The 138281-nt window shown below is 34.3% G+C and overlaps 4 protein-coding genes, 6 long non-coding RNA genes and 1 other non-coding gene across 50 annotated transcripts; 2 read left to right on the top strand and 9 right to left on the bottom strand.

Annotated features, from left to right (window-relative positions):
- Positions 1-16673: 16673 nt before the first annotated feature.
- Positions 16674-27852, bottom strand: LOC123901493 (4-hydroxy-3-methylbut-2-enyl diphosphate reductase, chloroplastic-like). Of its 10 annotated transcripts, none has more exons than XR_006806873.1 (19): positions 27574-27852; positions 27120-27487; positions 26970-27044; positions 26790-26873; positions 26459-26596; positions 25045-25312; positions 24804-24926; positions 24407-24522; positions 23113-23839; positions 22103-22204; positions 21095-21608; positions 20279-20953; positions 19795-19879; positions 19614-19691; positions 19419-19524; positions 18784-18847; positions 18609-18650; positions 17153-17249; positions 16674-16990 (listed from the first exon to the last, which is right to left on the bottom strand). XR_006806873.1 is itself a non-coding variant. In XM_045951659.1 (4 exons), exons 2-4 carry the CDS (start codon positions 17958-17960, stop codon positions 16769-16771), a joined length of 504 nt encoding a protein of 167 aa, XP_045807615.1. In that variant the 5' UTR covers positions 17961-18007; positions 18609-18763; the 3' UTR covers positions 16674-16768. The 10 variants fall into 10 exon arrangements, 2 of the variants coding, with proteins under 2 accessions (XP_045807615.1, XP_045807616.1); XR_006806875.1 differs by having other exon boundaries at positions 20279-21608; positions 23113-23249; positions 23601-23839; XR_006806874.1 differs by having other exon boundaries at positions 18609-18655; positions 20279-21608.
- A 285-nt stretch (positions 27853-28137) lies between these two features.
- LOC123901500 lies at positions 28138-28778 on the bottom strand. Its single transcript, XR_006806898.1, has 3 exons — positions 28759-28778; positions 28545-28628; positions 28138-28193 (listed from the first exon to the last, which is right to left on the bottom strand). It is a non-coding gene; the product is annotated as an uncharacterized LOC123901500 (long non-coding RNA).
- A 73-nt stretch (positions 28779-28851) lies between these two features.
- On the bottom strand, positions 28852-33724 carry LOC123901496. Of its 12 annotated transcripts, none has more exons than XR_006806886.1 (12): positions 33638-33724; positions 33223-33288; positions 32187-32205; positions 31716-31790; positions 31518-31592; positions 31364-31427; positions 31212-31295; positions 31027-31131; positions 30340-30446; positions 29804-30258; positions 29554-29669; positions 28852-28978 (listed from the first exon to the last, which is right to left on the bottom strand). It is a non-coding gene; the product is annotated as an uncharacterized LOC123901496 (long non-coding RNA). The 12 variants fall into 12 exon arrangements; XR_006806892.1 differs by having other exon boundaries at positions 29804-30186; XR_006806890.1 differs by having other exon boundaries at positions 29804-30177.
- Positions 33725-33947: 223 nt separating this feature from the next.
- On the bottom strand, positions 33948-35778 carry LOC123901492 (nucleobase-ascorbate transporter 6-like). 2 transcript variants are annotated; one of them, XM_045951656.1, is made up of 6 exons: positions 35516-35778; positions 35255-35341; positions 35047-35103; positions 34850-34941; positions 34704-34781; positions 33948-34591 (listed from the first exon to the last, which is right to left on the bottom strand). In XM_045951656.1, the coding sequence occupies exons 1-6, from the start codon at positions 35581-35583 to the stop codon at positions 34419-34421; spliced, it is 555 nt and encodes a 184-aa protein (XP_045807612.1). In that variant the 5' UTR covers positions 35584-35778; the 3' UTR covers positions 33948-34418. The 2 variants fall into 2 exon arrangements, with proteins under 2 accessions (XP_045807612.1, XP_045807613.1); XM_045951657.1 differs by lacking the exon at positions 35516-35778 and having other exon boundaries at positions 35045-35103; positions 35255-35508.
- A 160-nt stretch (positions 35779-35938) lies between these two features.
- On the bottom strand, positions 35939-50950 carry LOC123901495. The gene is made up of 38 exons (XR_006806880.1): positions 50936-50950; positions 50521-50586; positions 49439-49501; positions 49012-49086; positions 48814-48888; positions 48665-48723; positions 48507-48590; positions 48322-48426; positions 47639-47745; positions 47103-47557; positions 46853-46968; positions 46148-46274; positions 45659-45983; positions 45072-45156; positions 44736-44977; positions 44542-44646; positions 44171-44375; positions 43984-44068; positions 43680-43778; positions 43517-43585; positions 42232-42318; positions 41834-42040; positions 41404-41526; positions 40948-41085; positions 40124-40192; positions 39949-40048; positions 39788-39871; positions 39462-39669; positions 39317-39361; positions 38961-39080; positions 38691-38760; positions 38295-38390; positions 37835-38100; positions 37068-37727; positions 36917-36952; positions 36669-36751; positions 36455-36538; positions 35939-36102 (listed from the first exon to the last, which is right to left on the bottom strand). It is a non-coding gene; the product is annotated as an uncharacterized LOC123901495 (long non-coding RNA).
- A 325-nt stretch (positions 50951-51275) lies between these two features.
- Positions 51276-120883, bottom strand: LOC123901491 (nucleobase-ascorbate transporter 6-like). 16 transcript variants are annotated; one of them, XM_045951652.1, is made up of 19 exons: positions 120362-120883; positions 120188-120255; positions 118674-118906; positions 99256-99669; positions 98903-99183; positions 98705-98761; positions 98042-98216; positions 90026-90308; positions 89539-89755; positions 89206-89300; positions 88542-88658; positions 88348-88452; positions 87508-87552; positions 87081-87187; positions 52553-52639; positions 52343-52401; positions 52148-52239; positions 52002-52079; positions 51276-51889 (listed from the first exon to the last, which is right to left on the bottom strand). In XM_045951652.1, exons 12-19 carry the CDS (start codon positions 88352-88354, stop codon positions 51717-51719), a joined length of 648 nt encoding a protein of 215 aa, XP_045807608.1. In that variant the 5' UTR covers positions 88355-88452; positions 88542-88658; positions 89206-89300; positions 89539-89755; positions 90026-90308; positions 98042-98216; positions 98705-98761; positions 98903-99183; positions 99256-99669; positions 118674-118906; positions 120188-120255; positions 120362-120883; the 3' UTR covers positions 51276-51716. The 16 variants fall into 16 exon arrangements, 5 of the variants coding, with proteins under 5 accessions (XP_045807608.1, XP_045807606.1, XP_045807607.1 ...); XM_045951650.1 differs by lacking the exons at positions 89206-89300; positions 89539-89755; positions 90026-90308; ... (5 more) ...; positions 120188-120255; positions 120362-120883 and adding exons at positions 106122-106401; positions 106503-106708; positions 107407-107471; ... (4 more) ...; positions 108866-108943; positions 117853-117925; XM_045951651.1 differs by lacking the exons at positions 89206-89300; positions 89539-89755; positions 90026-90308; ... (5 more) ...; positions 120188-120255; positions 120362-120883 and adding exons at positions 106122-106401; positions 106503-106708; positions 107407-107471; ... (1 more) ...; positions 107782-107937; positions 108378-108625.
- On the bottom strand, positions 57491-58246 carry LOC123901499. Its single transcript, XR_006806897.1, has 2 exons — positions 57673-58246; positions 57491-57528 (listed from the first exon to the last, which is right to left on the bottom strand). It is a non-coding gene; the product is annotated as an uncharacterized LOC123901499 (long non-coding RNA).
- Positions 60320-63092, top strand: LOC123901497. 2 transcript variants are annotated; one of them, XR_006806893.1, is made up of 3 exons: positions 60320-60751; positions 61071-61511; positions 62982-63092. It is a non-coding gene; the product is annotated as an uncharacterized LOC123901497 (long non-coding RNA). The 2 variants fall into 2 exon arrangements; XR_006806894.1 differs by having other exon boundaries at positions 60324-60751; positions 61395-61511.
- Positions 63959-65051, top strand: LOC123901498. 2 transcript variants are annotated; one of them, XR_006806896.1, is made up of 5 exons: positions 63959-64023; positions 64139-64190; positions 64282-64549; positions 64707-64811; positions 64925-65051. It is a non-coding gene; the product is annotated as an uncharacterized LOC123901498 (long non-coding RNA). The 2 variants fall into 2 exon arrangements; XR_006806895.1 differs by having other exon boundaries at positions 63981-64190.
- LOC123901503 lies at positions 77794-77900 on the bottom strand. The gene has a single exon (XR_006806901.1). It is a non-coding gene; the product is annotated as a small nucleolar RNA R71 (small nucleolar RNA).
- LOC123901494 (4-hydroxy-3-methylbut-2-enyl diphosphate reductase, chloroplastic-like) lies at positions 90782-94489 on the bottom strand. 2 transcript variants are annotated; one of them, XM_045951661.1, is made up of 6 exons: positions 94464-94489; positions 93654-93892; positions 92202-92298; positions 91854-92039; positions 91545-91631; positions 90782-91077 (listed from the first exon to the last, which is right to left on the bottom strand). In XM_045951661.1, exons 2-6 carry the CDS (start codon positions 93677-93679, stop codon positions 91012-91014), a joined length of 462 nt encoding a protein of 153 aa, XP_045807617.1. In that variant the 5' UTR covers positions 93680-93892; positions 94464-94489; the 3' UTR covers positions 90782-91011. The 2 variants fall into 2 exon arrangements, with proteins under 2 accessions (XP_045807617.1, XP_045807618.1); XM_045951662.1 differs by having other exon boundaries at positions 91010-91088.
- Positions 120884-138281: the final 17398 nt, after the last annotated feature.

Raw genomic sequence — 138281 nt, 5'->3', positions numbered from 1 at the left:
AAAACCCATAAAAACGACTACAAACACTAAAATTGGTCAAAAACCATAAAAATGACCCTAAGATAGGCCAAAAACCATAAAAACAACCATAAAATAGGCCAAAAACCATAAAAACGATTACAAACACCAAAATTGGCCAAAACCCTTAAAAACGACTACAAACACTAAAATTAGCCAAAACCCATAAAACCGACTACAAACACTAAAATTGGTCAAAAACCATAAAAACGATTCCAAAATAGGCCAAAAACCATAAAAACGACCCTAAAATAGGCCAAAATTCATAAAAACGACCCTAAAATAGGCCAAAAATCATAAAAACGACTACACACACTAAAATTGGTCAAAAACCATAAAACGACCCTAAAATAGGCCAAAACCCATAAAAACGACTACAAACACTAAAATTAGCCAAAACCCATAAAAACGACCCTAAAATAGGCCAAAAACCATAAAAACGACTACAAACACTAAAATTGGCCAAAACCCATAAAAACGACTACAAACACTAAAATTGGTCAAAAACCATAAAAACGACCATAAAATAGGCCAAAAACCATAAAAACCACTACAAACACTAAAATTGGCCTAAACCCATAAAAACTATTACAAACACTAAAATTGGCCAAAACCCATAAAAACGACTACAAACACTAAAATTGGTCAAAAACCATAAAAACGACCCTAAAATAGGCCAAAAACCATAAAAACGACCATAAAATAGGCCAAAAACCATAAAAACGATTACAAACACCAAAATTGGCCAAAACCCTTAAAAACGACTATAAACACTAAAATTAGTCAAAAACCATAAAAACCACCCTAAAATAGGCCAAAAACCATAAAAACAACTACAAACACTAAAATTGGCTAAAAACCATAAAAACGACCATAAAATAGGCCAAAAACCATAAAAACGATTACAAACACCAAAATTGGCCAAAACCCTTAAAAACGACTACAAACACTAAAATTAGTCAAAAACCATAAAAACCACCCTAAAATAGGCCAAAAACCATAAAAACCACTACAAACACTAAACTTGGCCTAAACCCATAAAAACTATTACAAACACTAAAATTGGCCAAAACCCATAAAAACGACTACAAACACTAAAATTGGTCAAAAACCATAAAAACGACCCTAAGATAGGCCAAAAACCATAAAAACAACCATAAAATAGGCCAAAAACCATAAAAACGATTACAAACACCAAAATTGGCCAAAACCCATAAAAACGACCCTCAAATAGGCCAAAACCCATAAAAACGACTACAAACACTAAAATTGGTCAAAAACCATAAAAACGACCCTAAAATAGGCAAAAAACCATAAAAAACAACTACAAACCCTAAAATTGGCCAAAACCCATAAAACCGACTACAAACACTAAAATTTGTCAAAAACCATAACAATGACCCTAAAATAGGCCAAAAACCATAAAAACGGCCCTAAAATAGGCCAAAAACCATAAAAACGACTACAAACACTAAAATTGGCCAAAACCCATAAAAACGACCCTAAAATAGGCCAAAAACCATAAAAACGACTACAAACACTAAAATTAGCCAAAACCCATAAAAACGACCCTAAAATAGGCCAAAAACCATAAAAACGACTTAAAACACTAAAATTGGTCAAAAACCATAAAAACGACCCTTAAATAGGCCAAAAACCATAAAAACGACCATAAAATAGGCCAAAAACCATAAAAACGATTACAAACACCAAAATTGGCCAAAACCCTTAAAAACGACTACAAACACTAAAATTAGTCAAAAACCATAAAAACCACCCTAAAATAGGCCAAAAACCATAAAAACAACTACAAACACTAAAATTAGCAAAAACCCATAAAACCGACTACAAACACTAAAATTGGGCAAAAACCATAAAAACGACCCTAAAATAGGCCAAAACCCATAAAAACGACCCTAAAATAGGCCAAAAACCATAAAAACGACTACACACACTAAAATTGGTCAAAAACCATAAAAACGACCCTAAAATAGGCCAAAAACCATAAAAACAACTACAAACACTAAAATTAGCAAAAACCCATAAAACCGACTACAAACACTAAAATTGGGCAAAAACCATAAAATAGGCCAAAAACCATAAAAACAACTACAAACACTAAAATTGGCCAAAACCCATAAAAACGACTACAAACACTAAAATTGGTCAAAAACCATAAAAACGACCATAAAATAGGCCAAAAACCATAAAAACCACTACAAACACTAAAATTGGCCTAAACCCATAAAAACTATTACAAACACTAAAATTGGCCAAACACCATAAAAACTATTACAAACACTAAAATTGGCCAAAACCCATAAAAACGACTACAAACACTAAAATTGGTCAAAAGCCATAAAAACGACTCCAAAATAGGCCAAAAACCATAAAAACCACTACAAACACTAAAATTGGCCTAAACCCATAAAAACTATTACAAACACTAAAATTGGCCAAAACCCATAAAAACGACTACAAACACTAAAATAGGCCAAAAACCATAAAAACAACCATAAAATAGGCCAAAAACCATAAAAACGATTACAAACACCAAAATTGGCCAAAACCCTTAAAAACGACTACAAACACTAAAATTAGCCAAAACCCATAAAACCGACTACAAACACTAAAATTGGTCAAAAACCATAAAAACGACTCCAAAATAGGCCAAAAACCATAAAAACGACCCTAAAATAGGCCAAAATCCATAAAAACGACCCTAAAATAGGCCAAAAATCATAAAAACGACTACACACACTAAAATTGGTCAAAAACCATAAAAACGACCCTAAAATAGGCCAAAAATCATAAAAACGACTACACACACTAAAATTGGTCAAAAACCATAAAAACGACCCTAAAATAGGCCAAAACCCATAAAAACGACTACAAACACTAAAATTAGCCAAAACCCATAAAAACGACCCTAAAATAGGCCAAAAACCATAAAAACGACTACAAAACACTAAAATTGGCCAAAACCCATAAAAACGACTACGAACACTAAAATTGGTCAAAAACCATAAAAACGACCATAAAATAGGCCAAAACCATAAAAACGATTACAAACACCAAAATTGGCCAAAACCCTTAAAAACGACTACAAACACTAAAATTGGTCAAAAACCATAAAAACGACCCTAAAATAGGCCAAAAACCATAAAAACGACCATAAAATAGGCCAAAAACCATATAAACGATTACAAACACCAAAATTGGCCAAAACCCTTAAAAACGACTACAAACACTAAAATTAGTCAAAAACCATAAAAACCACCCTAAAATAGGCCAAAAACCATAAAAACAACTACAAACACTAAAATTAGCAAAAACCCATAAAACCGACTACAAACACTAAAATTGGGCAAAAACCATAAAAACGACCCTAAAATAGGCCAAAACCCATAAAAACAACTACAAACACTAAAATTGGCTAAAACCCATAAAAACTATTACAAACACTAAAATTGGTCAAAAACCATAAAAACGACCCTAAAATAGGCCAAAAACCATAAAAACGACTACAAACACCAAAATTGGCCAAAACCCTTAAAAATGACTACAAACACTAAAATTAGTCAAAAACTATAAAAACCACCCTAAAATAGGCCAAAAACCATATAAACGACCCTAAAATAGGCCAAAAACCATAAAAACGACTACACACACTAAAATTGGTCAAAAACCATAAAAACGACCCTAAAATAGGCCAAAAACCATAAAAACTATTACAAACACTAAAATTGGCCAAAACCCATAAAAACGACTACAAACACTAAAATTGCTCAAACACCATAAAAACGACCGTAAAATAGGCCAAAAACCATAAAAACAACTACAAAGACTAAAATTGGCCATAACTCATAAAAACAATTACAAACACTAAAATTGGCCAACACCCATAAAAATGACTACACACACTAAAATTGGCCAAAACCCATAAAAACGACCCTAAAATAGGCCAAAACCCATAAAAACGACTACAAACACTAAAATTGGTCAAAAACCATAAAAACGACCCTAAAATAGGCCAAAAACCATAAAAACGACTACACACACTAAAATTGGTCAAAAACCATAAAAACTACCATAAAATAGGCCAAAAACCATAAAAACAACTACAAACACTAAAATTGGCCTAAACCCATAAAAACTATTACAAACACTAAAATTGGCCAAACACCATAAAAACTATTACAAACACTAAAATTGGCCAAAACCCATAAAAACGACTACAAACACTAAAATTGGTCAAAAACCATAAAAACGACCATAAAATAGGCCAAAAACCATAAAAACCACTACAAACACTAAAATTGGCCTAAACCCATGAAAACGACTACAAACACTAAAATAGGCCAAAAACCATAAAAACAACCATAAAATAGGCCAAAAACCATAAAAACGATTACAAACACCAAAATTGGCCAAAACCCTTAAAAACGACTACAAACACTAAAATTAGCCAAAACCCATAAAACCGACTACAAACACTAAAATTGGTCAAAAACCATAAAAACGATTCCAAAATAGGCCAAAAACCATAAAAACGACCCTAAAATAGGCCAAAATTCATAAAAACGACCCTAAAATAGGCCAAAAATCATAAAAACGACTACACACACTAAAATTGGTCAAAAACCATAAAAACGACCCTAAAATAGGCCAAAACCCATAAAAACGACTACAAACACTAAAATTAGCCAAAACCCATAAAAACGACCCTAAAATAGGCCAAAAACCATAAAAACGACTACAAACACTAAAATTGGCCAAAACCCATAAAAACGACTACAAACACTAAAATTGGTCAAAAACCATAAAAACGACCATAAAATAGGCCAAAAACCATAAAAACCACTACAAACACTAAAATTGGCCTAAACCCATAAAAACTATTACAAACACTAAAATTGGCCAAAACCCATAAAAACGACTACAAACACTAAAATTGGTCAAAAACCATAAAAACGACCCTAAAATAGGCCAAAAACCATAAAAACGACCATAAAATAGGCCAAAAACCATAAAAACGATTACAAACACCAAAATTGGCCAAAACCCTTAAAAACGACTATAAACACTAAAATTAGTCAAAAACCATAAAAACCACCCTAAAATAGGCCAAAAACCATAAAAACAACTACAAACACTAAAATTGGCTAAAAACCATAAAAACGACCATAAAATAGGCCAAAAACCATAAAAACGATTACAAACACCAAAATTGGCCAAAACCCTTAAAAACGACTACAAACACTAAAATTAGTCAAAAACCATAAAAACCACCCTAAAATAGGCCAAAAACCATAAAAACCACTACAAACACTAAACTTGGCCTAAACCCATAAAAACTATTACAAACACTAAAATTGGCCAAAACCCATAAAAACGACTACAAACACTAAAATTGGTCAAAAACCATAAAAACGACCCTAAGATAGGCCAAAAACCATAAAAACAACCATAAAATAGGCCAAAAACCATAAAAACGATTACAAACACCAAAATTGGCCAAAACCCATAAAAACGACCCTCAAATAGGCCAAAACCCATAAAAACGACTACAAACACTAAAATTGGTCAAAAACCATAAAAACGACCCTAAAATAGGCAAAAAACCATAAAAACAACTACAAACCCTAAAATTGGCCAAAACCCATAAAACCGACTACAAACACTAAAATTTGTCAAAAACCATAACAATGACCCTAAAATAGGCCAAAAACCATAAAAACGGCCCTAAAATAGGCCAAAAACCATAAAAACGACTACAAACACTAAAATTGGCCAAAACCCATAAAAACGACCCTAAAATAGGCCAAAAACCATAAAAACGACTACAAACACTAAAATTAGCCAAAACCCATAAAAACGACCCTAAAATAGGCCAAAAACCATAAAAACGACTTAAAACACTAAAATTGGTCAAAAACCATAAAAACGACCCTTAAATAGGCCAAAAACCATAAAAACGACCATAAAATAGGCCAAAAACCATAAAAACGATTACAAACACCAAAATTGGCCAAAACCCTTAAAAACGACTACAAACACTAAAATTAGTCAAAAACCATAAAAACCACCCTAAAATAGGCCAAAAACCATAAAAACAACTACAAACACTAAAATTAGCAAAAACCCATAAAACCGACTACAAACACTAAAATTGGGCAAAAACCATAAAAACGACCCTAAAATAGGCCAAAACCCATAAAAACGACCCTAAAATAGGCCAAAAACCATAAAAACGACTACACACACTAAAATTGGTCAAAAACCATAAAAACGACCCTAAAATAGGCCAAAAACCATAAAAACAACTACAAACACTAAAATTAGCAAAAACCCATAAAACCGACTACAAACACTAAAATTGGGCAAAAACCATAAAATAGGCCAAAAACCATAAAAACAACTACAAACACTAAAATTGGCCTAAACCCATAAAAACTATTACAAACACTAAAATTGGCCAAACACCATAAAAACTATTACAAACACTAAAATTGGCCAAAACCCATAAAAACGACTACAAACACTAAAATTGGTCAAAAGCCATAAAAACGACTCCAAAATAGGCCAAAAACCATAAAAACCACTACAAACACTAAAATTGGCCAAAAACCATAAAAACAACCATAAAATAGGCCAAAAACCATAAAAACGATTACAAACACCAAAATTGGCCAAAACCCTTAAAAACGACTACAAACACTAAAATTAGCCAAAACCCATAAAACCGACTACAAACACTAAAATTGGTCAAAAACCATAAAAACGACTCCAAAATAGGCCAAAAACCATAAAAACGACCCTAAAATAGGCCAAAATCCATAAAAACGACCCTAAAATAGGCCAAAAATCATAAAAACGACTACACACACTAAAATTGGTCAAAAACCATAAAAACGACCCTAAAATAGGCCAAAAATCATAAAAACGACTACACACACTAAAATTGGTCAAAAACCATAAAAACGACCCTAAAATAGGCCAAAACCCATAAAAACGACTACAAACACTAAAATTAGCCAAAACCCATAAAAACGACCCTAAAATAGGCCAAAAACCATAAAAACGACTTAAAACACTAAAATTGGCCAAATCCCATAAAAACGACTACAAACACTAAAATAGGCCAAAAACCATAAAAACAACCATAAAATAGGCCAAAAACCATAAAAACGATTACAAACACCAAAATTGGCCAAAACCCTTAAAAACGACTACAAACACTAAAATTAGCCAAAACCCATAAAACCGACTACAAACACTAAAATTGGTCAAAAACCATAAAAACGACTCCAAAATAGGCCAAAAACCATAAAAACGACCCTAAAATAGGCCAAAATCCATAAAAACGACCCTAAAATAGGCCAAAAATCATAAAAACGACTACACACACTAAAATTGGTCAAAAACCATAAAAACGACCCTAAAATAGGCCAAAAATCATAAAAACGACTACACACACTAAAATTGGTCAAAAACCATAAAAACGACCCTAAAATAGGCCAAAACCCATAAAAACGACTACAAACACTAAAATTAGCCAAAACCCATAAAAACGACCCTAAAATAGGCCAAAAACCATAAAAACGACTACAAACACTAAAATTGGCCAAAACCCATAAAAACGACTACGAACACTAAAATTGGTCAAAAACCATAAAAACGACCATAAAATAGGCCAAAACCATAAAAACGATTACAAACACCAAAATTGGCCAAAACCCTTAAAAACGACTACAAACACTAAAATTGGTCAAAAACCATAAAAACGACCCTAAAATAGGCCAAAAACCATAAAAACGACCATAAAATAGGCCAAAAACCATATAAACGATTACAAACACCAAAATTGGCCAAAACCCTTAAAAACGACTACAAACACTAAAATTAGTCAAAAACCATAAAAACCACCCTAAAATAGGCCAAAAACCATAAAAACAACTACAAACACTAAAATTAGCAAAAACCCATAAAACCGACTACAAACACTAAAATTGGGCAAAAACCATAAAAACGACCCTAAAATAGGCCAAAACCCATAAAAACAACTACAAACACTAAAATTGGCTAAAACCCATAAAAACTATTACAAACACTAAAATTGGTCAAAAACCATAAAAACGACCCTAAAATAGGCCAAAAACCATAAAAACGACTACAAACACCAAAATTGGCCAAAACCCTTAAAAATGACTACAAACACTAAAATTAGTCAAAAACTATAAAAACCACCCTAAAATAGGCCAAAAACCATATAAACGACCCTAAAATAGGCCAAAAACCATAAAAACGACTACACACACTAAAATTGGTCAAAAACCATAAAAACGACCCTAAAATAGGCCAAAAACCATAAAAACTATTACAAACACTAAAATTGGCCAAAACCCATAAAAACGACTACAAACACTAAAATTGCTCAAACACCATAAAAACGACCGTAAAATAGGCCAAAAACCATAAAAACAACTACAAAGACTAAAATTGGCCATAACTCATAAAAACAATTACAAACACTAAAATTGGCCAACACCCATAAAAATGACTACACACACTAAAATTGGCCAAAACCCATAAAAACGACCCTAAAATAGGCCAAAACCCATAAAAACGACTACAAACACTAAAATTGGTCAAAAACCATAAAAACGACCCTAAAATAGGCCAAAAACCATAAAAACGACTACACACACTAAAATTGGTCAAAAACCATAAAAACTACCATAAAATAGGCCAAAAACCATAAAAACAACTACAAACACTAAAATTGGCCTAAACCCATAAAAACTATTACAAACACTAAAATTGGCCAAACACCATAAAAACTATTACAAACACTAAAATTGGCCAAAACCCATAAAAACGACTACAAACACTAAAATTGGTCAAAAACCATAAAAACGACCATAAAATAGGCCAAAAACCATAAAAACCACTACAAACACTAAAATTGGCCTAAACCCATGAAAACGACTACAAACACTAAAATAGGCCAAAAACCATAAAAACAACCATAAAATAGGCCAAAAACCATAAAAACGATTACAAACACCAAAATTGGCCAAAACCCTTAAAAACGACTACAAACACTAAAATTAGCCAAAACCCATAAAACCGACTACAAACACTAAAATTGGTCAAAAACCATAAAAACGACTCCAAAATAGGCCAAAAACCATAAAAATGACCCTAAAACAGGCCAAAATCCATAAAAACGACCCTAAAATAGGCCAAAAATCATAAAAACGACTACACACACTAAAATTGGTCAAAAACCATAAAAACGACCCTAAAATAGGCCAAAAACCATAAAAACGACTACAAACACTAAAATTGGCCAAAACCCATAAAAACGACTACGAACACTAAAATTGGTCAAAAACCATAAAAACGACCCTAAAATAGGCCAAAAACCATAAAAACAACTACAAACACTAAAATTAGCAAAAACCCATAAAACCGACTACAAACACTAAAATTGGGCAAAAACCATAAAAACGACCATAAAATAGGCCAAAAACCATAAAAACAACTACAAACACTAAAATTGGCCTAAACCCATAAAAACTATTACAAACACTAAAATTGGCCAAACACCATAAAAACTATTACAAACACTAAAATTGGCCAAAACCCATAAAAACGACTACAAACACTAAAATTGGTCAAAAGCCATAAAAACGACTCCAAAATAGGCCAAAAACCATAAAAACCACTACAAACACTAAAATTGGCCTAAACCCATAAAAACTATTACAAACACTAAAATTGGCCAAAACCCATAAAAACGACTACAAACACTAAAATAGGCCAAAAACCATAAAAACAACCATAAAATAGGCCAAAAACCATAAAAACGATTACAAACACCAAAATTGGCCAAAACCCTTAAAAACGACTACAAACACTAAAATTAGCCAAAACCCATAAAACCGACTACAAACACTAAAATTGGTCAAAAACCATAAAAACGACTCCAAAATAGGCCAAAAACCATAGAAACGACCCTAAAATAGGCCAAAATCCATAAAAACGACCCTAAAATAGGCCAAAAATCATAAAAACGACTACAAACACTAAAATTAGCCAAAACCCATAAAAACGACCCTAAAATAGGCCAAAAACCATAAAAACGACTACAAACACTAAAATTGGCCAAAACCCATAAAAACGACTACGAACACTAAAATTGGTCAAAAACCATAAAAACGACCATAAAATAGGCCAAAACCATAAAAACGATTACAAACACCAAAATTGGCCAAAACCCTTAAAAACGACTACAAACACTAAAATTAGTCAAAAACCATAAAAACCACCCTAAAATAGGCCAAAAACCATAAAAACAACTACAAACACTAAAATTAGCAAAAACCCATAAAACCGACTACAAACACTAAAATTGGGCAAAAACCATAAAAACGACCCTAAAATAGGCCAAAACCCATAAAAACAACTACAAACACTAAAATTGGCTAAAACCCATAAAAACTATTACAAACACTAAAATTGGTCAAAAACCATAAAAACGACCCTAAAATAGGCCAAAAACCATAAAAACAACTACAAACACTAAAATTAGCAAAAACCCATAAAACCGACTACAAACACTAAAATTGGGCAAAAACCATAAAAACGACCCTAAAATAGGCCAAAACCCATAAAAACGACCCTAAAATAGGCCAAAAACCATAAAAACGACTACACACACTAAAATTGGTCAAAAACCATAAAAACGACCCTAAAATAGGCCAAAAACCATAAAAACAACTACAAACACTAAAATTGCCCAAAACCCATAAAAACTATTACAAACACTAAAATTGGCCAAAACCCATAAAAACGACTACAAACACTAAAATTGCTCAAACACCATAAAAACGACCGTAAAATAGGCCAAAAACCATAAAAACAACTACAAAGACTAAAATTGGCCATAACTCATAAAAACTATTACAAACACTAAAATTGGCCAACACCCATAAAAATGACTACACACACTAAAATTGGCCAAAACCCATAAAAACGACCCTAAAATAGGCCAAAACCCATAAAAACGACTACAAACACTAAAATTGGTCAAAAACCATAAAAACGACCCTAAAATAGGCCAAAAACCATAAAAACGACTACACACTAAAATTGGTCAAAAACCATAAAAACGACCATAAAATAGGCCAAAAACCATAAAAACAACTACAAACACTAAAATTGGCCTAAACCCATAAAAACTATTACAAACACTAAAATTGGCCAAACTCCATAAAAACTATTACAAACACTAAAATTGGCCAAAACCCATAAAAACAACTACAAACACTAAAATTGGTCAAAAACCATAAAAACGACCCTAAAATAGGCCAAAAACCATAAAAACTATTACAAACACTAAAATTTGCCAAAACCCATCAAAACGACTACAAACACTATAATTGGTCAAAAACCATAAAAACGACCCTAAAATAGGCCAAAAACCATAAAAACAACTACAAACACTAAAATTGGCCAAACCCCATAAAAACTATACAAACACTAAAATTGGCCAAAACCCATAAAACCGACTACAAACACTAAAATTGGTCAAAAACCATAAAAACGACCTAAAATAGGCCAAAAACCATAAAAACAACTACAAACACTAAAATTGGCCAAAACCCATAAAAACGACTACAAACACTAAAATTGGTCAAAAGCCATAAAAACGACTCCAAAATAGGCCAAAAACCATAAAAACGACCCTAAAATAGGCAAAAAACCATAAAACAACTACAAACACTAAAATTGGCCAAAACCCATAAAACCGACTACAAACACTAAAATTTGTCAAAAACCATAACAATGACCCTAAAATAGGCCAAAAACCATAAAAACGGCCCTAAAATAGGCCAAAAACCATAAAAACGACTATAAACACTAAAATTGGCCAAAACCCATAAAAACGACCCTAAAATAGGCCAAAAACCATAAAAACGACTACAAACACTAAAATTAGCCAAAACCCATAAAAACGACTTAAAACACTAAAATTGGCCAAATCCCATAAAAACGACTACAAACACTAAAATTGGTCAAAAACCATAAAAACGACCATAAAATAGGCCAAAAACCATAAAAACCACTACAAACACTAAAATTGGCCTAAACCCATAAAAACTATTACAAACACTAAAATTGGCCAAAACCCATAAAAACGACTACAAACACTAAAATTGGTCAAAAACCATAAAAACGACCCTAAGATAGGCCAAAAACCATAAAAACAACCATAAAATAGGCCAAAAACCATAAAAACGATTACAAACACCAAAATTGGCCAAAACCCTTAAAAACGACTACAAACACTAAAATTAGCCAAAACCCATAAAACCGACTACAAACACTAAAATTGGTCAAAAACCATAAAAACGACTCCAAAATAGGCCAAAAACCATAAAAACGACCCTAAAATAGGCCAAAATCCATAAAAACGACCCTAAAATAGGCCAAAAATCATAAAAACGACTACACACACTAAAATTGGTCAAAAACCATAAAAACGACCCTAAAATAGGCCAAAACCCATAAAAACGACTACAAACACTAAAATTAGCCAAAACCCATAAAACCGACCCTAAAATAGGCCAAAAACCATAAAAACGACTACAAACACTAAAATTGGCCAAAACCCATAAAAACGACTACGAACACTAAAATTGGTCAAAAACCATAAAAACGACCATAAAATAGGCCAAAAACCAAAAAAACCACTACAAACACTAAAATTGGCCTAAACCCATAAAAACTATTACAAACACTAAAATTGGCCAAAACCCATAAAAACGACTACAAACACTAAAATTGGTCAAAAACCATAAAAACGACCCTAAAATAGGTCAAAAACCATAAAAACGACCATAAAATAGGCCAAAAACCATAAAAACGATTACAAACACCAAAATTGGCCAAAACCCTTAAAAACGACTACAAACACTAAAATTAGTCAAAAACCATAAAAACCACCCTAAAATAGGCCAAAAACCATAAAAACAACTACAAACACTAAAATTAGCAAAAACCCATAAAACCGACTACAAACACTAAAATTGGGCAAAAACCATAAAAACGACCCTAAAATAGGCCAAAACCCGTAAAAACAACTACAAACACTAAAATTGGCTAAAACCCATAAAAACTATTACAAACACTAAAATTGGTCAAAAACCATAAAAACGACCCTAAAATAGGCCAAAAACCATAAAAACAACTACAATCACCAAAATTGGCCAAAACCCTTAAAAATGACTACAAACACTAAAATTAGTCAAAAACTATAAAAACCACCCTAAAATAGGCCAAAAACCATATAAACGACCCTAAAATAGGCCAAAAACCATAAAAACGACTACACACACTAAAATTGGTCAAAAACCATAAAAACGACCCTAAAATAGGCCAAAAACCATAAAAACTATTACAAACACTAAAATTGGCCAAAACCCATAAAAACGACTACAAACACTAAAATTGCTCAAACACCATAAAAACGACCGTAAAATAGGCCAAAAACCATAAAAACAACTACAAAGACTAAAATTGGCCATAACTCATAAAAACTATTACAAACACTAAAATTGGCCAACACCCATAAAAATGACTACACACACTAAAATTGGCCAAAACCCATAAAAACGACCCTAAAATAGGCCAAAACCCATAAAAATGACTACAAACACTAAAATTGGTCAAAAACCATAAAAACGACCCTAAAATAGGCCAAAAACCATAAAAACGACTACACACACTAAAATTGGTCAAAAACCATAAAAACGACCGTAAAATAGGCCAAAAACCATAAAAACAACTACAAACACTAAAATTGGCCTAAACCCATAAAAACTATTACAAACACTAAAATTGGCCAAACACCATAAAAACTATTACAACACTAAAATTGGCCAAAACCCATAAAAACGACTACAAACACTAAAATTGGTCAAAAACCATAAAAACGACCATAAAATAGGCCAAAAACCATAAAAACTATTACAAACACTAAAATTGGCCAAAACCCATCAAAACGACTACAAACACTATAATTGGTCAAAAACCATAAAAACGACCCTAAAATAGGCCAAAAACCATAAAAACAACTACAAACACTAAAATTGGCCAAACCCCATAAAAACTATACAAACACTAAAATTGGCCAAAACCCATAAAACCGACTACAAACACTAAAATTGGTCAAAAACCATAAAAACGACCCTAAAATAGGCCAAAAACCATAAAAACAACTACAAACACTAAAATTGGCCAAAACCCATAAAAACGACTACAAATACTAAAATTGGTCAAAAGCCATAAAAACGACTCCAAAATAGGCCAAAAACCATAAAAACGACCCTAAAATAGGCAAAAAACCATAAAAACAACTACAAACACTAAAATTGGCCAAAACCCATAAAACCGACTACAAACACTAAAATTGGTCAAAAACCATAAAAACGACCGTAAAATAGGCCAAAAACCATAAAAACAACTACAAACACTAAAATTGGCCTAAACCCATAAAAACTATTACAAACACTAAAATTGGCCAAACACCATAAAAACTATTACAACACTAAAATTGGCCAAAACCCATAAAAACGACTACAAACACTAAAATTGGTCAAAAACCATAAAAACGACCATAAAATAGGCCAAAAACCATAAAAACTATTACAAACACTAAAATTGGCCAAAACCCATCAAAACGACTACAAACACTATAATTGGTCAAAAACCATAAAAACGACCCTAAAATAGGCCAAAAACCATAAAAACAACTACAAACACTAAAATTGGCCAAACCCCATAAAAACTATACAAACACTAAAATTGGCCAAAACCCATAAAACCGACTACAAACACTAAAATTGGTCAAAAACCATAAAAACGACCCTAAAATAGGCCAAAAACCATAAAAACAACTACAAACACTAAAATTGGCCAAAACCCATAAAAACGACTACAAACACTAAAATTGGTCAAAGCCATAAAAACGACTCCAAAATAGGCCAAAAACCATAAAAACGACCCTAAAATAGGCAAAAAACCATAAAAACAACTACAAACACTAAAATTGGCCAAAACCCATAAAACCGACTACAAACACTAAAATTTGTCAAAAACCATAACAATGACCCTAAAATAGGCCAAAAACCATAAAAACGGCCCTAAAATAGGCCAAAAACCATAAAAACGACTACAAACACTAAAATTGGCCAAAACCCATAAAAACGACCCTAAAATAGGCCAAAAACCATAAAAACGACCACAAACACTAAAATTAGCCAAAACCCATAAAAACGATCCTAAAATAGGCCAAAAACCATAAAAACGACTTAAAACACTAAAATTGGCCAAATCCCATAAAAACGACTACAAACACTAAAATTGGTCAAAAACCATAAAAACGACCATAAAATAGGCCAAAAACCATAAAAACCACTACAAACACTAAAATTGGCCTAAACCCATAAAAACTATTACAAACACTAAAATTGGTCAAAAACCATAAAAACGACCGTAAAATAGGCCAAAAACCATAAAAACAACTACAAACACTAAAATTGGCCTAAACCCATAAAAACTATTACAAACACTAAAATTGGCCAAACACCATAAAAACTATTACAACACTAAAATTGGCCAAAACCCATAAAAACGACTACAAACACTAAAATTGGTCAAAAACCATAAAAACGACCATAAAATAGGCCAAAAACCATAAAAACTATTACAAACACTAAAATTGGCCAAAACCCATCAAAACGACTACAAACACTATAATTGGTCAAAAACCATAAAAACGACCCTAAAATAGGCCAAAAACCATAAAAACAACTACAAACACTAAAATTGGCCAAACCCCATAAAAACTATACAAACACTAAAATTGGCCAAAACCCATAAAACCGACTACAAACACTAAAATTGGTCAAAAACCATAAAAACGACCCTAAAATAGGCCAAAAACCATAAAAACAACTACAAACACTAAAATTGGCCAAAACCCATAAAAACGACTACAAACACTAAAATTGGTCAAAGCCATAAAAACGACTCCAAAATAGGCCAAAAACCATAAAAACGACCCTAAAATAGGCAAAAAACCATAAAAACAACTACAAACACTAAAATTGGCCAAAACCCATAAAACCGACTACAAACACTAAAATTTGTCAAAAACCATAACAATGACCCTAAAATAGGCCAAAAACCATAAAAACGGCCCTAAAATAGGCCAAAAACCATAAAAACGACTACAAACACTAAAATTGGCCAAAACCCATAAAAACGACCCTAAAATAGGCCAAAAACCATAAAAACGACCACAAACACTAAAATTAGCCAAAACCCATAAAAACGACCCTAAAATAGGCCAAAAACCATAAAAACGACTTAAAACACTAAAATTGGCCAAATCCCATAAAAACGACTACAAACACTAAAATTGGTCAAAAACCATAAAAACGACCATAAAATAGGCCAAAAACCATAAAAACCACTACAAACACTAAAATTGGCCTAAACCCATAAAAACTATTACAAACACTAAAATTGGCCAAAACCCATAAAAACGACTACAAACACTAAAGGACTCTTTGAATTGACTTGATTGAGTTTATCTATTGACATAAGCACTTGTGAGACCGCTTGGGAGAGTATACGAAAACAGTTTATGAAATGTCCATAAACTGTTTTCAGCTTATTTCCTAAGAAGCTTATAAAACAGTTTGCTTACATTCAATTTGTGTGCTATTCTGTTTCCTGGACCAATTATTTGCTCACTATCAATCCAGTAAGAAGGAATTCCGCGTTCCTCAGCTATCTCTTGAAGGTGCGATGTATTATTCGAGTTCCAACCACCAACAACTAACATACAATCCATATCTTTCTCCACCAGCTTGTAAATAGCATCTTGTCGCTCCTAAAAGGAAATTCAAAATAACTGTTTGATTAGAATGAAGGCATATAGAATGGCCACTGGCCAAAAATATATATTATGCATAACAGTGCGATGTAGAACTGGCTAAGAGCTGCACAAATTGTGTTGAAGCAATAACATCAAGAACTAGAGAAGTGAAAATACCTGAGTAGCACCACAAATTGTGTTGAAGCTTATAAAGTACTCAGTAACGTTTTCCACACGATATACTTGCGCATCATTCTCCTCTCCACCAGTTTCCCTGTGAGCCGATCATCAAAATACATATAAGAATTAATTAAAATATATGAATAGAGCAAAAGAGAAACTCTTTGCCCCAACTACTAATTAAATTTATGTACAAGAAAAATAAAATAATCACGACATTGAAGGGAATTGGAAACAAGATTGTTGACAGGACAGGACAAAAATCATACCTCGAAAAATACCTCTCTAGTTGAGCTGGACCCATTAAGTTCATATGATAATACAATAGTGCACGTGTCTAAATGCTCTTATGAAAATCAATCCACAAATAAAATTTGTACATATATTCAACCATTTAAAGCATTTTACTTGATTTATGGGAACTTAAGGGTCAATTCAGAGTTCTACTAGTTAAATTGGCCTATCCCTTTCTATATACAAACATATTTTTACCTATTGAAATTGTTGGTGAGCTTCAATTGCATTCGGATCTAGTAACATTAATCGTTCAGATCTAGTTCAAATCATACATTTCTATCATACCAGAAGGTACATAATAATAAATTCTTGTTATTACTTACCAGAAGTTACTATATCGTAGGGTGGTTATTAGGTCCATTCTGTACCATTTTAAAGCAAGTCCAGAAACATCACCAGCAGCATCGTCAAGTTGGTGTATGATGATATTATTCAATTTAAGTTCGAGATCAGGATCGGCCCTAAAAGTGGGTTTGGTCAACTCATTAAGCAAATCAGAAGTGGCCATATAGTTGTCTTCCCGGGCAAAGCTAAGTTAGCCATTCTTGTATGAGACTATGAGTAATGTGGAATGTTGTTAGTTAGTTAGGGAATATGAGAAGCAACAAACAGAAAAATAAACAAACAAACTAGTGGAAATGAAAATAATCATGCATACAAAAGACCTTGATTGGAGATTTATAAGCAACGCATCATCATCATCATCAACATAAAGCGAAGATTGGAATGAATCGGAGAAAGAGAGATAGAAGCCTAAACCTAAGGCGGGAGTGGATCAGCATAAGTCAAAACTCAGAATGCATGCGGCGGAATAAATCAGAATGAATGAAAGAGAGGTTTATAAGCAACGCATCATCATAATCATAAACATAAAGCCAACTTTTGGTTTCGTCTTGGGCAAGGTAGTGGTTTTTTAATATTGACATGAATTTACTTCACTAAAGGCAAGTCAATATAAAAAAAGGCGGGATAAGGGCTAAATATCATTTGGAATAATCCCGTTTTCTCCCCAAGTGAACAACATTGTTACAACAGTGAACAAGCATATGGAATAAATATATAAATATTAAATAGCAAAGGTGCAAGCTTCAATGTTTTATGAACTTTGATTTATCTAGCACAAGGGTGGAAACTGTGATTTGGTTCAGAAAAGTACCTTCGATAAACCATGGCTATGGCCATCCAGATGCATTATAGACTGCTCTAAACAAGGAAGGGTTTGAACCATTATTACTCAATTGAGCTCGCCAACTGGATAAAATTATATCATGACCGAAAGGACTCATATCCGGTAGTAGCGGCAGAAGATCATCAGAGTCTAATTAGCACACCTTGATTCATCACGGGACTTGTGAATTTGGAAGTCATAAAATCCCAAAAGTTACCATTATTTCCCTTCAGAAAGAAAGTTTAAAGATTAGACAACTAATGTGAGCATATCAATCTTTAAAAATTGAAAAATAAAATAAAACAGAGGTAATGATTAGACAACAATAAAAGGGGTTATTTTTTGCATAAAAAAATAGGCCAAACACGTAATAATTATCTATTAAGAAAATTCAAATCTTCAAAATCGTCATAGTTTTACTAAACATCTGGTCTTCAGCAGGTTGTCAACAACAGGAGATACAGGCCACATTATTGTTTTCTAAGTATTTAGGGAGGTTACACCAAACACAAGAAACCACATCAATGAACTTCATGCCTTTAAGATGAATGATAGACAAGTCATTATCTGTATGTACATATCGCACCAAGTGGAATATTTAAAAGAAAGGATGCACCAAATAAAATGAAATAAAAAGTAACCGAACCATTAAAGAAGAATATGACCGGACACACATTAACTAAAGACAACTTCAACAAGATAATACTGTGTAGGAAACAATAGCTTAAGGGATATGCATACAGTTAGGAATTAGGATTTGACAACTATGAAGGAAAAAATTCAGAACAAAAAATCCACCTTGCATTGGATCAAGCTGATTAGAAGAGCAGTTGTTTATATCTAGCCCTCAGCTAAGCTAGTGCCCATGATGATCAGCAACACCAGGTGCCAAAATGTTCTTAATCTGAATCAAAGCAACATCTCGAGGATCAGGGAAAAGCCTTGTTGTATATCTCATATTATTATTTAATCAATCTTGAAAGTGTTCCTAACCTGAGATGCTCCTTTTTCCATGCTCTTGTATTAAATGTTACAAAGATGCAGATTCTTAAGCGGACAAAAAGGTCATTTCTACAAATTATAATCTCTTTGTTATTACATATTCATGAACAAATGAAAAGTCAATAGAAGTTAGATGTAAATAGTACATCACTAGTTGTTTTGAAAATTCTACCTTGATCTGTTCCAAATTCCGTTGTATGCTTTTGGAAGTTTGATTTTCGGAGGCTTAGCAACACCTCTCCTTGAATTAACACACTCTGTTATACATGGAAATTAAACAGCACGGGCATACAACACGTTTTAATTAGACCAAAACAATAACCAAAAAAAAAAAATACACACAAAATTACATGAATGTAAAGAAAGGCTTTGATCTAGTGTGGTAATGTCTAATTGTATAATATACACTTGACTAATCTAACGGTTAAGTTAAATGGTACACCGGTGAGGGACTTGATAGAGCCCTCACCCTAGAAGCCACTATATTTGTTGGCTCTAGTTCCAACATACAAAAGAATAAAGGAATGTCTAAAACACAAAAATTACACATTACCTTACCTATTACTAGGAAGGTACTTCATCAAACATAAAAAAGACATTATTCTAAACATTAATTTTTATAAGTTAATGGACAAAAGAGGGTAATTTGAGCTTACCTTAGACAAATGATTCTCATCCGACGCTCCTTCATATCCCTTTCACTCTTTGCAAGTATTTTAAAGTTTAAACATGACAAATTGTTAAATCAAATAGTTAACCTTATGATTAAATGGCAATCACACATAGTATATTTAGGAAAACCAAGTGTTCTTAATCATACAGGGAACATGTCTGGGCCTCAAAATACATTCATCCAATCTCATGAACAGACTATAAAAATCACCTCAAGCAATTCATTATATAGAGATAGAACAACAAAGGCAGCACATTTTAAATGTCCCTAGACAACCAAAACAAATGAGAGATTTCTCCAATCAACCCAAACTCCTACTCCAACACACTATGGAATACTCGAGAGTCAACTCAACTACTCAAGAATAAAATATGCAATCATCAACCAACAGAAACATATCAAATAATTTATTTCCCCCAAACCCTACTCTAATAACAACCAACACCCAATCTTTTTAATTGAAAAATCAAACAACTCTACACAAACACCAACAATTTTTCAAAATAACAATTAGAAGACGAGAACAACATAACATTCAAGTAGTATCATTTGTACAAATTGATAGTGAAAGGGTCTATTACTAAGGACACAATTTTCAAGCCTTTAGTGTGTGTAAAGGCATCCCGTCCCACATACTAGGACCTCTACCACCTTCTATCTAGAAATAATCATAGAATATGATAAAACTGAATCAAGTGTTAAGAAAAAGTTCAGTAACAATGAATTAAGTTAAATACAATATTTACAGAGGATTGCATAAAAAGAGACAACAATATTTAGGAATAAGGGAGAAAATTACCTCACAAACAACTTTCATAGATTGTGTCATATTAACAGCTTTTGAAACTTCAAAAACAACATTAACAGTCTCATATGCCTTTGTTAGCTATGCACTGAAAGTAAGTATGAAATCAAGAGAGATTTTAGTTAGATCACATCCTAATTCCATATGGATTCATCAAAGTAATATACCCTACTGTGTTGGAGTAGGATAATCTCTCCTCCATGCGGAAACATGCAACATCAAAAGCGTTTTTGCAGGAAGCAGGGATTTCTGTTTGATCAACTAGTCCCAAAAATCTACATGAGAGAATACAATCAGGTTCAAACAATGTTTTTGCTGTCATCATCGCAGATCTTTGATCTTTGCAATGTCCTAGTGTTGATATCCTTTCTAGGATCTTCATGAACAATTTTCAGAAGGTCAAACATGATTTTTTTAAAGGTTGGTCTCTCTTCATTCTTTAGAATCGGATGAGCTTCATTATTGAATAAGCCAATCCTAGAAAGTGTCGCCACGATCTCCCTAAACCCTGTACACAGACCCAAAAAAGCCTGGATTAGTTAATTTATGTATGAAAGAATGCCACTGTCTCACCAAATATTGCCTTGCCTAATGTAGGTAAAAATATGTATCAGAGAATGTTATTGAACAGTGGAAGAAGTTGGACGGAAAAATAGTAGCAACAAATAGAAACCATGCCTTCGTAACGGAGTGTTCCGCGAAAGAACCCTAATGCCCTACAGCCAAAAAGTCCTTCTAGTAAAACAGTAAAGAAGATTTAAACATAACAAATTGGATACACCAGCATTCTTGCTCAATCAATTTTTTTGAATTTTTAAAGCACAAGTCTTATCATCTGCTCTACCCTACTGAATTACTTCACTTCAAATATAAGAAGGTTAAGCAAAACTAAAGAACTATAACACATTAACAATATTTAACATGTACTGATCGAGGAAACAAAAGCTAAAAAGGAAAAAGAAGGCATCAAAAGCTTCAAAGATTCATTATAGTTTACATTACCTGGCCACTGTTCAATGTTTTATAAATGTAGTCGCTCAATTGTTCTGTACTTATGTCTGATCCATCGTAGAACTTCCCGTAACATATTATACATGAAAAAAGCTAGGTAATAATTTAGAGGTCAGAGACTCTGAGTAGACATTATATCCAAACATGGTTTATGAGCAGGAAGATGAAATGTAATAAATTTTAGGGCAAATTACACTAACCTCCCCTGAGGTCTTTTTAAATAACACAAACACCCCCTCTAGTTTTTAAGTGATCACTAACCTCCCTTATTTTTCTATCAAATAGACAAACACCTCCCTTTCACCTTAACTCCTTCACTTTTGCTCACACAAACTGAGTTCTTTTACTTATTGGTCAACATTTTTTCTTCAACTGTTGCACTTGTTCTATTTTCTTCAACATTTTATGAAACTGCTATTCTAAGATGGGTTTCCATTTTTTTTAATACGCTAAATGATAAATAATCATGTTTGAAAGAAAATCTAACAAAGCACAATACAGGAACTACTACCATACTGGAACATGAAACAGTGGGCAATACATTGTCGGTGCACAAAGAATAGGAAAAAAAAAATAAAGCATTAATAATATTTTGACTATTTTATTTTGTCAATCGGAATTTTGGCTAAACTCAATGCTTTCTTTCTCTTCAAATTCCTAACTTTTCAAATCCCTAAATGCTCTCATTAGAAATTCACATCGGGCAGCAGATTTGATTTTCCTATAAGATTTTGATCTGTAGAGAGCTTAAAACACGGTTGAGTGACAGAGAGAAGCACAGATCAATTTCGGAAGAAACAACAATAAAACAGTTTTTTTTCATCTTTACCTAACAGTAGTTTGGCGGTGTTAAAAATGAGGGGAGATGAGTGTTTTATGAAAACTAGAGGGGGTGTCTCTGTTGTTTAAGGAAACTTCAGGGGAGGTCAATTACATTTTCCCTAAATTCTATATCCAAGAAAGAAAACAGGTGGAAAGGGAAAAAGAAATAACAAAACAACCTGTGTTGTTGATTGTACAGGTGGTGGTCTCATAGCAATGGATACCCTGCTTATTGGTCTTGCAAAGCTTTCTGTGTGTTTGTTGTCATTGAATTCCTTCCAGCAGAATTTTCCTTTCCGTTCATTTGATGTGCGGACTCCAGCCAAATCAGAATGAATGAAAGAGAGGTTTATAAGCAACGCATCATCATAATCATAAACATAAAGCCAACTTTTGGTTTCGTCTTGGGCAAGGTAGTGGTTTTTTAATATTGACATGAATTTACTTCACAAAAGGCAAGTCAATATAAAAAAAGGCGGGATAAGGGTTAAATATCATTTGGAATAATCCCGTTTTCTCCCCAAGTGAACAACATTGTTACAACAGTGAACAAGCATATGGAATAAATATATAAATATTAAATAGCAAAGGTGCAAGCTTCAATGTTTTATGAACTTTGATTTATCTAGCACAGGGGTGGAAACTGTGATTTGGTTCAGAAAAGTACCTTCGATAAACCATGGCTATGGCCATCCAGATGCATTATAGACTGCTCTAAACAAGGAAGGGTTTGAACCATTATTACTCAATTGAGCTCGCCAACTGGATAAAATTATATCATGACCGAAAGGACTCATATCAGGTAGTAGCGGCAGAAGATCATCAGAGTCTAATTAGCACACCTTGATTCATCACGGGACTTGTGAATTTGGAAGTCATAAAATCCCAAAAGTTACCATTATTTCCCTTCAGAAAGAAAGTTTAAAGATTAGACAACTAATGTGAGCATATCAATCTTTAAAAAAAAATAAAATAAAACAGAGGTAATGATTAGACAACAATAAAAGGGGTTATTTTTTGCATAAAAAAATAGGCCAAACACGTAATAATTATCTATTAAGAAAATTCAAATCTTCAAAATCGTCATAGTTTTACTAAACATCTGGTCTTCAGCAGGTTGTCAACAACAGTAGATACAGGCCACATTATTGTTTTCTAAGTATTTAGGGAGGTTACACCAAACACAAGAAACCACATCAATGAACTTCATGCCTTTAAGATGAATGATAGACAAGTCATTATCTGTATGTACATATCGCACCAAGTGGAATATTTAAAAGAAAGGATGCACCAAATAAAATGAAATAAAAAGTAACCGAACCATTAAAGAAGAATATGACCGGACACACATTAACTAAAGACAACTTCAACAAGATAATACTGTGTAGGAAACAATAGCTTAAGGGATATGCATACAGTTAGGAATTAGGATTTGACAACTATGAAGGAAAAAATTCAGAACAAAAAATCCACCTTGCATTGGATCAAGCTGATTAGAAGAGCAGTTGTTTATATCTAGCTTGCAGCTAAGCCAGTGCACATGATGATCAGCTAAGCACTTGCCATCCATTACCACCTGCTACTTTTCCCTTCAAAGAGAAACATAATTTGTGAATCGAAATGAAAATATAATTTGATTATCGATTCAGTTTATTACAATTTCAAATTAGTAATATTTAAGAGGTATGCTAGTTAACTAACTACCGACTATTATTATCGAGTTAACAATTAACTGTTAGCTAACTACGATTATCATAACTAAACTATAGAATACTGCAATAACCATTTTGATATAAAAAATGTACGAAAACATCATGCATAAAAGTTGAATATACAGAACGAGCAAATCATCACGAAACAATGTCCTGACCTGATTCATATCAATAGTTTGAAGCGCATCACCACGTGTGAATATTATTATCACATGGTTTTGGTTCTCTGGTTTTCCTTCACCAAACTTTGGATCCCCAGGAACTTTGATAGAATATATTTCCTTTGTGCAAGAAAAACATAAAGAATCCGACAAGGTAGAACACAATATTTAAGGATAAAAACTGTAAATGCTATATAATAGTGAGTCAAAAATGGCATTAGTCAAAGCTTTTTCTCACCTGATCTTTTTGACAAGCTTTGAATGATCTTGTTGAACTTCATTTGGGTAGGATTTCACAACTACAGTGCCTTGTTGACACCATTGGTTCTCAAGAACCAAATGTCTTGTCCAAGTTGGTTGTACTAGAATTGAAAGGATTGAAAAATTTGGAAGAACTATTCAGTGGACCCCTTTCCTTTGAATCTTTGACCAATTTAGAAAATCTATCAATCAATGATTGTGACCATTTGCAAAGCTTGTTTAAAGGTAAGCTAAACCTCTGCAATCTAAAGACCATCATAGTTCGACATTGCCAGATGTTAGTTTCCCTATTTGAAGTGTCAACTTCTCGATGCCTAGTGCTACTAGAGACATTGGAAATATATAACTGTGAGGGACTGGAAACCATAATCGAAATGAAGAAATAGATGACGGTGGTAATAACAAGAGTCATGGTTCAATGTTTTCAAAACTAAAAATTATTGACATTGGGAAATGTCACCTATTAGAATCTATACTACCTTTCCTCTAACACCCGTCGGGTGCTTTCATCAGTTGTACTTTCATCAACATGAATGAAAGCAACTCGGAGATTCCTGTTAGCAATGATAAGGTTTGGTGTAACAAAATATTTTTTTAAAAAAACAAAAAAAGCAATGACAAAGAAATTATGCTTTCTAAATGCTTATGTAACTATGAAATAAAAGTTAATTGAGAAAACTCAGCAATAGCAGCTTCACCTAAATATGTACCAGCGTCACATTTGTAATCTAAAATGCCACAAATAAGATGACACTCATCAACATTCCCCCGAATTATAACGGCATTTACACCACAGAAACCATAATACGAACAAATTAACAACCTCAATGGCTTCCAGTGAACACCACAGGAAGGATATAATAGAAAATGATTTCCACGAAGAAAAAAAAAATTAGGTTAATATATGTGCTGCACTGTGAAAGGTCATTGAATCTTCTGAGATTCTAGAATTTATAATAATTCTCAGTTAGCGCTTCCCAGTAGAACTATAACTGACTACCCAACAGTTTTTTTACTACTCTAGCAATTATAGCACATGCAAAAATATCACAGCAGAAAAGATACAGCAAAAACATGCAATACACAAACATATACACACACAAAGATAGATACCCTCAAATTTCAAATATGCAATTCATATTTGACATTAGGTAGCATCTAAAGCACAATTCAGTTCTATAAAAAAATTTATGCAACATTCTATAAAATATGCAGGAAAGCAGTAATGCTTGACTACCATACATACTAAGCTATACTGTCAGTCTTGACTAGGGGTGTCCAATGGATGGATATCCAATCCCAGAGTACAAATATTTTTTAATGATATAATCAAGTTCCATTCTGTTTAGTTATGTTTTTAATAAACCAATAGCATATTCAAACATAATTACCTTGGAATGCAATATGACGTGGTTTGATAGATTCCACATTCAGCCTAAACGAAGCTCTTAGTGAACATTGCACGATTAATAAATGTACCATTATGTACTGTATATTTCCCTGTCTTCAAGTAGTGCTTGTAATTGTTGCTGCAGGACAAACGAACAAGGATTTCAAAAGTGCATAAGGAGGATGAAAACCAAATCATATTCTGTCAAAAAGAGAATTAAAGGGGATTCATACAAAGAGAATTAAAGGTCCTAATTGACAATTGTAAAAGAAAATTGAACATAGTGGCATAAAGAACCCTGGAATATTAGATATAAAATTTTAAGCACACACATGTTGACATTCATTGTATGATCTCCTTAATTTGCTATCAGTCTCTGTACCGAACTTTTTCACAGGTGTGTCAATCTGTGTTTCCTGCAAAGACAACTCATTTTAGATATACCGTTCAACATAAAAGCTGGCATGCTATAGAAAGAGAATGTAGATAAGAGTAGAAACTAATGCACTTACAGTAGCTTTCTGATCTTCTACCAAATGGTGACCTCTATGCAAATCCATTGGAAGTATATATATATGTGGCGGTAACTGCAAAAGAACAAAAAGCATTTTGAGATGAAGAAAAATAGAAAAGTCAATTTAGTTATTTAACAGTCTACTCACGGTTGACGCCTAGCCGCCATTCCAGCATGGGCTTCAAACTGTGAAAGGCTTATCTGTTTACCTGTGAACAAAAATCATAAAGTTTATCTTAGCATTTTCACTCCGGTAGGTATATGAACATACCTCTACATCACAACAACTACAGACTATACCATTTCCTTGTTTGTAACTCACAAGTAGTTTCTGAATAGCACATCAGTCAAGTCACATATTTAAGAAAAATAAAAATAACGTGCAGATCAATCCATAAACACAAAATATTAAGAGATAATATCAAGACAGACACGTGTCCTTTGACATAGTAAGCCAACTCAGCACCGTCTGGTAGGCCATTAGGCATAAAAAGTAACCTGTGCAAATCATTGTCCCTGAAAAAAGATAAATCCAATTCAAATTTCAAACTTCAGTAGCTGAGATATTTCAGTTCAAATGTTAGATTTTTTAATTGATATACCTTGACTTGCTTTTGAATGATTGCTTCGCCTTCTTTCCTGTTCCAGAACCTCTCTGTTTCAGCTTTTTATCCTTCATGTCAGTCTGGAATAGCACCCGCATTTCTTCTGTCCTTGAAGAGGAAGGCTTTCGCGAAGGATTGGGTTTATTAGATTTCTTTTGAGGCTTCTTCACAATCTTGCCAAAGTGTAGTGCCCTTTGGGTGGCCTTTACTGCTTTTGTCCGTCGGTAATATTGTGGCTATCTTGCTCTTTTGCACTCTTAAGCGAACTTTAAGGCCAATTTCTTCATCTCTTTTGGCCTAAAAGGTAGTGAAAATGCAGATTAGTTCTTCATATTAGGAACAAATATATTTTGGAGTAGAAACAGAGGGAATTTATAATTAAGAATAAGTTTCATTCTGTTTAGTTATGTTTTTAATAAACCAATAGCATATTCAAACATAATTACCTTGGAATGCAATATGACGTGGTTTGATAGATTCCACATTCCGCCTAAACGAAGCTCTTAGTGAACATCTTGCACGATTAATAAATGTACCATTATGTACTGTATATTTCCCTGTCTTCAACGAACTTGTTGTCGGTGATGATTTTCCTATTTTCAAAGATGAAGAACCAACTGCAGATATACAAAATCAAATTCAAAAACACTAACTCAATTTCTTCCATATAAGGCTAATAATTATAAGGCCTGTTTGTTTGAAATTTAAGAAAAATTATTTTTTTAAAGAAAATCATTTTTTTAGAGATTTTGAAAAAAATCTAAAGCTATTTGCCGTTTGTTTACAATCATTAAAATCTATTTTTTTAAGATGGTGTGGGATGATGAATGATTAAAAAAATGGATTTTGATAAAAGCTATTCAAAATAGATTCTCATTACAGCAGGTTGAAATAGCAGTTGCAGAAGTGTATTTCAATTAATAATAATTACACTACTATACAAAATTGCATTTAAATTGATAAATTACCGTTAGCAATATCATTTAAAGGAATTCTTCTCGCCGATCCAATAACACCATGCTCTCCTTGACTCCCGGGAAGGGGTTTAGTCACTATATTTCATAAAAACAAAATCAAAGATCCCAAAATTCATAATTACAAAAAAGGTGAATATTAATTAGGAGACAACATTAGAAAATATTCAATTAAAGAGAATGAATGGGTTTGTTTGGATATACTCACCTGATTATTCGATAACAAATTCTATCTCATACATGCATTGCATATTGTACATACATAATACAGTACATCTAAAATATTGTGGAAGACACACACCTTTTACAGAGCAATGACAACACTCTCGCGTGATGACTGGTGTTTCACAAGCTTTATAAACGCATGATTGTAAAGTCTTGGAACATTTCTTGCACCATAACATTCTTAATAGACAGCTATTTGACATCTGCAAAATATATATAATGACACATTTTTCATATCAATTGCAATGACATTTCATCACGGGGTAAAGAAAAAAAAAAAAAAAACAAATCTTGTTGTTTCCTTGATATAAGGGCCGAACACACAAGGAGAATGCGAATTATTACAAAAGACATTAACAATTCAGATTAGTTAGAAACAAAAATGAGAACAATGCACATGATCCCTCTAATCCTTTTCATCTCTCCCACGTTGGTTCTGCACTTCTGCAACTTATGAGATACTTTCAAAAAATCACACACCACCACCATAGTCTCTCCCCTCTCTAAAACATTATTTCATCACCCCCTTGATTTCATCTAATCATGGTCCACCCATATTTTAGGTGAGGGACTTAGTTGAGCTCTCTCCTTAGAATTCACCGAATTATTAGGTTTGTATAGAACATATGAGCTTATTATTTTGAATATGTTTCTTGTTTTTACTAAAAAAATGCATTTTGGGAGAACATCTTTTAATTAATGATTTGAATCTCAATTTGATAACCATGTTTGCAACAACTAAATTCCAGAACTTCTTAGATAGTGGTAAGAAACTAACCTCCCCTGCATAATTCCAGAAGAATTTGTATGAAGGGACTGAATAGTAAATATTTGTTAAAAACCACTATAATCTTACTATACATATTTGTGTTTCAAATATGCTCCCTGTACACTCTGTTGCAAAAACAAAAAATTGATTTAAAGCATACATCAAACCAAAAATGAAGAATCAAATCAAACTACATATTGCGTTGTCTCAACTGTTATTAGAATAGCTGATACAAAAACCATCAGTTAACAACAAATACCTGTATACATTCAACATGTCCAAGAAGATCATTGAGATCTGGGGCAGGAAAAATGTCCCTAAAGAAGATGCAACACTTGTATTTGTCTGCAATTAGAAGGAATTCATTAACAACATAAAGTAGCAGAACATAAAAACAAAAGACCTCACATTCATTATAATCATAGTTACACATCGAAACATGGAAAACCAATAAAACAAGTAAGAGGCGTGAATGAATAAAGGCAACTTTCCTTTTAACAATGGGTACCAAGGTTGCACAGGCGCTGCATTATTCACAAGCGGCTGCATGCCTGATTGTACTTGTTGAGGCGTTCCAGGAGTGGGACAAAGGCACATTAGCAGCAGCTGCATTATTCACAAGCGGCTGCATGCCTGATTGTACTTGTTGAGGCGTTCCAGGAGTGGGAATCATTGCCCAAGTTCCAGAAGAGACAACATTAATTAAAAGTGGCACTAAACCAGGACAATACATATTATAAAATATCAACAAAACTTATGCAAATGGAAACCAATTCAATCTAAATGAAGTCTCACCTCTCTATGCGATAATCAGTCCTTCACGCACACATGGCATGGAGACATGTGGAACACTTGACACATTGTGTGCATGAACCATCGATTTGCTTACAAATAACACAAATCTGAAATTGAACTAATACAGAATTTAGATTGAATTGGAATGAACAAAACTAAGTAATGATGTAACTTAGTGTAAAATGTGCAAAGAATAAATTCCATCAATTGGTGACTAGAATTAGGTAGGACCATTACTATATTTTTTCGAGGAAAAATTTATACACATTAGTGAGTGATAATATCAAACTATACTTCTTTTGAAAATAATATACAAGTACATTTTCTGCATAGGCAAAAGAGCTTCAAATACGCTTACCCTCACAAAAGAATTTGATGGAATACTCAAGATACCCAAAGCATGCTAAATTTACTCATCACTAGCAAAAAAACTTCAGGTCGAAACCAGACACAAGTTACATGAACCATAGTGGAACAACATCAGTAGGCTTTAGAGCACAACCTGAGTGTCCAACAATACGTTTCACATAAAGTGTGCAGTTAGATCTTAAAAATAAAGTGTGCAGTTATTTGATCAGGCAGGCATACACATGTGAACCACACATAAAAACTCACTAATTCAGGACTTTTTTTTTGAGACACGTTGGAAACAGAAGGAATGAAAAACTTAGACAAAAACAGAAGCACCTATAACTCTCCCTTAGAATGGCACTGATTGCTTCTTTTGTTCTTTTGACATTTTTTTCCGCTTGGCTGATAAACTGACAATGGAAGTCTCCATTGGCGTGGCCCCTGTAAAAAATTAATGACCACATGAACTACAGTAATAACCAAGGGGCATATAGCTAGGTGAATTTTTATCAAGAAGGAACCTTTGACATTGAAGTAACACCAAGTAAGTTTACTGCACTTTTTCTGGCAGTGAATAAATCCCCCCTTCATCCACTAACTTCGTCCTGAATACAAAATTTTGGTCAGAAATGACTACAAATTATCTAAAACAGTAACGAAAAAAAAATCGCACTATATCTGAAGGAAGATTCTTCCGTATATACTGTATCAGCATCTTCTTCCCATTCTGACATGTCCTGCAAATTGCATTACCATAAGACATCAATGAGAAAGGGTCTCTTGAGAAAAAAGTCCATCCCTGTTACTTTTTTGAAATAAATTCTGACCTTTACATTTATGACCAATGCTGGGAAGATTGCAGATTCCAATAGAGCTGTAAAATGTGGAGAAACTAACCCTGTCTTATAATTGAAATATTACGTCTTTAAATTGAAGAATATATCAATTACAAAATTCAAAACATCCTAACAATTAAAACAGACACTAAAAATAAATTGCAAGTCAATAAAATTGATATAACCTACCGGACCAGTCTCCAGCACATTTGAAATTACTTCATAACCAAGGGAGAGAATCCTCTCTGAAAGGAAATGAAGTCTCTGCAAAAAGGAATTACACTGTTCAGATTTTGAAATGACAAAAAATAAATAATATAATTATAAAATTAAGGTTACACAAGTCTAGAATCAAGTTATAGATAACAGAAGATTTGGAAGCCGTGTGGAAAATGAATATAGCAAGCATAACCATTAATCAAGCCAACTACTAATCAGATACTAAGAACAAAATTTAAGAATATCATCTTATGCTGATATTTTTGCTAAATTTGACTATGCTTAGAGTACAATTTATAATATCTGGCATCAACCTGAAAATGGAGGAGTTATATTTTATTATACAATACCAAACATGCATATAACCAAAAATTAAAATACTTAGAAACTATATTACTTGTCAGAAGAGGAGCTTGAGTAGATGAGCATGTAGGACTTTACCTATCAGTAGGAATGTCTCCTTCAAAAAAAAAAAGTAGGAATGTCAGATTAAAAATGAATTAAAAATTTCAGATTAATTAGCAACAAAAAAAAAAGAATTTACCATATAAAGACCATAACTTCAGAGGGAGGAGAAAAAATTCACATACATTCTTGAACCAAATACCAAAAGAGAAATAAAAGGTTACAATAGCTGACATTTTGCATTAAATAACAAAAATTTACAAATTATCAAGACCACCAACAGTGAATTTCGAATATCTGAAAGGGTCTGAGAAGAAGCGCATGAAGAACAATAAGTGCATTGATGGTCCGCATTAGAATTTTAAGGTCCGCATTAGGATTACATGTATTGTACTCAGCCTGCTCGAGATAATCTGCAGCCTAAACACCCTTTTTTAATGAAATGACTACCACATCACCCTTTTTAGCCACATCATATCCAAGTCAGCATTTCTGTTTGCCACGTGTACGTTTTCAACGGGGTTAGTGGCAAAGTTGACGGAAAGGACTAACTAATGCAAACGGTGCAAACATAAGGGACTAAATTGATACGTTTTAAACGTAAAGGACCAACTTGAAACCTAAAATAAACGTAGGGATCAAATGTGTAGTTAAACCTTTAAAAAATAATTTATTATGATACACCTACCCCCCAAAAGATGATCACATTTTTCAATTCAAATTTGTTACTGCACATTTTTTTTAAAGATGATATCCGCATTGTGAGTAAGAAAGAGCTTATGTGGGAAAAGTGGATGGAACATTTGTGTTTCACGACAGAGATTAAGTTGAATAGTTGATAACTAATTTTTTTGAGACTTCAATGAGGAGATGGATTAAATGGTTGAAATCGAGGATGTGAAAAATCAGCTATAATAGAAATTAATTTATCAAACAAACACTTCTTTGGTAACCGGAAATTTCTAAAAACAACAGAGGGAGTATACAGATTGGTTTCTGTGAAGCACACCAGAATATACAGATTGGTTCACTCTATCATCAAAATTCCTAGGCAATTACTTTATTAACTCACCACTACTATGCCAGCGGCTAGAATTTTCATTTGATTCCAAGTGACCAACAACACCAGATCACCAACCTGCCATAACCGTAAAAATGCATTTCAGGTTAATAAAATCATACTAATATGAAGTCTACAAAGTCTCTTTTATTGATCAAGGCATTGGAGAATGGAGATTAAAATGTAGAAGTGTACAAAACCAGAAGCAGAAGCATTAAAACGTGCAAAACCAGAACGTGTAATTATGCAAAAATGCAATGTGCACAACCAGAAACCAGAACTAAATGCATTTAAATGTGCAGAACCATAACGCAATTATACATAAACCATAACTCAATGAACAACATTACTCATGCAACCAACACAACTTCATTAGAACAAAACCTTGAAGCTAAAAGGATGTTGACAGTGATGATGAGGACTGTACCTTTCAGCCTCAAATCTTTCTCTTTCAATTCTTAAATGTGGTTCTGCACTTCAGGGAGCACAAAGGCTTGAATAAATCCACCGGAGTCAATCTGAATAGAAAAAGACAAAATTAGAAAGTATCAAACTTACCAACTCTATTTTGGGAATTACTATATTGAAATTTGCATATACACTAAAAAATTCAAATGTAAAAATTTGAGTGAGGATATGAACCGACCAATACCAATCAATACAATAAGAGTGAAAAGAGAAATGCCTTTGAGGAGGCTGAACATGCAGTATTTCGTCCTTACGTAAACACCTGAAAACATAACCATATTGTTTGTTTTTTTTTTTTTTTAAAAAAAAAGAGATATATAATCTTATCTGTTCTAAGTGGAAAGAAATAACACCAATTCTCAAAACTCGAAAATAGCAAGTACTATTCAAAGATACCCACTCTAGTTTATAAATTATGTTCAAAGTCAGAGTATTACAGCCCTATATCTACAAAAAAATACACGCTATTTACAACCTCCGCGGATGGTTTTGCGGGAGTTTTGAAAACTGCCGCTTATTAGAATCCAATAGTAAATATGCGGGGGATTTGGATGAGCGTTGGTATCCTGTTCAAACTGCGGCGGTTGGGTTTGCGGAGGTTTCAAACCCCCGCACATGGTTAAATATGTGTAAAAAAAATATATCACAACCAAAACTTTGATTACAAATATAATCTCAGTGACAAAAATTAAACACTTACCAAAATAAGTATCAAATTTTAAACAACCTTATAAAAAGCTCTAATTGAAAGTTAAAACGAAATTATATATAGAGAAGCCTAATGTGGAAAGGAAGTATGCTCCTTGTCTGAGTGTGCAAATAAGAGGCAGCAAGAATATAGAGAAGCCTAATATGAACTTTGTTCTAAAACTGTTAAGGTTGCAGAACTGAAGAAAACTAATGCCTCCAGCACCTACAAATGATGAATGAAAATTGAATCATTATATGGTGGTGTGTCTTCTAAGTATCATAATAAATAAAAGTATATATATAACCTGTATGAGTTTATCTTAAATCAAACATACCAACATAAGCAAAGAATAAGCAGTACAGGGCAGCAACAATTGCAGGTGGGATAGATGCGAAAACTGTTCCAAATTTTCCTAAATCATGAAAGAAATGTTAGTAATTACAAATCAAATTACAAACTTATCGTGTTTAACTGACTCACCTAAAATTGAAGAGAAAATCATGAATCCAGCAGATATCGGCACAACTCTTCGACTGCCAACACGTGTCAAAGCCAATAGACCTGCATTTTCTCTGTTGGGAAAACAAATAAAAATCACTTTGATTCCTTACGTTAACAAAAAAGTAGTGCTTGATTGCTTAGTAAAGAATACAAACAGAATAATTTCAGCCTTACACAGACACGGACGATCCACTAATTGTTCCAAACAATTCTGATAACAGAATGCCGACTCCCTAACAAGCATAAATAAGATACTTGAAAGTGAAAGTTCTACTTGATTACTAGGTGAAAATCATCATTACAGTCAAATCAATTATTAACTTTTACAATTATTAGTTATCACGATTATCATTTATAAAGCAAGATTTAGTCATATATTCGTACCTGCCAACCAATACCCTGACTAAGAATAGAAGGCAGTAATGGTGTTGCACTTGCATACCTATATACAGCAATGAAAGCTCCACTAGACTGTGAACCAAAAAGACAGAATATACAATTTAAGAAAATCATTTTCACAAGAAAGAATAACAATTAATCAGAAACCAAATCCTATTCCAATTTTAAAAAGAGAATATCTTCAGAAAGATAGATGTAACATATATCCACTTGAGTGAGAGAAAGCTTTCCAATAAGGGCCAGAACCTCTCTGTTCCAGAACCTCTCTGTTTCAGCTTTTTATCCTTCATGTCAGTCTGGAATAGCACCCGCATTTCTTCTGTCCTTGAAGAGGAAGGCTTTCGCGAAGGATTGGGTTTATTAGATTTCTTTTGAGGCTTCTTCACAATCTTGCCAAAGTGTAGTGCCCTTTGGGTGGCCTTTACTGCTTTTGTCCGTCGGTAATATTGTGGCTATCTTGCTCTTTTGCACTCTTAAGCGAACTTTAAGGCCAATTTCTTCATCTCTTTTGGCCTAAAAGGTAGTGAAAATGCAGATTAGTTCTTCATATTAGGAACAAATATATTTTGGAGTAGAAACAGAGGGAATTTATAATTAAGAATAAGTTTCATTCTGTTTAGTTATGTTTTTAATAAACCAATAGCATATTCAAACATAATTACTTTGGAATGCAATATGACGTGGTTTGATAGATTCCACATTCCGCCTAAACGAAGCTCTTAGTGAACATCTTGCACGATTAATAAATGTACCATTATGTACTGTATATTTCCCTGTCTTCAACGAACTTGTTGTCGGTGATGATTTTCCTATTTTCAAAGATGAAGAACCAACTGCAGATATACAAAATCAAATTCAAAAACACTAACTCAATTTCTTCCATATAAGGCTAATAATTATAAGGCCTGTTTGTTTGAAATTTAAGAAAAATTATTTTTTTAAAGAAAATCATTTTTTTTAGAGATTTTGAAAAAAATCTAAAGCTATTTGCCGTTTGTTTACAATCATTAAAATCTATTTTTTTAAGATGGTGTGGGATGATGAATGATTAAAAAAATGGATTTTGATAAAAGCTATTCAAAATAGATTCTCATTACAGCAGGTTGAAATAGCAGTTGCAGAAGTGTATTTCAATTAATAATAATTACACTACTATACAAAATTGCATTTAAATTGATAAATTACCGTTAGCAATATCATTTAAAGGAATTCTTCTCGCCGATCCAATAACACCATGCTCTCCTTGACTCCCGGGAAGGGGTTTAGTCACTATATTTCATAAAAACAAAATCAAAGATCCCAAAATTCATAATTACAAAAAAGGTGAATATTAATTAGGAGACAACATTAGAAAATATTCAATTAAAGAGAATGAATGGGTTTGTTTGGATATACTCACCTGATTATTCGATAACAAATTCTATCTCTTATCATTTTTGGGAAATCTCGACCATGCTCTATCTTCCAGTTTTTCCTTTTACCCTTTGCAAAAATTAAGAAATTAGGTTTCAAATGAGAGTAGAAAGCAAATCAATAAAATGATATAACTTTTAGCATAACCATATGGACAACGTAAACAGGCTTAAAAAATAGCAATTGGGTACAAAAGAATGAAACAGGGGGGAAAAAACTTTGGGTCGTCGTTACCTTCATCGGTGACAGCAAGCAGCACATTATTCTCATCTTCACGTATGAGGAGCATTTCAGACGTGCGAAGAAAAAGAAAAGTCAGAGAGAATTAGATGCGAGATGGATTATAATAAAAGGAGGAAAGAAAGAAAGAGTAGATGTTGAGTACCGAACTAAGACTGAAATGTCGACAGTCTTAAAGAAGATGACGAAATTAAACCGTACTTGTACGTAGTGCAAGGCGCAAACTCCGAGATAGAAACAATTCAACAAACAAACCAATTAAAACATCTAAGCAAGAAACCAAAATAATCAACCAAAAACAATTAAGAATATAGATCATGAAGATCAAACAAGAGGTAAATAAGAACCAGAAGAAAGAATATCGAAAACAAAAAGAATTTAATAGAGATCTAATTAATAGTTTACATCATGTGACATAACAAAGGACCCCAGATTGTTTTCGATATTAATAAACATGCCTTTCACGAACCAGAAGATCAAACACTTCTATTGACTATTAATAAGCCTGCCTTTCACGAAGCAAACATGCCTTCCAAAATAATAGTCAATAGAAGTGTGATAACAGATCTCAGAAAAGCATGTTATTACAATGTAAACTATATTTAAATCTAAAGATATTGAGGCATATTATTCTCAAAACATATCACAACCGAAAAGTAAATTGTAAAAAAAAAATATTTATAACAAAGGAAGTGAAAATTCAAGAAAAAAGGACCCCCACAAACCAACCTTTCCAAAATTCCTCATCCCCAGCCAGATGCAAAAAGATATACTTCAAACCTTTTATGCTTGAAAATTCATGTTCCTGAAACAAAAACAAAAGAACTAGAAGGTGCCAAAGAAAATTGTAAAAAAAAAATTTACAACAAAGGGAGTGAAAATTCAAGAAAAAAAGGACCCCCACAAACCAACCTTTCCAAAATTCCTCATTCCCGGCCAGATGCAAAAAGATATACTTCGAACCTTTTATGCTTGAACATTCATGCTCTTGAAACAAAAACAAAAGAACTAGAAGGTGCCAGGACATAGCATCGAAAGGGAAATATATCCCCACTCCCAATACAAATATAGGTATGTAAAAAATATACAGGTGTTTTTATCCTAAAGTTGAACGAATAGTATATTAACCTCTGCTTGCCACTGGCTAGAGCACACCACACACATTCAGAGCTGTCTCCCTGTAACACAGAAAATCAAGAAATTCAAATGAACTGAGGAGACTAAAAAGTGAAATCTTTTTTAACATAGATGATAAAATTAAAGTATCGATCACAGCCTGCAGAATATGATGCTTCATTGGAACAAATTCCCATCCTTGTAGTCAATATGAAATGTCACAATTTAAGCTTCCACCTAATACCATAGGACTTACAGCAGCAACAAGTAGCTTTACACTTGGAGGTGTACGTGTGTCGGGTTTGGCCTAATGTACTATCCAACCCAATCAAATTCCACCGGACCTATATAACTTTCAGAAACAGAATTTGTGAATCGAAATGAAAATATAATTTGATTGTCAATTCAGTTTATTACAATTTAAAATTAGTAATATTTAAGAGGTCTGCTAGTTAACTAACTACTGACTATTATTATTGAGTTAACAATTAACTGTTATCTAACTACGATTATCATAACTAAACTATAGAATACTGCAATAACCATTACATGACAATAGCATACATGGTGTATATATAAACATACACGACACAAATTATATTTGAACTTTCATGGAAGTAAATATCAATAAAACAAGAGGGCAATTAATTACCTATGTAGAACAATGTCAAGAAGTTGGTCCAACTCCCAACAATGAACAAAACCCATAATCCAGCAATCACCTAACCAATCAAAAACAAAACTCGCAATTAATAACAGCTATGAAGTAGAAATTAGCATAATACAAATACTACTCAACATCATTGCAGAACACCCAAGAGTGTCATAATAATAATAATAATAATAATAATAATAATAATAATAATATTAAAAATAATAATAATAACAACAAAAATTCAGATTTGATTAAAAGATATCTCACCTTAAAATAGTTCGGAATCAGATGCTTCAGGCCTACAATATGAAAGGGTGATAAGATATTCAAGGCCCAATAGCAAATTTGATATATTCTCGAGTGAATTCCAAAGATGCGGCTGTGAACCTGCATAAATAAAAGGCTGGTAGAATAATGATACCAGAGAGCAGAACACCCAACAAGCAACCCAATAAAGCAGGATTTATTCTTGAATGAGTCTCAGGTACGATATTGTCAACAATGCAGCGTTAAGGAACCAGCTTTATCAATGTCACATTCTTTACACATTTCAATCATGTTGTTTGATGATAATATATTCACAATAAAATTAAATATAGACAAAAAAAAATGAAAAATCTAACCTTATAAAATGAGGTGAAGAACAATGCCATGTTCTGTATAAATGACTAAACAGAGGAAACAAACTATGGTTAGACAAACACCTAACAATTAACTAAGCAAATTAAGATCTTGTTTCAATATAAAAATAAAACAATAACCACCAACTTGTTCTTCAGTAGAGCCATTTGCATATGTGCCTCAGGTATATTTGTGGTAGGTAGCGGGAGAAGGGATGGAACCCAAGTGTAGAACAAAAGGGGTTGTCGCCACCCTTCAATTATATAATGCTATAATACCCCATCATATGTATACATGCTCGCCCCTGTAAATCTCATCCATAAATTTGTCTTCGCCACCGTTTAATTTGTTACACCTTGCAAATATAATAATATAGTAATATATTATTTGATTATGGCTCCATTAAGGAAATACTTTTGCATCAAAGAAAAACCAAAGCAACACTTAAAAGACTTGTTAAAATATGTACAGACCTATTAATCAATGTTGTTTGTCGTGTGTTATATTTCTGCCACCCTCAACCATTTTTACTGGTTCCGTCCCTGGGCGGGAGTATGCTATACATTAAACATTAAAGTATCACAAAGTCAGCCAAAACTCTCAAAGTAGAATCAAATGAATAAGAATGCAGTACATGTTACAAAAATGAGACCAAACTGCAATTGACCCATGAATATGTCATACGTCTTGACATACTGCACATCATAAAAACTCCCAAATTGAAGGGATGCCACCTGCAAACATAAAAAGTGAATATCGATGTAAAAAAATTCAAGTAATAACATTAGAACTCAACGGATGGAACATACCTCTGTTAAACATTGCCATGTTAGGTTCCGATATGCCAGAACCGGGAAAAACTTTAAAAGTGTCTCAAGCTGCGATGTCAGCAAAAGTTAAAAGATTTCGGTAAGTGACTTCCCCAACAACAAATTCATTGTTCATAGCAAGCAGATAAAAATAGGCATGAAAATGTGATGTTTTGAAAATAGAAGAATAGAAAAGAAATAGAGAAGCTGTATCAAATTCTTCTTATCTGACGAATATTTATTTTTGTTCTAATCGCTACTATACGATAAATAATTAACACATATGTTGCAGATACTAGCCACAGAAAGAACCACAAAACTTCCCAATTATATAAGAGATAAAAACAATTACAAGATTAAAACTTTTTCACAACCTACACAATCCATCAATGCACTGCATGCCGCAAAAATCATTCCATTACCAATGAGTCAAATGAATATTAGTGTGTAAATTGCATCGGTAATACAACAAAGCAGATACAAGGAGTGTTTGTTTATAGTATAAAAATAAATGTCTTCAGATAAAGCACTTAAAAAGTCTGGTTCATAACACAAAACTGTTAAACTATTGTCCTTTCCTACAACTTGTAGCCACTTGTAGCCCACACATTCTGAGTTTGAATCTGGAACACAGGAGATATTGTATTTTCAAAATCAAAATTCGTAAATAATGCGATAACCAGACAAAAATGTCTTATAAAATTATTTTAAAATTTCTGGAAAATGGCCGAGTTATACCGGTCAACAAGATATTAGGTTTGCACTGTACTTTCACCAGGAAACTAGAGAAAATGTACGTGAAAAAATATAAATGCAAATCTTACCTACCACAAACCAGATGAATATGCCAGAACAAGATTCTGAATAAACAGGTACAAAATTTCATCGATATCATACTTCAGTGATTTCAAGGGGTCAAGATCTTCCCACAGAAATGAAGCAGCAGAATTTGGAAGCAGCAGCTGCCAGGAATCACCTATACCATCAGCTTGACGAAAACGAATGGGCAGTAACATCGATAAATAATTAATACATATGTTGCAGATACTAGCAACAGAAAGAACCACACAAACTTCCCAATTATAAAAGAGATAAAAAATTTACAAGATTACAACTTTTTCACCGCAATTATGAAATTATGTGTGTTTTATCTCAGGATTGAAATGGCAGTAGAATAAATTTAAAAGACAATGCAGCGGCAATTTGATTTAAGGTGGCATATGAATAAAAGAAGCAACCGAAGAGAGGAAAAAAACCAACACTCTAACAAATGTACTTACTGTTTGAACCAGATTTTCTTGACCATCATCAGGAAGAGAATCTTCAATGCAGTTCCGAGACCAATAACCTGAAGCTTTCCCCATAAGCGACACTTCTCACAACCTACACAATCCATCAATGCACTGCATGCCGCAAAATTCCATTACCAACGAATCAAATAAATTTCGTGTGTAAATTGCATCGGTAATACAACAAAGCAGATACTAGGAGTGTTTGTTTATATAGTATAAAAATAAATATGTCTTCAGATAAGCACTTAAAAAGTTTGGTTCATAACAAAAACTGTTAAACTATTGTCCTTCCTACAACTTCATTAGCATCATAAAGCACGTCCATAAGAGACGAAGCCACAATAAGCTATGCAAGTAAATAAATGATACTATGTAGTTAAGGCGAGAGCTACGTTTTCCATTAATTTTTAGTTAATACCTGATGTTTCTGAATTAATGTTGAATTTTTTGTTTGTGCTCAGGGACAATATGGCCTTTCCACAACTTAGTTTCATCAAATGGAACAGGACATGCAGCTTGAAGCTTGGGGTTGTAAAGCAGTTGTTTTATCAAGGATTCTGTTTTAAGGTCCTCATTAGGATTACCCGTATTGTACTCAGCCAGCCTGCTCGAGATAATCTGCAGCCTAAAGTGAAACATAGATTGCATCATGAATACTTCTTAACTGAAATATCTAAATGAAGCAAAGTATATATCAAGATGAATCAATTAAACTATAGACTGTGATTCCATTAAAAGCAAAATTCATGACCTTGAATATGCAAAGAATACAGCAAATTTCAGCTTGAAGAAAAAAGTGCTTAATATAACACTTACTGATCCATGTCATTCAGCACGATACACTGTCCCAAATGATCCAACCACCTGAGCGTACACATTGCAAGGTTTCATTTTGTCACGCAGCTGTATGAAACATCCAAGGTCACAATTTATAACTATCTCCTCACATTTCCTCGTTTTCAAATTTCATTGTTACATTTTTTTATTCCAGTTATAAACTTAGCTTGTCAGTTATTTTACACTTATATTAGTAAAGAGAGATAAATAAGCGAGTGAGTCAACCAAAGGTAAGAGTATATTTGAAATTTAATTATAAATCAAAGTAATTTTTTGGTTTGTTCAAAATAAACTTAAAAGACATCCATATAGGAATTAGGAACTAATGAAGTACAGTACAAATGAACATGCTAAGTAAACTTATTAAGGAAGTTACACACTTATTAAAGGTCAGATCCATGAAGTGAAAGTTCAACATGCAAAATATAAATTGAATGGCTGACTTGTATAAAAAGGAAGAATATGCCTATTTAGCTACATCACATAGAACCTCTCAAGTCATTTTGATAGTTTAAGGTTAAGTTTTGTCAATTCGACCCTTATTGCACATTAATTATCTTACACATTTTTCTTATAGTGATCACTAGTTGAATAGTTTAAAGATTAATTTATTATGATACACCTACCCCCCAAAAGATGATCACATTTTTTAATTCAAATTTGTTACTGCAAATTTTTTTTTTAAAGATGATATCCGCATTGTGAGTAAGAGCTTATGTGGGAAAAGTGGATGGAACATTTGTGTTTCACGACAGTGATTAAATTGAATAGTTGATAACTAATTTTTTTGAGACTTCAATGAGGAGATGGATTAAATGGTTGAAATCGAGGATGTGAAAAATGAGCTATAATAGAAATTAATTTATCAAACAAACACTTCTTTGGTAACTGGAAATTTCTAAAAACAACAGAGGGAGTATACAGATTGGTTTCTGTGAAGCACACCAGAATATACATGCTTCCCGCTGAGCAAGCATCATCATAAAATAATTGACAGTTAAAAACTGTATCTTGTAGTAATTAATCAACTTTAGAAATCATGATTATATCATTTGACTTTAAGAACAACTTTAAAGGACAGGGTTAATAAGAAGTAACAATACTTTTGTCTACTTGATCAAGGTTTGCCTATGTATCGTAACACTACAGGTAAAAGTCTCATCTTCAAACTTGAAATTGTTTTCGAATTAATTGAAAGAAAATTTCAACACTGGATAGTGTATACCATTATGATTAAACACATACTAGAGTGTAAGAGACTTACCATTCCAGGAACAGATTTTGATCACAAGAAAGTGTTCGCTTTAAATCTGGACAACCCGAAATCACACACCTGGGCAAAAAAAAATGAAAAATAATCATCTTCCATCACAAAGATATTAAAAATTCCATAGAGAAACTCAATTACTTAGCCTGTTCAATTATACCTTTACATTCCAATTTTTGTCTACCATCAGGTTCGGGGATTTGAGATCCCAGTGCACGACTGGAGGCTTCAGACAGTGAAAATAATTGATCCCTTTAGCCTACAATCAGATAAAGCATATATCATATACTCCCTCCGTCCCAAAATATAAGCAAAAGTTGGTTAACAAAAGTGGATGTGTTTGGTTCAAATCTTTAACCAAATACATCAAGTTTATTTGACCCACTTTTGCTTATATTTTAGGACGGAGGAAGTATAATTTAATATATTCACGTGAAAAAAGAATAATAATGTTATGTACATACCACGTCTATAGCCATTGCTAATCTTCTTCTTGGATCCTTAATTTCACTAGTTGATGGCCAATGTATCAGGCGGAATAAACTACCTCTGTCATAGATACACCAAGAAACAACAACAGTAAGACACTCAAAAATATTAATGCAAGAATCCTATAACAGATTTAGTTAACTACGGAAGAAGTTTGATTACCTAGGCTAATACTCTGTCACTATAGATAGATGGGGCCGTTTTGTAACCGCACCCATGAAGAGCACCACATTTGGATGGCGAACACGTTTCATTATTGCAACCTGAAGCAATGAAATTAACAACAAGAATTGTAACTGCCTCACAGAAACTCTTTCAATCGGTCATCGTGGAAATTCTGAACTGATAAAACTTTGACAGCAACATCCTGAAATTTTAAAGCAACGAATAAATACACCAAAATGAAGAACAATTTACCTTATAATAGAAAAATAATAAATAGCAACTCGTCATGGCAGCTAAAAGTTATTCATGCAATCACACAGACTTAGGAAACTATAGATTGTGATTCCATTAAAAGCAAAATTCATGACCTTGAATATGCAAAGAATACAGCAAATTTCAGCATGAAGAAAAAAGTGCTTGATATAACGCTTCTGATCCATGCCATTCAGCACGATACACAGTCCCAAATGATCCTTCATAAAGCAAAGAGAAGTCACATTTAGAGTCATCATGCCATTTATAATCCTTCAAAATTGAGAAGCTGGAAAAACAAAAAATTTACCAGCACCAACGCGCTCTTTGATCCGTTACTCATCCCATGATATTTCAAGCCAGTCCATTGCTAGTGATGGTTCAAGATTCATATATTTTGGAATATCCGCAGCACCCTGGTTTTCAAGCCTATTGTCTACCTGTTCCAGCTTTGACTGGATACCCATTTACCACCGAACTTCCATTTGCAACGACCTCATTGTAAGAAATTTCTTTGACCTTTCCGAACAAATGGAATTTCATGTAATAATGCTTCATAAATAGAAGGAAAAATTAGTAAGCCTAAATTTTGCACATTTGTTGCCTCTACCTTTCAAATCAAATGGATTTAGAGGTGGTTCCATACCTCCACAAGTTTGATCAACTGAAGCATAATTGAAGCCATTATTATTATTTTTGTACAAATCAGTTTCTTTATGTTGTTGATCTTCCTGTGGATGGCCCGTAAAATATTGACCAAAAACAAAGACCAACTTTAAAATATGATTAATTTCTGAAAATTTGAATTTATCAATCTTAAAATTCATACTCCACAATCTTGGGAAGGAGAAATCCAAATCATTTTTAAAGGAAGTACTACGAAATATCAGATTTGCCATACAGTATGAAAAAGGAAGATTAAATATTTGCAATAGGCGATCTGTAATTTTTGGTAAATATAAAATGAAACACGGGGATAACAATTTCTTCACGGCGTAAATAGCTCAATTTACACATGCAAACATGATGTTTGTGTGGATATGCATAATTTTAAAAATTAATAGAGACTAAACTTTGTAAGTGCGATTCATACTGAACATCCCGCTTGATGAAACAATTTATACCCTACTAAGTGCCAAGTATCATCAATGCTGCATATATGCTGAACTTAAAATAATAATCGTTCAAAACAGCCAGAAGATCAAATGGTCAGGTATATAAAGTGATGCATACCTGTATACAGGTCATTGTTGGGAGAATTCTGATTAAAACATATCACTTGAGGAGATGCTGCATCATCCGCATAGGGCGATTGAGAATCTCTCATATGAGAAATTTGAAATGGGGAAGGTATGGAAGACACGTATGCTCCATAAATTGATGAATCTGGCCCAAAAATATTTCCTGGTTCCCCAACCAGGTCAACAACATACTCCACATACCGCAGATACAGATCGATTTCCAGGTTTTGAAACACCATTTGCACTTGATTTCCCAACCTTTGTAGCACCTTTCGATGTTACACTCGCTGAAGCTTCTCTGGCTGACTCGAATGACTCTAAGGAAGAAAAAAAAAAGGTTAAAAAAACAAAATAACAAATCTACATGATATTATCCAAAATGCTACAGTCAAAAGAAAGAAAAGCAAGATTTATTCATACATGCATTGCATATTGTACATACATAATACAGTACATCTAAAATATTGTGGAAGACACACACCTTTTACAGAGCAATGACAACACTCTCGCGTGATGACTGGTGTTTCACAAGCTTTATAAACGCATGATTGTAAAGTCTTGGAACATTTCTTGCACCATAACATTCTTAATAGACAGCTATTTGACATCTGCAAAATATATATAATGACACATTTTTCATATCAATTGCAATGACATTTCATCACGGGGTAAAGAAAAAAAAAAAAAAAAAAACAAATCTTGTTGTTTCCTTGATATAAGGGCCGAACACACCAAGAGAATGCGAATTATTACAAAAGACATTAACAATTCAGATTAGTTAGAAACAAAAATGAGAACAATGCACATGATCCCTCTAATCCTTTTCATCTCTCCCACGTTGGTTCTGCACTTCTGCAACTTATGAGATACTTTCAAAAAATCACACACCACCACCATAGTCTCTCCCCTCTCTAAAACATTATTCCATCACCCCCTTGATTTCATCTAATCATGGTCCACCCATATTTTAGGTGAGGGACTTAGTTGAGCTCTCTCCTTAGAATTCACCGAATTATTAGGTTTGTATAGAACATATGAGCTTATTATTTTGAATATGTTTATTGTTTTTACTAAAAAAATGCATTTTGGGAGAACATCTTTTAATTAATGATTTGAATCTCAATTTGATAACCATGTTTGCAACAACTAAATTCCAGAACTTCTTAGATAGTGGTAAGAAACTAACCTCCCCTGCATAATTCCAGAAGAATTTGTATGAAGGGACTGAATAGTAAATATTTGTTAAAAACCACTATAATCTTACTGTACATATTTGTGTTTCAAATATGCTCCCTGTACACTCTGTTGCAAAAACAAAAAATTGATTTAAAGCATACATCAAACCAAAAATGAAGAATCAAATCAAACTACATATTGCGTTGTCTCAACTGTTATTAGAATAGCTGATACAAAAACCATCAGTTAACAACAAATACCTGTATACATTCAACATGTCCAAGAAGATCATTGAGATCTGGGGCAGGAAAAATGTCCCTAAAGAAGATGCAACACTTGTATTTGTCTGCAATTAGAAGGAATTCATTAACAACATAAAGTAGCAGAACATAAAAACAAAAGACCTCACATTCATTATAATCATAGTTACACATCGAAACATGGAAAACCAATAAAACAAGTAAGAGGCGTGAATGAATAAAGGCAACTTTCCTTTTAACAATGGGTACCAAGGTTGCACAGGCGCTGCATTATTCACAAGCGGCTGCATGCCTGATTGTACTTGTTGAGGCGTTCCAGGAGTGGGACAAAGGCACATTAGCAGCAGCTGCATTATTCACAAGCGGCTGCATGCCTGATTGTACTTGTTGAGGCGTTCCAGGAGTGGGAATCATTGCCCAAGTTCCAGAAGAGACAACATTAATTAAAAGTGGCACTAAACCAGGACAATACATATTATAAAATATCAACAAAACTTATGCAAATGGAAACCAATTCAATCTAAATGAAGTCTAACCTCTCTATGCGATAATCAGTCCTTCACGCACACATGGCATGGAGACATGTGGAACACTTGACACATTGTGTGCATGAACCATCGATTTGCTTACAAATAACACAAATCTGAAATTGAACTAATACAGAATTTAGATTGAATTGGAATGAACAAAACTAAGTAATGATGTAACTTAGTGTAAAATGTGCAAAGAATAAATTCCATCAATTGGTGACTAGAATTAGGTAGGACCATTACTATATTTTTTCGAGGAAAAATTTATACACATTAGTGAGTGATAATATCAAACTATACTTCTTTTGAAAATAATATACAAGTACATTTTCTGCATAGGCAAAAGAGCTTCAAATACGCTACCCTCACAAAAGAATTTGATGGAATACTCAAGATACCCAAAGCATGCTAAATTTACTCATCACTAGCAAAAAAACTTCAGGTCGAAACCAGACACAAGTTACATGAACCATAGTGGAACATCAGTATGCTTTAGAGCACAACCTGAGTGTCCAACAATACGTTTCACATAAAGTGTGCAGTTAGATCTTAAAAATAAAGTGTGCAGTTATTTGATCAGGCAGGCATACACATGTGAACCACACATAAAAACTCACTAATTCAGGACTTTTTTTTTGAGACACGTTGGAAACAGAAGGAATGAAAAACTTAGACAAAAACAGAAGCACCTATAACTCTCCCTTAGAATGGCACTGATTGCTTCTTTTGTTCTTTTGACATTTTTTTCCGCTTGGCTGATAAACTGACAATGGAAGTCTCCATTGGTGTGGCCCCTGTAAAAAATTAATGACCACATGAACTACAGTAATAACCAAGGGGCATATAGCTAGGTGAATTTTTATCAAGAAGGAACCTTTGACATTGAAGTAACACCAAGTAAGTTTACTGCACTTTTTCTGGCAGTGAATAAATCCCCCCTTCATCCACTAACTTCGTCCTGAATACAAAATTTTGGTCAGAAATGACTACAAATTATCTAAAACAGTAACGAAAAAAAAAATCGCACTATACCTGAAGGAAGATTCTTCCGTATATACTGTATCAGCATCTTCTTCCCACTCTGACATGTCCTGCAAATTGCATTACCATAAGACATCAATGAGAAAGGGTCTCTTGGGAAAAAAGTCCATCCCTGTTACTTTTTTGAAATAAATTCTGACCTTTACATTTATGACCAATGCTGGGAAGATTGCAGATTCCAATAGAGCTGTAAAATGTGGAGAAACTAACCCTGTCTTATAATTGAAATATTACGTCTTTAAATTGAAGAATATATCAATTACAAAATTCAAAACATCCTAACAATTAAAACAGACACTAAAAATAAATTGCAAGTCAATAAAATTGATATAACCTACCGGACCAGTCTCCAGCACATTTGAAATTACTTCATAACCAAGGGAGAGAATCCTCTCTGAAAGGAAATGAAGTCTCTGCAAAAAGGAATTACACTGTTCAGATTTTGAAATGACAAAAAATAAATAATATAATTATAAAATTAAGGTTACACAAGTCTAGAATCAAGTTATAGATAACAGAAGATTTGGAAGCCGTGTGGAAAATGAATATAGCAAGCATAACCATTAATCAAGCCAACTACTAATCAGATACTAAGAACAAAATTTAAGAATATCATCTTATGCTGATATTTTTGCTAAATTTGACTATGCTTAGAGTACAATTTATAATATCTGGCATCAACCTGAAAATGGAGGAGTTATATTTTATTATACAATACCAAACATGCATATAACCAAAAATTAAAATACTTAGAAACTATATTACTTGTCAGAAGAGGAGCTTGAGTAGATGAGCATGTAGGACTTTACCTATCAGTAGGAATGTCTCCTTCAAAAAAAAAAAAGTAGGAATGTCAGATTAAAAATGAATTAAAAATTTCAGATTAATTAGCAACAAAAAAAAAAGAATTTACCATATAAAGACCATAACTTCAGAGGGAGGAGAAAAAATTCACATACATTCTTGAACCAAATACCAAAAGAGAAATAAAAGGTTACAATAGCTGACATTTTGCATTAAATAACAAAAATTTACAAATTATCAAGACCACCAACAGTGAATTTCGAATATCTGAAAGGGTCTGAGAAGAAGCGCATGAAGAACAATAAGTGCATTGATGGTCCGCATTAGAATTTTAAGGTCCGCATTAGGATTACATGTATTGTACTCAGCCTGCTCGAGATAATCTGCAGCCTAAACACCCTTTTTTAATGAAATGACTACCACATCACCCTTTTTAGCCACATCATATCCAAGTCAGCATTTCTGTTTGCCACGTGTACGTTTTCAACGGGGTTAGTGGCAAAGTTGACGGAAAGGACTAACTAATGCAAACGGTGCAAACATAAGGGACTAAATTGATACGTTTTAAACGTAAAGGACCAACTTGAAACCTAAAATAAACGTAAGGGATCAAATGTGTAGTTAAACCTTTAAAAAATAATTTATTATGATACACCTACCCCCCAAAAGATGATCACATTTTTCAATTCAAATTTGTTACTGCACATTTTTTTTAAAGATGATATCCGCATTGTGAGTAAGAAAGAGCTTATGTGGGAAAAGTGGATGGAACATTTGTGTTTCACGACAGAGATTAAGTTGAATAGTTGATAACTAATTTTTTTGAGACTTCAATGAGGAGATGGATTAAATGGTTGAAATCGAGGATGTGAAAAATCAGCTATAATAGAAATTAATTTATCAAACAAACACTTCTTTGGTAACCGGAAATTTCTAAAAACAACAGAGGGAGTATACAGATTGGTTTCTGTGAAGCACACCAGAATATACAGATTGGTTCACTCTATCATCAAAATTCCTAGGCAATTACTTTATTAACTCACCACTACTATGCCAGCGGCTAGAATTTTCATTTGATTCCAAGTGACCAACAACACCAGATCACCAACCTGCCATAACCGTAAAAATGCATTTCAGGTTAATAAAATCATACTAATATGAAGTCTACAAAGTCTCTTTTATTGATCAAGGCATTGGAGAATGGAGATTAAAATGTAGAAGTGTACAAAACCAGAAGCAGAAGCATTAAAACGTGCAAAACCAGAACGTGTAATTATGCAAAAATGCAATGTGCACAACCAGAAACCAGAACTAAATGCATTTAAATGTGCAGAACCATAACGCAATTATACATAAACCATAACTCAATGAACAACATTACTCATGCAACCAACACAACTTCATTAGAACAAAACCTTGAAGCTAAAAGGATGTTGACAGTGATGATGAGGACTGTACCTTTCAGCCTCAAATCTTTCTCTTTCAATTCTTAAATGTGGTTCTGCACTTCAGGGAGCACAAAGGCTTGAATAAATCCACCGGAGTCAATCTGAATAGAAAAAGACAAAATTAGAAAGTATCAAACTTACCAACTCTATTTTGGGAATTACTATATTGAAATTTGCATATACACTAAAAAATTCAAATGTAAAAATTTGAGTGAGGATATGAACCGACCAATACCAATCAATACAATAAGAGTGAAAAGAGAAATGCCTTTGAGGAGGCTGAACATGCAGTATTTCGTCCTTACGTAAACACCTGAAAACATAACCATATTGTTTGTTTTTTTTTTTTAAAAAAAAAAGAGATATATAATCTTATCTGTTCTAAGTGGAAAGAAATAACACCAATTCTCAAAACTCGAAAATAGCAAGTACTATTCAAAGATACCCACTCTAGTTTATAAATTATGTTCAAAGTCAGAGTATTACAGCCCTATATCTACAAAAAAATACACGCTATTTACAACCTCCGCGGATGGTTTTGCGGGAGTTTTGAAAACTGCCGCTTATTAGAATCCAATAGTAAATATGCGGGGGATTTGGATGAGCGTTGGTATCCTGTTCAAACTGCGGCGGTTGGGTTTGCGGAGGTTTCAAACCCCCGCACATGGTTAAATATGTGTAAAAAAAATATATCACAACCAAAACTTTGATTACAAATATAATCTCAGTGACATAAAAATTAAACACTTACCAAAATAAGTATCAAATTTTAAACAACCTTATAAAAAGCTCTAATTGAAAGTTAAAACGAAATTATATATAGAGAAGCCTAATGTGGAAAGGAAGTATGCTCCTTGTCTGAGTGTGCAAATAAGAGGCAGCAAGAATATAGAGAAGCCTAATATGAACTTTGTTCTAAAACTGTTAAGGTTGCAGAACTGAAGAAAACTAATGCCTCCAGCACCTACAAATGATGAATGAAAATTGAATCATTATATGGTGGTGTGTCTTCTAAGTATCATAATAAATAAAAGTATATATATAACCTGTATGAGTTTATCTTAAATCAAACATACCAACATAAGCAAAGAATAAGCAGTACAGGGCAGCAACAATTGCAGGTGGGATAAATGCGAAAACTGTTCCAAATTTTCCTAAATCATGAAAGAAATGTTAGTAATTACAAATCAAATTACAAACTTATCGTGTTTAACTGACTCACCTAAAATTGAAGAGAAAATCATGAATCCAGCAGATATCGGCACAACTCTTCGACTGCCAACACATGTCAAAGCCAATAGACCTGCATTTTCTCTGTTGGGAAAACAAATAAAAATCACTTTGATTCCTTACATTAACAAAAAAGTAGTGCTTGATTGCTTAGTAAAGAATACAAACAGAATAATTTCAGCCTTACACAGACACGGACGATCCACTAATTGTTCCAAACAATTCTGATAACAGAATGCCGACTCCCTAACAAGCATAAATAAGATACTTGAAAGTGAAAGTTCTACTTGATTACTAGGTGAAAATCATCATTACAGTCAAATCAATTTTTAACTTTTACAATTATTAGTTATCACGATTATCATTTATAAAGCAAGATTTAGTCATATATTCGTACCTGCCAACCAATACCCTGACTAAGAATAGAAGGCAGTAATGGTGTTGCACTTGCATACCTATATACAGCAATGAAAGCTCCACTAGACTGTGAACCAAAAAGACAGAATATACAATTTAAGAAAATCATTTTCACAAGAAAGAATAACAATTAATCAGAAACCAAATCCCATTCCAATTTTAAAAAGAGAATATCTTCAGAAAGATAGATGTAACATATATCCACTTGAGTGAGAGAAAGCTTTCCAATAAGGGCAAAAATGCACTCTAGTCAAAATAGTACCATTGTATACTTGAATTGAAATTATAAAAAAATATATTTGAAAAAGAGAAAATCAATGAATGGATATAATTCAATCTCATTCGCTAAAGTATAAAGACACTACGTGGATGCAACTTGAAGGAACTCTGCCTGGGACACAAATACTAGAAAATAAGCTCCGGCAGACCAATCCCTATACACTTAGCAACCTACACCCACACAAGCATCAATGTTGAAATTTTAGTTGATCAATGTTGAATTCTAGTTGATCAATGTTGAACATGACCAGTGTAAGTGTAAATACGAGTAAAAGGCTTAACCCAGGAAAACCAATGGAACTCGTGTCACCATCCAATCACAGATACGGTAAAGCTCTAGTTCCACTCTTTACCACAGTCACTGTAAACAAAAACCAATTTTCAATAACCATCTGAAATTCAAAAGGTTATCAAAATTTTCATCTTTATTACCTTCGCAATAAGTGAATTTGAGCAGGAGTTAACAAGAGTTAAAGGCTGCTAAGAGTTACCAGGTTTGCCAATTGTTTGACACCAAACATTATTAACTTGAAAACCAATTACAAACTCAATCCTGATTCAAAATTAAACTGAACTATTAATCTATAAAAAATGTAAACATTATTTAACATCTTCCAAGCAAAATCATGTTAACACAACATTATAATAACTCGCCGTTCTCATGGCATGACTGAAACATGTGGAGCATGAGACATAATGTCAAGTTAAATAAATAGTGCTAACTTAACATTCATACCTGGTACAGATATGTCCGCAATTTCATCAAGAGCCCTGCACACAGAAGTTGCAGTACCTTCCTCACATAAGGCAATATAGGCAGCAAAGAAGGAAGAGGCTGATTTTCTACATTTAGATAAAGGTTCTCAATAAAAAAATTTACTATTATATTATATTATATATTACTATATACAAAGAAAAGCTGATCTCACAGACCAGAAATCTCTAAGAACTTAATAAATAGAATACCAACCCATCAGATTTTAATCACATAATTACACATTTCATAAACAAAAGGTTATTCAGTGCTTCTAAATCTAGTGCAGCACTAATTAATTTCAGTATATCAAATTATTTGAAGAAAACAGGTTTAAAAGAAATGATATCATACTTTGAGTCATTTATGAAATTTGAATAATAAAGAACGTCTATTTAAATACTGAATGCTCACCTTGTTGAGAACAACCACATGTGATTTGTTGGTAATAGCCATTTTCTGCAATAAGAGATTATATCAAGGGTTGAATAGAACTTTGGCTTTCCATTGCCCAATTCAGTAACTGTTGTAACCACCACTGCTCAGAGCAAGAAATACCAATGAATATATATGATAGGAAATAATACTACATCACACAATTCCAAAAACATATTTAAGTCTATTTTTTACATAAAATTTGGGCTAACTTTGATGACACAGTAAAATTCAGCCTTTGTAGATACAAAAATGCAACACGTGCATGAGGAGTTCAGTTGCCAAACTTGCTATGAATCATAGTGAAACAACTTAAACAATTATTAAAAAAACTTACATCTTTTGATCGTGGGAGTGTTGATTCAATCTCCTTGGATTCAAGACTATACAGATATTTGTAGAACTTCATAATTTTTTTTAATTGTTGCAGTATTTGTTCCTTTTTTCAACTACATCAGGGAAAAACACAAGACGGTCTACTCATGCATCGAAAACAAAATTGAGCAATGAATTTTAGCGACTCATATGATGATAAATTGAGCAATGTACCATAACAAACATCAAATAGTAATGAGGATAATTTAGAAAAAAAATTAGAGATTCAGAATCTGGTTGTACTTTAATGGTTGCTTGAACAAGGCATTAGAGGCTACCAAATCATAGGACTGTATTATTTCAACTGGAAGGTTTTCTTGTGCAAGGATGGGAACTAGATCTAAAACCTGTAAAAAAGAAAATAGAAAGGTTAACGGCATACTCAAAAGCATTCCAAATCACATAAAAACATGTGTTCAGCGTAAGGGTTTAGATTAAGAGTGAGGGGTTACTGGCAAAACGGGATAAACAAACCTATTGGAAATTGAGCATGAAATTCAAAAACCAACAATAAATAAAATGAAATTGGCATTGAATTTGTAACAAGAGAGAACCAATTCGGATTTAGGGTTCATATGAATATTAGGGTTTGGATGAAATTGAAAACTATGCAATTTGGAGATGAAATCAGAAAATTAACAGGTGGAATTTGAAACGAACATATATGAAATTAGGGAATAGGAATTCATGGACCAAATATTATGGACAATGAGAGAGAAGAGATCAAAGAAAAGGGAAACTCACCATGAGAGAAAAATGACGGCGACAATTTGCTTTCTCGTTTCGGTGAAAGAATCTAAAAAATTGAAAGGGAAAGAGAGATTCTTATATTGGTTTGTGGATGTGAAGAATTTAAATCGAAGCAAGAAATGGATGCAGAAGAAAAACGGTGGCTAGCGAGAGAGATAAAGAAAGGAAGAGGAGAAGGCGATTTTGTTCGTTCATCCTCTGAACCTCTTTGCGTGGAAAAAGGAATTCGTTCAATTCAAATTCAATTCTTTCTGTTTTCTATTTGGTTTGTAATAGTATCCGGATCCGGGTAAAAATGAGCCCACAAAAATAAACATTTTAATATTTAAATTTTCATAATTATCAAATAAATAAATAAATAAATGCTTAATAAATCACCAACAAATAAGTTTGTCTTTAAAAATGTCATTTTTTAATTTGCGTACAAATTATAATAACTAGTGGCCAGTCTGTGTGGCCCAATTTTATGAAAATAAAATGTATTAAAAAATGTAAATGATTAGATGAAAATAAAAAAGTATAGAAGTTACTTTTTGTTTGAGAGAGAAAGTTACTAAAATAGAAGTTAAAAAAATGTGGAAGTTAAGAAGAAATTAAAAAAAAAAAAGAAAAAAAACTGTTATGGGTATTATGGGAATTACAGAAAAAGGCAACACCAAAATTTAAGTATTCCCTTTATTATTAGCTATAAATAAATAATAACTCAAAATTCCAAATAAAATTTAATTTAAGTCCAAACTATCAATTTTAGAACGAATAATGTAAAGTTTAATTTGATGAAAATATAGAGATCAAATATATATTTAAATTTTGTCATATATATATATATATATATATATATATATATATATATATATATATATATATATATATATATATATATATATATATATATAAAATTTAATTATAAAACCAACTTAACACATTTTAAATAATAATTGTTAGTATGAAACTTCACCTACATCTAAAAAATATATATATATTATAGTGAATTTATAATACTCAACTAATTATTATGATATTACTTGTACTGTTGTTTGATAGATATAATTTCAAAACAAAAATCAATCAGAATGTTAATACCAAAGAAAATATGTACCACTGAATAATTCATGCATCTTTGTTATATATTTTAATTGTCTTATTTAAATTTTTTAATTTCATCTTCCTTATTTTTTTATCCATAATTTCATCTTTCTATCATTTTATCTTCGTTATCATATACAATTTCTTATGAAATTCTTAATTTCATTGAACAAAAATTTCGTTTAAAAAATATTGACTTCAAAACCATGGACAAATGAAAGTTTTTATATTAAAAATTCACATTCACAAATTTTTAATGGCTCGTGTAAGACCCCGATATTTTACGCGGCTTATATATTTAAATATTGTATAGTTGTTGAATTGAAAATATTTTATTTATAATTTACCCAATGATAGTATTATTTTATAAATGTTTTTATGAGCTTAAATTCTCGTTCGTGATTAATTAAATTATAAATTATATCTTTATTTTTGTATAGCAACAATCCATAGGAATATTATTTATTTTAAGAGTACTTATTTTTATTTTATAAATCAATGAGGTTAAGGGAATGACTAAGTTAGTATTTTGAGTATGTGGACCAATAGCTACATTATAGCAACAAGAAGATAGAGATAATAAAGGAGAGTTACTATATGTAGTGCAACATGATTAGCAAATCCATCATCATTATTTCTTCTTATTATTATTTTCATTATTATAACTAGTGGCCAGACGGACGCGTTCCGCACCCGTCTGTGTGATCCGATTTTATGAAAATAAAAATATGTTAAAAAACATAAATGTTTGATGAAAACAAAAAAGTATAGACTTATTTTTTATTTGAAAGAAGTTATTAAGATAGAAAGTTAATTAAATAATGTAGAAGTGTTGAGCATAAAATTGGATCACATAGACGGCCATTATTAAAATAGAACTCAATGTGATAATAGAAAATCACTACACATGTGTCTAGTATAATCTTTTATACAACTCAGTAGAATAGAACTCAATATCAAGACCCAAATGTATAATAGAATATGTTCAGGCGAGTCATTAATTAGTCATAGACAATTAAATAATGGTTTGATTAAAAATATGATTTTATTTAATTTGGAATATTTTTATAGTTATTCACATGTAAATCAACACATTGTTACCAATTACTTAATGAGTTAACCTCTGTACTTTGATTAGCAAAAATATGCTTAAGAAAAACTCATTAGATATGTAGTAGAGGAAGATAATTAAAGAATACATAATGAATGAATACAAATTTATTAATGGCACATAAGATCTCAAAGAATAAAAACTCTTGAATAGAAAATGAAAATTCCTGTATAACAAAAAAAAAAAAAAAATGAAAACTCCTCTACCAAAAAAAAAATGGAAATGAAAATTCTACACCACAACTACGAACACTTTAGTCATGTTAAGTATAAAGGATAGAGAGATATATATTCATAGAAAGCAATAATACCATCAACGACATTGTTTAAGAAGGCCAAATATGAAATCTGAACCATGAATATTTTTCATTTCCCTGCATATATATTTTTATCAATCATTATGAATAAGACGAAATTAACTTAAAAATAATGGATATTATAATTAGCACATTATAGTGGCACGTTAATTTGGGCCGAATATAATTGAAACCTTATAAAAATTTATACATACATGCCCGTCTAGATTCCCAACAATCAAACTACCGCAAAAGCAATAAAAAATTCACAAATTTTGAAGGGTAACAAAAACTTGTATTGCATTCACTTAGCACCCCTTTGGAGTACCATAGTCAGAATATCGATATGTCGCCAAAATAATTTTCTTTTGCACATCAAAAATTCACTTGTAGGATGATTTTCTTTTGCACCCACATTTTATAAAACAAATAATTTTTGCACACACATTGCTAACCATCCCGTTCATATGTTTTTATTGATTGACATATGTCTTTCTCGTTTTGTACTGTAATGTAGTCTCGCTGTTTACTCTTCTCCTCGTGTCTGTCTCTTGCCGCTTTAATGTTACCATCATCAGTGTAGCCCATATGCTGCTCTATCTTTCTTCATTTCTCTCATAACAGTTCACCTTAATGATGAACAAAACACCTTCAAGTATTATTAATTTTGGAAGACCTTCATGATAAATGACATAAACTACAATCAAAGATATTGAACAAATAATTAACATGGTATAAATGAGATAAAAATAAAATAAAATTGAGATATAAAAAAATAGAACACAACAATAAAAGGATAAAAACAATGGTTAAATTTACAACATGCAAAGAAAAAAGAAACAAAGATAGATGAAAAGAAAATTACCATGGTCAAATTCGATCATCACAACACAACATGATATTTGAAGTATTTTTTTTTTACAATAATATGTGTATTTGAAGTTAAAAACATAACATCACACTACACAACAAAAAGAAAACAAAAACGTGACACTGCATATTATTATTAGAATACATGCATCACATATTATTGAGAACAAAATCACTATACAAAATGGAACGTTAGAGAGGATAGAAATTAAGTAATGCAAAGAAGTTTAGAACACATTAAATTTTATTTAATTAGAGCGATATGCAACTCTTTCAAATGATTGTATAAAGTTGTAAGACGTTGAAAGAAATTGCATGAAAATATTTTGTTTGCATTGTACTCTATTGTTCTATATATCCTCCATATATTTGATGTTAATTTGGAAAGGAATTGAAGTTATGCAACAGAAATTATATAACTGCAAATAGAATGTTAGATTCGAGTGATATATAGAATGATTGACAAATATTTAAGTTAAAAAAAAAATTGAGGAAAGAAAACAGGAATGAATACAAATATTGTTGAAGAAAAATTGAGAAGAATGAAGATGTGTAAACTAAAAGAATGGAACAAATGGTTTGTTTTGGAAGTTAAAAAGAGTTTTTTTTTTTTTTAAAAAAAAAGTTGGTTTTGGAAGTTAGAGTGTGAAAAAAAAAACAATACTAAGAGAAGGGTATTTATGGTATTTAAAAAAAAAGCTACACCAAAAGAAATGTTTTCCCTTTATTATTGTTATAGATTATAGATATATTAACTATTTTTGTTATTAATAACAATAACAATATGACTATAGACGTGGGCAGTTGGGATAATAAGATATGTGTTGTTTCAAAATGTGAAGGCCTGCCTAGGTTAGAAGTAAAATTATAACTCTTCCTCCTATTTTTGTGATAGCATGAGTTCCACTCCTCACTCCACTAATCCCTAATAGTTAGGAAAGTAGTTATTATATGAGTATTAAGTTCTCTCATTTAATCATTCATACATCACGCTCTTAGAAAAACAAAAGAAAAGATTCAGATAGAAAACACAAAGAGAGTTATTAGAAAGAAAAAGGTGAATCAAGAAAAAGATTAAATGGTAGGAGTCTACACTTAAGCCAACACCACAAGTGTATACTTAGCGAAGCAAAGACCACTGTGTGAATTAAAAGTTGTTGCTATTAAGGTAAGAGGGTCCTCCGTTGTTTGTTTATTATAATTATACATATGTTTAAGTGATCTTTATGGTGTGTGTAAATGACATATGAATTCTTGTGATATGCATGAGTTTATTTTATTGTTAACCTTGATTAATTATGTCTTTTGATTTGGTGATTGGGGTTATCAATGATGTATCTGGTTGGTGATTGGGGTTATCATTGGGGGAGATCTTGTTTCTAAACCAGTGTTGGAACAAGACCATTTTGATTAATTACTCGGTGGAGTAATTTTTGGTGTGACTAACTTAGTGGTGATAGGGTTCATACATTCATTGGTGACGGTGTGGTTCGGAATAATACCCAATGGTGGGGTACCGAACCTTAATACCCAACCGTGGGGTATTTATGTCCAATGGTGGGACACTGTCCAATGGTGGGACAATTTACTCTGCGGAGCAGTGATATCCGGATCATATAAGGTGCATTAGAGTATCATATAGACTAACCTCTAGGATTTGGTGGGCCATTGGAGGGTGTAACCATGGTGTGATGCGGTAAGTGATTGATATCTACTTGTTTTATTAGTGATAATTTATGATCATTCGGCATGTATCACTACCAGAAAAAACGCACACAGCGACAGACAATTTGAGGCACTAGCAAGTGAACCGCCGCCGATCTTATCAATGCCGACGGTTACTGCGGCTTCATTCAACCGCCTTTGTTGTTCGTGAATCTCGGCGGTTTTAGTGTGTATTGCGGCTGCGGTTTTAGTGCATACCGCGGCGGCTAATTATTTCCACTTATTTCTCGGTTCAAGTTTCACCGTTCCAAATCCCTAAATCTGTGATTCTCACTCACAAGCTTCATTCCCTAAATCTGCGATTCTCACTCCACAAGCTCCAATCCGTAAATCTCTCAAAGCTAGTTCAGATTCATCTCAAGCTTCATTCAAATTTGTTATTCAACCTCTCAAGCTTCGATGAACCTTCAAGCTTCGGGTTCAACATTTAGATTCAGGCTTTGTTGAACCTTCAATCTTCAATCTCCATTCAAATTCAAATTCAATCTTCAAAATCCAGGTTCAATTTCTCATTAGATTGTTTTTTCATCATTTGGTTTCATAAATTGGTAATTTAGGTTATTGGTTTGTACAAAACATACAATTAATGGATATTACTTAATTTTTGTATGTAATTTGCTTATTTTTCATAACTGTTTAGGGTTATATATAATATACTTCTTGTTTCACTACCAAATTAGAGTGATATATAAATCACGTCTTTCTTAGATCTACAAATTAAAGGTATAATTGTAACATAAACATAAAGTAGGACTCATAATAATAAAGTTGTGATTCATATACGATACTGTTGAATAAATTTAACTGTTTCTGAGCAGATTAAGCTCAACCTTGTTTTTGAGCAGATAAAGCTCAACCTTGTTTCTGAGCAGATAAGTTATAATCAGTAACTCTGTGCTAACTAGCCGTCTATTTCGGTTTGTCAACTTTCAATTATTTATATAAGCAATTCTGGAGAGCTTAGGAAATAAGTTGAAATCGGTTTATGAACTTTTCATAAGTTGCTTCTATAAGCTCTCACAAGTGTTTATGCTGATAGATAAGCTCGAATAAGTCGATTGAAACAGACCTTTATATTGTAATATTCTTATGGTTTTGTGTTTGTCGATGTGATTTGTTTTTTGTCTTTTTGTTTGTGGAAGGAAATGCGATTGGAGTTATTCCTTATCGGATCCGTGTCAAAGAAGAGGATGGTGAACTCTTTGTTGTTGATGAAGTTAATAGCAACATTGTTCGAATCACCCCACCACTGTCTCAATGTATGGCTACTCTTGTTTGTTCTCTTGAGTTTATATTAGCTAATACTGTTGGTGTAAGCCCTAGAGGCCAATTATTTATAATTGCATGATACTTGTATTGGATAATTTACTTTTTGAATAAAGGCTTTTCTTTATTATGTTTATGTGTTAAATAATAATAGAGTCCCTAGAATAGTAAGTTCATTGTATGGAACGTTAAGTATGACTTAATCGTGAGATTCCATTAAATATAAGAACACTATTCTTAAACATATCCATAGTCAAGCTTTATTGTGAAATGGGATAACGTTAAAGCATAAAGACTATTATGTTGGTAGACTGATGATCATATCTCACTGATCATGGATAATGAGTTATCAAGTCTTCACATAGATATAAATGTTAAGGGTAACTTTATATCGGATTGACCCACCATGAGAATACTACATAGAGTGTTATGAAATGTCATAAGTTTTCTCATAGTGATAAAAGGTGTATTCCACCCTTCGACCTGAAACCACTATGTACCCTAGATGCAGGAGTGTAATACCTTGTTGCCATTCAAACGTTATCCGTAACTGGATAATTATAAAGTTGGTTGATGGGTATCTCACGAATCATGCTGAGGGACATGAGTGACCTAGATGGAATTTGTCCCTCCTACATAACGGGAGATATGTCTATGGGCCCAATATTGAACTAGACAAGGATGACATACTATGCCTTGTGTTCAATATAGACATGAGGGCAAAAGGGTAATTGTGCACAAGATATTTATCACGAAAAGGTTAGTCAGATCACGTGACATTCCTATGACTTGGGTAACAGTGATGTGTTGCTAGATACCGCTCACTGTTTATAATATTACGATTAATATTATTGCCAACGTCATAAGAACCTACAGGGTCACACACATAAGGACAGTTAAGAAGGAAAAAAAATAAGTAAGACTTATTGCGGGGGTGCAGTTAGTGACAAACGGATATTGGGCTTGAGAAGCCCAATTTCGTGTAAACTAAAGACCTCATAAGAAACTCTATAAATAGAGCCTTATGAAGTTCAGAAATCACGTTTTACAAACCCTAACTGAATTTAGAGAAATTCTGAATTTCTTTAAACCCTAAACCGCACAAAATTCCCTCAGCCTTCATCCAAGAACAGCTAGCACTGTGAGATCGAAGGTTCCTGTTCGTGTGGACTAAGTGGAGGTGCTGCAAGTGCGGTGCTTGTGATCAAGAAAAGCGGCCACGAATTTGTTCTTCAAAGGTAATATTCTAGACCTGATCATGCTCTTTCACAAGAATCCATTGATGGGAAATTTTAATTTTAAAAATTCCGCTGCGTTTATAAAAGTGTTTTATGAAACGATTTCCCAACAAATACCGTTTATAGATGAAAATTATATAGTAAGTAAAATTTTGGATTAATTAAAAATTAGAATGATTTGATTTTCATCCACTTATCTTACGAATTATGTTTATGGTATTGCAGATAGTCGAGGAAGATTGGTAGCTGGGTCATTTCAGGGATACACTGATCATGTGGATGGAAAACCTAGTGATGCTCGGTTTAATCATCCCAAAGGTATATCTATGGATGATAAAGGGAATGTTTATGTTGCTGATACTCAGAATCTTGCCATCAAAAAAATCGGAGATTCTGGTATGTGTTTATTTAGCTACAAGGATTCGGATCTATATAGGACTATTAAGGTGTATTTCAGTATTTGTATTGTTACCGATCTTTGTAAATAATTTTTAGGTGTGACAACCATCGCTGGAGAAAAGTCAAATGTTGTTGGCTATAGAGATGGACCGGGTGAAGATGCTAAGTTCTCAAATGATTTCGATGTGGTATATATTCGACCAACCTATTCCTTGTTAGTCATTGACAGAGGAAATGCTGCCCTTCGGAAAATTATTCTTGACCAAGATGACTGTGATTACCAATCAAGTTCAATTTCAATTACAGATTTAAATTCTTATCTCATGTTTGCTATGCTTGTATCACACTTTGTGGACTACTACGAAAATCAACGTTCTTGCTACGATGATTTACATGCATTTCGGTCATGTCATATTTTTGTTGAGTTAGGAAGGGTAGTGTAATATAACTGGACTGGAATTGAAGTAAAAGGATGATACCTTTATATTGACAGAACCCACAATCTCTGAATTAGTATCATGGTAACAATATACATGTGATCATGAAAAACATTAAATGAATAGTACAAACTCTCTCGCTATAGTTATCGAGAGATCTGGGCTCTGGCTCTTACCTGATTTCCATTCCAAAAACGAAGGACTTCTCTTGTAGTTATGCATGATGCATCAATAAGCCTTTTGAAACCCCTTCCATAAAAAATTCTATTATAATCACAACATATCATCTTCATTCAAATTATATTAATGTGATTTTTCACCTTTCAATTACCCTACAAATTTGGCATAACCATACAATGTATTCATATCCTGTTATAGATGCATTTAATTCATGGCTAAATCTGGTCCATGAGACAGAACCCAAAGCAATTGTGAGTAGGGCACTAACTCCTTTTCTTGTAGTTTTCCTCTTTCTCAATAGTTTTCAACAGTTGTCCTGATTCATGCTTTATCTTTGTGAATCCAATCCATATTTTTTAAACTCAGACTTAACAAAGACAATTCTTACGGTTAATTACGAGCCTAAGGATGCAATTGGGTAAGCTACTCTTTTTTTTACCTAATGCTATTGTGCTATTAATTAGTCTGGCTTGATCATGAATAAGGTTTGCTTGCTGCATATTTTACAGGACCGGAATTTTCTGGTTTCTGAAAAATTGCTTGACACTGAATGTTTTGAAGGAAAAGCCCAAGAAAAGCTTCTTCAACTTTTTCAAACATCCAGAAGTCCTTGAATGTTCTAAAGACATTGATGAAGATGTTGTATGGCGTGTTATCTATATAAATTCAAGGCTTAATTTCGCAAGAAAAGCTTCCTACTATAGCTTGAACAATTTAATTTATTTTGTAACAGATTGAGGAACTTCAATATCAGCTGGAATACGACTATGCCATTGGGTAATCTTAATTGCATTCACTTGTTGTGTAAGCTATGTGTCCAACATGTATCATGCTTATAGTATCACTGATACTGATGTTGCTTTTTTGAATTTTTATGCTTTTATGGAATTTTTTTAATAAGATAATTACATGTGTTGTGTCATGGTTTACTAAGGAGGAGGCTGCTCATGGAAAGGAGTTTAGATTCATGGATTCTTCTGACAAGGAGGAAGAGACATGACTGGATATGCATGATGAACCATGGATGAATCATGAACGGGTAACAAATTTTGAGTAGTCATTTCAATGGATATCATTTCTCTATGAAATAACTACTTGGTAAAATACTGGTTTTTACTTTATTCTTTGCTTAGTTAACCGTTTTCTTTGCAGTCGAAGAAACACTTTCAGCCAAGAAAAAGTCACCGTCTTGTATCAGTGAACTTGGTGGGTAATAAAGTTCCACTTTATGGAGCTGGATCAACCATAATGGTGTCGCAAACCGGCAGTGTTGAAGTTGCACTTTATGCCCTTGTGTTTAAATTGTAACTTAAAATTGTATAATTAAAAGTTTATGAGTATTATTTTTGCTTGAGGATCCATTTGCAAGAGAAGTTTCTGAATCAATTTGTGTATTTTACTCTTATGAGTCTTGTGCAAATAAATGCATGTACATCTTTATATACATAAAATGAGGTAAAGCTCATAAAAAATGCATGTACATCTTTATATACATAAAATGAGGTAAAACTCATAAAAAATTCAGTGTGTAAAGTAAATAATTCAAGTTATGAATGTAGATTTTTTTTTAATGGTATACAATTCTTAGACTGTAGGGCTTTTTTGTTTTTATTTTAGAATTTTCATAAAATGAAAAGAAAAAAAAATTGATTTTTTTTTTTGAAAAAAACATTTTTTTTTTTGTGGGAAAAATTATTTTGTGGCGGTTATAACTGACACTAAGAGCTCAATTTTTTATTTTAAAAAATATATATAGCGACGGTTAGGAACTGCCGCACAATCAATACAACCGACGCTAAGGTCGGTGCGGCGGTTATTCCGACGGTTTACTTGAACCGCCGCTGTATGCCGTAGCGAAGCTGCTTGTTGCGTCAGTCGTCCAACCGCTGCAACAGTCATTTAGCGACGGAAAAAACCGACGCTAATGCTTTTTTTTTGTGGTCGTCGCTTGCCTATTTTTTTGTAGTGTATATATACTTGACTTATGTTTTCCTATGTTTTGGAGAGACCCTCACTATAAATTTGGTCAGGTTACTGATCCAGTTGATCAGAGTTGCGAGCAGAAACGTGGTGACGTATAGTTGAGGCTCCGAGATTGGGGATGTTGGTGTTAGTCTTGTCTAGATATTCACACAAGTGTTCAGAGTTATGACTAGCTATAGGTTGAGTGTTTGGGTGGTAAAAGGTCAAGATTCTTGACTTGGGAATTTACTTTTCAGTTAGAATTTAAATTAATCTCTTGTACTAATTGCTATTTCGATTTATTACTTTTGAGAAAGTTATTATAACATTTAATAATTATTTTTATTAACGAGATTTATAATTCTATTTTCTTTATTTGAAAAAAAAAATCGTCTTTTGCTTAAAATTTCGTTAAATAATGTATGAAAATTTGGGATGTTACAGTTGGTATCAGAGCAGTTCGATCTAGTTCGGACTGTGTGGTTGGTTGGGAATTTGTGTGAGTCGTGTTAGTGCTGGCCATGTCCTCGGAATTCCTCAAGAGATGGTGTACGTTTAGTTACACCACACAAACCTTGTTGATTGTTATCTTATTCGAAATTGTTATCTTATTCGAAATTGTGTGTGCTCTAAGCACATATGCGTGAGTTTTGATCACATTTTAAAATAAGTCGAGTTAATCCATGATGTATCATTATTAAGAACTAATTTTCTCTAGTTACGGTTTCGAGGATGAAACTATTTTAGGAGAGTAGAATGTAACACCCCGCAGTTTCGAGGACGAAACTATTTTAGAAGGGTAGAATGTAAAACCTCGATATTTTACGCGGCTTATATATTTAAATATTGTATCGTTGTTGAATTGAAAATATTTTATTTATAATTTACCCAATGATAGTATTATTTTATAAATGTTTTTTTTTGTTGTTATGTGCTTAAATTCTCGTTCATGATTAATTAAATTATATCTTTGTTTTTGTATAGCAACAATCCATAGGAATATTATTTATTTTAAGAGTACTTATTTTTATTTTATAAATCAATGAGGTTAAGGGAATGACTAAGTTAGTATTTAATTTGAGTATGTGGACCAATAGCTACATTATAGCAACAAGAAGATAGAGATACTAAAGGAGTTACTATATGTAGTGCGACATGATTAACAAATCCATCATTCATTATTTCTTCTTATTATTATTTTCATTATTATAATATATTAATTATTTTTGTTATTAATAACAATAACAATATGACTATAGACGTGGGCAGTTGGGATAACTCTTCCTCCTATTTTTGTGATAGCATGAGTTCCACTCCTCACTCCACTAATCCCTATTAGTTAGGAAAATAGTTATTATATGAGTATTAGGTTCTCTCATTTAATCATTCACACATCACGCTCTTAGAAAAACAAAAGAAAAGATTCAGATAGAAAACACAAAGAGAGTTAATAGAAAGAATGATGACGGATCGTCACACTCTTTAATCCATGCCTATTTTAGTAGGTTTTAAGTAATAAATTCAAGAGAAATCTATTCATAAGCATGATTACTTGTTATCTAAGAAAGTAGGAAAATTTGCAGGAAAATACAGATATATGCTACGCTGGGGGCGTGGAAGAGCCACGCGCAGCGTAGAGAGCTGCATCAGAGAAGACCCATTTTTACTTGAATTACGCCCGACGTGGGACATCATCACGCGCGGCGTAATTTGTAACACCCAAACCCGTTATTTAATTAACTCTGCCTTTATAAAATCTTTTTCGAAAATACGCAGCGGAAAATTGAAAATATGATTATAAAGCGCTGGTTTGAATATCACAAACTTCATTCAAAGATAATACTAAATACATTTATCTAGTAAAATATTCGAATGAACTAAAACCAAAACCTCGCATCGAACGATGCGTTATTAGTTATACAAAACGGATACTTTTCAAATGAAAGCTTAAGACCAACAGAGTATACTAAGAGGACTACATGCATATACATATAAAAACCCCTTTTTCCCGTGTCTCAATCAGAGCAGAGCTTCACCATTGCACTCGGACGAGGCTAACACATAACCTGTCAACCTGGACCCCCAAAGGTCCAGCAATTAACACAAAGCAGAGAGTTAGAAAACATAAACATAAATATAAGTGTGAGTAGTATACTACACACTCCACACGCTATCATACATTTCTAACTCACGCACATACATCGTCAAATACGACTACCAATTAATCATCCATTTACAAACACACCAATCATATAGTTTCACGTCTTCTCGGACACTACCAAAGTGTACATTTTATAGTCATGACGGACTCTACACTTGTTCATTTTATAGTCATGACGGACTCTACATTTGTTCATTTTATAGTCATGACGGACTCTACTCATATACCAAGACATGGCAACAATCACAGTATACGATGCTCCCAACATCACTTAGCCTCCACCGACTTTTTCCATTCCATAAATAATTTTCCAATTGCTACAAAACATCTCTGATACTTACTTCAAGCATCACTTCCAAATTCTCAACACACATTTTCCAAACACAACAATTACTTATGTGTGAGATAGTCCTTTCCGCAAATTCTTACTTGACATAAGTCACTTTCTTACGTCTCTCTAATACTCGTGCTTGACACGTTTCCAAAGGCTAACTTTCTTATCCCCAAACATCCAAAGATAACACTTCGCACTTAGCTTCTCATCAACCTCTAAGGTTTCATCCAATCTTAGACACTAGTTGTCTGATTATCGTCCAAATGGATTCATTTTCCTTCCTCTATAAACTTCTTATGAAATCCTTCGATTTGTTATCTCACTTCCATCTTGGAATAACTCTACTACTTGTACAATCCACTACCACTCGATAACTTAACAAGTATACCAATTTCTAACACGGTATTTCTTAATTCCATTCTCATCTACTTCTGAGAATTCACTTCTTTTTCCTTGGTTAAATAACACTAACGGTTCTCCAACCTTCACATCTATTTTCTAAGCTTCTCAAATCTTTCCAAGAAATGACTACTCGGTTCTAACACACTCAGCCGCTATAAATCCTTCCTAGGCTCTTCTCGATCACCTAGTAATTCCATATTTAATCTCAGCTACTATCAAAAGTTGATTTCCAAACAACCATGATCTCCGTCTTGTTGATTCCAACACAACTCTCATCAGATTCCTCTGAAAACTTTTCATCAACAAAGCTTCCATCTTTATCACTCTTCCTCCTCTTTGAGGATGAACCATCAAGTGAAAGACAACCAAACAATGGAACATTCTTGCTACGAGTTCCGCTAGAAACACCACCAGTCCCACTTATTGTAATCGGGTTTTCAGTTCCCTAACCACACCTTCAATCCTTGACATCAATCTCCCACTTAACTTAACCCTCAAGGTACCCACCATTCGCATACTCGTCGTATGATCATCACTAGGTTTTCTTACCCTCGACGCACACGTCTTCTCCGTTTCCCAGCAACGGTGTTCACTTATCATTCAATCTGCTCCATCGTTCCCCAATGGCCACATTCTCCCTACGGCTAAACAACTTCATTCCGACTCACTCCGAAATGATCATCTGATACTTCCTCCAAAATATTCTTCAAATAAGAACTCCACTTCGAACGACGCTACTCAATCTTAAACAATCCACTTCAAGAACATCTCAATTCGTCCTTATTTCTCGCGTTCGAAACATCTTGGAGAGACAAAATCTTCTCCCCCACTTATCTCAACCCCACCTTTATACTTCCACTAGAACATCCGGTGTAAGCACCTAACCGTCCTATCGATTCCAAATCTATTCCTCCCAAGAGAAATCTAATACCGACAGCATTCACATGCATGTCGTATGCAAAGGGTAAACATAAGGTAAGATATCTAAGCATCTACTCAAACCCCCGGTGCAGTCCTCTTGACATACACACCACTACAAAATACATAAACACACTATTCCCATCTATGCTAATGTAACAACCTACGTAACAACTAGCATACATAATTACTACCACATGTCTATACATATATTTATAACTAAACTATATGTAAGACAATGAAACATCCATGTACACAAGACATCGAGTCAAGTACATGCATTACATTTCGTTTGTTCGCATACTTACAACATCTACTCAAACATGTATAAAACATAGCATGTTCTCAAACAAGTTCTCATCATGAGAATACATTCACATAGTTCAATTAAAGAACCACACTAAGTACTAGTAATCAATCTACCACATGTTATAAACAAACATATAACAACACACATTAGGATCTACTTACATCCTACTCCTTTCTCACTCTAGTGAAAAATTCATTTTCACTTACTCAAAAGAAAATAATCTTATGTTTTCAACAAAATCTTCATCACATGCAGTTTTACATCATGCTGGATCATTAACTATTAGCAATAAGCATCTACAAACCAAAAGTTCAAACCACACAAATTTTTAAAACTTTAAGCATAAAAATACTCAACCACTACTTGACTTGATAACTTATAACAATGATAAGTATCAATCGCATCAAGTACACACAACAAGAAAAGACAGACACAACTGGCACACACGCTCACTCGATCTGACTGCACAGAACGGCTCTGATTGACACATAACCTCACAGTCCGAAGACAACTGCTCTGATACCACTTTGTAACACCCAAACCCGTTATTTAATTAACTCTGCCTTTATAAAATCTTTTTCGAAAATACGCAGCGGAAAATTGAAAATATGATTATAAAGCGCTGGTTTGAATATCACAAACTTCATTCAAAGATAATACTAAATACATTTATCTAGTAAAATATTCGAATGAACTAAAACCAAAACCTCGCATCGAACGATGCGTTATTAGTTATACAAAACGGATACTTTTCAAATGAAAGCTTAAGACCAACAGAGTATACTAAGAGGACTACATGCATATACATATAAAAACCCCTTTTTCCCGTGTCTCAATCAGAGCAGAGCTTCACCATTGCACTCGGACGAGGCTAACACATAACCTGTCAACCTGGACCCCCAAAGGTCCAGCAATTAACACAAAGCAGAGAGTTAGAAAACATAAACATAAATATAAGTGTGAGTAGTATACTACACACTCCACACGCTATCATACATTTCTAACTCACGCACATACATCGTCAAATACGACTACCAATTAATCATCCATTTACAAACACACCAATCATATAGTTTCACGTCTTCTCGGACACTACCAAAGTGTACATTTTATAGTCATGACGGACTCTACACTTGTTCATTTTATAGTCATGACGGACTCTACATTTGTTCATTTTATAGTCATGACGGACTCTACTCATATACCAAGACATGGCAACAATCACAGTATACGATGCTCCCAACATCACTTAGCCTCCACCGACTTTTTCCATTCCATAAATAATTTTCCAATTGCTACAAAACATCTCTGATACTTACTTCAAGCATCACTTCCAAATTCTCAACACACATTTTCCAAACACAACAATTACTTATGTGTGAGATAGTCCTTTCCGCAAATTCTTACTTGACATAAGTCACTTTCTTACGTCTCTCTAATACTCGTGCTTGACACGTTTCCAAAGGCTAACTTTCTTATCCCCAAACATCCAAAGATAACACTTCGCACTTAGCTTCTCATCAACCTCTAAGGTTTCATCCAATCTTAGACACTAGTTGTCTGATTATCGTCCAAATGGATTCATTTTCCTTCCTCTATAAACTTCTTATGAAATCCTTCGATTTGTTATCTCACTTCCATCTTGGAATAACTCTACTACTTGTACAATCCACTACCACTCGATAACTTAACAAGTATACCAATTTCTAACACGGTATTTCTTAATTCCATTCTCATCTACTTCTGAGAATTCACTTCTTTTTCCTTGGTTAAATAACACTAACGGTTCTCCAACCTTCACATCTATTTTCTAAGCTTCTCAAATCTTTCCAAGAAATGACTACTCGGTTCTAACACACTCAGCCGCTATAAATCCTTCCTAGGCTCTTCTCGATCACCTAGTAATTCCATATTTAATCTCAGCTACTATCAAAAGTTGATTTCCAAACAACCATGATCTCCGTCTTGTTGATTCCAACACAACTCTCATCAGATTCCTCTGAAAACTTTTCATCAACAAAGCTTCCATCTTTATCACTCTTCCTCCTCTTTGAGGATGAACCATCAAGTGAAAGACAACCAAACAATGGAACATTCTTGCTACGAGTTCCGCTAGAAACACCACCAGTCCCACTTATTGTAATCGGGTTTTCAGTTCCCTAACCACACCTTCAATCCTTGACATCAATCTCCCACTTAACTTAACCCTCAAGGTACCCACCATTCGCATACTCGTCGTATGATCATCACTAGGTTTTCTTACCCTCGACGCACACGTCTTCTCCGTTTCCCAGCAACGGTGTTCACTTATCATTCAATCTGCTCCATCGTTCCCCAATGGCCACATTCTCCCTACGGCTAAACAACTTCATTCCGACTCACTCCGAAATGATCATCTGATACTTCCTCCAAAATATTCTTCAAATAAGAACTCCACTTCGAACGACGCTACTCAATCTTAAACAATCCACTTCAAGAACATCTCAATTCGTCCTTATTTCTCGCGTTCGAAACATCTTGGAGAGACAAAATCTTCTCCCCCACTTATCTCAACCCCACCTTTATACTTCCACTAGAACATCCGGTGTAAGCACCTAACCGTCCTATCGATTCCAAATCTATTCCTCCCAAGAGAAATCTAATACCGACAGCATTCACATGCATGTCGTATGCAAAGGGTAAACATAAGGTAAGATATCTAAGCATCTACTCAAACCCCCGGTGCAGTCCTCTTGACATACACACCACTACAAAATACATAAACACACTATTCCCATCTATGCTAATGTAACAACCTACGTAACAACTAGCATACATAATTACTACCACATGTCTATACATATATTTATAACTAAACTATATGTAAGACAATGAAACATCCATGTACACAAGACATCGAGTCAAGTACATGCATTACATTTCGTTTGTTCGCATACTTACAACATCTACTCAAACATGTATAAAACATAGCATGTTCTCAAACAAGTTCTCATCATGAGAATACATTCACATAGTTCAATTAAAGAACCACACTAAGTACTAGTAATCAATCTACCACATGTTATAAACAAACATATAACAACACACATTAGGATCTACTTACATCCTACTCCTTTCTCACTCTAGTGAAAAATTCATTTTCACTTACTCAAAAGAAAATAATCTTATGTTTTCAACAAAATCTTCATCACATGCAGTTTTACATCATGCTGGATCATTAACTATTAGCAATAAGCATCTACAAACCAAAAGTTCAAACCACACAAATTTTTAAAACTTTAAGCATAAAAATACTCAACCACTACTTGACTTGATAACTTATAACAATGATAAGTATCAATCGCATCAAGTACACACAACAAGAAAAGACAGACACAACTGGCACACACGCTCACTCGATCTGACTGCACAGAACGGCTCTGATTGACACATAACCTCACAGTCCGAAGACAACTGCTCTGATACCACTTTGTAACACCCAAACCCGTTATTTAATTAACTCTGCCTTTATAAAATCTTTTTCGAAAATACGCAGCGGAAAATTGAAAATATGATTATAAAGCGCTGGTTTGAATATCACAAACTTCATTCAAAGATAATACTAAATACATTTATCTAGTAAAATATTCGAATGAACTAAAACCAAAACCTCGCATCGAACGATGCGTTATTAGTTATACAAAACGGATACTTTTCAAATGAAAGCTTAAGACCAACAGAGTATACTAAGAGGACTACATGCATATACATATAAAAACCCCTTTTTCCCGTGTCTCAATCAGAGCAGAGCTTCACCATTGCACTCGGACGAGGCTAACACATAACCTGTCAACCTGGACCCCCAAAGGTCCAGCAATTAACACAAAGCAGAGAGTTAGAAAACATAAACATAAATATAAGTGTGAGTAGTATACTACACACTCCACACGCTATCATACATTTCTAACTCACGCACATACATCGTCAAATACGACTACCAATTAATCATCCATTTACAAACACACCAATCATATAGTTTCACGTCTTCTCGGACACTACCAAAGTGTACATTTTATAGTCATGACGGACTCTACACTTGTTCATTTTATAGTCATGACGGACTCTACATTTGTTCATTTTATAGTCATGACGGACTCTACTCATATACCAAGACATGGCAACAATCACAGTATTAAACAATTAGTAAATACCAAAGCTTAACACATACGGAAAACACATTACAATCCAATCAGATAATGTCACATAACAATGATCAAATACATGTGCATTTACCCTAATGCATCTAATGTCAATTATCCAATGTCATGTCATCCCTAGACACGACTAATGCATGTGGTACCCATTTACATTGTTCAGATTTCAGTCATGACGGACTGTTCAGATTATAGTCATGTACGGACTGTTCAGATTATAGTCATGCACGGACTGTTCAGATTATAGTCATGCACGGACTCTACATCAGTTTTACATCATGCAGGATGCTGGCCAACTTAGACCATCTCATTCAGTTTTACATCGTTGCTGGATGGTGTCAGTTTTAGATCATGCAGGATCATCATCAATACAGTTTAAAATCATGTCGGATCTCGGTTATCATCAACCATCTCACTCACAAAGAGGAGTCACACAGTTTTATATCATGTTTGGATATGGGCTCTAGATTTCGGATAACATAATCCCATCTTCGGCCACTTTTGGAAAACATAGTCCATTTACTCTATTGGAATACACATGATTCCAATATCACAATTTATTCATGAATGCATGATTACTTTTAAACACATCAAATACATGACGCTATCTAGCTCGAAGCTATTCATTCACTGATGCGGAAACACAATTCCAACATCTAACACATTAGGATAACACAATATCCTATCACTCGAATCATAATTATTCACATGATAATTATCTGCATAACCATTTTTATACACACAAGGTTTCATTTACACTTATGTCATAAAACATACATCATTCTCTTATCATTGCAAATTAATGCTAAAACATATACATTGCTCACTTTAAGCTACAACTTATTGCACACACGTTTATCGATCATATAACGATTAACAATAAGTATTAACAGTATCAACATGTATCAACAATCATGTAAGGATACCCTTAAACCATGTTACAAGTGCCTAATTACACTTACAAACATTAACAAAATTTGCTGTCACAGAGGCCTTCGCTAAGCGAAGCCTTAGCGAGACTTGGCGAACCTCACCAGGAAGTCACCTGCTCATGGCGAGCTTTGGCGAGCTTCAGCGAACCTGTTCGCTACAGCGAACTCCTGGTCGCTTAGCGAACCACACCAGAACAGAATATCTGTTCTTGAGTTATCTAAGGCGGTTTAACCTTAAATCAACTCAAAAATTCATCTAGACATGTTATAAATTCTTATAAACAGCTAATTCAAGCATATATGGTATCAAGGAACATTAATCATCCCTTCCAAACATCCAAATACATCAAACAATCAAAATCATGCCAATTTCTTGCAAAATAAGCAAAGTTGCATAAACATGCAAATCATTGATCAAACATCTACATATTCCCATTTTCAACTCCCCAAAGTTGTTTACTTCATCTACCATGAGTTCACTACACATGTTAGGATCAAAAGAATCCATTTTCCATTAAGAAAATCACCCACAAAACCCACAAGAAAATAGAGTGGAAAGAGTTTGGGAATGGAGGAATCGACATCCTCCCCTCTTTCGAATCACTCACGAATATGTAATCTAACTCTCGTACCTTAGCTCGACGATTCCTCAAGCTTGCTCTTCTCTTTCTCTCCCACGAGCTCTCCCTCTCCCTCATGAGCTCCTCCTCTTGCTCTTTCTCAAGAATTGCAACTTATGAGACTATTCATGGTTGACTTGGCTACTTATAGCTCCTCTCTATTCTCATGGATCAAAGCCCACTTGGCTTAGGCCCAATGCCTATTCCACGCCCAAAGGCCCAAACAACATAACTTCTCGCTCATTAACTTACGTTCTCGCTAAATGATTATTCGCCGCTTAATAATTTAATTATAAATCACGCCCTCGCGTAATAAAATAATTAAATAACGAATACTAAATTTTGGGTCGTTACATAATTCACTGACCAGAGAGGTGTTTTTCACAAGTTCAACTACGCCCGGCGTGAAGGATGATCACGCGCGGCGTGATGGAGAAGTTGAACTACGCTGGGGGCGTAGGGACCATCACGCGCGGCGCAATAGAGCCAATGTTGAAGATGGGAGCCTTCAGATCTCATCACGCGCGGCGAAGGGCAGTTACACCCGCGGCGTGGACAGAGGAATTGCAACCACGCGCGGCGTGGACAGAGGAATTGCAACCACGCGCGACGTGGTAGATCTGGCGCGCGGCGTGGTTGCGTTTACTATATATTGAAATCTCATTTTCTGGTTCAGGGGTTGGAAAATCTGCTACTGTTCATCTACAATATGGTTTTAGGAGCAATCACAGTTGGATCCTGAACTTCATAGGATAGCTTCAAGCACCTCAGCAGCATGGATTCACACACCATGATGTTGAAGCTAGGAGGCGAACGAAGCAACATGAGGAGCTAGACTTCTTGTGGAGGTAGGATCTATGATAGCTTAGGATGTAGATTGATCTAATGTAACCTGCTATATTGTATGAATTTACTCTTTTATAGTGTTTACTTAATGCAAATCTGTACTTAAGGCCTTATGATCCTTCATTAGTGTTATAATGGATTTAGATTTGAGTCACGTATGAGAATATTGATTTAATATCTGAACTGAATTGCATTAAGCACTCGAGTGTTTCCGGTCGAGAGATTGAAACATAGAGTGTAGCGAACGATCAACACGCTTTCATATCATTCGTTGTAGGTAGCTTACATCCGAGAGATCGGAGGAGTATCGACAACGAATAGAGTGGGTTTTGACAAGAGATTGCGATTCACTAATTTGTTGATCAAGTTGTGAACACTTGAGTAATTTCATATGATACGGTAGATTGCATGTGATTAAGCTATAGCCTAGGTGATTCCGATGATTCTACCTCGCTTTTCCACTGATTACATAGCACGTTTTTCGTACCAATCAATCACTCAAACAAATCCCCAATTTATGTTTTCTTATTGCATGATGTTTATAGACTCTATTATACTTGTTTAGTCGCGCAATCCCTGTGGATCGACAACTCATTTTTATTACTACGTGGCAATTCGTACACTTGCGAATAGGTCATCAAGTTTTTGGCGCCGTTGCCGGGGATTGTTGATCGATTCGACAAGGCAATAGTGTCTATTTTTCTGTGTTTCTTTGATTTTTCTGTTTTATATTTTTCTTTCGAGAGCTTTCTACTTGTTTGTTTTCCTTGTGCATGCGGAGGACAGGTCCCATTGAGCTGCAGTTTGATCCAGAAATTGAGAAGACAGCTCGTGCAAATCGGAAAGCGGCAAGAGAAGCTCAAGCTTCTAGAGAAAAAGCTTCGTTAAGTGGTGAACCGGACTGTCAAGAACAGAGTTCAGCTGCTATGGAAGAAGAGCAGGATCCACCGGTCGTCGTTCCACCACTTCCTCAACCACAAAGACGTACTCTTGGTGACTATGGGCGAAGAGATAATGACGCTCTAGAAAATCAAGGTTTTCAACCGGCAAACCCGGTCTCCTTTGACATAAAGAATATGGTGTTATCCACACTAAAAGAGAACCCTTACTCCGGATCGGAATCCCAATGTCCTAACTTGCATTTGTCACATTTCTATGAGGCTTGCGGTTATACCGACCCACCGGGGGTAAGTGAATCGGATAAAAGACTAAGGTTGTTCAAACACTCTCTCACCGGCCGTGCTAAGGATTGGTTGGATACAATACCCGCCGGAACTATTGAGATATGGAGACAGCTTGAAAGGAAGTTTTTGGACCGCTATTTTCCTATTCACAAGTTCTTGGAAAGGAGAGCGGAAATCAGTAATTTCGAACAAGCGGATGGAGAGACACTTTATGATGCTTGGGAGAGGTTCAAGGTGTGCTTAAAAAGGTGTCCCAATCATGGTTTCGACGGCCACAATCAGATGCAAATGTTTACACAAGGTTTAAGGCCGCAAACACGCATGATACTTGACGCATCAGCTGGTGGTTCATTGAAAAATAGGGACGAGGCTGAGGCAAGAGAGCTGGTGAAAGTATGGCTCAAAACGAGTATAGGGCCACAAATGATAGAGGATCGAAGAAGAGAGGAGGAGCCTTGGAGCTGGACACGCAAACAGCTCTATTAGCTCAACAAAAGCTAATGACTAGCCAAATGGAAGCGATGATGAAGCTGCTGTCCAATCCTCAAAGTCAAACTTCTTCGATAGGTAAAATTGATAATGTGCGTTGTGATTTCTGTTTGCAGGACCATCCCAATGGCGTTTGTTTCCCGGAAGGCTCAGAGGAAGCTCGATACTTAGCTAATTTCCGGAAACCGTACATCAACAACAATAACGGTTCCGGATGGGGAAACAATATGCAAGGTCAAGGTGTACCTCAACAACAGCAAAGGCCTCCATCAAGAATGGAGGAGACTCTTAATCAGTTCATGCTAATGACCCAAAGCAACTTCGAAGCGATGAAGTCTAGTCAAGAAACCTCAAACAAGAACCATGAAGCTTCTATTAAGAACCTTGAGGTACAGATGGGTCAGTTGTCAAGACAGTTTTTGATGTTGCAAACTCAAGGGGGTTTCGGTGGAAACACTCATGATAATCCGAAAAATGAAACTTGCAACGGAATCACCTTGAGGAGTAGAGAGGTACCTGAAAGACCAACTGTTGAGAAGCCTTTGAAAAAGAAAGTCATTGAGGGAGAAGTCAAAAATAAGCAAGAGGGTGTAGTTGAAAAAGAGAGACACGAGGGAGAAGTCGAAAATGAAAATCTGTCTAAAGAAGTGGAGATGAGTGAGGATGAAGAAGAAGAAGAAGTTGAAAAATAGAGGGAGATAAAAGAAAAAGAGAGAAAGAAGGTTGAAAAAGGAAAGGGTGTTGATGAATCGCCATATGCTAGGATGCCTTATCCTAGGAAGAAGAAAGTAAAGAATCTTGAGTGAGAAAAGGAGTTCAAGAAGTTTATGAAAGTGTTAAACAAGCTTGAAATGGCTATACCATTGGTTGAAGCATTGGAACAAATGCCGAGTTATGCAAAGTTTTTGAAGGAGCTGCCTACAAAGAAAAGGAAACAGAGCAAAAACAGAGGTCAGTTGAAATACACAACGCTGGGGTGCAATATACACATCACGCGCGGCGTAGTGCAAGTTGAACAAAATGGTGCCTCTGGTTGGATAATTACGCGCGGCGTAACTGAGTACCACGCACGGCGTAGTGCAAAGTTGAAATAAAGGGTGTCACTGGTTGATCATCACGCGCGGCGTGGAGGAGTCCTACGCGCGGCATAAATACTGGGACTGAAGACTGGTGCTCACTGCTTCTATCACGCGCGGCGTGACCTGTCATCACGCGCGGCGTCGTTTGGTCAACATGACCATTGGATTTTGGTCAAACTGAACGTTTGAAATGTGCATCACGCGCGGCGTGGGGTAGTTCACGCGCGACGTCATCAGGTGACCCTGTTCTAACTATATAAACTCTCAATTTTTAGCTGAAGACTCACAATTCATCAAGGTTCAGATTTATCTGCTTGGTTTTAGGCTTCAGATCTATCAATTTCACTAAGTTCTTAAGTGTGATGTGAAGCCTAAAATCAGTGCAAGTGAATTCAGTTAACCTTCCTTTCTTCATTCAAAGACTATGCATTTCCTTTGGTAAAAAGTTTCAAAACGGTGAAGGAAAAATGTCTCTGCTCTCTAAGTTTCTGCTGAACTTGTTTTGCATTCATCACCATGGAAATAATTGCTTGATGTTGCTTGGATTTGGCTGGATTTGTACTCGTTTAACTTTGAATTTGAATTTTATTTTGTTTGATTGCGGAATGGTTTTTACTCTTAGAATTTGTTTCGATATTTTGGCATGTTCTTTCTAGTTACTTGAGTATCAATTGCTTGATTGTCTCCGTGTGTGATTTGTGAAACTTGCAGTGCAATAGCTTGTTGCACTCATGTGATCAAGAGGCAAAGGAAGGGAACGCACACTTTTTGACCGGTTCTTTGATTCGACCCAACCGTGAGGTATCGAACCAAACACTTCTCATTCTTTCTATGTGTGATATCCACTCATGTATTGTCTCTCGATTTTGCTTGTCGTCTTTTTATTTGATTGGTACTTTTGCGCACACACGAGGCATGTTGTTTGGTACCTTTGAGCTTTTCTATCCACCCTTACATATATATCTCTTTTGCTTACCCAATTTGAGCTGAAAAAGAAAATATTATTTTGCAAAACCTTAAGAATTTTTGATGAAAAAAGGCATGACTTTCTTGGAGGTTAGGCACCTAATTAGTGGTTGATGCGCATTGCTCACTACTAAGTTTGGGGTTGCTCTTTGGAATTAGCAACAAATAAAGTTTGGGGTGAGGGTACTAGAGAACTTATAAAAAGTTTTGAATTGAAAATTTGAAAAATTTCAAAAAGTTGCAAGGCTTTAGACAATGTGAAAGAAAAGAAAAGAAAAGATTGAAAAAAAAAAAAAAGAAATGAATGAAAAGAGAAAAAGAAATGCAAAAGAAGTGATAGCCTTGAATTTCAAAAACAATTGCAAACTTGTGTATTGAAATGGAAAAGCTCTCTAGTCCACTTTGCTCAAAAGAATAAGGTTTTGGTTTATGTTAATTCTTTGACCTTAGGGGGATCTAACTCCATGTTTTTCTACTACTTATCCTAAAAAGTCACCATCCACCCTAACCAAGCCACGTTATAACCCTAAAAGACCTCTAAAGTGTGTGCACAAAGTGAACCGAATGAATTTTTAGACTACTTGCAAAATTATTGTTGACTTGCATTGATGTGTTGATTTGAGTGAATTACCATGAATGAAGAGTGTATGTGAGTAGTGTGATGAAATCATAGAACCTTGGTCGGAAAGTGTGAACTACTTGAAAATGCCTTGCGGGAACGATTGTGCAATTGAGCATTATTTGCAGGTGGATCATTGATCATCAGGTGATTCTCACGTATGTATGATTCGAGTAAATTTAAGGAAAATGCCAAGGTCTTGACACAAAAGCTTGAGGTAAAGGTTGTTTCCTTGATGACAAGGAAAGGTTCAAGTTTGGGGTTGTGATGACGGATCGTCACACTCTTTAATCCATGCCTATTTTAGCAACATTAGATGCATTTTAGTAGGTTTTAAGCAATAAATTCAAGAGAAATCTATTCATAAGCATGATTACTTGTTATCTAAGAAAGCAGGAAAATGTGCAAGAAAATACAGATATATGCTACGCTGGGGGCGTGGAAGAGCCACGCGCAGCGTAGAGAGCTGCATCAGAGAAGACCCATTTTTACTTGAATTACGTCCGGCGTGGGACCTCATCACGCGCGGCGTAATTCACTGACCAGAGAGGTGTTTTTCACAAGTTCAACTACGCCCGGCGTGAAGGATGATCACGCGCGGCTTGATGGAGAAGTTGAACTACGCTGGGGGCGTAGGGACCATCACGCGCGGCGCAATAGAGCCAATGTTGAAGATCAGAGCCTTCAGATCTCATCACGCGCGGCGTAAGGCAGTTACACGCGCGGCATGGACAGAGGAATTGCAACCACGCGCGGCGTGGTAGATCTGGCGCGCGGCGTGGTTGCGTTTACTATATATTGAAATCTCATTTTCTGGTTCAGGGGTTGGAAAATCTGCTACTGTTCATCTACAATCTGGTTTTAGGAGCAATCACAGTTGGATCCTGAACTTCATAGGATAGCTTCAAGCACCTCAGCAGCATGGATTCACACACCATGAAGTTAAAGCTAGGAGGCGAACAAAGCAACATGAGGAGCTAGACTTCTTGTGGAGGTAGGATCTAGGATATCTTAGGATGTAGATTGATCTAATGTAACCTGCTATATTGTATGAATTTACTCTTTTATAGTGTTTACTTAAGGCAAATCTGTACTTAAGGCCTTATGATCCTTCATTAGTGTTATAATGGATTTAGATTTGAGTCACGTATGAGAATATTGATTTAATATCTGAACTGAATTGCATTAAGCACTCGAGTGTTTCCGGTCGAGAGATTGAAACATAGAGTGTAGCGAACGATCAACGCGCTTTCATATCATTCGTTGTAGGTAGCTTACATCCGAGAGATCGGAGGAGTATCGACAACGAATAGAGTGAGTTTTGACAAGAGATTGCGATTCACTAATTTGTTGATCAAGTTGTGAACACTTGAGTAATTTCATATGATACGGTAGATTGCATGTGATTAAGCTATAGCCTAGGTGATTCCGATGATTCTACCTCGCTTTTCCACTGATTACATAGCACGTTTTTCGTACCAATCAATCACTCAAACAAATCCCCAATTTATGTTTTCTTATTGCATGATGTTTATAGACTCTATTATACTTGTTTAGTCGCGCAATCCCTGTGGATCGACAACTCATTTTTATTACTACGTGACAATTCGTACACTTGCGAATAGGTCATCAAAGAAAAAGGTGAATCAAGAAAAAGATTAAATGGTAGGAGTCTACACTTAAGCCAACACCACAAGTGTATACTTAGCGAAGCAAAGACCACTATGTGAATTAAGAGTTGACGCTATTAAGGTAAGAGGGTCCTCCGTTGTTTGTTTATTATAATTATACATATGCTTAAGTGATCTTTATGGTGTGTGTAAATGACATATGAATTCTTGTGATATGCATGAGTTTATTTTCTTGTTAACCTTGACTAATTATGTCTTTTGATTTGGTGATTGGGGTTATCAATGATGTATCTGATTGGTGATTGGGGTTATCATTGGGGGAGATCTTGTTTCTAAACCAGTGTTGGAACAAGACCATTTTGATTAATTACTCGGTGGAGTAATTTTTGGTGTGACTAACTTAGAGATGATAGGGTTCATACATTCATTGGTGACGGTGTGATTCAGAATAATACCCAATGGTGGGGTATCGAACCTTAATACCCAACGGTTGGGTGTTTATGTCCAATGGTGGGACACTGTCCAATGGTGGGACAATTTACTCTGCGGAGCGGTGATATCCGATCATATAAGGTGCATTAGAGTATCATATAGACTAACCTCTAGGATTTTGTTGGGCATTGGAGGGTGTAATCATGGTGTCATGCAGTAAGTGATTGATATCTACTTGTTTTATTGGTGATAATTTATGATCATTCGGCATGTATATATGTATACTTGACTTATGTTTTCCTATGTTTTGGAGAGACCCTCACTATAAATTTGGTCAGGTTACTAATCCAGTTGATCAGAGTTGCGAGCAGAAGCGTGGTGACGTATAGTTGAGGCTCCGAGATTGGGGAGTGTTAGTCTTGTCGAGAGATTCACACAAGCGTCCAGAGTTATGACCAGCTATAGGTTGAGTGTTTGGGTGGTAAAAGGTCAAGATTCTTGACTTGGGAATTTATTTTTCAGTTAGAATTTAAATTAATCTCTTGTAATAAATGCTATTTCGATTTATTACTTTTGAGAAAGTTATTATAACATTTAATAATTATTTTTATTAACGAGATTTATAATTCTATTTTCTTTATTTGAAAAAAAAAATCGTCTGTTGCTTAAAATTTCGTTAAATAATGTATGAAAATTCGGGATGTTACAACCCGCTTGTCAATGCCCTTTATTTCATAGTACCAAAACGACTTGCTGACATAGTTGAAAATTATGAACTCTCTAAAATGTTAACTTTGTATCTGAGTGTTAATTGATGTCTCAAACCAAATGATTAAAATCTAGTATATTATTCAATTGAAGCGAGACATGAGCCTTATTCAAATAGGGTAAATCTAGTGACATCAATCAACCACTTAATAATACCACAGATATTTTATAGACATAAACTAACATACATAAACAATGCTAGGCCAAAAATGAATTCCTCGTCAGGCTTGAATGTATTTGTAAATAACATGGGTGAACCCTTTGCATTGAACTTGAGAAACAATAACAGTAAAATCTAAAATGCCATTAAAATCTGAAATTTAGTCATGGATAGAATAAGAGTAAATCCTTGAAAATTGAAAAGGCAGGGTCATCTCATCTCATATATAAATTAAAGATATATCACTATCATTTGAACAAAAACAAAAAAGCATTATCATTTGACAATATACTTTCGAATCTTTCATGTTACTCCGTCCGGTCCCTTTTATAAGGAACACTTTAAAAAAATCACACAGACCAATCAAGCACATTTGACATAGTTATTTTCATTTAATACTCTTATAAATTTATATTTATATTTTTTTTGTAATGATAATATAAAAAAAAATGGTTTTCATCCCAATTTAATCTGGTTCGGGGTCAATATTGGCATCAAGTGGTTATAGCCCCTCCCGATCGTAGTTGCGGGAACCTCTTAATTTCCTTTTTATTTATAAATAAAAAATTATTACAGCATACCCTTATTTAATTACTCTTTATTCAACAAACTTACTTATTTTTAAATTCTCTCTCATAATAAATAAGGGCATAAGTGAAATTGAACATTTAAAACATTTGAAAATTGGTCAAAGTTTCTTATAAAAAGGACCAAATTTTTTGCCCTAAGTGTTCCTTATAAAAAGGACCGGAGGGAGTACTTGATAGCTTTGAAGAGTAATTCTTGCAAGAATTGATACATAAGATCTACTCGCAGAGCAAAAGTGTTCCTGCACTAATTATTTAAAATATATATCTAAAACATGCATGTTCTAGATGAACAATATAAGCATATCTTATGATCAAACCAAATAAGGTTAACAATTGTGCCAAAAAAAGATCAAAAGAAATAAAGTGTCTATTGGTAAAACAACTACAAAGTATAGTTACATATGTGCGGAATTTATGCCTAACAGCCACGATGCCAAATCCAGCTCGAAAACTCAATACCAATTTTGTGAAATGGTGCTAAAAATATAAAAGCAGAAAACTGAAACTTTAATATGAATGAAATTAATCAAAATAAGAACCCCAAAAATGGACCAAATGTGAATTTAGAACATGAGGAATTTCAATTGCCGCAATAGAAATCACCATAGTCAAACTGATAAGATTTAGATGAAATAGATTTAAGACATTCAACAAAAGGGCTCATAGTCAAGCCAATATATTTAGTCTAAATGTTCATACACTATGAGAAAATGACCAAATAGAGTAAACCACATATGATGGATAAGTTTTAAGGGTGTAGAAAAAAGAGAGCCTACCTTATTACCTGTGGACAAAAAATAATTCAAAATAGAGAAAGAATTTAGCTGGTACATATTGGAATATATGTTTATACTGACCTACTTATAAAATTCATTCACTTAATATTATCAATAAAAGTCGTAATCTCACATAAATAGCACCTTTAAAAGGACAACTAAGAATCAAATTTAAGGTCATTAGAACTTAGAATTGCAATTGTATAAACATGAAAACAGAAATTATGGTGGTAATTAATTAATAGCCGTTGGGCAGCACAATCATAAGACCAAATGCAATGAAAATACACTCATAATGAACGAACAAAATAAACATATGTATTGCAAGATCAATAATTAAAAAAATGAATAACTCACATCAAATATGCTGATGTTCGAAATACAAAGACTTCTAAAGGATGACTTTTAAGTATGCCATAATGGTGTAATAAGTTCAAATATGTAGACTGTGGCAAATTAGACAAAACAAATCAATTTAACCACATTCAATAGTGGAAGGAACATGATTGTACCATGAACTATTATGCTTCAAAAGAGAATCCCATAAATTAAGCTACAAATTTTATTATATCTAATGAAATTTTATATGTGATCATTAAGCTAAAATTCATTTATTCTAAAATTCTAAATAATAAACCTTAAATAAAGAAAAGAAGGAATGACAAAACAAACCTGTCTGCTCGACTCTGCGGTGGAATATTTGTTTCAGAAGAGGATTTTGAAGCAGCATGCAGCCCATTATTTTCTACGTACCTTCACAGAGATTGGAAAAGTAAAGTGCAAATAAAATAAAAAGCATCGTTGATATATTTTATGATTAAAATTAGAAAGGGCAAGATGGAAGGGAAATGAAGACATACGATATTAAATCTGAGCCATCCCATATTGATTGAATGACTACCTGAATGCATGAATGTGTGGACCTGCAAAAGCAACGATTGACATGTTTATCCTCAAACCCCATGTTTATCCTCAGACAATGGTTTGCTAAAGCGATGACCGTCAAATTGTTGTTCTCTGCCTACTGTAGAATGAAAAATAGGAGCAAAATAAAGTAATTAGCAAACAATAAAGGAAGAGGAAATTTAAATAATATTTGTTATAAATTGAATGCAGTAAAAATAAGTGGAATGAGAATCGAGCTTCAAAATTTTCTCTATATGGTTTGAACTCTCATGGCTCACAAGACGAGCCACAAGACCCTTTAAAATTTCACCTTGGGCTTTCACATGGTCTTTTGAAGCTGGAGTTATAAAAATTTATGTAAAAATGCAGTGAATTTCACAAAAAGCTAGTGCGAAGATAATTGAATGGATAAATGAGATGAGCTATATTTGAAAATGAAACATTGAAATATGAAACTAACATTAAGTGTGGGATAAAACTGAAACTAGAAGAAATCAACAACTACAAACCTACTTAATTTTGAAACATCCATTTGGACCGCTTAGGTTAGAAATTTTTTATTTTGGGGGAGGGGGCTTGATCATGTTTGAGTTCGTTCGAATCAAATATCGGGTGAAAATTTAAAATTCTCTACCTGATGACCGATTCAACCTGTTCAGAAACTTTTAACACTAATTTTTAATTATTGGAATGTCAAATGCGGGTCTTAATATTTTTCCTTTTTCTTTTCCTGTTGGAGAACACATGTCTTCTTTTTTCCCAAACTCAGTCCAGGAAATTCACAAACTCCATTGTCCCAACATACAGAACCTTTCCAATAGCTACAGTACCAAGAGGCTAAAAATTCATGTTTTGAATTTTTCCTCAAATAAAAGGGCATAAAAAAATTGTTAACAAATACTTCATAAGTTTCTTGTTTATTATGCAGCAAACCCATACACCATTTTCTATCAAATACCATTTCTTCATATATGTGGAGCATGAGACATAATGTCAAGTTAAATAAATAGTGCTAACTTAACATTCATACCTGGTACAGATACGTCCGCAATTTCATCAAGAGCCCTGCATACAGAAGTTGCAGTACCTCCCTCACATAAGGCATCATAGGCAGCAAAGAAGGAAGAGGCTGATTTTCTACATTTAGATAAAGGTTCTCAATAAAAAAATTTACTATTATATTATATATTACTATATACAAAGAAAAGCTGATCTCACAGACCAGAGATCTCTAAGAACTTAATAAATAGAATACCAACCCATCAGATTTTAATCATATAATTACACATTTCATAAACAAAAGGTTATTCAGTGCTTCTAAATCTAGTGCAACATTAATTAATTTCAGTATATCAAATTATTTGAAGAAAACAGGTTTAAAAGAAATGATATCATACTTTGAGTCATTTATGAAATTTGAATAATAAAGAACGTCTATTTAAATACTGAATGCTCACCTTGTTGAGAACAACCACATGTGATTTGTTGGTAATAGCCATTTTCTGCAATAAGAGATTATATCAGGGGTTGAATAGAACTTTGGCTTTCCATTGCCCAATTCAGTAACTGTTGTAACCACCACTGCTCAGAGCAAGAAATACCGATGAATATATATGATAGGAAATAATACTACATCACACAATTCCAAAAACATATTTAAGTCTATTTTTTACATAAAATTTGGGCTAATTTTGTTGACACAGTAAAATTCATCCTTTGTAGATACAAAAATGCAACACGTGCATGAGGAGTTCAGTTGCCAAACTTGCTATGAATCATAGTGAAACAACTTAAACAATTATTAAAAAAACCTAATGATTAGACAACAATAAAAGGGGTTATTTTTTGCATAAAAAAATAGGCCAAACACATAATAATTATCTATTAAGAAAATTCAAATCTTCAAAATCGTCATAGTTTTACTAAACATCTGGTCTTTAGCAGGTTGTCAACGGAGATACAGGCCACATTATTGTTTTCTAAGTATTTAGGGAGGTTACACCAAACACAAGAAACCACATCAATGAACTTCATGCCTTTAAGATGAATGATAGACAAGTCATTATCTGTATGTACATATCGCACCAAGTGGAATATTTAAAAGAAAGGATGCACCAAATAAAATGAAATAAAAAGTAACCGAACCATTAAAGAAGAATATGACCGGACACACATTAACTAAAGACAACTTCAACAAGATAATACTGTGTAGGAAACAATAGCTTAAGGGATATGCATACAGTTAGGAATTAGGATTTGACAACTATGAAGGAAAAAATTCAGAACAAAAAATCCACCTTGCATTGGATCAAGCTGATTAGAAGAGCAGTTGTTTATATCTAGCCCTCAGCTAAGCCAGTGCCCATGATGATCAGCAACACAGATGCCAAAATGTTCTTAATCTGAATCAAAGCAACATCTCGAGGATCAGGGAAAAGCCTTGTTGTATATCTCATATTATTATTTAATCAATCTTGAAAGTGTTACTAACCTGAGATGCTTCCTTTCCGTTCATTTGATGTGCGGACTCCAGCCAAAGAAATGAGAAAAAGTTGAGTTTTTGGGGTGACATGCTGGCGGACTTATTATGAAATACCTCCCGCTGGAGCTGCTCCAAGTCATTTAGTGTTCATTATCCAAGGAATGTAAGTAATATTGGGTAAGATGAGTTACACGAATCGAGTATGTCACAATTATGGAAAGAAGAATTTGCAATATATCCATACTGAGACAACTAAAAAGTAGCATTGTTGTGTCAAAACACACCTAAATTTTAGTGCAATAGTAATCCACGAATAGTATCCAGAAAAATAATTAACAAAACTTGGTAGTTAGTTTTTTTATCTATAATTGTGATGCAAATTTAAATTTAAAAAATGACCAAATTGTTAAGGTTAAATTAGTCGAGAAATTTGTCACACCAAAATTAGTAGTTAGTTTAGTGACAGTTAAGTTAGAGTTCCCTTTATATAATGGTGTAGATTATCTGTAATTATTAACCAATTATCTGCCTAGTTCAAATTCTAATTTGCATCAAATAACTCTCACTTCCTCTCAACCACGCATTCCTATTTATAGGCAACAAACTCAGTTAGCTACAGATAAGAAACAATTACAATTCAAATAAAAGTGATGGTTGCTAAAGATGTTTTTACCAGAAATACTCATTAAAATCATCATGATTTCTCCAGGATGAAGGAGGCGCCTTCCCATTATCATTGTTTGCAGCTTTCTGAGTCTTCTTCTTCTTCTGATAATAATAATAATAATAATAATAATAATAATAATAATAATAATAATAATAATAATAATAATAATAATAATAATAATAATAAATGACTTGGAGATATATTTCAGTCAACTTATCGTAGTAAAAACTCATCTTGGATGGTTTCAGTGTTTTTCTGACCATGTCAGGTCTGCCGACAACATCAATAAAGTATAAAACAAACACCTTGAATATGTAAAGAAAGGTGAAAATTGCCAACCTGCTAGAGTTCAAGTTCGGCGGCAATTATCAGCTGGTCAAATCTAACTTACAATTGAAAGCTTTGAGGAGCAGAAAGGTCGGTGTGGTTGGTCCCGATATTTAGTAAGATTAGCCAAATGATGGTTTCTTGTGATCAGGTCGGTCTTGTGATTTCACAATTTGTGAGGGATACCCATTTAGGAAAGGATAGCAGATTCTAGTTCTCCATTATGCTTCTAATTTAGGAGATATTCTTATTAATATATATCTCAAATGACCGGAAAATAGAGAGAGAAAATGATAACAAAAGAAGTGGCAAAAACAAAATTAAGGGACTGAAGTGAATGAGCAAGTCAATGGAAGGTGGGAATTGAAAAAAAAAATTGTTGGAATTGCAAAAACAAAGAAAACTAACTATGTAGAAAAGTTTGGGAATATACTTGGTAGTTAGATTCAAACGTATTTCTGAAAAGAAAAAACTTCACATAGAGGAATGTTGTGGTTACCTTGCTCTTTTGGACTCCTAAACGAACTTAAAGGCCAGTTTCTTTATCTCTTTCGGCCTAAAATGTAGTCAAAATGCAGATTAGTTGTTCATATTAGGAACAAATATATTTTGGAGTAGAAAGACCAAATAGCAACAGAAAGTTTAAGATAAAATATAACCAGAATGTGGTGAAAAAGGTTATTGTGCTTAATGACTTTATCTTCCCTTATAGGACAAACTTCTAGCCAATCCAATGCAAAAAACTTCAATGCAATTCCGCCATTTCCATTGTAGACACCAATCTACAAAAGTGAAGACAAACTCAAACCATAAAACTAAAGCAAGAGATTTAACAATGGCATATATCATTGAACTCATGATTTAAAACTAAATGCATATAATTAAATGCATAGTATTCCAGTAAAGTAATTATATTAATCAAATACAAGCACCTTATATTATATATGGACAACCAGCTTTGAAGAAAATTCCAGACATCTTATGCAAAGCTTGGCTCATAAGACGAGCCTGCAATCCCATTTGCTGCATTCCAATATTATATCACCCTGTGCATTTTTATATGAAAAATATGGTTATTTAAAAACATTTTAATTGAAATGGTTATATAAAAACATTTCATAACAAGCAAAGAATTATATTTCCGAAACCCAATACATTATTAATTTAAATTTTAAGTTAAAATAATATACCTCCGTGAACAGTAATTTGCAGAGGAAACATACAATAGAGATTGTATTAAGTTATTCCATTTTTCATGCCATCAATAGAGATATATTTTCATGTCCTTGCAGCCAGAGTTTACAAATGCATGGATGATCTTAGTGCTAATAGATTATTGGTCTATGATAACAAATGGAAGAATTTATTTCATTTTACATTGAGGTTTCTCATTTATAAATTCTACAAGTTGAATTGTAACATAGCCTTTAATTCAAGTCTCACATGTCATTTACACATTTAATAATGTATGTATGCAAACCTACTTTACGTGAGTTGCAATGCTTCTTCCCTTTTCAAGTCAAACACCTTGATAAGTGCGTCTTCCACGACCTGTGTGAAATCTAATGATGCAAAATAGTATTAAACGAACTTCAATTGAATATTATCAACATAAACTGCCAAAGCACAATATTTGAAAGTTAAATATGAAACAGGCCATTTGCACCGGCCATTTCCAGTCTGTCTATTGTGGTTCGAAATTCCGCTATGCTACAACGCTATAACGCAGCAATAGAGACTGTTTTAAAACAATTTGTACTTGTTTCAAAATTTTATTATTTTTGTACTAAATAGCATATCATGGAACAATAATGATTTGTTTATATTCCTCAATGATATAAACGCTATAGCACCACCATAGCCTCATTTTGACAACATTGCTTCATGTTGGTTTACAATGGAGGCCGGAAGTATATTAATTGCATGAGCAGAACTATGCCGATGAAATTTACAAAAAACGAACAACAATGGAAGGGAACAAGTGTTTATCACTTCACATGCAAAGCAAGAGAATATACCTTATCTGGTGTAGATGCACCAGATGCTACACCAATCCTTAATGGACCCTTTGGTAGAAAGTTTTCTTTCTCCACAAGTTCGCCATGCTGAAAGATGAAACTATAAACATTATTATTAATAGTGAAAAAGAACTAATAACAGTTGGTGACATGAGGTATAAAGGACTCTTTGAATTGACTTGATTGAGTTTATCTATTGACATAAGCACTTGTGAGACCGCTTGGGAGAGTATACGAAAACAGTTTATGAAATGTCCATAAACTGTTTTCAGCTTATTTCCTAAGAAGCTTATAAAACAGTTTGCTTACATTCAATTTATGTGCTATTCTGTTTCCTGGACCAATTATTTGCTCACTATCAATCCAGTAAGAAGGAATTCCGCGTTCCTCAGCTATCTCTTGAAGGTGCGATGTATTATTCGAGTTCCAACCACCAACAACTAACATACAATCCATATCTTTCTCCACCAGCATGTAAATAGCATCTTGTCGCTCCTAAAAGGAAATTCAAAATAACTGTTTGATTAGAATGAAGGCATATAGAATGGCCACTGGCCAAAAATATATATTATGCATAACAGTGCGATGTAGAACTGGCTAAGAGCTGCACAAATTGTGTTGAAGCAATAACATCAAGAACTAGAGAAGTGGAAATACCTGAATAGCATCACAAATTGTGTTGAAGCTTATAAAGTACTCAGTAACGTTTTCCACACGATATACTTGCGCATCATTCTCCTCTCCACCAGTTTCCCTGTGAGCCGATCATCAAAATACATATAAGAATTAATTAAAATATATGAATAGAGAAAAAGAGAAACTCTTTGCCCCAACTACTAATTAAATTTATGTACAAGAAAAATAAAATAATCACGACATTGAAGGGAATTGGAAACAAGATTGTTGACAGGACAGGACAAAAGTCATACCTCGAAAAATACCTCTCTGGTTGAGCTGGACCCATTAAGTTCATATGATAATACAATAGTGCACGTGTCTAAATGCTCTTATGAAAATCAATCCACAAATAAAATTTGTACATATATTCAACCATTTAAAGCATTTTACTTGATTTATGGGAACTTAAGGGTCAATTCAGAGTTCTACTAGTTAAATTGGCCTATCCCTTTCTATATACAAACTTATTTTTACCTATTGAAATTGTTGGTGAGCTTCAATTGCATTCGGATCTAGTAACATTAATCGTTCAGACCTAGTTCAAATCATACATTTCTATCATACCAGAAGGTACATAATAATAAATTCTTGTTATTACTTACCAGAAGTTACTATATCGTAGGGTGGTTATTAGGTCCATTTTGTACCATTTTAAAGCAAGTCCAGAAACATCACCAGCAGCATCGTCAAGTTGTTGTATGATGATATTATTCAATTTAAGTTCGAGATCAGGATCGGCCCTAAAAGTGGGTTTGGTCAACTCATTAAGCAAATCAGAAGTGGCCATATAGTTGTCTACCCGGGCAAAGCTAAGTTAGCCATTCTTGTATGAGACTATAAGTAATGTGGAATGTTGTTAGTTAGTTAGGGAATATGAGAAGCAACAAACAGAAAAATAAACAAACAAACTAGTGGAATTGAAAATAATCATGCATACAAAAGACCTTGATTGGAGATTTATAAGCAACGCATCATCATCATCATCATCATAAAGCGAAGATTGGAATGTATCGGAGAAAGAGAGATAGAAGCCTAAACCTAAGGCGGGAGTGGATCAGCATAAGTCAAAACTCAGAATGCATGCGGCGGAATAAATCAGAATGAAAGAGAGGTTTATAAGCAACGCATCATCATAATCATAAACATAAAGCCAACTTTTGGTTTCGTCTTGGGCAAGGTAGTGGTTTTTTAATATTGACATGAATTTACTTCACAAAAGGCAAGTCAATATAAAAAAAGGCGGGATAAGGGCTAAATATCATTTGGAATAATCCTGTTTTCTCCCCAAGTGAACAACATTGTTACAACAATGAACAAGCATATGGAATAAATATATAAATATTAAATAGCAAAGGTGCAAGCTTCAATGTTTTATGAACTTTGATTTATCTAGCACAGGGGTGGAAACTGTGATTTGGTTCAGAAAAGTACCTTCGATAAACCATGGCTATGGCCATCCAGATGCATTATAGACTGCTCTAAACAAGGAAGGGTTTGAACCATTATTACTCAATTGAGCTCGCCAACTGGATAAAATTATATCATGACCGAAAGGACTCATATCAGGTAGTAGCGGCAGAAGATCATCCGAGTCTAATTAGCACACCTTGATTCATCACGGGACTTGTGAATTTGGAAGTCATAAAATCCCAAAAGTTACCATTATTTCCCTTCAGAAAGAAAGTTTAAAGATTAGACAACTAATATGAGCATATCAATCTTTAAAAATTGAAAAATAAAATAAAACAGAGGTAATGATTAGACAACAATAAAAAGGGTTATTTTTTGCATAAAAAAATAGGCCAAACACATAATAATTATCTATTAAGAAAATTCAAATCTTCAAAATCGTCGTAGTTTTACTAAACATCTGGTCTTCAGCAGGTTGTCAACAACAGGAGATACAGGTCACATTATTGTTTTCTAAGTATTTAGGGAGGTTACACCAAACACAAGAAACCACATCAATGAACTTCATGCTTTTAAGATGAATGATAGACAAGTCATTATCTGTATGTACATATCGCACCAAGTGGAATATTTAAAAGAAAGGATGCACCAAATAAAATGAAATAAAAAGTAACCGAACCATTAAAGAAGAATATGACCGGACACACATTAACTAATGACAACTTCAACAAGATAATACTGTGTAGGAAACAATAGCTTAAGGGATATGCATACAGTTAGGACTTAGGATTTGACAACTATGAAGGAAAAAATTCAGAACAAAAAATCCACCTTGCATTGGATCAAGCTGATTAGAAGACCAGTGCACATGATGATCAGCTAAGCACTTGCCATCCATTACCACCTGCTACTTTCCCTTCAAAGAGAAACATAATTTGTGAATCGAAATGAAAATATAATTTGATTATCGATTCAGTTTATTACAATTTCAAATTAGTAATATTTATGAGGTATGCTAGTTAACTAACTACCGACTATTATTATCGAGTTAACAATTAACTGTTAGCTAACTACGATTATCATAACTAAACTATAGAATACTGCAATAACCATTTTGATATAAAAAATGTACGAAAACATCATGCATAAAAGTTGAATATACAGAACGAGCAAATCATCACGAAGCAATGTCCCTGACCTGATTCATATCAATAGTTTGAAGCGCATCACCACGTGTGAATATTATTATCGCATGGTTTTGGTTCTCTGTCTTTCCTTCACCAACCTTTGGATCCCCAGGAACTTTGATAGAATATATTTCCTTTGTGCAAGAAAAACATAAAGAATCCGTCAAGGTAGAACACAACATTTAAGGATAAAAACTGTAAATGCTATATAATAGTGAGTCAAAAATGGCATTAGTCAAAGCTTTTTCTCACCTGATCTTTTTGACAAGCTTTGAATGATCTTGTTGAACTTCATTTGGGTAGGATTTCACAACTACAGTGCCTTGTTGACACCATTGGTTCTCAAGAACCAAATGTCTTGTCCAAGTTGGTTGTACTAGAATTGAAAGGATTGAAAAATTTGGAAGAACTATTCAGTGGACCCCTTTCCTTTGAATCTTTGAACAATTTAGAAAATCTATCAATCAATGATTGTGACCATTTGCAAAGCTTGTTTAAAGGTAAGCTAAACCTCTGCAATCTTACCATCATAGTTGACATTGCCAGATGTTAGTTTCCCTATTTGAAGTGTCAACTTCTCGATGCCTAGTGCTACTAGAGACATTGGAAATATATAACTGTGAGGGACTGGAAACCATAATCGAAATGAAGAAATAGATGACGGTGGTAATAACAAGAGTCATGGTTCAATGTTTTCAAAACTAAAAATTATTGACATTGGGAAATGTCACCTATTAGAATCTATACTACCTTTCCTCTAACACCCGTCGGGTTCTTTCATCAGTTGTACTTTCATCAACATGAATGAAAGCAACTCGGAGATTCCTGTTAGCAATGATAAGGTTTGGTGTAACAAAATATTTAAAAAAAAAAACAAAAAAAGCAATGACAAAGAAATTATGCTTTCTAAACGCTATGTAACTATGATATAAAATTTAATTGAGAAAACTCAGCAATAGCAGCTTCACCTAAATATGTAACAGCGTCACATTTGTAATCTAAAATGCCACAAATAAGATGGCACTCATCAACATCCCCCCGAATTATAACGGCATTTACACCACAGAAACCATAATACGAACAAATTAACAACCTCAATGGCTTCCAGTGAACACCACAGGAAGGATATAATAGAAAATGATTTCCACGAAGAAAAAAAAAATTAGGTTAATATATGTGCTGCACTGTGAAAGGTCATTGAATCTTCTTAGATTCTAGAATTTATAATAATTCTCAGTTAGCGCTTCCCAGTAGAACTATAACTGACTACCCAACAGTTTTTTTACTACTCTAACAATTATAGCACATGCAAAAATATCACAGCAGAAAAGATACAGCAAAAACATGCAATACACAAACATATACACACACAAAGATAGATACCCTCAAATTTCAAATATGCAATTCATATTTGACATTAGGTAGCATCTAAAGCACAATTCAGTTCTATAAAAAAATTTATGCAACATTCTATAAAATATGCAGGAAAGCAGTAATGCTTGACTACCATACATACTAAGCTATACTGTCAGTCTTGACTAGGGGTGTCCAATGGATGGATATCCAATCCCAGAGTACAAATATTTTTTAATGATATAATCAGTTCCATTCTGTTTAGTTATGTTTTTAATAAACCAATAGCATATTCAAACATAATTACCTTGGAATGCAATATGACGTGGTTTGATAGATTCCACATTCTGCCTAAATGAAGCTCTTAGTGAACATTGCACGATTAATAAATGTACCATTATGTACTGTATATTTCCCTGTCTTCAAGTAGTGCTTGTAATTGTTGCTGCAGGACAAACGAACAAGGATTTCAAAAGTGCATAAGGAGGATGAAAACCAAATCATATTTTGTCAAAAAGAGAATTAAAGGGGATTCATACAAAGAGAATTAAAGGTCCTAATTGACAATTGTAAACGAAATTTGACCATGGTGGCATAAAGAACCCTGGAATATTAGATATAAAATTTTAAGCACACACATGTTGACATTCAATGTATGATCTCCTTAATTTGCTATCAGTCTCTGTACCGAACTTTTTCACAGGTGTGTCAATCTGTGTTTCCTGCAAAGACAACTCATTTTAGATATACCGTTCAACATAAAAGCTGGCATGCTATAGAAAGAGAATGTAGATAAGAGTAGAAACTAATGCACTTACAGTAGCTTTTTGATCTTCTACCAAATGGTGACCTCTATGCAAATCCATTGGAAGTATATATTTGTGGCGGTAACTGCAAAAGAACAAAAAGCATTTTGATATGAAGAAAAATAGAAAAGTCAATTTAGTTATTTAACAGTCTACTCACGGTTGACGCCTAGCCGCCATTCCAGCATGGGCTTCAAACTGTGAAGGGCTTATCTGTTTACCTGTGAACAGAAATCATAATGCTTATCTTAGCATTTTCACTCCGGTAGATATATGAACATACCTCTACATCACAACAACTACAGACTATACCATTTCCTTGTTTGTAACTTACAAGTAGTTTCTGAAAAGCACATTAGTCAAGTCACATATTTAAGAAAAATAAAAATAACATGCAGATCAATCCATAAACAAAAAATATTAAGAGATAATATCAAGACAGACACGTGTCCTTTGACATAGTAAGCCAACTCAGCACCGTCTGGTAGGCCATTAGGCATAAAAAGTAACCTGTGCAAATCATTGTCCCTGAAAAAAGATAAATCCAATTCAAATTTCAAACTTCAGTAGCTAAGATATTTCAGTTCAAATGTTAGATTTTTTAATTGATATACCTTGACTTGCTTTTGAATGATTGCTTCGCCTTCTTTCCTGTTCCAGAACCTCTCTATTTCAGCTTTTTATCCATCATGTCAGTCTGGAATAGCACCCGCATTTCTTCTGTCCTTGAAGAGGAAGGCTTTCGCGAAGGATTGGGTTTATTAGATTTCTTTTGAGGCTTCTTCACAATCTTGCCAGAGTGTAGTGCCCTTTGGGTGGCCTTTACTGCTTTTGTCCGTCGGTAATATTGTGGCTACCTTGCTCTTTTGCACTCTTAAGCGAACTTTAAGGCCAATTTCTTCATCTCTTTTGGCCTAAAAGGTAGTGAAAATGCAGATTAGTTCTTCATATTAGGAACAAATATATTTTGGAGTAGAAACAGAGGGAATTTATAATTAAGAATTAGTTCCATTCTGTTTAGTTATGTTTTTAATAAACCAATAGCATATTCAAACATAATTACCTTGGAATGCAATATGACGTGGTTTGATAGATTCCACATTCCGCCTAAACAAAGCTCTTAGTGAACATCTTGCACGATTAATAAATGTACCATTATGTACTGTGTATTTCCCTGTCTTCAACGAACTTGTTGTCTGTGATGATTTTACTGGTTTTTTTCAAAGATGAAGAACCAACTGCAGATATACAAAGTGTTCTTAATCATAAAGGGAACATGTTTGGGCCTCAAAATACATTCATCCAATCTCATGAACAGACTATAAAAATCACCTCAAGCAATTCATTATATAGAGATAGAACAACAAAGGCAGCACATTTTAAATGTCCCTAGACAACCAAAACAAATGAGAAATTTCTCCAATCAACCCAAACTCCTACTCCAACACACTATGGAATACTCGAGAGTCAACTCAACTACTCAAGAATAAAATATGCAATCATCAACCAACAGAAACATATCAAATAATTTATTTCCCCCAAACCCTACTCTAATAACAACCAACACCCAATCTTTTTAATTGAAAAATCAAACAACAACTCTACACAAACACCAACAATTTTTCAAAATAACAATTAGAAGACGAGAACAACATAACATTCAAGTAGTATCATTTGTACAAATTGATAGTGAAAGGGTCTATTACTAAGGACACAATTTTCAAACCTTTAGTGTGTGTAAAGGCATCCCATCCCACATACTAGGATCTCTACCACCTTCTATCTAGAAATAATCATAGAATATCATAAAATTGAATCAAGTGTTAAGAAAAAGTTCAGTAACAGTGAATTAAGTTAAATACAATATTTACAAAGGCTTACATAAAAAGAGACAACAATATTTAGGAATAAGGGAGAAAATTACCTCACAAACAACTTTCATAGATTGTGTCATATTAACAGCTTTTGAAACTTCAAAAACAACATTAACTGTCTCATATGCCTTTGTTAGCTATGCACTGAAAGTAAGTATGAAATCAAGAGAGATTTTAGTTAGATCACATCCTAATTCCATATGGATTCATCAAAGTAATATACCCTTTTGTGTTGGAGTAGGATAATCTCTCCTCCATGCGGAAACATGCAACAACAAAAGCATTTTTGCAGGAAGCAGGGATTTCTGTTTGATCAACTAGTCCCAAAAATCTACATGAGAGTATACAATCAGGTTAATACAATGATTTTCAAATAATATTAAGAGGGTGTTAAATGGCTTACATGATTGTTTTTGCTGTCATCATCGCAGATCTTTGAACTTTGCAATGTCCTAGTGTTGATATCCTTTCTAGGATCTTCATGAACAATTTTCAGAAGGTCAAACATGATTTTTTTAAAGGTTGGTCTCTCTTCATTCGTTAGAATCGGATGAGCTTCATTATTGAATAAGCCAATCCTAGAAAGTGTCGCCATGATCTCCCTAAACCCTGTACACAGACCCAAAAAAGCCTGGATTAGTTAATTTATGTATGAAAGAATGCCACTGTCTCACCAAATATTGCCTTGCCTAATGTAGATAAAAATATGTATCAGAGAATGTTATTAAACCGTGGAAGAAGTTGGACGGAAAAATAGTAGAAACAAATAGAAACCATGCCTTCGTAACAGAGTGTTCCGCGAAAGAACCCTAATGCCCTACAGCCAAGTAATAATTTAGAGGTCAGAGACTCTGAGTAGACATTATATCCAAACATGGTTTATGAGCAAGAAGATGAAATGTAATAAATTTTAGGGAAAATTACACTAACCTCCCCTGAGGTCTTTTTAAATAACACAAACACCCCCTCTAGTTTTTAAGTGATCACTAACCTCCCTTATTTTTCTATCAAATAGACAAACACCTCCCTTTCACCTTAACTCCTTCACTTTTGCTCACACAAACTGAGTTCTTTTACTTATTGGTCAACAATTTTTCTTCAACTGTTGCACTCGTTCTATTTTCTTCAACATTTTATGAAACTGCTATTCTAAGACGGGTTTCCATTTTTTTAATACGCTAAATGATAAATAATCATGTTTGAAAGAAAATCTAACAAAGCACAATGCAGGAACTACTACCATACTGGAACATGAAACAGTGGGCAATACATTGTCGGTGCACAAAGAATAGGAAGAAAAAAAAAGCACTACTAATATTTTGACAATCTGAATTTTGGCTAAACTCAATGCTTTCTTTCTCTTCAAATTCCTAATTTTTCAAATCCCTAAATTCTCTCATTAGAAATTCACATCGGCCAGCAGATTTGATTTTCCTATAAGATTTTGATCTGTGGAGAGCTTAGGATACGGTTGAGTGACAGAGAGAAGCACAGATCAATTTCGGAAGAGGTGAGTGTTTTATGAAAACTAGAGGGGGTGTCTCTGTTGTTTAAGGAAACTTCAGGGGAGGTCAATTACATTTTCCCTAAATTCTATATCCAAGAAAGAAAACAGGTGGAAAGGGAAAAAGAAATAACAAAACAACCTGTGTTGTTGATTGTACAGGTGGTGGTCTCATAGCAATGGATACCCTGCTTATTGGTCTTGCAAGGCTTTCTGTGTGTTTGTTGTCATTGAATTCCTTCCAGCAGAATTTTCCTTTCGTTCATTTGACGTGCGGACTCCAGCCAAATCAGAATGAATGAAAGAGAGGTTTATAAGCAACGCATCATCATAATCATAAACATAAAGCCAACTTTTGGTTCCGTCTTGGGCAAGGTAGTGGTTTTTTAATATTGACATGAATTTACTTCACAAAAGGCAAGTCAATATAAAAAAGACCATAAACATCATAAAAAAGCTTAGTAACCAAACACTGAAATAAAAACTTATTTTACTGATAAGAATTAAAATCCAAAACCGTTACTGGTAAGTAGCAATATGTGCATGCATAAACACCAGGAGAATGCAACATTGTCTATGTTGAGTTCTTTTCGGAAAAGATAAAACAGAAACCAAAATCCCACACCATACATTTATATTGACACCAATAAATCTACAGCCACTGTAAACAGATAACTCATAATCATGAGTCATTATTTGTAAATCTTAAAAGTTTCAACGAAATTAAAGCAGAAAAGCAAATAAGAAAACAATGGAACAGAAAACTACTTGAAAGGTGGGCTAGCCAAAGTCTAACTAACATAAAGTGCAGCTTAAAACACGATAACTTAGCTGAAAAATTGCAAAATGTATAGAACACAGGTGCTCAAATGCAGATAGATGCCAAACTCCACTTTTAATCAAAGGAAATCCAGAAAGATGTGCTCCAAAAGAATACAGCAGACATGAAATGCAAATAGTTATGAAGCCACCTCCAAAAATTGAACTCTGAATAAGATAAATGAGACAACACTGCACATGTTCAAACAAGATTAGCTGGTTCATTCTTATTGGTCACATTACAAGCACAAATGAATCTAAAAACTTCAAACAAGAGTCTAAACTATTTTACTAAAAAACAAATATAAAAATAAGAAAATGATTTTTTTTAAAGTTTCTGAAACCTACTACCTTGGCTCTCCAACCTTCAGGCTTAATTCTCCAAGTAGCATATATCTACAATAATACTAGGATAGTAGCCATATGCTGGCCAAAAACAACCCCGAATGTAGTGTTTTATAATCCTAACAAGAATATTAGAAACAACGGGATAAGCTTCCAACTTAACTAGTGACATTATACTACAGAGTTATTAGAGAGTTATTGCTTACCATATTCATTCTTTTGAAGCGTAAATATATACATTATTACAATCTCAGTGCTGATATCGAAGACCCATCAAGTGGGATAGAAGATGTATGAGTTTCAATATTATGAGTTTCAATAATACACCCCTGACTTTCAATTTGGAGATCACACAAGGGCTTAATACACCCCTGACTTACTAGGTACCTGTCAATAATGGAGAACAATTCTGTTATGATAAAGGAGTTGAGGAAACGTTCACTGCAATCAGAACGTTGTGAACAATATCAAATTATAATTATCATACAATTCTACTGTACCTGAATCTGCTGTTTATTCCCAGTTGTAATGTTTGATATGGTCCAACAAGCTTCCTTCTTGATGCTTTTTTTTAATAGATATCATTAGCATGACAGCAATGAAATTTTTTCTTTTGAAACAGAAAATTTAAGGCCCCGTTGACTTTATGAAAACATTTTCTATTTGCATTTTCAAAATATGTGTTCATTTTAACTTTCTAATAAGATGTGGGACTCTTGCAGTGAACCATCGTCATGGAAAGAAAATATGTGTTTTTTTTGGAGATAATGAATTCTTTTTGGCATTTTCATCGTTCCAAAAAGTGCACACCATTTGTTTACTTCAAAAGTAATCTTCAGTCAAAAAAAAAAAAAGAGATTCTTATCTCCATGTTAGCAAATTAAAGTGAACACGAATTTTAGATAATGCTTTCACTTTTCACATAGTAAATAGGGTCTCAGCTACTTCAGAGAAGAGGAATAAAAGATTTACCATATTTGTAGCTTCGTCAACTAGGTAATCAGCAGCTATATGAACTTATATGGTCTTGACCCTTCACAGGTAGCTCAAAAGCACAGCAGGAACAAAAGCTCTGGAGAAAAGCAAGCAGGATAAAGTTCCATCTAAAATAAAACAATGGTTTTTCCCAAAAAAAAAAAAATAAATAAATAAACCAACTGTACACCAACTAAAGAAATTTTTAAACCATTGCCGTTTACATCAAAATTTTAAATAATACAGTGAACACATGGAATAATGAATGGATTTCTAAATGTAGGTCTCATTAATAAAGAGGTTCCTTGGATATACAAACCTAAGATCCGGTAAACATTCATTAAAAGCCCTTGTGTTTTCATCATCCCATATGGGTTCAACAACATAATCTTACCCAGCAGCAGAAGAAACATCCTCCTCACCACTAGTTACCCTTGTTGTGTGGCCATCCTCCAGCATTACAGGAGGATGCATATCAAGTGCTTCAGCTAATCTGTAACAAGACAACCATAATTACAGCACAGAAGAATTAAATGGAATAATTAGAGACATCAAAGCAACATATTCCACTTATAGTCTACATTAGACAGACAACATCGTCGGCATGAATGAAACGTCAAAATTTTATAACAAGTAAAACAAAACTATCTTGCAGAGACATTTCAAATTATCTATTTTTATCAATTTTGGGGGAACCTCGATGAGAGAGATAAAGTCCACCTTAGTCTTAACTCAGTATATATGAAACAAAATGTACTTATGTTTCCAACCAACTGAATGGCCAAAATATATACAAATAACGCACTGAAAGGCCAAAATATGCATGGGCAGCCATACATGTAAACCTTAAATTGGGTTCATAGTACTTTTTGCAAAAACATATGTAAATAATAGATATACAAAATGAAGTAGCCATTTGACATGTAAACATGAAAAGTCAACTATACGAAAGCAACTTACGATGAGACATTGTGGTACAAATGATCATAGGATTTACGAAGTTTTTTGTAACGACCCAAATTTATTATTCACTATTTAAGTGTTTAATTATTTGGTGATGTGGTTTTTAAGTAAGATAGTAACTTTAAGTTATTTATCGAGAGTTTTAGTTAACGCGCGAGTTAGTGAGAGTTAACGGGAGTTGGGCCAAGCTATTGGGCTTGAGGCCCATTGGGCCTTGTGAGCTAGAGGGGGGCGCTATTTAGCCTTGTAGTGAGAGAAAGAGTTCATTTTTCTTAATTTTGGGAGAATGAAGAGAGAAGGGAGAGCATGGAGCTAGAGCAAGAGCTTGGAGAAGGGATTCGAGGAGCAATCTTCGTGAGTTCGTCGATCCAAGGTAAGAGAGTAGATTTCATATTCGTGGGTGACCCGAGGAAGGGGAGAATGTCGATTTCTCCTCACCCGAACTTCCTCCACCCCATTTTCGTTTTAGCTTAGAACGGATTTTCTTGATGGAAATCGTTCCTAAGGTTCTTAATATGTTTAACATGCTTTTAACATGATTAATGGACGGATTTAATGGTTAAAAAACGAGTTTATGAAAGATTAAACTCAAGAACTTTGTGTTCTTGAGAGTTTTGATGAAAAAGTGTTCAATCTTTACTTTTTCGATGTTTATGATGTAGATATGAGAAATGAACTGTCCTTTTGTGTTTATCCATGTTTGTTATGCTTGAATACAAACTCTTTTGGGATTTATAACATGAAAAATGGGATTTTTGGGCGATTTGGTGTAGAAAACGCAAGTATTTCGCCCCAGGCGCCAGAATTTCGCCTGAAACGGCAGAACAGAGAGCAAACCAGTTACTTCAGGAATTTTTCCGCCCCAGGCGAAAATACTGCAGATTTCACAAATTTTCATCTGCTATCTTCCTTAGCATGTAGTTTCAAATCAGTGTCTTATTCTTCATGATAATGGTATTCTTACATGATTGATTGCTTGTTGATGAAGAATGATGTGTTGATGAATTGTTGATTATAATTGTTGTTGATTGTTGATGATGTTTGTTTAAATATCAAAGAAGTATATTAAGGTGTTAATCAACTTAATAAAGAAGGATATTAGAATTATGTTATTCTAATAAAGACGTATATTAAGGTATTGATTATCTTAATAAAGACGGACGTTGGATAGTGTTCCACGTTATTGTTGATGGGCTATATGCCAATTGTTGATGGATATATTCATGAGTTTTGAGTGCATGCATCATGAATATTTAGGGATATTGGCTTGTCCAATAAAGACGAATATCGAACTATGTTTGTTTGATAAAGACGGATATCAGTGGTGAGATACTCTGATAAAGACGATGGTACCACATGCATTAGAGGTGTCTAGAGGACATAACATGAATGTGAAGCGTTAGATTGCATTAGGGATTATGTGTGCATTTTATGATAAATGATGTTTGACACATACTTGGTAAATGTTGATTGTTAATCTGTATGTGAGGAGCAGAGTCCGTCATGACTATAAAATGAACAACGCAGGGTCCGTCATGACTATAATCTGAACAATGTATTTGTGGTGTTAGATTACATTAGGAACTTTATGTATATTCCTATTTGTAATTGAGTTATGTGATATTTGTTGATGTTTTGGTATTGTCCGAGACGACGTGAAACTATATGATTTGGTGTATTTTGTGGATGATTGATTATGTCATAATTGTTGACGTATAAGTGATGTTTGAATTATAATTTGTCTGGTAGATTATAATGGAATGATAGATGTTGGTGAATATGTATAGATGTATGATATATGCATGAGTATGAAGTGTTTAAGTACCGTTTTACTTACACTTATATTTTGAGTATGATGTCTAACTCTCTTTTATGTGTTATGTGCTGGACCGTTGGGGGTCCAGATTTTACAGGATTTTGTGGTATTCGATGTCGAGTCGTCGGTGAAGCTCCGCTCTGATTGTGACACGGGAAAAGGGGTTTTATATTGTATATAGAGTCACCTTATCTAGGTTGTTTTGTATAATCAATAAATATATTATTTGATTTAAGATTTGTATAAACAAGTATTTTTACTAATTAACTACATTAGTATTATTTTGATTGAAGAATGTAATACTCGAATCACAACTTTTATAATATCGAACATTACTTTCCGTTGCGTATTTTGAAAAAGATTTTACTAAAGGTAGAAATATTTAATTAATGGGTTTGGGTGTTACATTTTTCATATGAAGAGAGCTTTTCATCGCTAAGCTCGCCTTTTGCATTCAAAATCTTAGAATTCTCATGCTCCATTAATCGAAGTGACTGTCAAGAAATTAAAGACATCAATGATTACAAGGACAAACAAAACCATTTGCACATATTTGATGGAAAAATGTAGCCAGAAAAGAGAAGGTGAAGACAAACAATAATAAAGAATTTTTACAAATAAAGAAATGCTTACAGAATGCTCGGACTGTAGTCAGATTTTACATAAGCCTGGAGACTAAAATAGTGCACATTTCTTACAGACTCATTATCCAACCTAGCAATAACCAGTCGGCTTTCTCAAATTTGGTTTTTGTTAAGAACATATGAAATGACTATCTATTTTGAAATTTAAAATAAAGGAACTAAAAACTACAGTGCTAATTAGATTAAGAAGAATTAAAACTCACTTCTTAGTAGGCTGGGTAGAGTTTTCCACTAGAAGATCTCTTATCTTCTCATTGTAAACCTCCAACATACTAACATGTAAGTCATACTTCATTACACCCTTTCTCTCTTCGGATATCCTAAACAATTCTTCAAGTGTTCGGTAATTAACTCCCCTCTCTTCTGGTGTTCCCTCCATTGTAAATGTTTTACTAGTTCCAGTTTGCCCATAAGCAAATATACAGACATTAAAACCATCCTTTACTGATGTAGCAATAGGTTTAGTTTGAGAAAAAACAGCCTCTGCATCATTATCAAATAACACACATTTGATCAGCTTCGAGAATGAAAATGAAATATTTAATGCAACGATATCAAAAGTTGCAACTCCTAATATACCTTACCTTGGTTATTGAATGAAAAGGCGAAATTTCTCAGTGAGCATTTGAACCAAACAGTGATTTGTATCACAAAAAAGAAAAAAAAAATAAAGTCAATTGTGTGGGGATAGAAGAGTAAATTAGTAATTTCCATAGAAAGATATTCCTAACCTGCCTTTACTGCTTCTTGCAACGTTTCAAGTATCGTATGCAAGGAAACCATATGATGCCTGGAAACCATATTAAGTTAACTACACAGCAACAATAGCAAAATATATTCGAAAAAGGGATTTATATTGTACAGTAAATGATTAAGAAGATCCGTGAGGGATGAAAATAAATCGAATAACTGTGGTTGGACAATTACTTTCTTTGCTTTAGGTAGAAGTTGAGCAAATGCCCTGCAGGCACCTACTTTTACAGGTGGAGGCCTATCAGATTAAAAGTTAGAAGAAAGCTTGATGTACAAAGAATACAAATTGAGACGTGTTTGCTTACCTATGTTGCATAGGTGCAGGTACGGTACCGGTACGTGGTACGACATTTTTAGAAAAATTAAGGTACGGGTACGCTCGTATAATTTTTTTTTTAATATAGTTATATACTTAGAATAATAAAATTATATTCTTAAAACAAATAATTAAACATAAAAAATAGCAAACTTTAAAAGTAGTTATATTGTGGTTTACACGTTTAGGAAATTAGGAGTAGTAGTAAGACTATGCGGCTCTACTTTTAAAAATAAATAAAAAGGGGAGACTGAATTGATTCTAATTTTAAACTAAAGTGAATCTTTATTAAAAAAATAAACAAATAAAAAAAGAATGGGATTGGAAAGTGCTGCTTATTTGTAAATTAAGAGAAGTTAAAAGTTTGACAGAGAAAGAGTGCCTATCTGAGAAAATAAAATAGGACAGAAAATAGTTACCACAGAGGAGAATTTGGCAACTGTAGTAAAGATACGAGCATATAGAAAGGGGTATTCAAGAGAATCTGTCACAAAAAAAGAGGGAAAGTGAAATAAATACACACGCGCATGCATCATAACTGAAGCGTAACGGAAGCTTAAGGAAGCATTTGAGAAATGACCTATTAGAAAGTCCTCGGCAACAATCTGTTCAACCATGTTCTTTAAGTTACTTGGCCGAAACCCTGACTCCTATATGAAAAACATAAAATATATATCAAAGTATAAGTATATCTCAGTGCAAAATATAACCCAGTTATTGAAAATGGAGATATAAATTTTAAGCATGTATATCAGCCCATAAGAATTAAGAAAACTGAAATCAATATCGTGTACATGTTTCTCAAGCAGTTGTTCTGAAAGAGAGGACAAGGAAAAAAGAGTAGCTTCTCTTATCTGACACAATTAATATGTATAGCACTGACTTTAGACCTTTGCATTTTCCTACTTCATCAGCTAACTTCCTCTTTAGACCAGCAAAACTTTTCAGCCCTGGATGAAAAGCAAAATCAGCTACAGATTTAGATCATGTTTGAATTAACAGCTTAACTATGCACTTGTAGCATATGAGCTTATATATCAACTATTTTTATAAAAAAAATAATAAAATGAAGTGAAGTTGATTTTATATAAACAATAACCTGTGTTCATAAACAATTTGGAGAACTAATAAAACTAAGCTAGAAATAGTTCATAAACAATGTAGTACATTTGCTTTATGAAAATTTTCTTTCTTTTGATCTTTCTGATTTGCAAGTATTAAAATGCAAGTTGCATTAGTAATTGATAATTAATCAAGAAAAACTACCCAGGTCTAAAAAAAACATTACCTTTTGACTACTTGAAGGTATAACTGCAGACCAAAAATCATTATGATGACCGACAACATGTGAATTTCATTATTATGTACAACCAATAAATTTTAAGCATACCTTCTCATAGATTAGGGTCATGATACTAGATTGCAGCTTTAGCTACAGTTTGGAAAGACGAGCAGTACACATTGTGTATCTAGAACAGAAGGACACTGATTTACTAATTGCTATTCGTAAATATAGCAAAAAATGCATTGAGGAACTTGTAAAAATCCATATAGATCCGACTTAGGTTATTCAAAGTCAGAGAAATGCAACATGAAAATATTGACCAGCACATATAAAATGCATCAAACACATGGTTGCTTTTTAAGGGGTTTTCAATATCTGATTTGCAGAGTCAAGAGTATTCAAAACACATACTCTCATGTACTTCCTGTTGTCCCCAAGACATTTCAAAATATCCGACAGAAAGCTCTGCAATAAACCATTCAAAAAGTTAAACTTTTTAAACAAGGAAATGCAACATTAACAACTAGAAAGAAAATACAAAAGCCGAACACAATTCACAAACTTTGCTTGACGCATTGCAGATGCAACATTACCAATTGATGTCAAGGTAGCCATGACTAGTTTTTTGTTGCTATCATTGAGTCGTGCCCTAAGAGCGCCAAATAAATCACCTGGTAATATAAGTCATCACTCAGCACAATTTAAAAGATCGACAAACATTATAATGAACAGGATAAAACCTAAATAGTTAATAAAAAACAAAGCATGTACATTTTCTTAGTATATACATGAAGAGAAGAATTGAAATTGTAACGACCCAAAATTTAGTATTCGTTATTTAATTATTTTATTACGTGAGGGCGTGATTTATAATTAAATTATTAAGCGGCGAATAATCATTTAGCGAGAACGTAAGTTAATGAGCGAGAAGTTATGTTGTTTGGGCCTTTGGGCGTGGAATAGGCATTGGGCCTAAGCCAAGTGGGCTTTGATCCATGAGAATAGAGAGGAGCTATAAGTAGCCAAGTCAACCATGAATAGTCTCATAAGTTGCAATTCTTGAGAAAGAGCAAGAGGAGGAGCTCATGAGGGAGAGGGAGAGCTCGTGGGAGAGAAAGAGAAGAGCAAGCTTGAGGAATCGTCGAGCTAAGGTACGAGAGTTAGATTACATATTCGTGAGTGATTCGAAAGAGGGGAGGATGTCGATTCCTCCATTCCCAAACTCTTTCCACTCTATTTTCTTGTGGGTTTTGTGGGTGATTTTCTTAATGGAAAATGGATTCTTTTGATCCTAACATGTGTAGTGAACTCATGGTAGATGAAGTAAACAACTTTGGGGAGTTGAAAATGGGAATATGTAGATGTTTGATCAATGATTTGCATGTTTATGCAACTTTGCTTATTTTGCAAGAAATTGGCATGATTTTGATTGTTTGATGTATTTGGATGTTTGGAAGGGATGATTAATGTTCCTTGATACCATATATGCTTGAATTAGCTGTTTGTAAGAATTTATAACATGTCTAGATGAATTTTTGAGTTGATTTAAGGTTAAACCGCCTTAGATAACTCAAGAACAGATATTCTGTTCTGGTGTGGTTCGCTAAGCGACCAGGAGTTCGCTGTAGCGAACAGGTTCGCTGAAGCTCGCCAAAGCTCGCCATGAGCAGGTGACTTCCTGGTGAGGTTCGCCAAGTCTCGCTAAGGCTTCGCTTAGCGAAGGCCTCTGTGACAGCAAATTTTGTTAATGTTTGTAAGTGTAATTAGGCACTTGTAACATGGTTTAAGGGTATCCTTACATGATTGTTGATACATGTTGATACTGTTAATACTTATTGTTAATCGTTATATGATCGATAAACGTGTGTGCAATAAGTTGTAGCTTAAAGTGAGCAATGTATATGTTTTAGCATTAATTTGCAATGATAAGAGAATGATGTATGTTTTATGACATAAGTGTAAATGAAACCTTGTGTGTATAAAAATGGTTATGCAGATAATTATCATGTGAATAATTATGATTCGAGTGATAGGATATTGTGTTATCCTAATGTGTTAGATGTTGGAATTGTGTTTCCGCATCAGTGAATGAATAGCTTCGAGCTAGATAGCGTCATGTATTTGATGTGTTTAAAAGTAATCATGCATTCATGAATAAATTGTGATATTGGAATCATGTGTATTCCAATAGAGTAAATGGACTATGTTTTCCAAAAGTGGCCGAAGATGGGATTATGTTATCCGAAATCTAGAGCCCATATCCAAACATGATATAAAACTGTGTGACTCCTCTTTGTGAGTGAGATGGTTGATGATAACCGAGATCCGACATGATTTTAAACTGTATTGATGATGATCCTGCATGATCTAAAACTGACACCATCCAGCAACGATGTAAAACTGAATGAGATGGTCTAAGTTGGCCAGCATCCTGCATGATGTAAAACTGATGTAGAGTCCGTGCATGACTATAATCTGAACAGTCCGTGCATGACTATAATCTGAACAGTCCGTACATGACTATAATCTGAACAGTCCGTCATGACTGAAATCTGAACAATGTAAATGGGTACCACATGCATTAGTCGTGTCTAGGGATGACATGACATTGGATAATTGACATTAGATGCATTAGGGTAAATGCACATGTATTTGATCATTGTTATGTGACATTATCTGATTGGATTGTAATGTGTTTTCCGTATGTGTTAAGCTTTGGTATTTACTAATTGTTTAATACTGTGATTGTTGCCATGTCTTGGTATATGAGTAGAGTCCGTCATGACTATAAAATGAACAAATGTAGAGTCCGTCATGACTATAAAATGAACAAGTGTAGAGTCCGTCATGACTATAAAATGTACACTTTGGTAGTGTCCGAGAAGACGTGAAACTATATGATTGGTGTGTTTGTAAATGGATGATTAATTGGTAGTCGTATTTGACGATGTATGTGCGTGAGTTAGAAATGTATGATAGCGTGTGGAGTGTGTAGTATACTACTCACACTTATATTTATGTTTATGTTTTCTAACTCTCTGCTTTGTGTTAATTGCTGGACCTTTGGGGGTCCAGGTTGACAGGTTATGTGTTAGCCTCGTCCGAGTGCAATGGTGAAGCTCTGCTCTGATTGAGACACGGGAAAAAGGGGTTTTTATATGTATATGCATGTAGTCCTCTTAGTATACTCTGTTGGTCTTAAGCTTTCATTTGAAAAGTATCCGTTTTGTATAACTAATAACGCATCGTTCGATGCGAGGTTTTGGTTTTAGTTCATTCGAATATTTTACTAGATAAATGTATTTAGTATTATCTTTGAATGAAGTTTGTGATATTCAAACCAGCGCTTTATAATCATATTTTCAATTTTCCGCTGCGTATTTTCGAAAAAGATTTTATAAAGGCAGAGTTAATTAAATAACGGGTTTGGGTGTTACAAAGTGGTATCAGAGCAGTTGTCTTCGGACTGTGAGGTTATGTGTCAATCAGAGCCGTTCTGTGCAGTCAGATCGAGTGAGCGTGTGTGCCAGTTGTGTCTGTCTTTTCTTGTTGTGTGTACTTGATGCGATTGATACTTATCATTGTTATAAGTTATCAAGTCAAGTAGTGGTTGAGTATTTTTATGCTTAAAGTTTTAAAAATTTGTGTGGTTTGAACTTTTGGTTTGTAGATGCTTATTGCTAATAGTTAATGATCCAGCATGATGTAAAACTGCATGTGATGAAGATTTTGTTGAAAACATAAGATTATTTTCTTTTGAGTAAGTGAAAATGAATTTTTCACTAGAGTGAGAAAGGAGTAGGATGTAAGTAGATCCTAATGTGTGTTGTTATATGTTTGTTTATAACATGTGGTAGATTGATTACTAGTACTTAGTGTGGTTCTTTAATTGAACTATGTGAATGTATTCTCATGATGAGAACTTGTTTGAGAACATGCTATGTTTTATACATGTTTGAGTAGATGTTGTAAGTATGCGAACAAACGAAATGTAATGCATGTACTTGACTCGATGTCTTGTGTACATGGATGTTTCATTGTCTTACATATAGTTTAGTTATAAATATATGTATAGACATGTGGTAGTAATTATGTATGCTAGTTGTTACGTAGGTTGTTACATTAGCATAGATGGGAATAGTGTGTTTATGTATTTTGTAGTGGTGTGTATGTCAAGAGGACTGCACCGGGGGTTTGAGTAGATGCTTAGATATCTTACCTTATGTTTACCCTTTGCATACGACATGCATGTGAATGCTGTCGGTATTAGATTTCTCTTGGGAGGAATAGATTTGGAATCGATAGGACGGTTAGGTGCTTACACCGGATGTTCTAGTGGAAGTATAAAGGTGGGGTTGAGATAAGTGGGGGAGAAGATTTTGTCTCTCCAAGATGTTTCGAACGCGAGAAATAAGGACGAATTGAGATGTTCTTGAAGTGGATTGTTTAAGATTGAGTAGCGTCGTTCGAAGTGGAGTTCTTATTTGAAGAATATTTTGGAGGAAGTATCAGATGATCATTTCGGAGTGAGTCGGAATGAAGTTGTTTAGCCGTAGGGAGAATGTGGCCATTGGGGAACGATGGAGCAGATTGAATGATAAGTGAACACCGTTGCTGGGAAACGGAGAAGACGTGTGCGTCGAGGGTAAGAAAACCTAGTGATGATCATACGACGAGTATGCGAATGGTGGGTACCTTGAGGGTTAAGTTAAGTGGGAGATTGATGTCAAGGATTGAAGGTGTGGTTAGGGAACTGAAAACCCGATTACAATAAGTGGGACTGGTGGTGTTTCTAGCGGAACTCGTAGCAAGAATGTTCCATTGTTTGGTTGTCTTTCACTTGATGGTTCATCCTCAAAGAGGAGGAAGAGTGATAAAGATGGAAGCTTTGTTGATGAAAAGTTTTCAGAGGAATCTGATGAGAGTTGTGTTGGAATCAACAAGACGGAGATCATGGTTGTTTGGAAATCAACTTTTGATAGTAGCTGAGATTAAATATGGAATTACTAGGTGATCGAGAAGAGCCTAGGAAGGATTTATAGCGGCTGAGTGTGTTAGAACCGAGTAGTCATTTCTTGGAAAGATTTGAGAAGCTTAGAAAATAGATGTGAAGGTTGGAGAACCGTTAGTGTTATTTAACCAAGGAAAAAGAAGTGAATTCTCAGAAGTAGATGAGAATGGAATTAAGAAATACCGTGTTAGAAATTGGTATACTTGTTAAGTTATCGAGTGGTAGTGGATTGTACAAGTAGTAGAGTTATTCCAAGATGGAAGTGAGATAACAAATCGAAGGATTTCATAAGAAGTTTATAGAGGAAGGAAAATGAATCCATTTGGACGATAATCAGACAACTAGTGTCTAAGATTGGATGAAACCTTAGAGGTTGATGAGAAGCTAAGTGCGAAGTGTTATCTTTGGATGTTTGGGGATAAGAAAGTTAGCCTTTGGAAACGTGTCAAGCATGAGTATTAGAGAGACGTAAGAAAGTGACTTATGTCAAGTAAGAATTTGCGGAAAGGACTATCTCACACATAAGTAATTGTTGTGTTTGGAAAATGTGTGTTGAGAATTTGGAAGTGATGCTTGAAGTAAGTATCAGAGATGTTTTGTAGCAATTGGAAAATTATTTATGGAATGGAAAAAGTCGGTGGAGGCTAAGTGATGTTGGGAGCATCGTATATGTTGGAGTAGTATAGTAATCCTATGTGGTAAGGAAATAAAATATTTTGGATATTTTCATCATGGACGATGAAATGATAGTTAGTCGACGAGTGACTTAAGGTAATATTTTGGATAAAAGTACCTTGACGGAAAAGTGACATTGGAAAGGTCATGTTAAGGAAGTCAGAAATTGGATAAGAGATTATTTGGAAAATAAAACAGTTATGTTGAATGTTCGACGCGATGATTTAGGGAATTGCAAGGAAAAAGGAATTTGACGGTTGGATAGTATATTTTTGGAATGTGTTAAGAACCTTGAGAAGTTAGACAGTAGATGAGTGTAGAGGTTGTGCTACCGAATGAATGGTTGGAGTGAGATTCGACGCAGTTAAGAACTTATGGAATTTGAAAGGTTGTGAAGTATGCAACGGAAGGGTCTTTCGGAGTATTTTGGGTTAAGTGGTTTTGTTTTGGAGTGGTGCTGCGAGTACCGTAAGATGTTAAGAGAAAGTTTTAAGTAGTTTGATGAGAATGGTTTATGCCATCATCACGATTGTTGACTATCTATCGACAAATCAAGGGATTAGCTGTCCTTGATCTATTGTTGATGAGTAGACGAGATTGTGTCGATTGGGATTGACTGATTTTGTCAAACTTGGTTTGGTTTGGAGTTTGTGTGTGTTGTTGGTACGAATTCAGAAGAAGCGTGATTTTGAATCGGAGTTTGTGTAAGAGACCGTATCGGTTAAGGTATTATGACTAGAAAACCCGTTGGTTAGAATGCAAGTTGGAAATTAGAAAGTCGGATGAGGGAGTTTATCCGGAGTTGTGTTTGAGTCGGGTAATTTTCGAGGGCGAAAATCTTTTAAGGGGGGTAGAGTTGTAACGACCCAAAATTTAGTATTCGTTATTTAATTATTTTATTACGCGAGGGCGTGATTTATAATTAAATTATTAAGCGGCGAATAATCATTTAGCGAGAACGTAAGTTAATGAGCGAGAAGTTATGTTGTTTGGGCCTTTGGGCGTGGAATAGGCATTGGGCCTAAGCCAAGTGGGCTTTGATCCATGAGAATAGAGAGGAGCTATAAGTAGCCAAGTCAACCATGAATAGTCTCATAAGTTGCAATTCTTGAGAAAGAGCAAGAGGAGGAGCTCATGAGGGAGAGGGAGAGCTCGTGGGAGAGAAAGAGAAGAGCAAGCTTGAGGAATCGTCGAGCTAAGGTACGAGAGTTAGATTACATATTCGTGAGTGATTCGAAAGAGGGGAGGATGTCGATTCCTCCATTCCCAAACTCTTTCCACTCTATTTTCTTGTGGGTTTTGTGGGTGATTTTCTTAATGGAAAATGGATTCTTTTGATCCTAACATGTGTAGTGAACTCATGGTAGATGAAGTAAACAACTTTGGGGAGTTGAAAATGGGAATATGTAGATGTTTGATCAATGATTTGCATGTTTATGCAACTTTGCTTATTTTGCAAGAAATTGGCATGATTTTGATTGTTTGATGTATTTGGATGTTTGGAAGGGATGATTAATGTTCCTTGATACCATATATGCTTGAATTAGCTGTTTATAAGAATTTATAACATGTCTAGATGAATTTTTGAGTTGATTTAAGGTTAAACCGCCTTAGATAACTCAAGAACAGATATTCTGTTCTGGTGTGGTTCGCTAAGCGACCAGGAGTTCGCTGTAGCGAACAGGTTCGCTGAAGCTCGCCAAAGCTCGCCATGAGCAGGTGACTTCCTGGTGAGGTTCGCCAAGTCTCGCTAAGGCTTCGCTTAGCGAAGGCCTCTGTGACAGCAAATTTTGTTAATGTTTGTAAGTGTAATTAGGCACTTGTAACATGGTTTAAGGGTATCCTTACATGATTGTTGATACATGTTGATACTGTTAATACTTATTGTTAATCGTTATATGATCGATAAACGTGTGTGCAATAAGTTGTAGCTTAAAGTGAGCAATGTATATGTTTTAGCATTAATTTGCAATGATAAGAGAATGATGTATGTTTTATGACATAAGTGTAAATGAAACCTTGTGTGTATAAAAATGGTTATGCAGATAATTATCATGTGAATAATTATGATTCGAGTGATAGGATATTGTGTTATCCTAATGTGTTAGATGTTGGAATTGTGTTTCCGCATCAGTGAATGAATAGCTTCGAGCTAGATAGCGTCATGTATTTGATGTGTTTAAAAGTAATCATGCATTCATGAATAAATTGTGATATTGGAATCATGTGTATTCCAATAGAGTAAATGGACTATGTTTTCCAAAAGTGGCCGAAGATGGGATTATGTTATCCGAAATCTAGAGCCCATATCCAAACATGATATAAAACTGTGTGACTCCTCTTTGTGAGTGAGATGGTTGATGATAACCGAGATCCGACATGATTTTAAACTGTATTGATGATGATCCTGCATGATCTAAAACTGACACCATCCAGCAACGATGTAAAACTGAATGAGATGGTCTAAGTTGGCCAGCATCCTGCATGATGTAAAACTGATGTAGAGTCCGTGCATGACTATAATCTGAACAGTCCGTGCATGACTATAATCTGAACAGTCCGTACATGACTATAATCTGAACAGTCCGTCATGACTGAAATCTGAACAATGTAAATGGGTACCACATGCATTAGTCGTGTCTAGGGATGACATGACATTGGATAATTGACATTAGATGCATTAGGGTAAATGCACATGTATTTGATCATTGTTATGTGACATTATCTGATTGGATTGTAATGTGTTTTCCGTATGTGTTAAGCTTTGGTATTTACTAATTGTTTAATACTGTGATTGTTGCCATGTCTTGGTATATGAGTAGAGTCCGTCATGACTATAAAATGAACAAATGTAGAGTCCGTCATGACAATAAAATGAACAAGTGTAGAGTCCGTCATGACTATAAAATGTACACTTTGGTAGTGTCCGAGAAGACGTGAAACTATATGATTGGTGTGTTTGTAAATGGATGATTAATTGGTAGTCGTATTTGACGATGTATGTGCGTGAGTTAGAAATGTATGATAGCGTGTGGAGTGTGTAGTATACTACTCACACTTATATTTATGTTTATGTTTTCTAACTCTCTGCTTTGTGTTAATTGCTGGACCTTTGGGGGTCCAGGTTGACAGGTTATGTGTTAGCCTCGTCCGAGTGCAATGGTGAAGCTCTGCTCTGATTGAGACACGGGAAAAAGGGGTTTTTATATGTATATGCATGTAGTCCTCTTAGTATACTCTGTTGGTCTTAAGCTTTCATTTGAAAAGTATCCGTTTTGTATAACTAATAACGCATCGTTCGATGCGAGGTTTTGGTTTTAGTTCATTCGAATATTTTACTAGATAAATGTATTTAGTATTATCTTTGAATGAAGTTTGTGATATTCAAACCAGCGCTTTATAATCATATTTTCAATTTTCCGCTGCGTATTTTCGAAAAAGATTTTATAAAGGCAGAGTTAATTAAATAACGGGTTTGGGTGTTACAGAAATCAGTGAATATACTTAATATGTTAGCGGCCAACACTCGGTGGGATTTAGTCCCACATCGGATAGATAGGATTCTTGAGAAGAGTTTATAAAGAGGAGGCAATCCTCACCTTACAAGCCGATTTAGTCCCACATCGGATAGATAGGATTCTTGAGAAGAGTTTATAAAGAGGAGGCAATCCTCACCTTACAAGCCGGTTTTGTAAGGATGAGTTAGGCTTCGATATTTGTTACATAATATACCTTACACATTGATATAAGTGAAATTAGTGAACTTCACACAATCTATGTTATATAAATAACTAACAGTACATTTTCTTGAAAGAAAGATACGCAAATATCAATTCAGAATTACAGATCTACTGCAAAAAAGTGAAAATTTAGGTCATTCATAGAGTTCAATACCTTCACATCAACATAAATGTTTTCCAACATCTGGTGACTTTAATAGTGGATGAGAACTCAGAGTAACAAGTTCCTACAATTCCACATCAAGATAGTAATAAGTATATAACAACAACACACAATTAAACATGGATTTAAACAAAAAGCAATAAAATAATAACCTTGACAATTCAAATTGAGAGTGAAGCGAATCCACACTACTACGTTGTTGTTTAATGGTTTGATCATAAGTTCCTTAAATAGCAATTACATTGACGGTTATGCATTATAGCACATCACATACATAATATATATGGAAGAATTGTGAAACAAATATTAGTCTCGTTTTATTTTTTGAATTCGAGAGAATGGGAAAGGGAGGAAAATAAATCAGATCCTGGATTTGTTTTACCAATTATTATAAATAAATAATAATATCATTACAAGTAATACACAAGTGGAAACTGACTGAGCTTCAAAGAATAAAAATAACCTGAACTCCAGGTTGTGTCTCATGCATAAACTCGAACAGCTTGTTAACAACAGTTTTAAGAAACTTCCAGTGAGCAAAACGTACCTACAAACCGAAGCAACTTATTATTATATCCAAGAAAATAGCAATACAAAAACACTAAAAAAAAAATTCACATGTAAACACTTCTTACATGATATTACTTGCAATAACTGCTTTGTTATCTTTTCCCTTTGTGATTTTTTAAAACGAAAAATGAGATTAAGAAAAAAATTATGTCGGGAAAGTACTACTTAAAAGCTTTAAATTTTAGGTCTGGTGGTAATATCAATGTGGCTATCACAATTTAAAGCACAGGAAAAGAACATACTAGACAAAACCTGTCGCTGTCGACTTTGAATGAACTTCTTATCCATATCCATAGACAATGCAGCTACACCTTTGCTCATATGTCCAAGTGAACTACTTGCATTACTAAATATATCAACCCCTGAGAGTAGCTGAAGCGGTTGGCCTAGAAGATCTTTCCGGATATTTGAGATAGCCATGCTAATCATAGAAGTTTACCTCATATTTATGTTTTCGTTGAACCTCTGGTTTATCCTGACATGGATCAGAAGTATGCATTTATCATTAGCACCACGAAATTCTCCAAATCCTAAAACCAAGTAAACTTAAGGCATAACATCTCATTTGTCAGAAAAAGGCTTCAAAACTTATCATGCAAAGATTTTCAGCATTTATAGATATATATCTCCAGAAAAGAAAGGTTTCACAAATTGAGATTATTGCATAAAAATAGTCTAACATTGTAAAGCCAAGCCTTTAATAGAGTCCCGTGATAGCTCCTGTAAGTGAGACATTTAGTCACATGTCTATTGAACAAAACCAGTTATAGCTTTGTAAGAGTGAGAAACCAAGTCTATTGTAATGGTCTACTCGATTTCAGACATCCCGAAGTGTTGGGCAATACGGATCTAACAGATTTGCCAGAACTACAAATAACTAGGAGCCTGTTTGATTGGGTTTTAGTTTTCAGTTTTTAAATACAATTTTATAAATCACAATTTTTAAAAACTGAATTTGAGAAGAAAATAAAATAAAAACTTGTCTGGTGACTCTAATTTTAAAACTGTTTTCAAGATGCTAAAATAAATAAACCTGTTTGAAATGAAATTTTGTTTCATCTAATTATAATGTAGTTTTTAAGTTATGGGTCTTGCTAACGAGTGTCCACCTTAAATAGAAAGTTTTTATGAAATTTTTATGAAATTATGTGAAGTCAATGCATTGAAAATTGAAATGTTTAACTTTTTGAATAAATAATTTCTTTAAATGAGGGTGTTTCCTGGTGTTTTTAAAAAGCGAAATTGACCACAGAACCAACTATTAGCTGTTCTAGTTTTTTTTTTTTAAATAAAAACTATTTTCAAAAACAGTTTTGTAGAATTATCAAATCAAACAAGATTGGTAATTTTGTAATTTTTTAAACTAGAACTGTTTTACAAAACAGAATCAAACAGGCCCTAAATCTCTAATCGGATCCCATTTTGTATTCCACTTTCTCTGATAATAGAAATATTCAGTACATGAATTCTCTGAAAGTTTCTCGGGTTCAACTATTTTATCAATTTTTAACCTGCTCATTGCATTACATTCAGTGCTTCTCTTTCTGTCTCAGCATCTCTTGGATACATGAGATATTTTATGACCCTGTTATTCACTTGGAATTTTTTTAGCTATTAACAAAGCTTACATAACATGTTCATAGTTAGAAAACAAACATAAAAGGCTGAATAACTGACCTTCAGCAAGAAGCTACTTGAGATTTACAGAAGGGCCCTTAAAATAAGGTAACTTATAGAAAGAAATTAAAATACTTACCGGCATATTTTCCATGTTGCCTAATGCAGTCATTAAGGATGCCCAAAATCCAAGCACTCCCCTGGACACTGTAATTCCGAAATATTAAGGACACTGTAATTCAAGGTAATGTCATGCACTTTATAGAAGCCCAATGCAGATAATTATGCATATCCAAGCAAGAGTCTTGCTTACCCAATTTGAATGATTGGATCAACTGATGCAGCAGTTGTTTGAGATTCAGAGTCTACTGATCTTCACCTGCTGGATCATTTCATGAAGGCGCCAAATAATAGGTTCATGGATGTTTATCAAAAAGGAAGCCGAACTTTCCGGCCCCTGCTTACCATAACACGTCATAAAAAGTCAAAATCTTTACTATTCATAAACAAGTTTAGAATTAACATATCTCACATGAAGTCCAATATATGGATAGACACAAAGATCTAATGATCCATTTGACTGCATTGTAATGGAAAATTTCTGACACAACTCTCTGAGGTCTGAATAGAACTGGCATTGGAGTTAATGGCAGTTGGTTGTCCACTTGTAGCCCACACATTCTGAGTTTGAATCTGGAACACAGGAGATATTGTATTTTCAAAATCAAAATTCGTAAATAATGCGATAACCAGACAAAAATGTCTTATAAAATTATTTTAAAATTTCTGGAAAATGGCCGAGTTATACCAGTCAACAAGATATTAGGTTTGCACTGTACTTTTGTAACGACCCATTTTTCGTATTCGTATATTTTATTAAATGTTATTTTATTTATTAATTGGCTTTTATTATTTTAGTGAGCGGCGAATAATTATTTAGCCGAACGTAAGTTATTAGGCGCGAGAACCTTGTTTTGGGCTTTAATGGGCGTGAGAGGCATGGGCCTAAGCCATTTGGGCTTGGTTCATGACAAATGAGAAGTAGTATAAGTAGCAAGTCAAACATATGAATAGTATCATAAATTCATTTCTTTGAGTTTGAGTGAGTAGAAGCAAGATAGAGCAAGAGCTAGGGTTTTGGCTAAGAGAAAGCTTGAGCAAGAGAAGGCTTGGATCATCATCTTTGTTTAAGGTAAGAGATTAGAATTCATGATTCTTGAGTGACAAGGAGGGGGGAGATTGTCTATGTCTCCGTTCCCGAACTCTCCCACTCAATTTCTTTTAGACTTTTGATAAGCTTTTGTATGTGAGTGTGATGTTCTTCATCATCACTTTGTATGTGTTAATCACTAGCTTGATTCCATGATAAATATGTATGTGTTGGGATCATTTTTGTTAAGTTTATGAAAGTTACTTAAAACCCAAGAAATTGGCTTGATTTTGATTATTTGAGGTATTTGGATGTTTGGAAGGGATGATTAATGTTCCTTGATACCATATATGTTTGGAATGACTGTTTATATGAATTTATAACATGTTTAGATGAATTTTTGAGTTGATTTGAGGTTAAACCGCCTTAGATAACTCAAGAACAGATTTTTCTTTCTGGTGTAGTTCGCTGAGCGAACAGGAGTTCGCTACAGCGAATAAGTTCGCCACCAGCTCGCTACCTGTTCGCCATGTACCTGTAATCCTCTGATGTAGTTCGCTACAGCGAACTAAGCTTCGCTTAGCGAATAAGTTCGCTACCTGTTCGCTACGGATTCGCTTAGCGAACAGTACTGAACCTGCAATTTTTGATAAGTGTTCATAAGTGTAACTAGGCACTTGTAACATGGTTTAAGAGTATCCTTACATGATTGTTGATACATGTTGATGCTGTTAATGCTTATTGTTAATCGTTAAATGATTGATAAACGTGTATGCAATAAGTTGTAGCTTAAAGTGAGCAATGTGATGTTTTGACATTAAATTATAATGTTAAGTGAATGTGTTAGGATTGTGTTCCCGCATTCATAATGAGTAGCTTCGAGCTAGAGAAATATCATATTGATGATATGTGTAAACATACATGCATTCATGTATATATATGTTGAATTGGAAACTAGGGTTCCAATAGATTTAAATGGATTTTTGAGTCCATAAGGAAGCCGAGGATCGGATTAGATGAATCCATAAGATCTAGAGCTGCTATCCAGCAGGATATAAAACTGTTTAACTTATCCATGAGGGATATGAAGGTTTGGTAAGTTCCGAACAATCCGGCAAGATGTAAAACTGTTTAACTTATCCATGAGGGGTAAAAGGCAATTGGTACCACATGCATTAGTTGTGTCTAGGGATGGCATGACATAGAATGATTGGCATTAGGTACATTAGGGTAAATGCGCATATATTTGATAAATGGTATGTGACATTATCTGATTGAACTGTGCTAAACTTTATTAATTGATAACTGTTTGGTGCGATGTTTTGACGTGAGTTAGAATATGTATGATGTAGTTTGAAAGTGTAAGACCTTTCTTATACTCGTATGATATGCGGTTATGTTTTCTAACTCTCTGCTTTGTGTTATTTGCTGGACCTTTGGGGGTTCAGATATTCAGGCTGAGGACGGTGCCGACGTTTAGACTGCGGTTTTAGCGTGGTGTTGAAGTACTTTTTGGTGAGGAGACTTAGAATAGATTACTCCTCTTAGTACTAGCTTTGACTAGAGTTGTAAATAGTAAATGCTCTGGTAATGTAACATCGAGTCGGGGATTACGCTTGGATTTCATCGTATATCGGTGTTACCTTTTTGATATGCTAGTTATTGTATAAGTGACATCCTTAGGGATGAATATGGCTTATGTATATATATATGTATATATATGCATGCTTGGTTTGATTGGAATCCGCTGTTGCTTTTCATGTTAAATTTCATGATGCTCTGTGTGTATGCTTGTGTTTTAATTACCGCGTGGCAGTCTGCCTTTACACTTGTTGAAAAGTTTTTAAAATTACGTTTTTAAGGGTAGTATGGGTTAGGGTGTTACAATAGTGGTATCAGAGCAGGTCGGTTCGTGTGAACCAATTAGGACTTTTCTTTTCCCCGTATGAGCATGTGTAGGGAACACTGTTAGTACTTTCTAACGTCTAGTTGTGATTCGTTCAGGAATCATGGCTGCTGCGAGAACGAATGCCCAGATTGCGGAGGCTTTGGCCGCACTCACCAACATTGTGGTTAGAGATCATCAACCTGGAAGAGAGGTAGAGATGAGGTTGGAAAGGTTCATGAAGCAGAAACCGCCAACATTTACCGGAGGTTACAACTCGGATGGAGCTCACAAGTGGCTGGAGGAACTTGAAATAATTTTTGAAGCAATGGATTGTTCCGAGGAAGGGAAGACAACCTGTAAGTATGCGAACAAACGAAATGTAATGCATGTACTTGACTCGATGTCTTGTGTACATGGATGTTTCATTGTCTTACATATAGTTTAGTTATAAATATATGTATAGACATGTGGTAGTAATTATGTATGCTAGTTGTTACGTAGGTTGTTACATTAGCATAGATGGGAATAGTGTGTTTATGTATTTTGTAGTGGTGTGTATGTCAAGAGGACTGCACCGGGGTTTTGAGTAGATGCTTAGATATCTTACCTTATGTTTACCCTTTGCATACGACATGCATGTGAATGCTGTCGGTATTAGATTTCTCTTGGGAGGAATAAATTTGGAATCGATAGGACGGTTAGGTGCTTACACCGGATGTTCTAGTGGAAGTGTAAAGGTGGGTTTGAGATAAGTGGGGGAGAAGATTTTGTCTCTCCAAGATGTTTCGAACGCGAGAAGTAAGGACGAATAGAGATGTTCTTGAAGTGGATTGTTTAAGATTGAGTAGCATTGTTCGAAGTGGAGTTCTTATTTGGAGAATACTTTGGAGGAAGTATCAGATGATCATTTCGGAGTGAGTCGGAATGAAGTTGTTTAGCCGTAGGGAGAATGTGGCCATTGGGGAACGATGGAGCAGATTGAATGTTAAGTGAACACCGTTGCTGGGAAACGGAGAAGACGTGTGCGTCAAGGGTAAGAAAACCTAGTGATGATCATACGACGAGTATGCGAATGATGGATACCTTGAGGGTTAAGTTAAGTGGGAGATTGATGTTAAGGATTGAAGGTGTGGTTAGGGAACTGAAAACCCGATTACAATAAGTGGGACTGGTGGTGTTTCTAGCGGAACTCGTAGCAAGAATGTTCCATTGTTTGGTTGTCTTTCACTTGATGGTTCATCCTCAAAGAGGAGGAAGAGTGATAAAGATGGAAGCTTTGTTGATGAAAAGTTTTCAGAGGAATCTGATGAGAGTTGTGTTGGAATCAACAAGACGGAGATCATGGTTGTTTGGAAATCAACTTTTGATAGTAGCTGAGATTTAAATACAGAATTACTAGGTGATCAAGAAAAGCCTAGGAAGGGTTTATAAAGGTTGAGTATGTTTGAACCGAGTAGTCATTTCTTGAAAGGATTTGAGAAGCTAAGTGCGAAGTGTTACCTTTGGATGTTTGGGGATAAGAAAGTTAGCCTTTGGAAACGTGTCGAGCACGAGTATTAGAGAGACGTAAGAAAGTGACTTATGTCAAGTAAGAATTTGCGGAAAAGACTATCTCACACATAAGTGATTGTTGTGTTTGGAAAATGTGTGTTGAGAATTTGGAAGTGATGCTTGGAGTAAGTATCAGAGATGTTTTGTAGCAATTGGAAACTAAGTGATGTTGGGAACATCGTATAGGTTGGAGTAGTATAGTAATACTATGTGGTAAGGAAATAAAATATTTTGGATATTTTCATCATGGACGATGAAATGATAGTTAGTCGACGAGTGACTTAAGGTAATATTTTGGATAAGAATATTTCGACGGAAATGATATCGGGAAGGTCATGTTAAGGGAGTCAGAAATTGGATAAGAGATTATTTGGAAAATAAAACAGTTAGGTTGAATGTTCGACGCAATGATTTGGGGAATTGCAAGGAAAAAGGAATTTGACGGTTGGAGATAATATATTTTTGGAATGTGTTAAGGACTTTGAGAAGTTGGACAACAAAGGAGTGTAGAAGTTGTGCTACCGAATGAATGGTTGGAGTGAGGTTCGACGCAGTTGAGAACTTATGGAATTTCAAAAGTTGTGGAGTATGTAGCAGAGGTGTCTTTTCGGAGTGCATTAGACGGAGTAGAATTTGTTTTTGGGGCGGTGCTGTGAGTACCGTAAGAGGTTAAGTTGAAAATTTTAAGTAGTTTGATGAGAATGGTTTATGCCATCATCACGATTGTTGACTATCTACCGACAAATCGAGGGATTAGCTATCCTTGATCTATTGTTGGTAGTAAACTTCATTGTGTAGATTGGAATAAACTGATTTTGTCAGACTTGGTTTGTTTGGAATTTGAATGATTGTTGGTGTGAATCCAGAATAAGTGTTATTTTGACCGGAGAAGGTATAAGGGAATACCGAGGGAAGTAAAATGATTCGGAAAAGTGACATATAGGATTGCTTTGCCGCCATCATGGGCGAATTTGCATGAAGTGTTTTGTATGTTTTGGTTAAAGTAGTATGAGGAAACCCATTGGTTAGAGTGTAAGTTGGAATTAGAAAGTCGGATGAGAGAGTTCATCCGAGGTTGTTCTTAGTCGAGCCATTTTCGAGGGCGAAAATATTTTTTAAGTGGGGGAGAATTGTAACGACCCAAAATTTAGTATTCGTTATTTAATTATTTTATTACGCGAGGGCGTGATTTATAATTAGATGATTAAGCGGCGAATAATCATTTAGCGAGAACGTAAGTTAATGAGCGAGAAGTTATGTTGATTGGGCCTTGGGGCGTGTAAGTGGTTATTGGGCTTAGCCAATTGGGCTTTTATCCATGAGAATAGAGAGAGCTATAAGTAGCAAGTCAAACCAATGAATAGTCTCATAAGTTGCAATCCATGAGAAGTTGAAGAGCTTAGCTAGGGCAAGGAGCTCATGAGGGAGAGGGAGAGCTTGTGGGAGAGAAAGAGAAGAGCAAGCTTGTGGATTCGTCGAGCTAAGGTACGAGAGTTAGATTACATATTCGTGAGTGATTCGAAAGAGGGGAGGATGTCGATTCCTCCATCGTGGAAGGGATGATTAATGTTCCTTGATACCATATATGCTTGAATTAGCTGTTTATAAGAATTTATAACATGTCTAGATGAATTTTTGAGTTGATTTGAGGTTAAACCGCCTTAGATAACTCAAGAACAGATATTCTGTTCTGGTGTGGTTCGCTAAGCGACCAGGAGTTCGCTGTAGCGAACAGGTTCGCTGGATCTCGCCGAAGCTCGCTATGAGCAGGTGACTTCCTGATGAGGTTCGCCAAGTCTCGCTAAGGCTTCGCTTAGCGAAGGCCTCTGTGACAGCAATTTTTGTTGATGTTTGTAAGTGTAATTAGGCACTTGTAACATGGTTTAAGGGTATCCTTACATGTTTGTTGATACATGTTGATGCTGTTAATGCTTATTGTTAATCGTTAAATGATTGATAAACGTGTATGCAATAAGTTGTAGCTTAAAGTGAGCAATGTGATGTTTTGACATTAAATTGTAATGTTAAGTGAATGTGTTAGGATTGTGTTCCCGCATTCATAAAGAGTAGCTTCGAGCTAGAGAAATATCATATTGATGATATGTGTAAACATACATGCATTCATGTATATATATGTTGAATTGGAAACTAGGGTTCCAATAGATTTAAATGGATTTTTGAGTCCATAAGGAAGCCGAGGATCGGATTAGATGAATCCATAAGATCTAGAGCTGCTATCCAGCAGGATATAAAACTGTTTAACTTATCCATGAGGGATATGAAGGTTTGGTAAGTTCCGAACAATCCGGCAAGATGTAAAACTGTTTAACTTATCCATGAGGGGTAAAAGGCAATTGGTACCACATGCATTAGTCGTGTCTAGGGATGACATGACATTGGATAATTGGCATTAGATGCATTAGGGTAAATGCACATGTATTTGATAATTGTTATGTGACAATATCTGATTGGATTGTAATGTGTTTTCCGTATGTGTTAAGCTTTGGTATTTACTAATTGTTTAATACTGTGATTGTTGCCATGTCTTGGTATATGAGCAGAGTCCGTCATGACTATAAAATGAACACTTTGGTAGTGTCCGAGAAGACGTGAAACTATATGATTGGTGTGTTTGTAAATGAATGATTAATTGGTAGTCGCATTTGACGATGTATGTGCGTGAGTTAGAAATGTATGATAGAGTGTGAAGTGTGTAGTATACTACTCACACTTATATTTATGTTTATGTTTTCTAACTCTCTGCTTTGTGTTAATTGCTGGACCTTTGGGGGTCCAGGTTGACAGGTTATGTGTTAGCCTCGTCCGAGTGCAATGGTGAAGCTCTGCTCTGATTGAGACACGGGAAAAAGGGGTTTTTATATGTATATGCATGTAGTCCTCTTAGTATACTCTGTTGGTCTTAAGCTTTCATTTGAAAAGTATCCGTTTTGTATAACTAATAACGCATCGTTCGATGCGAGGTTTTGTTTTTAGTTCATTCGAATATTTTACTAGATAAATGTATTAGTATTATCTTTGAATGAAGTTTGTGATATTCAAACCAGCGCTTTATAAATCAGATTTTCAATTTTTCCGCTGCGTATATTCGAAAAAGATTTTATAAAGGCAGAGTTAATTAAATAACGGGTTTGGGTGTTACAAAGTGGTATCAGAGCAGTTGTCTTCGGACTGTGAGGTTATGTGTCAATCAGAGCCGTTCTGTGCAGTCAGATCGAGTGAGCGTGTGTGCCAGTTGTGTCTGTCTTTTCTTGTTGTGTGTACTTGATGCGATTGATACTTATCATTGTTATAAGTTATCAAGTCAAGTAGTGGTTGAGTATTTTTATGCTTAAAGTTTTAAAAAAATTTGTGTGGTTTGAACTTTTGGTTTGTAGATGCTTATTGCTAATAGTTGATGATCCGACATGATGTAAAACTGTATTGTTAATGATCCAGCATGATGTAAAACTGCATGTGATGAAGATTTTGTTGAAAACATAAGATTATTTTCTTTTGAGTAAGTGAAAATGAATTTTCTCACTAGAGTGAGAAAGGAGTAGGATGTAAGTAGATCCTAATGTGTGTTGTTATATGTTTGTTTATAACATGTGGTAGATTGATTACTAGTACTTAGTGTGGTTCTTTAATTGAACTATGTGAATGTATTCTTGTAACGACCCAATTTTCATATTATTATTTTTATGTGTTAAAATATTTTATTTAACGTGGCATTTTAATTAAGTTAATAACTTGAGTTATTTATCGAATACTTTAGTTATTAAGCGAGTAGTGAGAGTTAGTGTGTTATTGGGCCAAGCCAATTGGGCTTGAGGCCCAATGGGCCTTGTGTGAGGTGAGGGTGGCGCCATATGGCATGAAGCAAGGGAGAGAACATTTCATTTCTCATGGTTCTTGTGTTCTTGAGAGGAGAAGAGGAGAGCTTGGGAGCTAGGGCAAAGGGAGAGCTAGGGATTCGGGATCTTCGTCGTGTTTTCTTCGAATCCAGGTAAGAGAGTAGATTTCATATTCGTGGGTGACTCGAGGAAGGGGAGAATGTCGATTTCTCCTCACCCGAACTTCCTCCACCCCATTTTCGTTTTAGTTTGGAATGGATTTTCTTGATGGAAATCGTTTCTAAGGTTCTTAATATGTTTAACATGCTTTTAACATGATTAATGAACGAAAATAATGGTTAAAAACGAGTGTTCTAATGGATTAAACTCAAGAACTTTGTGTTCTGAGAGTTTTGATGAAAAAGTGTCAATCTTTACTTTTTCGATGTTTATGACGTAGATCTGAGAAATGAACTGTCCTTTTGTGTTTAGATATGCTTGTTGCACTTGAATATGAACTTATTTGGGGTTTATAACATGAAAAATGGCTTATGTGAGAGTCTTGAGAGTTTAGAGTTTGAAATGAGAAATGTAGAAAATTGTTATCTATGAGGTCTGAACCTTTACGTGCAATTTTGACCTCTTTTCGTTGTGAACTGGTTTTAGTGGCCAACATAAAAGTTGTAGCCCTGTTTGTTAGCTTTCCAACGAGTATATGTGCGTCTCCATTGGACTTTCGTAGCCCAAGTTATGATCGTTGCAATGAGAGGCTGTCCAGTAATTTCCGCCTGAAATGGCAGAGCAGTGAGCAGCCAGCCTTTCAGATGTTTTTCCGCCCCAGGCGTAAACATTTCCGCCTCAGGCGTAAAGTTCCGCCCAGGCGTAAATATTTCCGCCCCGGGCGTAAATACTGCAGTTTTCACCAATTTTTCATCTGCTGTCTTCCTTTGCATGTATTTTCGATCAGTGGCTGATTCTTACATGATTGTTGATGATTGTTGATGCTTGTTGATGCTTGTTGATGAAGAATGATGTGTTGATGAATTGTTGATTATATTTGTGAATTATAATTGTTGTTGATTGTTGATGATGTTTGTTTAAATATCAAAGAAGTATATTAAGGTGTTAATCAACTTAATAAAGAAGGATATTAGAGTATGTTATTCTAATAAAGAAGTATATCGAATTATGTTATTCGATAAAGACGGATATTAAGGTATTGATTATCTTAATAAAGACGGACGTTGGATAGTGTTCCACGTTATTGTTGACGGGCTATATGCCAAAATTGTTGATGAATATATTCATGAGTTTTGAGTGCATGCATCATGAATATTTAGGGATATTGGCTTGTCCAATATAGAAGGATATCGAACTATATTTGTTTGATAAAGACGGATATCGGAGGTGAAATACTCTGATAAAGACGATGGTACCACATGCATTAGAGGTGTCTAGAGGACATAACATGAATGTGAAGCATTAGATTGCATTAGGGATTATGTGTGCATTTTATTATAAATGATGTTTGACACATACTTGGTAAATGTTGATTGTTAATCCGTATGTGTTACGCAGAGTCCGTCATGACTATAAAATGAACAACGCAGGGTCCGTCATGACCATAATCTGAACAATGTATTTGTGGTGTTAGATTACATTAGGAACTTTATGTATATTCCTATTTGTAACTGAGTTATGTGCTATTTGTGGATGATTGATTATGTGATAAATGAAGTATATGCATGATATATGAATATGCATGAATGATGGTGATGTATATGTATAATGTATGATTATGCATGTTGTTATGAAGAAGTGTTTAAGTACCATTTACTTACACTTGTATATTTTGAGTATGTTGTCTAACTCTCTTTTATGTGTTATGTGCTGGACCGTTGGGGGTCCAGATTTTACAGGATTTTGTGGTATTCGATGTCGAGTCGTCGGTGAAGCTCCGCTCTGATTGTGACACGGGAAAGGGTTTTATATTGTATATAAAGTCTATTGTCTAGGTTGTTTTGTATAATCAATAAATACATTAGTTGATTTAACATTTGTATAAACAAGTATTTTTACTAATTAACTACATTAGTATTATTTTGATTGAAGAATGTAATACTCGAACCACAACTTTTATAATATCAAACATTACTTTCCGTTGCGTATTTTGAAAAAGATTTTTACTAAGGTAGAAATATATAAATAATGGGTTTGGGTGTTACAATTGGTATCAGAGCAGGTCGTCTTCGGACTGTGTGGGTTATGTGTCGATCAGAGCAGGTCTGTGCAGTCAGACCAAGTGAGTATTGTGTGTCAATCGTGTTGGTCTAACAATTTTGTGGTGTTTGTTTTGTGAAATCACTTATATTGTTCATTTAGGAACTATGAGTGATGTGAATTGGATTAAATTATTCGTTCTTTTTGTGAGTAATGGTGTGAGTGCTATACTTCTATGTTTATAATAGTTGTATATGCTTAGAGTTTAACCTTTGTGTAGTTTAAACTTGATTGATTAATGCTTATTTGCTAATTGTTGACGATCCGGCATGATGTAAAACTGCATGTGACGATCCGGCATGATATAAAACTGCATGTGGTGATGATTTGAAATAATTTTAAAAACTAATATTATTTCTTGAAGATTTTGGTGAAAATATAGAGTTATTTTCTTTTGAGTGAGTGAAAATTAATTTTTCAAAATGGTGAGAAGAGTAGGATATTAATGTGTCCTGATATGTGTTTGTTATATGTTTGTTTATAACATGTGCTAGATGATTACTAGGCATTTGAATTGCTATGCGTTTTATGAGTAAAACATGAAGATCTCATAATTCTATGTTGTAATTGTGATGCATGATTCTAATTGTGCTTTCAAGTCTATAATGATGTTATATGCTTGATGTTTTGGATTTTGTGGATTAGTGAGTCGAGAAAACGAGAGTTTAGTGAGCGTAAGTTCAAAACCGTAGCAGAGCACCCAGATTTTTGGATGTGCTCGCTAGGCGAAGAATGAACCTCGCTGAGTCTCGCTAAGTCTTGCTATATCCTGTGAATGTTTTTGACTTGTCTCGCCGGGAACTCGCTAGCTTTTGCTAAGCGAGGGAGCCAGACAAGAATTTTATTTTGTTGATGTCGTGTCCTAAGTTGATTGGATGTGAGTTTCTTGTCTTCTTGTGTTTGTTAGGACTAGAATAAATGTGAGTATGAATTATTGCTATGCAATGTTCATTTTTCTTGTGTTGTTTTGATTTCCTAACTTTGAGAAGTGAGGGAAGTATAGGTCACTTGAATGCTTGCATGAATTTGTGTTAGTGTTTAGGTATCGTGGGTTAGGTTTTGCCCCTGTATGCGACATGCGTGTAAACGATGTCGATACTAGTTTCTTCTTTTGGGAAGAATATGTTTAGAGACGATAGAACCGTTAGGTGTGAGCACCAGAAGTTCTAGTGGAAGAGTGTAGGTGGGTTTGAAATAAGTGGGGGAGAAGGTTATATCCCTCCGAGATGTTTCGATCGTGAGAAGATGAGATGAGTAGAGATGTTCTTGAAGCGGGATATTCAGGAATTGGCGACGTCGTTCGAAGTGGAATGAATGGGCGTAGCAAGTTGTGAGAAACTACTAGAAGAGAAGTTGTCGGACCAAGTGTTTCGTCACGGGCGTTAGTGAGATTGGTTAAGTGAGATGAAGAGAATTCGAGACGGTTGGAGATCGTGTGTTGCACTAAAAGTTTGAAGGCATAATTTTTGTGGACCAAGGTTGAAGTACCTGTTTGATCGGAAGGAGTCGAATATGAGGAAGAGGAAGTGATTAGGATTCTTGAGAGGTGATGATTTTGAAGTAAGTTGTCATCCAAGGGGATCGGATGTTGTACCGGATGTTGGAGTAAGAAGTTTTACGTGAGTCGTGCATATGGTAGTATGTTGAATTGGTTGAACAAGTCGGAGTTCTAAGTCTAGTGTGCGAGGTGATTTCTAGAAGAGGTTTGAGAAACTTAGAGAAAGAGATGTGAAGATTAGTGAACTGTTGGTGTTAATTAATGGATGAAGGGAAGTAGGTTTTAAAGTAGATGAGAATGGAATTGAGAAATATCATAATAGGTTTGGTATGTTTGTTGAATCGTTGGAAGTGAGGATTGTATGAGTAGTCGTGTTTATTCGAAGATGGAAGTAGGATAACAATTCGAAAGATTTTGTGAGAGGCTTGCCGAAGAAAGGGTAATTGGATTTGGATAATGACAGGGCAATTTGTGTCGAAGTTGAATGAGATCCTAGAAGTGGAGATGAAGCTAAAAGAGGGGTATTATTTTTGAATGATGAAGAATAAGAAAGTTAGCCGTTGGAGAACGTGTTGAGAATGAGTAATGGGAGATAATGTTGGAAGTGACTTGTGTTAAGTGAGAATTTGCGAAAAGGATTATCGCACATGTGAGTAGATGTTGTGTTTGAGCACATATAGTAAGGAGTTGAAGGTGATGCCTAAGGTAAGTGTCAGAGAGCATTTGGTAGTGCCCACAAGATAAGAGTGAGTAAGTATTTGCTAAGGAATTTGGATTTGTGGAATGGAAGAGTCGGTAGAGACTAGTTTTGTTAGATGCATCGTGGATGTTGACGTAGTATGATCGTGATTGGTGACAATGAAGTAAAGGATTTTAAATTGTTTCATCATGGATGATGGGACGGTAGTGATTTGGTGAATAAGCTTAAGATGTATTTTGGACGAGAATTTTTGGAAATTTTCTAGAAATGTCATGTTGGGAGTAGACAAGGAGTCATGAGTAAGAATACTAAGACAAAGGTTGATTAGAATTTAATGGATAGAGTTAGATCGTATGGCGAATATTTGGAGCTTTGTAGATTTAATTCAAGAGTTTGATTTTGGTATCGAATGTACTAAGGAGGAGTTTAAAGATAACTATCCAAAGAGAGATGATGATTGGTAGAGGTCGGAGATGAATAAGAATTCGATGAGTGAATAAACGGAGAAGAGTATGCTTGTTGCAATGCAAGATGATGAGGAACATCGATAGATGGATTATGGGCGAATTGAAGATGTCGTTTTGGGAATCAACGAAATATAAGTTATGATTGTTTGGAGAACCAATTTTAGGCAGTGGTCTAATTTGGAAGTAGCGAATTGCTAAGGGATTAAGGAGAAGTGGTATTGGAAAATGTTTGCGTTAAGGAATGCAAATATTGGTTGAGAGATTACTTGGGAATAGAGTAGTCGTATTGGATTCGACTCAATGTGAGAAAAGGAATTTGACGGTTTGAAACGATAATTTCTAGGATGTGTCGAGGAAGATTTGAGAATGTTGGTCATCAAGTGATTGTTGGAATTGAATTATCAAGTGATATGTTGGAATAAGATTCGAATATGAATAAGTGGTGTAGCACAGTTAAGTGATTCATGAGGGAATCAGAGAATTATGGAGTTGTGGAAGTATCTTTCGGAGTGTGTTCGATTAGTTGTACTTGTTGTGGGTAGCATTATACGTACCGTAGAATGTGAGTCTATGGATGTTTCGTGCGAAGTTGACGTTTTAGCGGTTTGATAAGAATGGTTTGTGCCAATATCACGATTGTTGAATATTTATCGACAAATTGAGGAACTGGCCGTCCTTGATCTCTTGTTGATAAATGGACAAAAATTGTGTTGGATGGGATAAACTAATTTTGTCAAACTTGGTAATGTGTAGTGTTTTGAGCGTTTTGTTGGAGGGTCGGATACAGGAGTTATCCGGAGTTGCTTTAGTTGCGTAATTTTCGAGGGCGAAAATCTTTTAAGTGGGGGAGAGTTGTAACGACCCAATTTTCATATTATTATTTTTATGTGTTAAAATATTTTATTTAACGTGGCATTTTAATTAAGTTAATAACTTGAGTTATTTATCGAATACTTTAGTTATTAAGCGAGTAGTGAGAGTTAGTGTGTTATTGGGCCAAGCCAATTGGGCTTGAGGCCCAATGGGCCTTGTGTGAGGTGAGGGTGGCGCCATATGGCATGAAGCAAGGGAGAGAACATTTCATTTCTCATGGTTCTTGTGTTCTTGAGAGGAGAAGAGGAGAGCTTGGGAGCTAGGGCAAAGGGAGAGCTAGGGATTCGGGATCTTCGTCGTGTTTTCTTCGAATCCAGGTAAGAGAGTAGATTTCATATTCGTGGGTGACTCGAGGAAGGGGAGAATGTCGATTTCTCCTCACCCGAACTTCCTCCACCCCATTTTCGTTTTAGTTTGGAATGGATTTTCTTGATGGAAATCGTTTCTAAGGTTCTTAATATGTTTAACATGCTTTTAACATGATTAATGAACGAAAATAATGGTTAAAAACGAGTGTTCTAATGGATTAAACTCAAGAACTTTGTGTTCTTGAGAGTTTTGATGAAAAAGTGTCAATCTTTACTTTTTCGATGTTTATGACGTAGATCTGAGAAATGAACTGTCCTTTTGTGTTTAGATATGCTTGTTGCACTTGAATATGAACTTATTTGGGGTTTATAACATGAAAAATGGCTTATGTGAGAGTCTTGAGAGTTTAGAGTTTGAAATGAGAAATGTAGAAAATTGTTATCTATGAGGTCTGAACCTTTACGTGCAATTTTGACCTCTTTTCGTTGTGAACTGGTTTTAGTGGCCAACATAAAAGTTGTAGCCCTGTTTGTTAGCTTTCCAACGAGTATATGTGCGTCTCCATTGGACTTTCGTAGCCCAAGTTATGATCGTTGCAATGAGAGGCTGTCCAGTAATTTCCGCCTGAAACGGCAGAGCAGTGAGCAGCCAGCCTTTCAGATGTTTTTCCGCCCCAGGCGTAAACATTTCCGCCTCAGGCGTAAAGTTCCGCCCCAGGCGTAAATATTTCCGCCCCGGGCGTAAATACTGCAGTTTTCACCAATTTTTCATCTGCTGTCTTCCTTTGCATGTATTTTCGATCAGTGGCTGATTCTTACATGATTGTTGATGATTGTTGATGCTTGTTGATGCTTGTTGATGAAGAATGATGTGTTGATGAATTGTTGATTATATTTGTGAATTATAATTGTTGTTGATTGTTGATGATGTTTGTTTAAATATCAAAGAAGTATATTAAGGTGTTAATCAACTTAATAAAGAAGGATATTAGAGTATGTTATTCTAATAAAGAAGTATATCGAATTATGTTATTCGATAAAGACGGATATTAAGGTATTGATTATCTTAATAAAGACGGACGTTGGATAGTGTTCCACGTTATTGTTGACGGGCTATATGCCAAAATTGTTGATGAATATATTCATGAGTTTTGAGTGCATGCATCATGAATATTTAGGGATATTGGCTTGTCCAATAAAGAAGGATATCGAACTATATTTGTTTGATAAAGACGGATATCGGAGGTGAAATACTCTGATAAAGACGATGGTACCACATGCATTAGAGGTGTCTAGAGGACATAACATGAATGTGAAGCATTAGATTGCATTAGGGATTATGTGTGCATTTTATTATAAATGATGTTTGACACATACTTGGTAAATGTTGATTGTTAATCCGTATGTGTTACGCAGAGTCCGTCATGACTATAAAATGAACAACGCAGGGTCCGTCATGACCATAATCTGAACAATGTATTTGTGGTGTTAGATTACATTAGGAACTTTATGTATATTCCTATTTGTAACTGAGTTATGTGCTATTTGTGGATGATTGATTATGTGATAAATGAAGTATATGCATGATATATGAATATGCATGAATGATGGTGATGTATATGTATAATGTATGATTATGCATGTTGTTATGAAGAAGTGTTTAAGTACCATTTACTTACACTTGTATATTTTGAGTATGTTGTCTAACTCTCTTTTATGTGTTATGTGCTGGACCGTTGGGGGTCCAGATTTTACAGGATTTTGTGGTATTCGATGTCGAGTCGTCGGTGAAGCTCCGCTCTGATTGTGACACGGGAAAGGGTTTTATATTGTATATAAAGTCTATTGTCTAGGTTGTTTTGTATAATCAATAAATACATTAGTTGATTTAACATTTGTATAAACAAGTATTTTTACTAATTAACTACATTAGTATTATTTTGATTGAAGAATGTAATACTCGAACCACAACTTTTATAATATCAAACATTACTTTCCGTTGCGTATTTTGAAAAAGATTTTTACTAAGGTAGAAATATATAAATAATGGGTTTGGGTGTTACAATTCTCATGATGAGAACTTGTTTGAGAACATGCTATGTTTTATACATGTTTGAGTAGATGTTGTAAGTATGCGGACAAACGAAATGTAATGCATGTACTTGACTCGATGTCTTGTGTACATGAATGTTTCATTGTCTTACATATAGTTTAGTTATAAATATATGTATAGACATGTGGTAGTAATTATGTATGCTAGTTGTTACGTAGGTTGTTACATTAGCATAGATGGGAATAGTGTGTTTATGTATTTTGTAGTGGTGTGTATGTCAAGAGGACTGCACCGGGGTTTTGAGTAGATGCTTAGATATCTTACCTTATGTTTACCCTTTGCATACGACATGCATGTGAATGCTGTCGGTATTAGATTTCTCTTGAGAGGAATATATTTGGAATCGATAGGACGGTTAGGTGCTTACACCGGATGTTCTAGTGGAAGTGTAAAGGTGGGTTTGAGATAAGTGGGGGAGAAGATTTTGTCTCTCCAAGATGTTTCGAACGCGAGAAGTAAGGACGAATAGAGATGTTCTTGAAGTGGATTGTTTAAGATTGAGTAGCATTGTTCGAAGTGGAGTTCTTATTTGGAGAATACTTTGGAGGAAGTATCAGATGATCATTTCGGAGTGAGTCGGAATGAAGTTGTTTAGCCGTAGGGAGAATGTGGCCATTGGGGAACGATGGAGCAGATTGAATGTTAAGTGAACACCGTTGCTGGGAAACGGAGAAGACGTGTGCGTCAAGGGTAAGAAAACCTAGTGATGATCATACGACGAGTATGCGAATGATGGATACCTTGAGGGTTAAGTTAAGTGGGAGATTGATGTTAAGGATTGAAGGTGTGGTTAGGGAACTGAAAACCCGATTACAATAAGTGGGACTGGTGGTGTTTCTAGCGGAACTCGTAGCAAGAATGTTCCATTGTTTGGTTGTCTTTCACTTGATGGTTCATCCTCAAAGAGGAGGAAGAGTGATAAAGATGGAAGCTTTGTTGATAAAAAGTTTTCAGAGGAATCTGATGAGAGTTGTGTTGGAATCAACAAGACGGAGATCATGGTTGTTTGGAAATCAACTTTTGATAGTAGCTGAGATTTAAATACAGAATTACTAGGTGATCAAGAAGAGCCTAGGAAGGATTTATAAAGGTTGAGTATGTTTGAACCGAGTAGTCATTTCTTGGAAAGATTTGAGAAACTAAGTGCGAAGTGTTACCTTTGGATGTTTGGGGATAAGAAAGTTAGCCTTTGGAAACGTGTCAAGCACGAGTATTAGAGAGACGTAAGAAAGTGACTTATGTCAAGTAAGAATTTGCGGAAAGGACTATCTCACACATAAGTGATTGTTGTGTTTGGAAAATGTGTATTAAGAATTTGGAAGCAATGCTCAAAGTAAGTGTCAAATGATGTTTTGTAGCAATTGGAAAAAGTTAACTATGAAATGGAAAAGTCGGTGGAGATTAGAGATGTCGGACACATCGTATCTATGGGAATAGTATAGTAATACCATGTGGGAAGGAAATAAATGATTATGGATATTTTCGTCGTGAACGGTGGGATGATAGTGAGTCGACGAGTGACTTAAGGTAATATTTTGGATAAGAATATTTCGACAGGAAATGATATCGGGA

The sequence above is a fragment of the Trifolium pratense genome, unplaced genomic scaffold, assembly GCF_020283565.1.
Source record: "Trifolium pratense cultivar HEN17-A07 unplaced genomic scaffold, ARS_RC_1.1 scaffold_68, whole genome shotgun sequence".
Taxonomy (NCBI): Eukaryota; Viridiplantae; Streptophyta; class Magnoliopsida; order Fabales; family Fabaceae; genus Trifolium; species Trifolium pratense.
Note: the sequence above shows the minus strand (reverse complement) of the source record. Positions and strands in the feature narration are given on the sequence as shown.

What these genes read in the sequence shown, in the direction of transcription:
- LOC123901491 (XM_045951652.1), bottom strand. An exon ending in GATTTTCTCTTCAATTTTAG is followed by an intron (nt 52,080 to 52,147) that starts GTGAGTCAGTTA and finishes TTCATGATTTAG; the next exon opens with GAAAATTTGGAACAGTTTTC. An exon ending in CTTATTCTTTGCTTATGTTG is followed by an intron (nt 51,890 to 52,001) that starts GTATGTTTGATT and finishes CATCATTTGTAG; the next exon opens with GTGCTGGAGGCATTAGTTTT.
- LOC123901493 (XM_045951659.1), bottom strand. Translation starts at nt 17,960, where the DNA reads ATGGCCACTTCTGATTTGCTTAATGAGTTGACCAAACCCACTTTTAGG. An exon ending in CTACGATATAGTAACTTCTG is followed by an intron (nt 17,250 to 17,775) that starts GTAAGTAATAAC and finishes ATCGGCTCACAG; the next exon opens with GGAAACTGGTGGAGAGGAGA. An exon ending in CAATTTGTGGTGCTACTCAG is followed by an intron (nt 16,991 to 17,152) that starts GTATTTTCACTT and finishes ATTTCCTTTTAG; the next exon opens with GAGCGACAAGATGCTATTTA.
- LOC123901492 (XM_045951656.1), bottom strand. Translation starts at nt 35,583, where the DNA reads ATGCGGGTGCTATTCCAGACTGACATGAAGGATAAAAAGCTGAAACAG. An exon ending in GTCAGGGTATTGGTTGGCAG is followed by an intron (nt 35,104 to 35,254) that starts GTACGAATATAT and finishes TATGCTTGTTAG; the next exon opens with GGAGTCGGCATTCTGTTATC. An exon ending in CTTATTCTTTGCTTATGTTG is followed by an intron (nt 34,592 to 34,703) that starts GTATGTTTGATT and finishes CATCATTTGTAG; the next exon opens with GTGCTGGAGGCATTAGTTTT.
- LOC123901494 (XM_045951661.1), bottom strand. Translation starts at nt 93,679, where the DNA reads ATGGCCATAGCCATGGTTTATCGAAG. An exon ending in ATAGCCATGGTTTATCGAAG is followed by an intron (nt 92,299 to 93,653) that starts GTACTTTTCTGA and finishes ATCGGCTCACAG; the next exon opens with GGAAACTGGTGGAGAGGAGA. An exon ending in GAATAGCACATAAATTGAAT is followed by an intron (nt 91,632 to 91,853) that starts GTAAGCAAACTG and finishes TTCATCTTTCAG; the next exon opens with CATGGCGAACTTGTGGAGAA.